Raw genomic sequence first — 118841 nt, forward strand, 5'->3', positions numbered from 1 at the left:
ATGCACTGGTGGATCTTTAAGAATGCGTGAGCATCTGCTGCATGTCAGCACAAAGTTTGTTCCTCCTCCTCCTCCTCTCCCTCACGAATTTCACTCTCAGCCCGAGGCAAGCACGCCTTACTCCGGCTTTTCAAGTCCCCAACACGGCGTTTCTCGCGTGCCCCTTGCACACCGCAACTGTGCTCTGCGTTTTAACTGCTTCAGTGTTCATGCTTGCTCGCTTTACCAGCGGTATTGGCTGCCTGTCGCTCATTTGGTTCCCACCAGTATCGGCACTTTGCCGTCGTCATTCCCATTCTACCCTCTTTTGGCGCCCACTCGGCCCAGAACTCACAGCACACCTTTTTTCAATTGCCATAGTATGCCCGTTGGCATAAATACTGTGCTACAAGCATAGGTTAACTCCCGTTTCACGAAGAAACGCAAGGAGGGAGGAGTGGTGGTGGGGTCCCCATATCCACCGATGAAGGTCAGGTAGTCTGCCAGGGTGGATGCCTAGCTGGACCTCGAAGGTGTCGCGTTCTGGCCGCTTCCAATGAAGGGCACGTCCACAGCAAATGCTCTGTGTCCGCATCTTCGGCAGGAGCCGTGCAAAAGGGGCAGTTCTGTGCGAACGGTGTATAGTAGCGTGGTGGCCACCCCCGGGTAACAGCGGGAGAGAGGGCTACACCAACACGAAGTCTTCGCAGCAAGACCTCTTCCCAGCGAGCGAGTCTGCTAGGGAGGTCCGTTCCACGCGGTGGAATTGGAGCTCGTGTGGCGCGACGATCTTCTTTCCTTTGGAAAAACTGTCCTGGGGTATCTAGTGTCAGTAAAGGAAATGGTCGTGGAATAAATGCAGTGTGGCAGGCACCATCCGCATTTTACCATTAGGAAAAGCTGTGACGAGGTGCGTAGAGACGCCGGAGGAAGGGGATGTACCGCACTTCAACTTTGCGTCGCTCTAGAAACTAGGTCGGCAGCGGTGCGAACGCAGCACCACCACAACCAAAGCCGCCGACGTCTCGGCTGACGTCACCCTCTCCGTACGCGCTCGATCGTTCCCTATTTTTCGGTCGCTCTCTGTCCACGGGTCGAAGGAGAAAATTTGTGCCAAAACGCTGCATGTATTGTGCACGCACTGTTCACACGGACCCACTCCGATTAGTTCAAGCCGCATTACAAAGCCGTCGTGTATCGGACAGCCCCGTGTTTGTCTGCTGCGTTAAAACTAGTCCTTCTAAGTTTTGCTAAGCTTAAACGTTAAGCTTTTTTAAACTTAAACGTTAAACGTTAAACGTTAAGCTTGAACGTTAAGTTTTTGTTAAACGTGTTTGCACGTTTTGTTGCAAATGTCGACGAAAGACGATAGTCGGCTGGCGCTATGCTATGCTATGATGAGGTTTTTTTTGGGGGGTGGGGGGTGGGGGGGGGGAGATGTATGAAAAGAGCCCGAAACTGTCTGACGTGGGGTGTCGACACCTTACCAGGCCCGTTGGGGGTGGGGAAGGGGATATGAAAGGAGTTGGATAGCGGGAAAGATGAGGAGGAGATCTAAATTACATGAAAGATAGAAGTTCGAATCGGGGAGGGCGCAACTGCATTGGGAGTGCACGCAGAAAGAACGACGTGCGAAAGAAGTGCCGAAAAGGCTAAGGGAAAAGCAAGGGCGGCTAAAGTGAATAGTTATTGACTGCTGCCAAGTAAATGCCTCCCTTCCCTTTTCCGCCCACCTCTCACGCTGTTCCTCTCCCGTCTCGTTCCTCCCAAGTACGCTAGAGGTTTGGTCAAGTCAATTTAAATCTACTGAGTTCCACTGCTCCAAAGTCAGGTGCCTCGATGCCAGCGCTGTCGTGCAGCTGAGAGGCGCGTGAATCGAGGCACCCTACTACAACGTTTATAGAACCACTTTGCCCCACTATACGTGCGTTCCAAGCGGAATGTAGAACATATCTATAGTGGAACCTTTCGTTAGGGTTGAAGTTTAATTTCTTAAACGCCGCCAGGAGCTATAGTACCATGGGCGACAACAGGCGGTGGTTTTCTGCAGCTGATGTGGTATTTCATTTGCTATCGCAGAAACTAAGCATTCATGAATTTCTTAAGGTACACTGCAAATATCACTGATGTAATTATTTTCTGCCTTATATTTGCGTAATGTCTTGCTCTTGTTCAACAATGTTGACAAGTATGAACATTGACACCGGAGTTACACGTTTAGATTTGGCTGTGGGTATATAAGACTATTGCGCAGATTCTGTTCCACTTTGGCCGGGGGCTGAGTCGAGTCACAGACAGACAGACAGACAGACCAAAATTTCTGCGCTTAAGTAGCCCCAAAAGACTATCGCCTTTTATAATCGAGGCAATGCCAAATTGCAAAGTAGAATAAGTGCACGGTTTCGTTTTTTGCCCTTGTTGGGACTACGCCTTGGTCAATGCGCTTGTAAACAAGCATCGTCCAATGCAAATCCAAGCGCGCATTTGCTGTTTATTTTGCAATTGCGTTTTCTTTGGTATTTTAACAGCTTCGGTGTCCAATCATGGCGGCATGGCTGAGTGCAAATCATTATTTTTCTCTTTCTCTTCAGTAATTCTGTTGTGACGTCTGCGTCGAATCTATCGCTTGTAGCAACGAGGACGCACATCCGGGGCGAGGCGCAGCCGCAGAGGTTGGGCAATGAACACATGCGAGGTATTATTCTTGTCCCTCGTAGGAGAGCGCACTGTGGTTCGAAACAGGCCGCAGAAGGTCAGAGACTGTTGCACGTGGTTCGCTATCTGTCGTACGCCGCAAAATGTCGGCGGGCTTCACAGGCAGACCACGTGCGGGGGAACAAAAAAGAAAAACAAAGCGCTTGGGTACAAATGCGCGAAGCTGCATCTGGATTCAGACTGCGGCGACAACGCAGGGAAACAGGTATACAGAATTCAAGTTATATTCGCTCAAATCCTAGAAGAGTGTTTGTCCAGGTCGTTCCAAAAAGTGCCACCGAAAAAAGGCTGTTTTGCTCGAATGCGAATTCGAAAACATTCTTTAAATACCGCAAGTCCCCCCTCGCGCTTTCAGTTAAACCTCAAGCGAAGCTTCAAGTACAGCTCCCCCGAAATATAAGAAAGCGAGTTTTGAGGCCTGCTCAATCAAGATGATAATTTCTTTTCTACTTCTTGGAATCTTCGCTGGAATCTGCTGGTAAGATATACGTGTATTTAAGATATTTATTCACTGGGTACCTTATGAATGTTATAGTACAGGAAATGAAAAAAGAAGCACCGTTGAATACTGTTGTATGGTGAAATACGTTGCTTTTTGCGCTTGTGCTGCGAGTTTTTGAACAAGCAGCAGACCAAACAGCTGAGCCACAGTAAATAGCAACACTTGCAAATTCTTGCTAAACGGGGTTTGGAGTTGAGGAAAATTCGTCTAGCTAGATCATTTTTCGGCAATGACATTAGTTTTATAGTGCGATATCTCTCCGCCAGTTTTTATCAGCACCCAATTTTAGTTTCCTGGCTTCGTTTTGTATCTCCGTTTAGTGGATTATATGCGAATCTCAGTTTTTCTTGATTTTTTTGCGGTTATTTCAATTATCAAAGCGGCCAGCAAGAAGAACTGAAACACTTGGATGCATTAGATGTTGCGATCCTGTTTTTTTTTTATTGCGGAAGATTGCTATTCAGGGTAAGGAAAAACTAAATGTACATATACACTCCGGATTCCCGAAGGAATCGGAGGAGAGGGCCATGATGTGGACCTTGTAAGGGCGCGCGCGGTGCGCCGTAGACGTTGCACAAGGAGCGGGATATTGCACACGCACGGGGTGTGCACCGGCATCTGCCGCCTGCATTGCGGGTGGCTGTTGCGTTGGCGCCATGACACGCGAACACGGCAGAGGTAAGTGTTGTGGGGGGGCCAAGCCCCTCAAATCGGGGCGAGGAGGCGCTAGCGACGTTCTCCTCCTTGGTGGGGCGAGGCAAGGCGAGGGCGATCCTCGCGCGCTTCCATCCTCTCCCTACGAGGCGACGGGGGATGCGGGCAGGAGACTCCCGGGAGAGACCGCCCTTGGGACGCGCAGCGATCGCACGGTACGTAAATGCCCTTCGGCCACTTTTGGCCGTTCCTTGCATTGGCCGTTGTTTCCCACTTCCGTGGGTCACGGCACCCACCGTGTCGATTAGCGCATGCCTCGATTTGCGTCAGTGCGTTTATCTAGGATGCCCGGCGAGTCTCCGCGGGCACATTCCACTCATTGGTGGGTTGCCCCCGCATCCGCGATGTGACGGCTTGCGCCGTCTAAGGTCAGCGGACGAGCGCTGATGCCGCCCGGTCGAGTCCAGTGGCTTGAAATGTGTAGCGGCCACAGAGAGCCCCCTTCCCCTAACGTCAGCGAGCGTTGCGGCCGGCCAACGCCGGCGGACGCTAACTGCTGCCCGACTACGGGCTGGGCACACGCTGACGGCTGTATGCCCCAGGGGCTAGGTGCGTAGTGCAGTGTAGCGTTTGTATCGTGGTTTCCCACGTAATAAACCCCTGTACTAGGAAATGTATCGCTTCCATGTGAAGTGACTGACGACGTACACTCGCGGCGAGAGTCGTGGCTCGCTCTCGAACCCGTTGTGGGCAGAGTCTCTCGGCAGGGCAGTTCGGTGCTGCGCGAGAGCAGTGAGAATAACGACGGCGCGTTATTCTATTATTCTACTCTGTTCCTTAATGCTAATGTCAAGGATTAAGAATAGAGGATGATGTCCACAGTGTCCAGTACGTCCTGAATTTCTAGTAGGAGTTCGTTAGACGTAAGAGTTTTACGAAGCTCTCGAACAGCTGCCGATGAATCAGTGGAGATTGTACACTGCGGTGATTGGGGGTGGATTAGCGCGAATGTGTGTAGCAGAGAATCGCGCATTGCGAGTAGTTCTGCCTGCGTTGACGGCCACTCCTCCGTCGTAATGTAAGTGCACGACACTGGATCGGAAGCAATAGCAGGACAAAGTAGAGCGGTATGAAAGAGTCTGTCTGAAGCACTGGCGTCGACAAACATCATCGTAGAGGAAGGGCTAGCAATGTTCATAGAAGAAGTAATGACCATAGAATCGGAGCCCCAACCGTTCGGGGATGAATACGGGCAACAGGTCGTGCATCCGTTAATTGGTGGAACTTCCATGGGGCCGGTCCTGTACGCTGCAAGAGCAGCGATATCTGGGTCGAGGGCTTGCCTTTGGAGGCGGGCTTGTCGACGCTGATGCACTAGCTCATCAAATGTGTTCAGCTGTGCTTCCTGTCGGAGAATTGGGATGGGGGTGAGGGCTGGAAGATTGCTTGCACAGCCCAATTGTTTATTGGTTCGAGTAATGCCCAGTCTGACTTCGGGAGAAAGGGGAATTGAGCTTAATAAACTACGAGAGGCTGAAGATTGGCTCGTAGAAGCATGCGGGTCATCTTGGATGCCGCATCGCCGGCTTTTTGAGTAATGCGACGGAACAGATGCAGCGATTGTGAAGTTTGATGCTTTGCAGAGCGAATCTAAGGTGTTGCAGAACCTTGGATTCGCTTGGATTTCGCAGAACCTTGGATTTGCAAAACCTTGGATCCAGAAAATAACAAATTTTAATTACAAGCTTGCGATGAACTCCAGATAACAACCAATTATTTGACTGGCAACATTCTTTTTACTACTGTTGGTTTTCACAAGTGGTCTGAAATATTTCTTCAACAGGGTGTACAGATGGCGCGTCAGGACATTTTCTCTCATGAAGAACCTTGGAATACCTGGACCGGAGCCAAACCTTTTTTGGGGCAACATGTACATAATTTGGAAAAAGGTATTCACCGAGCGCTTGTGCAGGCTTGAAGGCCTGTTCTTAACAGACTACGTCTGGAAGACAATATTAAACGAATAATTTGAGGATATACTGCGTCGCTAAGATCAGCCTAAGTACTCCAAAGCGCTAGAAGTCATTGAAGTTCAATTCGAAGTTACCTCAATTGTCATCACTTTGTAAAGGCGCCGTGAAGACGCCGTGAAGGCAAGTTTTGATCATTAAGAAATGGATGCTTTGTCCCGATAAAAATGATAATAGTTTTATAGCATTTTAATATAATGGACATAATAAGAAAACATAAGAAGCTGTGGTTACCAGTTACTTTCCGACTGTTTTTCTACGACGTCACAAGAACTGCGTGTGCGAGTGGCGCCGCCGACCAAAGCCACCGCCAAGAAACGTGGCTTTGGGGACTCTATAGTTCCGTATGCTTGTATCACTTGGCTGCCAACGTGCAGTTCACATACTGATAACGTGATTTGAGTACTTCTATTGCATCACTGCTGCCGCTATTGCGTCAGGGCTGGCACCGTGTGCGTAAAATTTGAGTTTTTAATACTGCTTGCGTTATTTTTAGTTACAAAAAACGTTCGTAGGGCTGGTAAAGAGCCGAGTGAGCTAACGACATCTAGTTCTTCCCAATTGAGCATGGTTATATTTTGCCTTCGTGGCGCTTTAAGCAGAATCGACAGTTGGGCTAGTTGGTTCTTGTACAGAGTGAGAAAGCGCAAAAGACAAGGATGGAAGATGGCACGACGGTGCTGTGTCTTCTCTTCTTCCGTCCTTATATTTTGCGCTTTCTCGCTATGGCCCTTTTAAATATCCTCATGTCCCGATGAGAATATATCTAAACAGGCATAGAAGGTAACGATATCTAGGATTCTGTGACGGTATGACAGGCGAGAGGAGCCGAAGTTGCCTGGAGTGCGAAACTCGGCGCGAGGAGAGCGACAGCCGAACAGCTTCCGCCCCCGCTTTCTCCGCTTTTGCACGTGGCTTTGTGCATGCCCAGACGTTGCCCAGCAGCGCGCGGTCATTTGCTTTGCCTTTTGTTTGTGAGGTACGCGTTTTCGGAAGCCTCGCCATTGCCAGCCAATGGCAACGGAGCCAATGGGCGTCTAGCGGCCGTGTTTCTGAGACGATGGCTTTTTTTCCCTCAGTTAAAATGCTCATCCGGATACTTCCCGCATAGTTAAGAACTTTTGCTTTGGCGTTGCCGTGTGATTCCAATGGCGGCGTGAAGTTCGACTCGAGCTTGGCCTCTTTTCAAGCACATGCTGCACTGAGAACTTCTTGCTGGGCTAGTTGGTGAATAGTTGCCAGGATTTGAAGAGCGACAAAAAACACGGACGAAGAAGCAGAATTGACGAGACAGGATAGACGAGACAGGATAGACGGTACAGGATTGACGAGACAAAATAGACGGGACAGAAATGTATCGTCTATTCTGTTTCTTCGTCCGTGTTTTTGTTGCGCTTCAAATCATGCTGCACTGGTGGCTAAACTTTAATCCGAAACGTCATTTAATTAATGACGAGCATGATGTGGTATTCTATAGGTGCCACCTCTTTCCCTCCTTCAGAAACACCTTGCGAACTTCTTTTGAGGAAAAAGATAGCAGACATTTCTGTCGTAATTGCTTCTATTTCTTCAACACGCATTGCTGGCCAGTGGTGTAGCTGCACGTTCGCACGATTCTTGCAAGCTCAATTTATTCGAGGAAACCGTGATGATACGCTAAAGTGTCAAGTATTTTTGTGTATAGGCTGCGGCAAAATTCTGAGTTGTGACCTTTCCAGAAGCGCCCATTTAATGGCGAAACACAGAAACATCAAAGAATGCGTCCGCGCACGCGTCTCCGGCTCCGGAAACCGATTTGACTTCTGGACAACGCCAGCATTGGCCGCTCCCGCGCGCGTCTAACATGCTGTATATTTTGCGGCGCCGTGTCGGAAACCGATCAGCGCGGTCGCACAAGTGTCTGCAGACTTAGCGGCCGTTGTGACGTTGTTCGGGTGGGAGGCCTTTCACTCGTGCGCAAAGCAACGACCCGAATTGTTTGGTTTGCGTCACATACCGGTCGTCCGCCTTCAGCCAATCAGGGCCAGCTCGGAGCGTACGCTTTTGAATGGGACACGACTGGGAATTCCGCCTTTGTACTTCAAGAAGGGCGAAGTCTTGACGCGAGGTTTGTTTCCGGTACATTTGGAAAACACAGACTTTTTTTTTTTTTTCAGGGACTGGCTCAAGCCTGTCACGGCTGGATGGAAAAGCATGGAAACATAGTCGGGTAATGTACCGGGTAATTTTCCACAAAGCGTCAGCTTTAACTTCTGGTACTCTGGAAGGTAAGCAAAAAATGACGGTGGGCAGCAAAGGTCGGTGGGGCGCGTAGTTTTCTGTGACAATCGTGGACATGCCCACAGCACTGAAGAGGTATATATGCGTATTGGGGATGGGGCGGGAATTTAGATTTTTCGCCACGCTACGGAACAAAGGCATTATTTTCTTCGAGGAGCATGAATGAGCAAGTAAACGAACATTTGGCGATCGTAACTTGGGATAATGAAAAAAATACATACATTTCTGAACACGCTCGACCTCTGCAGAATTGGTAAGAAAGCAGGAAGCTAATTTACATGCAAGTTTCTAATCGCTCAGTATCTCGTGAAGCTCAGTGGGGGTTTTATAGCCACCAACGCGAGGACCGATTGAGAAAGAGAGAAAAAGAAAGAGATCTAGAAAGAGTGAGAAAGGGAGGAAGAAAACTTTATTGAGCAAAAGAATTGTAGGGTGGCTTCCTAGTCCGGGGTAATCCTGGCGCTGGCTGCTCGGTCAACCAAGATCGTCTTGTCGTCGAAGCGTGGGCTGTAAACACGCCCTGCCACTGCTCAGGGAATGGAAATGGGGGAATGTTGGGGTTTCTGTTGCACTTCCACGCGATGTGACAGAGTGCGCCTAAATTGCCGCAGAACGCATACACTTTGGGGGGTATTGTGCAGGGAAGAGGTGATTTGGTCGTACGGGGTTTAGAAACGTGTCAGTTTGTAATGTAATTTCTTGCATTTTAGGCAAGTTGGGTGGAGTTGTATGAGTGAGAAATTAAGCATCGGTGTGTCGCTGTTTGCCGTCTCTGTGAGCTACACTTGTGCACCCTAATTATATCGCCATTGATAAGCCACTCGTACAAACGTACTCGTTCTCCTGCAAGTGTTCTCGTTCACTTGGCGGCAGCATGAGGAAAACGCCTGTTGGCGTACACATTTGACCTACATTCAGAGCCGGAAAGGTTGTTGTTCCCAACCCGGATTGGGCTAAAAACAGGACCACAGTGTACTTTGGCCTCTGTCAGTGACGGCAGAGGTGCGTCGGGACTTATACGTACGCCTACGCGCGTGTGCCGGAAACGAACAGCGTGGTTGTTTTTTATACCTTGTGTTTGTGACGTGCTAAAATCAAGGAGGCGCTTTATAGGCCACGTTGCTGTTTCATTTTTTTCTTCCACCATAACCAAGATATGTTATCTCTATCTCGTATTAAGTTTTTATATCAGCTGTACCACGGTCACTACAAAATACCCCTTGAAAGTTACTTAACTGAGCCCCCCATGCGGTCTGTTCGTACAAACCACAGCAATACAGTTAGGCAACCATTTAGTAACATTAAGGTACATCAATATTCTCTTTTTCCGCATGCAATTTCACTATGGAATAAATTACCTGAAGAAGTAGTTAACGGTAATACAACAGAATCGTTCATTCAGCTAGCAAACAACCTTGCCTTGAACCAATAATTTTTTTTTATTTTGCCGCAATGAAGGCAGCTGCTTCCTGCATTCGTTTTTCATTTTATGTGTAGTACGTAATTTCTTTACGTATTCCATCGCTGTATGTACATGTTTTTGTTACTGTCATATTACTCTTGTGTATGGTGTTGCATTGATGTGTGTGCATATTTTATTACTGCTATATTACTGTCGTGTTCCGAATTGCGAAGCACATTTTTTTCTTGATGCTAATCAAATATATGTTAGCGGTAGTTGTAATTAATGTTGCTATACTATGTATGTGCCCACTCCTGCTTGGGCCCGAATAGGGCCTGCAGTATTTGCAAATAAATAAATGAAATAAATAAATAAATATTAGGAAACATTGTTGAGAATAAACTTCGACCCTTGATACAATGGAAGTTTTTTAGCATATTAAAAAATGCAATGTACGGTTTTTTTCTTTGGCCTGGACTGTTCAAGTTACTCCAGAATAGAGAGAAAAATGTCTAAATGGAAAAAACAAATAATTCGAAAGAGGCGCTATTAACGCACTATGATTCTAATTTATGAATTCATATTGTGAAGTCTATTGTAAAAGAAGTATACTAAGATTTGCTAGTTTTGGCGCTCGAAATATTAAACGGCGCACAATAAACAGCACGCGTGCTGACTTCATCAAGATATAATGTCATGTTGCAGTTTTTTCAATGGAATGATGCCTGGTATCGTCCTGCGGGATGCCGATCTCATCAAAAAGATTTTCATTACCGACTTCAAGTCCTTTTCGGGCAGGCAGGTAAGGCTGTTTTGCGACCATTCTTAATACAAAAATATCCATAGTGTTACTACCCAGTATTAACAACCTCTGGATGAATGGCGCTCAGGTATCCAAGTTTTTTGGTGCCGGCAAATTTTTATCTATAACCCCTCCCTGAGATCTCCTCGTTAGCGTTCGAGCACAGCATTCTAACTATGCCACATGACAACAAAACTAAGACAAAAATACCCTGAATTCAACGCGCGGCAATATTTGCTTGTCCTGTTGCGCACAACAATGCTCAATATCGACGGATACGCGAGGGAAATTTTGCTGAACGCTGCGCTGGTGAAGCAGCGACCTGGGTTAGAGCGGTTGGGCCAAAACGAGTGCGATCATGGGGAGAAACTTGTTTTTGACTTAGTTACAGCAGAATAATACAGGCGATGGACCAAACTGTTGTGGAAAAGAATTTTTTCTTGACATCATGCCCCAAATTGTAAATTCAACGGTATATCTAAAGGAAAAGTATTTGATTTTATACACAGATCACGGGAACGTACAGAAACGGGGACGTTTTAAGCGCTTTTTGCAATCATACAAGCGATTGGCCTCCATCCCTGCAAAAAAACTTACGTGTATACTATAGGGGACGCTTAGAACAGTACGCCTCAAAGCCGGAGGCATTCTGTACCATGCAGCAACATCTAAAGGGAACCTAAAATGCTGTCGAATAACGCGATCAGTCTTTTCTTTATGCTCTGAAGCAGCCCCGTGAGAGCTGTGATTATCGCCAGCACATGGCAGCTTTGTGTAATTCGCCAGTCACACAGCTGATATCTCTTGCAGTCTCCGCTTTGCCTTTGTTGCAGTTTTCTTCAAAGTGCTTATCGGACGTGCACATCACTGAAAGGAAGGCAGCCAATAGCCGCGAGGGGGTTTGGGTGACGTCACCCAAGACCAGAAACAATGCCCAGACCAGGAAAGAAAGACATATTTTAGATGCGACACATCTCATTCACTCGCCTTGTCCCTGCATCCATCCGGCGTTGTTGTCGGCGTTGTCGGCGTCCACCCCTCCCCCATTCTCCTCGCCGCGCCAGCTGCGCTCTCCGCCGCTCACCCCCTCTCCTCTCCGATAGCGAACACTCTCTCGCGAGGGGCATTGGATTGGATTCGATTGGATTGGCTTGGCTTGGATTGGATTGGATTGGAATTCTGCGATGCTTCGCATCACCTCAGGGTTCCCCTCGGGAAGATGGTGTAATTTTTTTTTGAGAGAGTTTCCAAGTTATGTGTGTGCGTTGATCTGCAGAATTTGGCTTGGGTACTTCGTAGCCACCTAATTACAGTGCTGGACGTGCTTGTTGACTATGTGCTAAAAGAATCCGAAATTTTGAAAAACGAATTTTGACAAGGTGTTGCTGCGAACCTGCTGCACAACCTAGCATAGCCTAGGCGCATTCTAGGTCTAGAAAAAGAGTGAAGACAGAGGAAAGAGAAGTGAAGTCAGAGTTGGAACACTCGCTCGAACCGTGCTTTCTGTGCCTCTCCTGCGCCTATTTCTAGTCACCGCGAGCTTTTGTTTTGCCTGCATCACACCAGCACAGACAAAACGCTCAGATTAGCATTTCTTCAAGCGAGAACAAACTAAATAGCCTTCCATTAAGAAAAGGGGAGTAAAAGCAAGTATGGCAAATAGGCACCACTGGTGTGGAGCCGTCGATGGCGGAGTTCCGCTTCGGTGTGGTCGTGTTGGCCGTGCTTTTGATAAGGAAACAGACTATTGTGAAAATACATCGCGCGGCCCCTTTTCAATGCTTCTTTAGATTATGCACGCTAAGAAAGCTTCAAAACTTTTGGGCCTTTAGAATCTGTGGACAGTTTCATTCATTCAGTAAATAAATAGTACTCAATTCATTTATTAATGGAAGCAACTGTAACGGAATAAATGAACGAATGAATAAATAAGGGTCCGTACACAGACGTTCCAATCGCTCTAGAAGCCTGGGACACATGTACTAAAACATGTCATGGGACACATGACACTAAAAGTGAACACAATAAATGACTGTGGAATGCATGCACTGCATTTCCTAAGATTATGGCTGTGGCTTCGAAGAACCTGCCCTTTAACAAACTACGGCTGACGAGACTCTGCGGAGAAGAGTGGCGATGCCTACGGAACATCGTGTCACCGGCCTTCAAGAAAAACAACATCAAGCAGGTAAGCGACCTTCCCCACCCTTTCTCCAAATAATCCCCCCTCACCCCACCTACACAACATGTTTCATTGAGCGAGATTAAGTTTTGACTTTACGCATGTTACAAAGTAGAGTACACTGGTGCTACAATGTGGCGGTTGCTGTTTGAAATTTAATCGGTGACCCATATTGCAAGGACTTTGGATTTTTGTTACATGTTATCTATGTCTATGAACCTGTTGTTGCAATAACCATGCTCAGTATTCATGAAGTGTCACAGTGACCACGCGCGTATACAGTGCAGGATGTTAGGATTTCTACAAATCCCCGAACTTGCCTCACAATGCCCTCATCATTGCCGATTCTGCGCAGGCCGTGCCCATGATGAGGAGATGCACGGCTCGGTTCCTTGAAATCCTGGACGAAGAGCTGACCCGACAGGGCCCCAACGTTTCGCTCTTCAAGCCATACGGAGATTTGGCCGCGGACATATCGTTGCGATTTTGTGCCGGAATCAACTTGGACGTCCAGAACGGCGATCAGACCGCCTTGGCACTGGTGCACTTTGCACGCAAAAACATCGGACAGTTCAACGGATTTGGCTTGTTCCTGTTCAGTGAGTGGGATTTCAGGCAGCGTGGATTCCTAGTTTTGTGCGAAGTTTTAGTGCGGGTCTAGCACAAAATATGCCGCACGGACACCTTTGGCAGGTCATCCAATGGATGCACCAGAGGCATTGTGGACGAAGTGGTGATGGCTTTACGAGAAAGCGATGTATTAACACATCAGTACGTTGCTAGGGCATGGCGCCTCGGTTGTAGCGATTAACCCTGCAGTCACGGTTATACACACGCGCTCACCACCGCGATGCACACATTTAGTGAATGCTTCCCATTCGGCCGAATAATGGCAACGCAAAGCATATCGCCACACGCACAACCATCACTGGCTTCCCAACGTACGTCAGTGAAATGCAACAGAGAAGGCTCACTGGGTAACCATTGTTTTGAAAACCTGAGCGGCGCACCTTACTGTTATGGTTAATGCCGTATAGTTTCTTGCGGCAGAGGAGCTCAAGGTGATGCTCGAATTCGCAGCGAGACAAGCCTGCATGAGAAACCAATGGTGCAGCCAATCGTTATTTTGCGCAGTTTAACCGTGGTACGACTTCGGTCACCAGCGGCAGTTGTTGCGAGATGAAAGGCTCGCACAGTAAATGACACAATCCCATACGTGATTCCCCCATATTGCAGAGAACATTATACTTTATTTGGTTAATCATTTTTATACTTCTGGGTTTCTGAGTGCCTATTAGTGCTGCGAGATGGCCGTAGCTGTGTGTGGTAACCGTAGGGGCCAGCCACCTTTATCGGAGGTGCGGGAGACGCGCACACAAAGTAAAACAACTGGTGGCGAACGCGATGAATGTAAAGATGAGGGGCCATGGGGACAAATTACTAACCCGGTTAGTTAAAAAGACTGCTTTGCCATACTGACAATAATATAACTTTTAACGCAAGCCCCAAACATAATCTAGACGAAGTAGTGGTGACTCAGCAGCCATTTTCTCGCCTAGCCTTTACTAGGCCGCAGAGTACTGTTCGTGCAATCGGTGGGCGCAGACTTAAGCCACGGCCAAGAACCGTTTCCGTGCAGTTCCAGTGGTGCCTCCATTTCTGTTTCAGCGTAGTACGGGTGAAAGTATTACATTTCACAAGTACACTCAATATAAGTTTAGTTTTGACGACAGTTACATTGCAACAACGTTAGTGCATGGTCGCCCGCTCGGTCGTCTTTGTGCGAATTTACTCGTGCGCTTTACACGGTGTGCGCTTTACGCTTTTCTTTCGAAACAGATGTCTTGCCCAACATTCCCTGGCTACACAACTTGGCACTCTTTCTCCGAAAGCTTTTCTTCCGTCTTCCGTCAGACGAGTTCGTCGAAAGAATGCGTCCCTTCATTGAACATCGTCGCACTCAAGAAAGCGTGAGTGGCCAAACTTCGTTTTGGCCGAGTTGGTTCATGATGCATTTCATAATTAAAGAAAAGACAGGCACAGGACACACGAAAGACAGACAAGACTAGCATTGTTGTCTCGTTAGTACTGTCTGTTTTTCGTGTGTCCTGTGTCTAAAAACATTTGCGCTCAAGTTTGAAGCCCTACTAACTAACCATCATAGCTGCATTCCCTGAGCTTCATGCCAGCCTATATTGAACCTACTTAGGACTTACCGTTTAATACTGGTGACGTTGTTGCTCAATAAAGAGAGCTACTTCAGCATAATGATGTTGTAGTAAGACGTTGAATGAGATATACGCAAGAAATTTACTGCTGGTGGGTAACATCGTTTTGTAAACACTGCAGATAGACGAACATTCTAGCAATTTTATGCATACTTGAATAAAATTGGGGCCTAGTTTTAGGGTTTCAACGAAAGTTTCCTAAACAGAGACTTCTGATGAGGGTGCAGCCGCAGTGTTTGGTGCGTGAGGTTAAAATAAGCCTTGAAATTTTTTATTCCAAAAATGGCACTTGTAGGCTGGCCACTGCGACGTTCTTCAACTTCTTCTGGACTCAGAGAAGGAACAAGCGCGTAGCCGTAGATTGGACGGCGATAAATCAACTATACGAAAGTGTACAGGTAAGATTTCTGTGCCGTATCAGTTAGGAATTCGTTCTAAGGCGGTTATAAAAATAAATATACTTCAGCAGATTTTTTGGGCCTGATAAAATTGCGCTGTTCCAGTTCATTGAACACTTCTCATAAATTGGCCCACCGAACGCAAGATTAAAAGTAATTTACAACGACTGTACAATTCTAAGTTATATTTCGTTTAAATTTCCGATTGAATTGATGTTTTATTGACGCTAATTGTAGAAACAGCGTAGTCAGTCTATGATAACTACGAATATTTTTATCATGTAATGAATGAAGAAACAATAATTTTGATATTCTTGCAACTTTATTAAAGTTGCATAATCAAACGAACGCGCGTTTTTCGAATCTAGCGATCACAAAACCTGCTGACAATAAAATATACTTTCATTGTTTTACCTTTCAGATAAAAGCGATGGTCATTTGTTCATGAGAACAGAAACGAATATCTGCCTTTTCCTGACGGCCAGGTGAGAACCTTGATCAAGAACGAAAAGGATTAGTTATTTGTGTTGATGTGTGGATCCAGCTCCGTAAAAATGTATATACTGGTAAATGCCGCAGCCCGCAAGTTTCTATAAGCTATATTTTAGCATTGGATATCAATAGCAAAAAACCACTGTAATGGCATTACTTGTTGCCATAAAGAAACCAAACATTTAGTTGCAAGCATGCAAGCAAGCAAGCAAGCAAGAAAGAAAGCAAGAACAATTATTGTATCTTTGATGAAGGCAAAACTCAGAGCTTTTTATGAAGACTTATACCAGTGAAATAAGGAATCAGTGGTGTTACTTACCAATACAAAAAAACGGGTGGTTAAAACGCCATGTTTTGTTCTCTTATGAAGGCAGCAATATATTTCAACCTTAGGGGTCATACAGAAGTCCTAATTTTTATGAAAGCGTTATAAAAACAAATCATCAGTACCATAACGTCCACCACTAAGAGCTTAGGCTACTCCCCAACCAAAAAATAAAGGGCTTGTGTGGCAGAAGGTAAACAAGCGTTTCACAAAGCTCCAACGAAATTCCGCGAATGCTGCGTCTAGTACAGTTAGTGGGCACCGAAGCCGCAACAGCAATTTTATTTAATTGCGGCATTTGGCAACTCAAACTGAACGTAGGAAAAGCTGACATCCCTTCTAACCATACATTTCTTTAATGAAGAAATTAGCATCCGATACTGAAGTTAATGCTTTACGCACAGAGATGATTTTTCGGTTAATAATGTAAGATGTATAGTAGAGAATCTGGATTGATTTCAACCACATCGGCTTCTTTAACCCGCTTCATACGCAATTCGCGAGGCGGTTTTTATTGCCAGCATCCACCAAAGCTTTGCACGCTGCAGTTGTACGCTACAACAGCGTGTTCGTGTCCTCGCTGTGTTTTTTCTTTTTTTTTTCTTCACCCGCCGCGATGGTTCAATGGCTGATGCGTTGTGCTGCGAAGCGCAAGGGAGTTCGATACCGGTCACGGCGGCTGTTTCTATAATGCAGGCGAGATACGCTCCTGTGACGATGTTGCGGAGCACGTTAAGGATACCCGGGTGGTGGAAGTTAATCCGGAGCGCTCCACTACGGCACGCCTCACTGCCCACGTGTAGCTTCAGAGCGTAACCTGCCCACCCTTCCCCGCCATTTGTTTTCTCTTTGCGTCATATAACTTTTGCGGTTATATGATGCAAAGAGCCTCCATTAAAATGAACCTACTGAGGATGACAGTCTAAAATAGAGTTGTTGGCACTGTATCAACCTTTTTTGAAATGCTTTGGTTGCTGCTGTTTCTCGTGCTCAGCATCGACGTGGCTGCAGTCAGCTTGACGATGACATCATACCTGCTTGCGAAGCACCAAACTGTCCAGGACCGGGTTAGACAAGAAGTGGCGTCAATTTTGAAAACCAGGGTAAGAAGAAGGCTTCAGCCATCCCATTGCTCGAAATGTACTTTAACTGGCCAAGACAGACTTAACTGACATTCTGTGTTCCTGATTTGCCGCAGGAAGATATGTCATTCGAAGACGTCTCATCTTTCACATACCTGAACCAAGTGATACTCGAATCCCACAGACTCTACCCTCCGCTACCTGGGTAAGAGGCATCCAGCGTGACTTTCCTTGTGTGAGGAAGCCTTTTTTTTACTACATGGTAGACAGCTTAAAGTTGGTAATAGTTGCTATTTGTGCTACCTCCAATAGCAATTTTATTGACCTAATTCCGTAGCGGCCAGCGATACCAGTGTCAAGAAATCGCGCTGCAGTCACAGAAAATTCACAACTCCCTGCTGCTATTTTAATTCCTGATATCATGATTTTGTGCTCTCGTTTTATCTTGTGATATGACTTCGCTCTTGCGTGTAAATTTCATGGTATCAAGAAGAACGACTGAGATGTCTGGGAATTTCAGTCACATCCGCACAGAATGGTAAAGGGAGCAGATACGTGAGTGCTACACAGGGAACGATTTGGTTGAGCTGGGCCATAGATATCTTTGAACTTTTCTTTGCCTCCCTGTTGTCTCTAGCTTTAGCAACTGCAATTCTTTCTCAGTGTGTTCTCACACGGTGACGCAATAAATAAAAGTTAAGGAAATTGTTCACCTTCACTGTAGGATGCCCTTACACACACAAGAGGCGCTAGCGTACCACTTACAGATCATTGATGTTATTTCAGGTCAGTTCGACGGGTAGCGGTTGAAGACTACTGCCACGGCGATTTCAGCGTGCCCAAAGGGACGGACGTGTTCGTGCCGGCGCTGCATATCCACTACGACGCGAGTTTGTGGCCCGAGCCAAAGAAGTTTGACCCTGATCGGTGAGGAGGGCGCGGTTTCAGCGGCGACTCAGAGCGGCGTTTATGCGTCTGCGGTTGCCATTGCATGGAAGAGGAGATACTAGCAATGTCTGCATGTTCTGCAAGTGTCAGCAAGTGTCTGCATGTTCAGTTGAGGGGTTTCCACTCTAGCAGGGAATAGCATGCTATAATGTGCTTATGTCACCATGCCTAAGATTGGGCCGCAAAATTTGGCTCCAATTTCATATGAAGCGAATCCACATTTAGTTATTTTGTCTCTTGTGGGGTAGATGTATGTGCTAGTTTTAACGTAGTATATTGTGGAGGATTCAGACTAAAATCACCGTGCACGAAGGAACAAATGGAACGGCAACTGCAAAAAATGTGAGCATCAACAGCGAAACTTCAAAAATTCTTTCGACTGAAAGAATTACATCACCAATTTGTAGAGAATTATGTACGTTTGTGCTAGTTAGAAATGTACCAAGTTACCAGTGTATTTAATTTTCATCAAGGTTACCGCGGAAATTCATGCCGCACGCATTTGGGTGTCTATTTCATTTGATGGACTACATGTCGCGCAAAGCGACACTCACCTACTTGACAAACGCTCTTCATATAACGCTTCACGTGAAGCCCATTGGTTTCACCCTGTCATGTGCAATGAGGGTGTCACCGTGTCATCCAGTGACGGAATCTACAGCGTATTAATTAAAACGCATACTGTACTGCAGGCGACGAAAATCTGTAAAAAATCCTGTTGTGCAATCCAGTTTTTCACCAGTTTATATTATTAGGCAGAGAATTCTTGCCTTTTAAAATTAACCTCCAAGGCGGCTATCTTGTCCCGCTGTCTGATGTGGCAGTATTCATTTCTGTTGCAACAGCAGCGTAATTACGACTTTGTTGCCTAGAATATTATCCTTGTGCGAGACGTTCTGAGGCATGCCCGTTTCGTGTGCCCGTCCAAACAGCTTCAGCCCAGAGAACATGCCTTCCATCGAGGCCACGTCGTACCTGCCTTTCGGGCTGGGACCGCGCATGTGCGTGGCAACGGTGCTCGCTCAGACAGAGATCGCGCTCATCATCGCCATGCTGCTGCGGACGTACCGGCTGGAGCTGCCGCCTGAAGAACTCGCCAGTGTGAGTCCCGAATTGGTGCACAGCTTACTAACTTACAGTATCACACACAAAATAAAAAAAGAGCTTGTTTTGCTTAGGAGGCCAAACATGTTAGGGTTCGGGGAGTCCCTTTTGCCTCAAGTACCTAACTGCAGGCCAGCTACACACCGCATTAGTGGCAGCTACTAACTCAGCTTAAGGCAACGCATCCATGACTACTTTTACCTATCGTGACGCCCGCTATCCCTGTTTTTGCATGCCAGTTCTCTATTCTTTATCAGCAGTTCTCTACCACTTGCGTGAGCGTAAAGCTGCCTAAAACATTAGCGAGTTTTAGGTGACCGTTTTTCACGGTCCGCTCCGCTCCGATAGCAAGCGGGAGTGGCATCGCGCATGCGTGGCGCGCCTGGCCGCGAACGGCATTGGCTCCCGTTTCGCTGAGCGGGCCGCCAGTACCGGAGCGGACCGTCGAAAACAGTCAGCTAAAACTCTCTATTATCATACAATTCGGATTACCTGACTTGTAAAACTCTGGTTTAATTTGTGCTTTAAACGTAACTTCAGCCTTTGGAAAAGTTTTATTCCCTTGTATTTTTTACGTTTTTTAGCAATTTATCTGATATCGATGAGTAATGGCGTCTTCTCTTTCTATTCAATGTCACCCTTTTTTGTCGTCCTTTCAGCTTATTCCCCATGGGCGCTTATCATGTTGGGCTTCACTTAATAGGAAAACATCCACGGAGTCCGAGCGCTTGGTATTATATAGATTTCGCAAGTTCGCTGTACTATCAGAAATAACAAATTATATTAGAAGAAATAGCGACTCCCCTGCGTCGGCATCAGCCAGCCGTAGGGGACGGCAAAAAAGGAGAAGCTGTACAATAAGGCAGGGGAGAGGAGGGGTAAACGTTTTCTAACGAAATCCTCCCATAATAACGCACAACGCGTACCCGAACCATCTTCATTTTCAAGGTAAGGTACCTTGCAAAAGGAGGGTGGGAATTTTTTTATTGATTTCAAACCTTGTCAATAACTATACCGCACATACTTGGACTGTGTGTTATGTGTGACGACCCAGTAGTGCAAAGACAGCTTTGAAGAATTGTTGGCCTAGCAACCGTAATAGGGTGCGTTCACGCTAACTTCAGATTGTTTCCTTTCCCCTCTTCCCATGCACGCCCCTCTCTTCGCAGGACGAGGGTGTGTATACAGCAACGGCGCTCCTAGGACTGCCCAGAGATGGCCTGAGAATAAAGCTGACCAGACTCTGATTTTCTCAGTGCGAAAATTGCCTTCTGGCTGTGTTTAAAGGTTTTTCTTGTTGCATAATTCTACCCGCTGCCACAAAAGCAAAACTACACACGCACGCGCTCACACAAAGGGAACCCAAAAGGCAGTTGAACTAGGAATGCAAAAACGGAACTGCTAACCAAGTAACCACTGCAGTGTATAGTATTGAAAGATGGGCGATTACACCGTGCGCAGAAAAAAAATGGCCTAGGCTCAGGTCAACACGCAAAGCCAAGAGGACATTGCCACGAAAACGCTCCTTTTTGTGAATGCACGTCTACATAGTACTCACGGCTAATAAGCGTCGTTGGTGAGCGGTAATGTGCTAAATATGATTGACCACTAGTTTTGGCGACTAGTTTTTATGTATACTCAAAAATACATACACTGTAAACGGGAGCTGCTTGTTAGGAAATCATTTAATGAATCTGTGGTTATTCAGGAAACAACAAAAGTGTGCTAGGAACACATACAGAACACCGTGTTACAACTATGATACAATAAAAATTGTGCAATACCTTCCTACCTTCACGTGAAACGAATGAAAAAGAAAAAGTGCTCCCAGCCCCGACAAATGTTAGGGCTAACAACAAAAATTCCGCACTGCCTCGGGTGAAGTTACGAGGCTGTTTTGCGGACCCTGTATGAACTCTGAGCGGTTTGAATCAGAGTTTTTCCAGTCGCACCGTGACTCCCTCACTCGGAAAACCTAGGAGCGACGAAGCGGCATACTTTGGAGGTTCCTGGAAAAGGAAACAAGCAAGCATTTCAGTGACGGTGACAGACGGACGGACGGATGGACGGACAGGACGGACGGGCCGACAAGCAGGCAGGCAGGCAGGCAGGCAGGCATGCAGGCAGGCAGACAGATGGGCGGACGGACGGACGGACGGACAGACGGACGGACGGACAGACAGACAGACACAGACAGACAGACACGATTGCAGGCTAATCACATAGTGTAGCTGCAGTGTTTGATCTCAATCGAAGTTGGGAAACGCGTTAAATAACTGTTTACATTTTTTAGAGTACATTGTAATTTGCTAGAAATATTGAAAAAAAATCGACTTGAAACGGTAACGCACCAAACTAAAACAAGCGAACACGTTTGCACTGAACAATTATGCGGGAAATATGAAAGCTTTATTACGCGTGTGGTAGCGGTTAGCTGCAGTGAACGAGTAATGAAACCGTAACGAACAGCATGTCTCCTTTCGTACTGCGGCTTGTATGGAGCAGTATGAGCACCCTTTCGAAAATTATTTGTGAACACTGGATATTTCCTACATCCGCTTACTGATTAAACCGACGTAAATGATTCTGTTGCCCGGTGGTCAAAAGGGGTGTCACAGTGGATGAGGGGTTGAAGGTGTCTACAGGCTCTTGTCTTTTGCCTCATATCAAATCTCAGATTCGAATGGAGCTTTCACGCTGTGGAGCTACATTTGTGTCATGGGGCACCCTGTGCGGAATGGTTGCGGACTAATATAGACGATCTAAGCATGTTTAAAGGGACACTGAAGTGAATTTGTCAAGCTTCCGTTTTTGCTTGCACTGCGTAGACTGGCTCAAATTAGCACACTTTTCATCGTTTATCCGGTTGACAAATCGGTAATTATTTTACAAAGCGCGAAAGAAGAAAAACTACCATGCGCGGTTTGCGGCGGCCGCACCAACTAAAGCTGTGACGTTAGGAGGAGCCGCACCGTGATTGGACGATGCCCAAGGTGAGCAACCAAACAAGTTTCAGTTTCGGTTTCGGTTCTGTAAAACACAACCGGTGGTGTTGTTGGATGGGCATTCTCAATAACTCATTAATCATCGTACCGCGCTTCTGCCATGTTGTCACCTGTAAAAATGCATAAAGATAAGCCTCCCAGGACGGCTTGGAATCGTAGCATTCACTAGCCGAGGCCTACGCAGTGCATGGACGCCCTCCGCGTACCCGCAGATGCCCAAATGTCATGCGCTTTTCCCCCATATTTGGAGCTTGCCTCACTCATGCCTGTACCGTAAAAAGCGTGTTCGCACCAGGCCAAGGGTCTGTTCATTCTGGCCTGTGCCCACTGCCCGCAAGCAGTCGGTGCTTATGGCAACAGCACGCCAACGAGAACTCGCTAGCGCGCCAGTGCCAGCCTGCGCGCGTTCTGTGAACTAGTTCGTGGAGCCATGAACGTTGCGGCCCAAAAAAAGGTGAACTCATTGTAGAAAACATCGGCGGAAAACGAAAAAGTTAACTTACAAAAAAAAAGCACGTACCCGCGGGGACTCGAACTCGTGACTTGCAAAACACTTGCGGCAACATACCTAGCGCCTCGGAGCACTCGGCCACGGAACGGGCTCTTGTGACCTTGGTAATATAAGGTATATATTGTACAACAAGTTTACACTTTTATTTAGTTTTGGCATTTCAAGCAGCTTAGTTGACTATTTGTTGTATTGCGCTCGTGCAGTAAGCGTCGCCCGAGTTTCCAGAATAGCTCAGGTCTAGCAATTGCATTTCGTAGACGGAATAGCGTTCGCAGATGCGTAGTCGTGCTGCTGACCGCTGTGCTTGTTCGCCCAGCGCAAAAAAGTGCTTCCCGCACCCTATTTTTACGCTGTACGGTAAAAATATCAGTTGATTTTATTTCCTTAGTACCTATATTGACTTCGCTGACTCTTCTCCCGCCTTCAAGAGGCCTTATATTTTCCTACTGGCGTACCAGTCAGCGAAGCGTCGCATGTGCGCTTGTGCAGCGCTTGTGTGAAGCGACCTTGACTTGGAGCTAGATACAGTGTACAAACTAACCAAGTAAAGAAAGGCCCATTTTTCCATTCACAAACGTGTCCTGGCTTCGTTTCAACTGAGCGAACGAATTGCGACGACCCGTCGGCGGCCGGCGGACGAAACGCTGGGCCGACTGACTCTGTCTGAAGGCCGGGGAGCCGTGCGGTTGCGCAGCCAATTGCGAGCTCGGCTCCTCTCGACGTCACACGAAAACGCCGCAGAAAATGGGCGAGCGTAAAGAGAGGAGGACAGCATTTTCGAATTAATTTTTCTACTAAATAAAATCGCGTAAACGCGCCCAGAATGGTCGTAACATGGCCTGGGGACTCCGGACTACAATTTGCGCAAGTAATCCCGCAATGTTTACCTATCACTTCAGTGTCCCTTTAATGTGCGGAAAACCGTCGTACTCGCAGCCGTTTTTTTCCTTCAACAAGAGAGAAAAAGAAACAGAATTTGCGAATCCCGCAAACCCACCTAGAAGTGCTGCATCCAATATTCTGGAGGAAATTATGCAAAGGAGAAAGGGAAACTTACACAGTGGCGTCACATCCTTGTATATACGTTATCCTAACTTTGAACGCGAACATCGATCGCACAGGTCACGAGGCTGTAGATGTGTCCACTTACGTGCCGGTACTTGGGGCTAGGCAGCAGCTTGTACCTGGTCACCAGCATGGCCAGAGCTAGCGTCAGCTCCATCTGCGCCAGCGCGGAAGCAATGCACTTGCGCGGTCCTAATCCGTACGGGAAGTAGGACATGGGCCGGATGCTGTCCTGGTTGGCCTTGCTGAAGCTGCGTCACGGCGGTGAAAGAGAGAGAGCGCGAAAAAAAAAAAAAGCAGAGGGACCCGTTTGACACGCTTCTAATGTGACTGAAACGCGATTAGCATTGTGGACAATTCAGCCTTATTTTCGACGCATGCATCATACTCGCTGACTTCAAAGATATTTAAAGTTTAAAGGATACGGTTCTCGAATGAAGCATTTATTTTTTCCCCCGCCAGTGCCGCTTGCGCCCTGCATCCGTAGCTCTCATTTTACCGTCTCTGTCCAGCTCCACGTCTTCCGAAAGAACCTGTGCACGAGACGTACACCTTCTCATTGCGCCCTTTCAGCAGTTAGCCGCCTGTCTAGCTTTCACCATTTTACTCTGACGTCCAGCCACACCCACTATCTATTTTACCGTTACGCAAACTGTTTTATTAAATCGAGAACTTCGTAAAATCGGGACTGTTGTTTTACAAGCAGTTGATTGCATAAATTCGATGTCTAAGTGAAGGCGCATTCCAACGCCTGCCGTGGCTTCGTAATGGCGGCGGCCACGACTCTCGCCTGCCGATAATTGAGCAATGCGCTAAACGTTCCCAGTGAAAACAATATCAATGACACTCTGGAGGTTCTGACGGAATTAATTTATTTCCTGGCAAAACAGCCTGTGATTTTCGCCTCTGTGCGTTTCGGACGTTCTCTCGGACAGCGAGCCACCGCACCGGTTCCGTCATTCTCGGCGAGTTTAACCCAGTTAATTTTCTTCTACACCAGTACAAGGTTGTTTCGTGCTCCAGGAACATATCCGGAATGCCCTGAACAATTTTAGTGAGCTTTCGACCATCTTTTTTTTGCGATACTATTCCCGTTGGCATAAATACTATGGTACAAGTATACGTTAACTCCCGTTTCGCGAAGAAACCATCTGATGGACTTTTATGCCCGCACTCAACTGAGGCGCGTCCGCTAAGCCTTCTACAGCTCGCCTCCAGCGGCGCGCCCTTCGACCGACTACCGGCCAGCCACTTGCTTCCTCCGACATGGCTCCCAAATACGTTTAAGACAAAGACGGCTGGAACCACCCTGTCCTCCGACACTCTGCGACCCCCGCTCCTCAGTCTCAAGCCACTCTTGTCTTACACCCTGGTGACTATCTCAACCTCTCCAAGTACGACCCATGCACCCTCCATGCAGTGCTCCGCAACAAGGCGGCCCTTACTCCCGCTGAAGCTGCCAAGTGCATGGTTCGTGTCAACAATGTCAAAAACCTTGCGTTTCTGCTATGCTTAGACTCTGACATCAGCAAACAACTTCAGCAAATATCCAGCATTGACCTCGAAGACCGTCCTTGTCACGTCACCATTTACCCCACCACTCCTTCGAACACCTGTAAAAGCGTTGTGCACGACATTCCAGCGGGCACAAGCCCCGACCATCTCATGCGCCACATGTCGACGCTTCTTCAAGGAACCAAGATCTTGGCTGCACGAATGATGGGCCGCACGGCCACGGCCATAATCACCTTCGAAGGTACACACATCCCCCGTGAGATCTGCTATGCCGGTGGCATCTTTCGCTGCCGCCCTCATCGTCCCAAAGCCCAATACTGCCACCGTTGCCAGCAAATTAGCCATCGTGCTGACGTCTGCACTTACCAACCCCGCTGTCCGACCTGCGGCCAAGTACTGCCCGAAGACGCTAGCCACACCTGCTCAGCAGATCCGGTCTGCCTCCGCTGCGGTGGTCCCCATCGCGCTGACGACGCCACATTTCTGACACGAAAACCGCGGATGCAGCCGTTCGCCAGACAGCGTACAACAAACGTGTTGCTCAGCGCGCAGCTGCAGTGGCAGCTGATTCTGCAGCCACTACCTATACCGCGCAAGTGACGCAGCCGCAGTCGCACCCGGTTCACCATGCCCTCTCGCCGCTCGGCTAGCTCGTCTGCACGTCTTCCTGCAAACCCTTCGAACGACGGTCCTGTGGCCCACCATAGCCGTAATCAAGCTGTCCAGGTAAGCCAGCTACTCTCCCACACACCTGAACACGCTCGAAAATCTCCTGCACTGACCTACAGAGATATCCTCCACAAACAATTTCCTGCCCCACAAGCCACCGAGCCTCGTCCCCTCCCCCACTCAACGTAGACATGACCAGAGTCCTTCAATGCTTTCTGACATGACCAATGCTCCCCTCTCCCCACAGTCTCCTCCTCTCCCTCCCGCCTAACGCTTCCCTCCCCCCGGCTTCGACTCCGGCAACCAAACGCAGCCGCTCTTCGGAGGGCTCACCGTCCACCCCAGTGACCCTTCCACCAGACGACCTCTACGCCTCTCTCTCCCATCGTATTGAAGAATACGCCCAGAAGTTTGATACGGCAATATGACTCACGGCAGTTGACTCACCAACTTTCCCTCAAACACGAGCAGCAAGCCTTTTTCCAGCAGAAACATCAAGAATACACTGACCACGTCGCCCACTTTTCCACTCAGCTCAATGTGCGCTTTGAAGAGCAGAGTAAACACTTTCAATCTCTCTTCTCCGGCTTTATCACTCAACTCCAGTCCACTTATCCCCTCCCTCCAGCACCGTCACCTCTCGCGGAATAAGCATGGCAGATCACGTACTCATAATTCAATAGAACTGTCATTGTTTCAAGAACAAGCGTAGTGCCTTCCTCATTTGGCTTCAGTCATAACCTCAGCTTCCAGACATCCTCCTCGTCCAAGAGACAGGACTAAATCCTACGCTACCTGGATATGTCACGTTTCAGCAAAGTCCCTGCCTTGCCACGCTGGTCCACTCCACCCTCACGGCTACTCTTGAACATGACCCCGCCAATAACCTCACTGTTTCAATTCCTCTTAAGCGCAGCCCTCTGCTCTTTACCAACGTTTACTGTCCCCCGCGCAATACTCTACCCGCGCTTGAAGAACTGTTCCATCCTTGTCGAACCAAAAGCCGTCTTCAGCATATCCTGGCTGGCGACTTCAACACCCGACATCCTGCCTGGGGCTATATCAGGGAATGCAGGAAGTCCGCCGGGTGCATTGTGCTGTACAAGAAGCTGGGTACACACTACATAACGACGTACAAGAATACACACGTATGGGCAACTCCGTGGAACGCAATACCAACCCCGACCTCATGGAAACAGACTGAAGAATATATGAGCAGTGACCATGCCATCTTATGCCTCACGGTCTCCGCATCTCCAAAACGAATCAAGTGGTAATCTGTCGCATCACCGACTGGCCTAAATATCGACAACAGCGCTGCAACCCCCCTTTCACAGACGTACCTACCTGGACACAGCAACTTATGCATGATCTTGATAAGCATACCAAGGTTCTTGCCACGAACGAGGCCACTCCTCACATAGATGCACACCTGTAACACCTGCCCGCGCTTCTCTCATGAAGCGGTGGAATCACTGCAAAACAAACCGTAGACTCCGCGCCCGAATCAATCGACTTAACGAGCACATTCAGGAATACTCTAACGACCTCCGCAGGGAACACTGGAATATCATGTGTGATGAACTTCGGAACACCCTGAGCACTACCAAGACGTGGCGTATACTCAAAGCTTTAATAAATCCCGACTCCACAAAGATTATGACCACCCAGAAGATCAATCGCCTCTCCACTCAACACAAAGACCCAGCCACTCTAATGGACACCATCAAGAAACTTTATATCACTTCTTTGTGTCAACCTCGGTATTCTGAATATAATGGCTCTCCAAACCCCGAACTTGATGAGGAATTCACCTTGGCTGAGCTTCGCAGCGCCCTCTGTATGTGTAGAGGCAGCAAATCTCCTGGTCCCGACTGTGTAACTATCACCCTACTTCAGAATATGTCATATGTTGACCAACACCATCTCTTACATGCCATCAACCGCGTTTGGACAGGACAAATACCACTCTGCAACTTATGGAAGAAGGGCCACATGATCTCAATCCCGAAGCCCGGCAAACCTCTAGATCTCCCTAATCTCCGTCTAATAACACTGACCTCTCACGTTGGCAAAGTTATGGAGCATATGACCCTAAATCGCCTTCAGCAGCATCTAGAGGATACCCAAGCACTCCCTCACTCTATGATAGGATATCGCTCACAGCTATCTACTCAAGACACACTGCTTCGCATATACGAGGACATCCTTCAGTCTCCCAGCTCAGCCCAGCTAAAAACCATCCTTGCTATAGACCTAATGTAGGCATTTGACTATGTGGATCACGACGCTATGCTCTCAGAACTAGCAGATGCAAATTGCGGCTCGAACATGCACAGTTACGTCCGGGACTTTCTTCAATCTCGTACCCTGGCCACACAAATTGGCGACCACAAGCTTGGCGGGGTACCTCACCCTCAGAGAGGCATTCATTCAGGGCGCGGTCCTCTCTCCTACATTATTTAACCTCGCCAAGCGCCGTATCCACCATTCTCTACAATCTTTCCCCGAAATTCAGGACTCTCTGTATGCCGACTACATTACTATCTGGATCAATCGCGGTAGTCTGGGATTCATTCAAGACACCCTTCAAGACGCCCTAAGGGCTGTTGGTCAAGCAGCTCACACTATCGGTCTAGCTTGCTCGGCTGAGAAAACTTCATTGCTGCTTGTGCACTCCCGTAATTGGAAATTACCTCAAGTTGTTCTTCATCATCATGACAACACCATCTACCCACAAAAAACTTTGAAAGTTCTTGGCCTTCACATGCAATCTGATGGAGCAGGAGGTTTGGCCGTGCAACACATTCTCCGTCAGGCCGAACCCATCCTTAACATGATGCGCCGTGTCAATACACGCTTCAGGGGACTCAAAGAACAGCACCTTCTTCAACTCCGCGATGCTCTTATCCTCTCCCGCATTCGCTATCAAGCGCCGTACGTCGTCCTAACGCGCACATTGGAAGGGAAGCTTGACGCTCTAATTCGCAAAGCGACGAAAATATCTCCGGAGTTCAACAAAGGCAGAAGAAGAGCGAGAGCCAAAGCGCTAACAGACATACATGCCAGCGACACCAAGGCCAGATACGTGGACGCGGCAGAGTATGCCGGCCGCAACGGTTTCGCTGTCGCCGTGGTCGACGCCGACGGAAACACCCGCACGGCAGCCAGCACGTTGTGCACTCAAACCGAAGAGGCCGAGGAGATGGCAATCGCTCTGGCCATCGCATACCGGGATTGCCAGACCGTGCTGAGTGACTCCAGGCAGGCTGTAAGGAACTTTTCCAAGGGCAGAATCGCACCGACGGCGGTCCGCATACTACAAGAAGTGAATAGAAACAAGCAGGTACGCATCAAGTGGTTCCCGGCGCACGTGGGCGAGGCGTCGGAAAGAAACGCAAACCTCAACGAAACGGCACACGCTAAGGCGCGAGCTCTAACCGACCGCGCCCACGGCGACCGTCCGCAAAGGTTTAGTACACGAGACAGGATGACAAACTCCAACGAGATAACCAAGGCCTTCCGTCTGACCCGCAGACTTCTCCCGCCACCCTGCAAGGGGGTAAGCAGGTCGCAGGCCGTTGTACTCAGGCAACTACAGATAGGCACGCTGCCAAGCCCGGCTCTGCTCCACAGAATGTATCCTGAGTCACACCCGGTCGACAAGCACAAGACATTCCGCAGGGAGACGGCCACCTCTGCACACATGTTGTGGGATTGTATCAAGAATCCAGACGGGGATAAATAAGGACGCATACCGCCGCGACTAGAGGCCGCGACGATGAGCAACAACCAAGAAGAACTAATGGCCGCCCAGCAGTCCGTCGAGGCGCTGGCCAGGCAGGAACCCGGGGAGCCGGCAACGGCTAGCGGGGATCCGAGCCGCACGCCCGCCACGAGGACGACGTAGGCCCAGTCTACGCGCGAAAGCGCGCATTGCAGGCATCAATAAAGTTTTTCCAATCCAATCCAATCTGGGTCTTCATATCACTAGCACCACCCGACTTGCGGAACTTGATGTTCTCCCTACGGTTACTGATATAATTGACATCCATCGCAGCCACCAACGTCAACGCCTCTCCGAAACTGCAACATGTCTTCATATCTTACGCACATTAGGATACCCGTCCCGTCCTCCCAGCCCTCAAACAACTCCTCTGGACAGCAAAATACTCAACCATATTACCGTAGCACCTATTCCCCGCCACATGGACAAGGAACGAAATCCCAAACGCCGTCTTATTCGTGCCGCAAACTACGCCAAGAAAGTAAACCGTGATACTGACAGCCGCCACGTGTTCACAGATGCGGCATTTGAAGATAACTTCGGTGCGGTCACCTTCATCACTTCAGGGGGTACTCACTACTCCATCACTCGACGGTGCACCTCCCCAGAAGAACCCGAACTTCTCGCTATCGCTTTTGCCGCTGCTGACAACACATCCCCCGTCCACACGACCAATATCTACACCGATTCAAATTCAGCATGCTACCACCTGGCTGAGGGTCTTGCCTTCCCCTCCTCACTGTCCCTCTTAAACAATGTTAAAGGGCCTTTTCACGTGCACTGGGTCCCTGGTCACGCAGGCGTTGCAGGGAACGAACGCGCTCATCAGCTTGCCCACGAAGCTCTCCTCCGAGCCCCTGTCGACGCTCGCGACACAAATCCATGTCCTCCCCCTCCGCTTCCCACCTTAGCAGACATTCTAAGCACACGCCGCATGTTCCCTACCCTGCATCCCGGGCTTAGCTGTCGCGAGCAAGTAGTCATTCGGCAGGCGCAAACATACACACTCCCCACACCCACTCAGCTCCATCTGTTCCAACGCACGCTAGACACCCCTGTCCCACTCTGTCCCCACTGCCTTATTCCCCCTACCCAGGACCACATTCTGTGGGAGTGCCCCTACAACCCTACCCAACCACACAATTACACCGGAGAGGGGCTGGCTGTTGCGGCGAGTCTCCAGCAGCAACGGGAACTGGCGGCCCACATCATCAGGGCCCTCAGCCGCTGCCTGGACCGAGGCGGCTGATTCGCCCCACCATCCCATGAATAATAAAGTTTCCATCCATCCGTCCGTCCGTGCGTCCGTCCGTCCGTCCGTCCGTCCGTCCGTCCGTCCGTCCGTCCGTCCGTCTATCTATCTATCTATCTATCTATCTATCTATCTATCTATCTATCTATCTATCTATCTATCTATCTATCTATCTATCTATCTATCTATCTATCTATCTATCTATCTATCTATCTATCTATCTATCTATCTATCTATCTATCTATCTATCTATCTATCTATCTGTCTGTCTGTCTGTCTGTCTGTCTGTCTGTCTGTCTGTCTGTGCGCTTCGTTAGCATTGGGCGGACCCTTGTAGTACGCAAGCACGTTCAACACGTCCTCTGTTCCTTAGCAAGCCCCAGCAGAGCGCCTGGGGAAGTCAGTAGCGTCCATCACCTAGCCTGCTGCGAGCACAGGAGCTTCAGCAGTTTCTGCGTCATCAGCGCCCTCTGACACCTCCTGTATGCCGGAAACTAACCGTGCGATATCTGGGCCTGCTCAGTTTCCCTCGTAGAGCTACGAAACAACTAAACAAGATGCCTCGTTTTTTTTCTCTCACGTGGCGCAATAATCTTCATGAAAATCTGACGAAACGCATTGCAGTTGCTTCTTTTAAATGTGTCTTGTTTCTACAAATACTTAATTAAATGGGGAATGGCACCGAATCTATTTCGTTAGTTCGAGTTGATAAAAGCATCGAGCCATATAGGCACCTGCGGGGGAATCCGAATTTGTTCGATATAGTTTGGGTAATTCGCAAGATCGGGTTTTGTTAGATCGAGTTTTGACCGTAGCCCTGTCAGCGGGTATATAAACATTGCTGGCAATTTTAGTTTATCCTCAAAGCACGCTACACAACCGACCCCTTTAAAGGTCTGCCTAATTTCTATACACAGGTGATTTCGTAGGCAGACATTTTTGGAGGTGGGGGCAACATAAGCTGTCCCAACGAAAAGATCGAGGCCCTAGCGCACTTTTTTAACAGCATTTTCGTATGCGGCGAAGGTGCGACACATCCAATGTTACAGAAGAACAGACATATTTGCTTGCTGATTTCACACTGGAAAGTCCCGCATTTAAAAGAAACGCGTCTGCCAACCGTTCAGGGTCAAACTTTTTCGGTTCCGGCCACAGCTCCGGGTCGTAGTGGAAGTCGAGGGTCGGTACGGACACGTTCACGCCCTTGAGGATGCGCACTCCGTTGTGTTCGTAGTCTTCGTCGCATATCCTGCGAACCGAGCTGCAAGAACATCACAGTAGCACTTGTAGCTTATTTACGCTAAAAAAATGACGAAAGTTTACAAATTGGAGCTATTTCATCGAAGCGGACATGATCCGTCGTGTTGGTGGTTAGCACAATGAATGCAGGATGTTTCTGCCTACTTCTACAGTACTTCTCTGCAAAATATCGACAAGGAAAAGAGCTATGAACCCCTCCATCCAACGACGACGATGGTTGAACGCGAAGTTTTTTCGTGAAGGATTCCTTGGCTGTCGTCTGAGTATGGACTCTGACTCGTTGACCTTCGAGTTTGACAACCACGATGTCTGGACTTTTGATCGCAGCGGCTTTGATTTTGACTCTTCGCCATTTGATTTCGCACCAAGAAAGCTTCGCGTTCAACCGTCGTCGTCGTTAGACGGAGGGGTGCATGATTTTTCTTTCGAATTTTGCGCGTCCATGCACCCCTCTTCAAATCCAAACTGCTTCGACCTTTCCGGAGCGATGCAGCTGGATAGACGTCGGCTTCACACTGCGAGGGAACCAGGCTCGATTCCGACCACGGGAAGCGTTTTTTTCTTCACTTCGCCCAGGATTGATCATCGTCATCATCATCGTCAGAGAAAGTTGGCTTTCCTTCAGTGCGTTTTGTGTGGACTGCAGACGACAACAGTGAAAGGCTAAAAGCATCGTTTTAAGAGATCACCCTTCTGCCCGTCTAAAGTAGAAGCGGTCCTTATCGACTTCTTAAACCATTTTAGAGAAGTGAATTCCGGTGACAGGTTTGCAAAAAGCAGGGGTAAGTGAGGAAAACAGAAAGGCGAATCACCCTGGCAGTGAAGGGTAGAGTCTCACGACTTCGGACAAGACTTGTCGCAGGTACGTCAGCGTTCCGATGTTGTCGTACGTCAGTGCCCCCTAGAAAAAAAATATAGCATGGTATTTCTGCACGTGTGCCTGTGTTCATTTAAAGGTTGCTGTTCCACTTCCAAGAAATGCGAATTCCAATGCTTGGTGTTGAGTACGCCCAGCGTGAAATAAGAACGCTTAGTTACTTCATCGAAATTTTCTTTCATTAACATAATTTGATGCACTGGGGTTTTCTTGCAGTAAATTGTTTGATAGATAGCTAAGTAATGCATTCAAGATACAAAAAAATCCACATAACAACTGCAGTGAGCGCTAAGTGGCAAATAACAACAGGGAAAAAGAAACGCGTATCTAATTCATGCTCGGAACTTTGAAAAATAAAAGTCTGTGACCGGGTCCTAAGGATACCACGGTGTTGTCAAAAGTGCGTATGTATATAAGCTGTGTTCTTTCCAAAATAGTTGAGAGTGCAGCCCTGTCCTGTTCGTTTCTCGTTCTTGTGTTCCGTGTTTTCTTGCGCTAATATTTGATGGTGGAGGATATTGTAGACTTCTAAGAGCACATCATGGCGCAATAAACTCGAAACCACGTCCATGCCACGTCGCTCACCTCCTTTTCCACAAGGCCCAGCACCTCTGCTCGAACCCGGTCCTGCACTTCGGGGTGCTCTGAGAGGAGGTAGCAGCCGAATGCCAGTGGGGACGCGATGGCATCAACACTGAAATGAGGAAACGCGGGTAGCTTCACCTTGAATTTAAACGTAGAATACTTTTTCTCTCAATGCACGCACTTCCCATGTCGCGGTTTGGGCATGAGTCGCTCAATAAAGTATCTCAATTGCTCTCTCACAAACTAAAGCAGGAAAAAAACTGTATGCCGGCGTGAATAGGCGCTGTTTCACGAAACGTTATTGTTAGCGGCAAACGTTGCTGCACAACACTACTGGTTTTGCTATGCAGGTGATTGATTGCAACACAGAGTATAACACAAACGGGAAAAATAAGAAAGGGAAGGGGAGAGAGAGGGGGGGCAGAAGGAGGAAAGGAGGAAGGGAGGGGGGAGAGATAAAGAGATAACAAATGCAGGGTAACTCTGGGGCAGCGCGGGTGTATACACTCGGTGACCAAAAAAGCGCAGTGTGAAAGTAGTACTGTTCATGTCCTGTGGCAAAATGGCGCATAAAAGAGGGCTTATGTCAGAATGACAGACTTCCCTGTGCGAATGCTTAACAGTGTTGATAACCTGTTCGTCAATACGTGGTGTCCATAGCCACTGGGCTCATGCACGTGCTTCGCGTTACCTACAATCAAGATTTTGGTAAAGAACTTCGTTTTCAGTCAAAGCAGTAGCAGCAAAGCAGCAGTCAAGGCCCCAGTAAGTTATCAGCATTGCGGTGATTCTTTACACATAATTTATAGGAGCGGTTAAAACTATGACTACACATAACCTTCGCACCTACATGCGAATAAGGTATGTGCAAAATGTTTCCCAGTTTATAGGTAAAACGCCTAGTTCTTCTGGCCTTGTCTAATAAAAATACCGGTTTCGCGCTTTTAATTTAGCATTTTACGTGCTGCCGTCATCACAAATAGCGTATCCGTGGTGCGTCTCTAATCAGAGCTGTTAAATTGTTTAATCAAAGCTTGTTTAAATTGCTTTTCAAAATCAAATTGCTTTTATATCAAAGGTTTTTAAATGGTGCTTCGAAAAAAAATAATGGTTATTTTGCTGACTCACCTCGCATTGATGAAAAGGCAAGTGTTCGATTCTGTTCGCAGAGTGGTTGGGCGAGCCATAAACACGTCGGAGAGCTTCTTCCCTAATGTAGAAAGGATTCAGGGAGGCTACTCAATAAACATCCAGCCAAGGTATGTCTGTGCATAAAAAAAGGGTCATCCAACATTCCTTTATATATCGCAATTGCGAGTTATGAACAGCTGCACCATTCCTCGGTCTCAGTCGAAAAAAGCTTTTAGTCCGCTGTGAAACTCAAAACTTTTGTCGTGCAGCTGAATGCCTCCGTCACTCTATCACACAGGCTATGAAGTTTAACAGCGGAGCTGTTTAAGCTTGAGCTTGGTTCGGGGGTGCCAGAAAAAAAATACGCAGAAAAAAGATACACGCGGTGACTTCTGGCGCAGAGTGAGAGCGCGAAAGCAGCTTGCGGCAGCAAAGACCGGATAGCCTCCCGGCCTAGCCTCCCAGTAGGGGTCAACTATAGTCGGGCCCAGCTTCCAGCAGCGTCAAGAGCTCGCCTCGCAGCCGGGCTCAACTCTACTTGGGGAACGTGCGGCATAAAAGAAGGTCCGCTGGCGCAAGAAGGGAGATAGCGGGGCTCAATCGGCGGCCTGCCGTGCGCTCAAAATAAATAAATAAATAAATAAATAAATAAATAAATTGTTCCAGCTTGCACTAGTGGTGCAAGGCTGGAGAAACAGCGGGGCTGGGGGCCGAGCCGGCTTCTTCACCCCTGGGATCCGCTGTCAGTGTTGGGGACCAACCGGAACGGCCTTGTGAAATCCGGCTAAACTTGGCCTTACCCCTCCACACTTAGCTTGGCTTAGCAACCCAAAACTTAACAAAAGTTAGCAAAGCGTAGCAAAATTTAGCAAAACCCAGCAAAACAAGGAAGAGGCTAGGTCGAAACTCTCCGCTGTTTCTCCAGCCTTGCACCCCTACTGCAAGCTGCGCCATTTTGTAGCGTAAGCTACACTGACCGAGGTTGAGGAGTTTCGCGTGTGCAGTGAAGGGCCGTTCTGCGCAAGCGCGAGGGACATTGGATTGAATTGGCTTGGCTTGGATTTGGATTTGGATTGGATTAAAGTGGATTGTTTTGAATTGTGCTGCGTCATAGCCGCGGCAGACGCACTGGCGCCGGCGCGTGCCCAGGTGTACGCCTTAATTGCGCAGTAGCCAAGTCTGACGCTGCACCGGAGCCGCTTGATAGCCGTTTCGCGTGGCTCGTGAAGAGCCGTGCTGAGCATGCCCGAGGAGCCGTGACTGGACTGGACTGGACTGGACTGGACTGGACTGGACTGGACTGGATTATACTGATCGAATTGGACTGGACTGGACTGGACTGGACTGGATAAGACTGGATTGGACTGGATTGCTGAACCTTAGCTCACACTACGTATATCCTGGCATAGCAGAGCTAAGCCACTACTAATTTAAAAAAAATTTTTTTTGCCCACCGCGCACGTCAATTTTGAAATCTTTATACCTCACGAGACTTAAAATTTAGCCGGAGTTCCATTTTATTTCCCAGATACATGCAACAGCAAGCGATGCTAAGAAAACCCTCGCGGGTTTCTCTATAAAATTTAATTAGAGTTGTACAAACGAAAGGCAGCACGTATACAGCGTGCCGACTTTTGGGTTGCCTACAGAGGCTGGAGGTTATGAGTTTCATGTGGAACTCCAATAGCATTCTTTACTTGTATAATCCACGGATAGATAAAGCTGATAGAAAGACTTCGCTACCTTCAAGTACTTCTAACCCGTTTAACACTACTATAAGGTGTGAAAATAGGGTTGCCAACAATTTACTGGCTGCCTGTGTTATCCGTGATTTTTTCTTATATAATGTCTGATACAACTTGGGCTTTTATGCTATCGTTTGGAAAAAAAAACATACCTTGCGGTTTTTGAGAAAGACACCACTTCAAAAGAACTTTGTTTTGTTGTTCAGTCATCGAGTCTATTTCATGGTAAACGTAGCTTTGAGAGGCGGCAGTGTTTTAAAGCTGCCCAGTCTCTGCTTTACTTGAATTTGTTTTTTGGTGCGGCCTTTCGAAACCACAGAATTGAAAGATGCGTGAGCTACCACCGGCTACATCAGTGCTTCGAATATTTGTTGGTGCCATCTGACCATTTAAAAACGGGGAACAATACAAGCTCATAAAAAAAGCAGACAGTAATAGATGCCCAGGGAAGAAAAGCAGGCGTCGATTTTAAAATCAGAATTCTTGTTCTAAAACACATGAAAAAGTAAAAAGGGTAAAAGAGGCAGTCGTGGGCTTTGAAACTAGGAAATTTATATTGATGAGCATAGGCCGGATATTTAGGCATTATTTTAGGCCGGTCGTAGGCGCCAAAAATAGGCTATCAAAACGACGTTTCAGGTCTCCAACGTGGCAAATATAGGCACAACAAATTTTTGCATACATGCAAATTATTCCGAACGAAGACGTGAGCGACCTGGATCTACGACAGGAAAAAGATATGTTATGGCTTATGATGGCACAAAGGCGCCGAAAGTTGAACATAGCCGTTCAATTGGCCCATAAAACTGGAGATTCAGCAAGGGCACTGCTCATGTTCAATAGCGACTGTGCCTTTCTCAGCCACAGTAAAAAAAAATAATACTTGACAGCTGTAATACTGATTAAAAAGGCTACTTTATGTCTATCTTATGCAATTTAAATACGACACAACAAAAACAAAAGAAATAATAAACGCAATAGAGACGACAATGCTCTTACGAGGACTGTTAGGTACAGCTCTAGCAGTTTTCACGTGTACAATTATATTATCCATTTGTTCAGGGAAGACATCTCAACACTGCTAAATACACTACCACACATTTGAAGAGCGTTTTTCAAAGGTGTTCACCAGCCGAACAGATTTTTGACGGAAAAGCGTGCTTTAGAGCCCATCGGCTTGTTGATTTTAAGGCGCAAGGAAATGCAGGTGAGCAGTGATATTTCACAGTTGGCTCTTCAACCTATATAGCATTGATCTGCTAACATAGGCATGTTCGATGCCTAAGCCTTGCGTCGAAAATAGAGTTGCATTTGAGTATACTTCTGGAAACGAGGATGCGACTGCATGTATTTGAAGAAATCTGTTTGGACAGCACAGGGAACGTAGTCTAAGGATGTATTTGTGGAAACAAAAGCGAACTACCACCATCTTCATATACTTGGATTCGAAATTGTTGCTTTTGTCACTGAGAATGAGCGTCCCATTCTCCTGGTGCTAGCGGTTGTTTTGCGAGAGGTTGTTGACCCAGAGGACTAGGTTTAACCCCGTTAAATTCCGAGCCGTCAGTGTTGCCATCTTACATGTATAATTTTTCAAACTGCATATGAAAGAGGAACTTAAGGCTAAATAGTGTCACATAGGCACCGATTCTTAAAGTAGGCATTTAAGCCTTAACGCACTGCCTATTCTGTGGACGATACCACAGAATAATGTTCAGCTTTATTCCGTGGACCAGACTACAGGGTTATGTTCAGTTTTGAGACACTGCTGAAAGGGCCCCGCTCGTCTCTTTCTGTGGCGCAGTGGTACAGCCCTCGGTTTTCACGCTAACAGCCTGGGTTCGAGTGCCAGGATTTGTGAGGCTCTTTTTTTAAGTAAATCTTGTAGCTGTAACGTTATCTTGAGTTAATTCTACGCGTTATTATGCAAATAAGTGTGGATTGGTATCTTTTAGGTCGCTTTAGATGAATAAGGCTCAACTATACCCTGTAAATGTCCACAGAATTAATTATCCTGTGGTCTGGTCCACAGTATAAACACTGCTTAAGCACAGACGACAAAATGGGCATTTATAAACATTATAATAACAGCATCCTTCTAACCTGAAATTTATGCTCATATATCAAAGTGGGGCGATAGGAGCGCAATGAAGAAAATAGGCATTCGCCTAAAATCAGAAAAAAAAAACGCCGCTAGGAGGCCGCACGATGCAAACGCATTCCTCATCGGCTCCGCTTTTAGGCCTTTGTCTCACTGTTTAACTCGCATTCACGTTGTCATTTCGTGCTCCGCGAGGACCGGCAAGTCACGCAGATTACGAGGACACCAACATCGTGGCCGTGGATCATCGCAACGGTCAGTTACAACCATTTGTGAATTTGCCACGCTACCAGCTCCGCTAGGCCTGACAGGCCTAGTGAAGCCGCTGTCGTCGCCGGCGCAACATCTGCAAGCGGCCGCGCCAGCTCCGGCGCATCGCCGCTCAGCGTAATACCCGTCATGGAAAACATCGTGGAAGGAGACGACATCGACCCCGAAGAACTCGAGCAGCCCGGGTGGGCTACGATCCGCCACCGGCAACACGCCTTACGAGACCAAGCACGTGCGTCTACTGCAGCCATGAACATATGTGAACACCTCGAGCGCCGCGCGTGCCCCCAAGCAAGACAAAAAGCGTCCCCAGCGTGGCCCGCCGCCGGCTTCGCCTCTCCCGGAGTCTGATGTGAAAATCGTCCTTAGCCCTCGAGGAGGACTTGCACTGTCGTCTGTAGCGCAAGCCACTCTAGCCGATGCAATCCAGACCCAAGCAGGAGTGGCGCTGAACCGTGAAGACCAAATTCGGGTACACTGTGTGGCTAATTACCTCCTTATTAGCACACCGTCAGAAGACCGTGCCACCCGGTACGCCGGAATTAGGTTCCTCGCGCTTCGCGGTCACCAGTATGAAGTAGCCGCCCATGTGTCCGCGCCAGCTAATACCATCACGGGAGTTATCTTCAATGTTCCCGAAGACGACACCCCGGAACAAGTGCAGGACAGTATTTTGAATTATAACCCAGACTTACCGATTCTTGACGTTAAACGCCTGAACACCTCCAACATAGTTCAAATCTTGTTCGACGGCCACCGAGTCCCTTTCTGGGTGCGATATAGGGCAGCGACGTACCGGTGCAAGCCATTTCTCCGCAAGACGGAAGCATGCACAGCGTGCTGGCAAGCTGGGCACCGGCAAGATGTGTGCCCGAACATCAAATCCCCCCCGCGCTGCTCCAGTTGCGGCATCACGAATCCAACGGAGAACCACCCGTGCACTCCCCGGTGCGTAGTGTGCGAGGGCCCTCACCTCACGGGCTCTGCAGACTGTCCACGACGCTTCCAACCCCGCAAGCGACCCCCATCGTACGCTCAGGTGGTCTCGGAACAAGTGAAATCAGCCAAGACTCCGAATGACAGCCCCGCCGATTTTCCTGGCCTCGACCGCGGAACCAGCGCCAACCATCCTGCGCGCCACGCCTGGAGCACTAAAGACCGAGAGAAACCTTCAGAGGGACAAGGCAAGCCTTGGAAGCAGCTGCCAACTGGAGGGTCGACTACCTCATCGATGCAACAGAGTGCAAACTCTTCTGTTCTGACAACTAACCTACGCCACACGGCTACAACATCCACCGGCCAACCACAAACAGAGCAAGACCCGCAACATTTCCAGGTGAGCCGCCCACGTCTGCCTCCCAACAATCCCCCACCTCCAAATGCACCCCACTATTCCCCAGACCTCCTTCGAGAACTACAGGCAATACGCGCCGAGATTTCATAGCTACGCCAAGAAAATATCCGCCTCAAACAGGAAAACCTCGCTCTCCGCAACACTCTCGCCACACCCAATACCAACGCACCTCCCGCGCCCCCCACGCCTTCCGACACCGACATGGAGCTTGAAGCATCCCAAGCCCCTCCCCACAAACGTAAGGCCCCGCCACCAGAACTCCCCCAAACTCATATCGATAACGCAACGAATGACCGCCTCGGCTCCATTGAACAGGCTTTAACTAATCAAAGGCAGGAATATCTTCAGTTACACCAAACTTTAGTAAGCACCCAAAACGCCTTACAAGCTGCTATTACAGACCTTCGCGGAGAAATACAGTCTTGCGTGCGGGCGCTCACAGCAAATGCTAACCTAGCCCCGACCCCACAAGAAGTCCCCCTCCCCCCTTCTGATTTTGACAATGGGCAAATCTAAACTTAAAATTCTAGTCTGGCAGTGGAACTGCAGAGGTTTTGGTAAAAAGCGCCACAACCTGCAAATGCACATATCTACTCATGACCCCAGTCCCACCATCATTGCGCTTCAGGAACCAGGGCTCAAAGTAAAACTCACGAGCTATCAAACCATACAATCCCCTAACAACCCATTCACTGCTACCCTCGTGCACCGCAACGTCTCTGTTGAGTCCACCCCCATTGAGGGTACGGACATACCACATGATTTTATTATTCTATATCCTCCTGCTCGGCAAGCCCTTCGCCTCTACGTATTGAATGTTTACAGTAGCCCCAAAGCCACAGCTCACAACTTTAACTCCCTCTTTACTCATGCCATCCGAGCAGCACAGCATCATCCCCTGCTAATCCTTGGTGATTTTAATGCTCCCCATCTCGCTTGGGGGTACCATCGCACCACACCCAAAGGCCGCCGTCTGTGGGACCTTGTCCAAACCAAACGTCTAACGATTGAATCTGACCCGACCACCCCCACGCGCATGGGAAACAGTGTGCAACGTGATACCATGCCTGATCTTTCTTTCTCCCGCAACATCCATTGCTTACGCTGGCACAGCACACCGCATTCGCTCGGCAGCGATCACTTTATCATTGCATTGGACCTCCAACCCATCCACTCGCTTGCATCGAAACCGCGTCAGCAGTATATTACTGACTGGCACCAGTTCCGTACAGAAAGTGAGCGGATCCCGCCACCAACAAGCATCGATGCCACTTCTCTGACCACTTGGATCGCCGGACTTTTAACAGCTAAACGATCTCAAGACAAACCCCTCGAACATGAAATTCCTAGCGACGTTGTTGACACTCGCCTCCACCATCTCTGGGAAGCTTATAGAAGTATTGAACGAAGGTGGCGAGCTGGTAAACACCGCCGCCGACTCCGGGCCAGATTAGCGGAACTACAAAAAACTATTGAGGCCCACGCCCTTGAACTCGCCCGACTCCAATGGGTACAACTCTGTGACCAGATGCGCGGAAATCTGGGTACCTGGCACCTTCTCCGACACCTACTGGACCCTAGCTCCTCCCGAACCCAAACCCAATCACGACTCACTCAGCTTGTCCATAAATATCCCGGCACCAACACCCAACTCTTAGATTATCTCAAAGCTACGTACATAGCACAAGGCCCCACTTTTATCGCGCCCAACTACTCTGGACCCCCACACCCTGATTTAGACCGAGAAATCACACAAGCTGAGGTACGCGCGGCGCTCCTCAAGATCCGCACCAACACAGCTCCCGGCCCGGACGGCATAACCAATAAACTTCTACGAAACCTTGATGATACCTCTATAGCCACTCTCACCAAATACTATAATCACTTCTGGATTACCGGCACTCTACCTCCCGAATGGAAACATGCTAAAATATCCTTCATACCTAAACCTGGCAAACCCCTCGCACTCGAACATCTCCGACCTATATCTCTTACTTCCTGTGTAGGCAAAGTCCTTCAACATATTATTCACACCCGCCTTACTAAATACCTGGACGATTCCAACGCCTATCCTCCCACAATGCTTGGCTTCCGCTCTCGGCTATCAGTCCAAGACGTCCACCTACAACTCCTTCATGACATCATTGCCCCTCCTTCCAGAATGGACACGGCCGCCATTCTAGCTCTTGATCTTCAAAAAGCTTTCGACCAAGTCTCCCATGCAGCAATCCTGAGCAATCTTGAATCATTGAAAGTTGGCCACCGTACCTATAATTACATCCGTTCCTTTTTAAGCAACCGTACCGCGGAGCTTCACCTAGGAGATGTCACCTCCGCACCAATAAAAATGTCATCCATGAGAACCCCTCAAGGAGCAGTGTTGTCACCGTTGCTCTTTAACGTAGCCGTCCTCCAACTACCACAACAGCTTTCTCAAATACCCTACCTTCGACACAGTATGTACGCGGATGACATTACCCTTTGGACTTCTGGAGGCAGCGATGCCCAAATTGAAGAAACACTTCAAACCGGTGCAAATATGGTCCTCGCTGCCGCGGCTCAAGCAGGGCTCACATGTTCCACAGCAAAATCCGAGCTACTAATTCTCCCTCCTCCTCGCGATAAACCCCCGAACCCTCCTACCATTACTATAACTCTCGGCCAGAGCCAAATTCCTACGGTGCCCCGGATAAAGGTGCTAGGGCTCTCAATACAACAAAATCGCGCGAACTCCCAATACTTCACTCAACTAAACGCCCAGATCACTCAAACCATTGGCCTTCTCCGACGCATCGCTCCTCGGCACCAAGGCCTCAAGGAGGCAGAACGCCTACGCTTCATTCAAGCTTTCATTATCAGTCGCCTCACCTCCTCCCTCCCGTACCTCAATCCTACCCGTGCAGAACTTGACAAAGTAAACCGCCTGTTGCGTAAAGTCTACCGAGTCGCCCTGCAGGTACCTCACAGCACCTCCACTGCCAAACTAGAACAGCTTGGTATCCACAATACCGCTGAGGAACTAATTGAGGCCCATCTAATAAATCAATACTCCCGTCTAGCATCGTCCCCTGCGGGACTAACAATTCTCCGCCGATTACACATCCGCATCCCAATCTTTACTAATTCTGCCCACCCGATTCCACCTACCATTCGAGACAATATCCTAACCCGGCCGCTTCCCCGCAATATGCACCCCACAAACCACGTCGCTCGAAGGGAACAACGCGCTCGTTACCTGTCAGAAAAATACCCTGTTAAATCGACAACCCACTATGTGGATGCCGCTAGCTACCAAAACCACACAGCCTATGCCTTGGCGGTTATCAACAGTCCTAACTCCCCCCCACTCACATCACTCACCATCCGCACCCACTTACCTACTGAGGCGGAAGAGGCGGCAATAGCGCTAGCCCTTTCTCACGGTCCTACCCCCAAAGTCATCTTGTCCGATTCTCAATCTGCTATACGGAACTTTGCCCGAGGGCTCATATCAGCCAAAGCTCTCAAAATTCTTCTGCACAACCCCCCCAAGACGCCCGTGGAGCTCGTGTGGACGCCCGCCCACACCGGCTTAGGGGGTAACGAGGCGGCCCATACAGCAGCTCGAGATCTTACTGTCCGAGCAGGCCCTTCGGTTACCCCTAACCACGGGGCGCAATCCACACGAGATAGCCTTATTACGTACGCGGCTATCACCGCGCACTACCGCCTCCTCCGCCTGAAATACCCCCCTGCCCACTCCTCACTTTCCACAAAGGAAGAACGCTTGTGGCGGCTCCTTCAAACTAATACCCTTCCGTGCCGCGCCAGCCTTTATCGCATATACCCTGATCAATACCCATCACCCCTATGCCCCCACTGCGGAGATGTCGACACCCTCTGCCACGCTATGTGGGCGTGCCCTCGAAACCCCTTACCCCTAATCCCCTCTGCTGATCAATGGGAGGCGGCGTTGGGCGGCTCTGACCCCGGGGTCCAGAAAGCCTTGGTGGAACGTGCTGCCGAAGTCACCGCTGGGCTGCACCCAGTGGTCACCACCCGCCCCTAAATTGCATACTGCAATAAAGTTTATTCCTCCTCCTCCTCCGCCTAAAATCACGTCTTTACCATGTGTACAGGGAAGTACATGATTTAAGCCTCTGTAATGTTTTATCAAAGCCCACGCACTGAGAACAGTTGACGTTTATGCACATTTTCTACCATTGTGGACTGCGCTCATCTTTTCAGCTTTTAACAATGTTTTACAATCTGAATCATGGCCCCCCAAAATTGGAGAAAAGGACCGCCAAGCTTTTCGCAATCAGGATTATCCCAGGCGAAGATGACCGCTTTATTGCATCGGCACCAAAATACATAAAAAAGGAAGGATTTTGTTTCTTGTTTTGCGGCATGCTTTTTGGTTGTGATTAAATGCGGAAGTTTACAGTTCTTGCAGTGGGAAAAGAGGCGCATAACAATTTGACGAAGTTGAAATTACATCAGGGAATAGGGGGAAAAGGAAGCACAATTCTCAGTAAATAATTTTGACCTTACTACTGTCGGCGCTTAGAACACCCGTTTAACTTATCAGTCCGTGAGCCCTTACACCGGAGAAAACTAAGTTGCGCATGCGTGTTGAGTACTTGCCTTCGGCTTTGCTTGCTGCGTTTGCATCTTCTACCTCCGCGTTGATCAGAAGCTGCAGGACGTCCTCTTTGCTTGGCTGTTGGAAACCATTATATGGATATATTTCGATAAAAAAAGAACGGATGAAGAATTTTAACCATAATTAAACAAAACGAAATAAATCAACCAGTACACCTACAGTAAATACACCTAAATACGTATTCTTAGTGTCCGAGTAATACCTGTTTATTCAGAAAGTATAGACAAATTAGCACAGAATCCGGGTAAAGAAATGTTGGAGCGATAACGACACAGCGGTCGTGACAGGTGAGTTCGCCCTGATTTCCAAGGACGCGGTATCGATTACTGCCACAGTGGCCGCTTTTCAAATGGAGGCTAAAAGCGCGAACGCCGGCGTGTCGAGATTTCTGTTAACGTTAAAGATGCCCCCCACCCCAACCCCACCCCCGCCAAGTGGGTCTAGGTTAATAATCCGTAGCCCTCCTCCACAACGGCGGGCCTCATAGCACAACTGTAGCTTCGGCTCGTTAAACCCAACAATCAATCGACTTATTTTCCACACATGGAGTGTCACTTGCTAAGCAAGGTGGCTACTTCTTGCCGCAAAATGGGGACTGAAGTGAGTTATCAAGCTGACTGAAAAACAGACAACTGGGTTTAGGGATCAACCACGAATTTCTAAATGCAAGCACATACGCACAAAAAGGGGCGGCGAGGGGTTGGGGGAATAGAGCATCAGACGCTCACATCAGGATGTGCGCGGCGGTGGTTGATGATGGGCAGCATCCGCTCTATCATCTCGTCCGAAGGGAGAGGAATGAATAGCGATCGCAGGCCAAGCAAGACCCTGTGCAGCAGCGGAATGTTGGGAAGAAGATCTGGAACGGGAACAGCCATTCGTGCAATGCATTACGCAGCCCGCGTTTGCACTCGAAATTACATTTCTAGAAAAAGCTGGCGAAAAGTAGACGTGTTACCGTCACTTCCGAACAACAGTACAGGAATGTTAGCAAATATTCATAGGTCACTCCACGCAACAAAAGATGGTGCTTCATTGGTGGAGCGGTGACAATTTTCGCGTTCGAAAGCACCAGTATTTTTCGGCAAGCGCCCAGAGGAAGCAAGGCGACAAAGTGAATTTAAACTGATGATAATAATGCGCATAAAATCCACTTTTTTTGATGGTATGACAAATGAAACAAATGAGGTAAGCTCAGAGAATTACCAACATGATACAGCTGAATTTCAAGCCCCTTTGACGCACTACAGTCGTGTGAACGCAGGCACGTAACAATATACTCAAGTCTTTGACAGAAAAACGCAACAATACATGCAGATGTACGCAAAAGTTTAGTTGTGCTTGTGAGTAGGCTTTGAGATAAAGCGAAAGAAAAAAAGAAAACATATCTTTGCATCTATTCTTGCGTCGAAATGTCACCCAACGCATATGGGTCACCCAACGCATAGTACATCTGTGTCAAATCTCCGTGAAATTTGCGGCGGACAGAAAAAAAAAATCCTACGCTCATTGCCAATCGTTTAGAACCCACTATGTTCGGAAACATGACGGGCACCTACGCACAGCGACCTGATTATGGCACTCGACATGGCATCAAATGCTGCTATCTAACCAGCCCAAGCCGTTTTCATTCGACGAGAGCACATTCTCAAGTATGTGGTTGAACATAACGAATGTAATATTATATTCTGCGACTGATAAAGAGAAACTTCTCGCAGCACTTTTGTTTCAGCGAGTGCAGCCATGGTTTTCTGTTTCTGACAGGTGGGCTGTGAGAAACAGCCTCATGCACTCGGAGAAACGGCGAGCCCACAGGGGCTGGGCTAAGGCCGAGCATTCATCACGCTCAGAAAACAGAAGTTGTCACGGCAACATGAGTATTAGGACAGCTTCAATGTCACCAGGCGATCTGCCTTCAACCCCCACGGAGGCACCGAACGGCGTCAATTTGACAAAAAGCGAATTGTTTACCATGGATAATCAGACGAATTATCGCAAAGCGACGCCGTGGTATCCCTATTCACTGTCACTTCGTGAACCACACCTAAGTTTTAACAGAGGAAGGAACGTAACCCTATAGCCTGTCCAGACATGCACAGACCGCAGCCTCTCAGTGTCAACGTCTTGGCACAAACAGGCGGTTGAATTTGAAATTTTTCAAACCAGATTTGCTTTTTGGCCGCAGTAATCAGGCTCCCTGCAAAATCGACTGGGAGGGTAAGTGCATAGGAGTAGCTTAAGAACAAAACTAACTTGCTTTTAAGCCGTAGCATATTATTCATAAAATGTGCTTTCGTTCATTGCTCACCTTCTTGCAGTGAAACGATTTTTACGGGAGTAGGTGGAGGAATAAAGTTTTTTTTTCCGAGGGAAAGGGGAGGGGGAAAGGTGAGTGGGTGGTGGCCTTAGTCCAGGCCGCCTTCAGGCCCCGCAGCGGCCCGCGCCCGGAAGATCAGCTACTCCTGATCCTCGAGCTGGAAGCTGGCCAGCCTATGCTCTCACGGCTCCAGTTTAGGGGGTGGCATTGGGTTGGGATGTCTGACATACTCCCACACGAGGCGATAGGAGGTTTTAAATGCGAATGCATTTCTTAGTCGGGGGTTGTCGTGCGTTGGCCGGCGTGCGCCTAGCAACAGCTGTGGCGCGCCTAGCAACCGGAGCACGTGGTAACTCGGGCGGCAGTAGCGGAGGGCAAGGGGAGAGGAGGAGCGCGCTCGGCGTGTGAGGGCGCTCGCATCGCGGAGCTCGGGCGGAGTAGCGGAGAGTGAGTGGAGAGGAGGAGCGCGCTCGGGCGTGTGAGGGCGCTCGCATCGCGGAGCTCGGCGGAGAGAGCTCGCGCGCGGGGCGGGCGTGTTGCGCGGGTCTCTCTCTCTCCTCTCCGCGTACCCTCTCTCCGCTCGCTGCGCTCGGAAAAATATATATAAATGCAGTGGAGCGCGCGCCTCTCTCCGTGATTTCTTGGCGCAGCGCACTCATCGGTGCACCCAATGCATTCGCATTTCCGCACGATCCCCTTCGGGGAGGTGGGGGGAGTTTTTTGGTGTATTGCATGTTGTGCAGTTGTAGGGAAAAAACAGTTGGTGGAATGTATGTAAAATTGTTATGTTGTAGTAAGTCTGTGTTTGGATTCGGCGCCAGATTCGTGAGTCTTGTGTATTGAGTGATGGGTGAGGAGGAGGGTAAATGAGGCGTTGTCTGCGATGATGGCATACGATCTCCGTGTATTTTTTTTGGAACTGAGTGGCTGGCCATGACGATTGGAGGTGTGTCGTCGACCTCTGTTGGGAATTCTCGCGGTTTAATTTTTTTTCTCTTTGCGGCCCGAACGGAGCATGGTGTGTGCGAAGCCCTAGTTGTCTCACAAATGCAGATATATATGTTGTTCTCTCTCTCTCTCTCTCTCTGCGAAGTATTCCTCAAGCCTGTGGGTGGGAAGGCGCGTTCACTCACTGAGCAGGAAAAGTGCTACGCCGCCGAACTGTCCGACGCTCTGGCGTGACGCGTGGACAATGGCCATTGCGGCGCCGTCCTCGCGCTGTATTTGCGTGCGGGCACCGGCGAACATCTGCAAGCCGATGTCTATCGCCATCTTGTAGAAGAGCTCGAACAGCTCCACGCAGCCGTCGCCGAGTTCGCTGGTTGAGGTGGGTAGCTTGGAATCGATCACGCTGAAGCACTCTTCAATGCACTCCTTCATGAGCGGGAAAGCCTGCGTTCCCCCCAAGAAAAGGATAAGAAGGAGAAGCAGGGTTGACTTCCGTATTCGCGCAACACATTACATTTACGTTCTCAAAATAACCAGAGTACTTTTGAAGATGGAAAAAAATGATTACTTAAAGTGAACATCAGTTTAAATCCTCTTGCACCTCTATCGCTTGAAGTCGTTGCAAAGAAAGGTGGTCTTGCCTTCTTAATGTTGCTTGTTTTGAAGGCGGGAAGGACGATGTTCTTGAGATAACGCCAGTCGTCGCCAGCCAACCTGGTCAGCTTTACTTCGTTGATGGGAAGGTTCTTGGACACGATGGTCATAATCTGGTTTCACGGGAGATTACACATTGGGCGGTTTGAAAAAAATGTAGTTGGTGTAAACTGGTGCACCTGATGGAAATTGCACGAGCAGTTATAAGAAGCACCCGCGTTACGTATTTACTGCGTAGAGCCCACAATTTTCTCACCAAAATTTTCCAACAATTTGTGAAGGGCATGCATACCTTCTTGTGGGGCTCACAGCACAAGACAAGACAGACAGTAGCTTTGCGTTTAGTTGCGAGAGAAGAAAAAGCAACAAAAACAGTTTTTTTTTTAGGATGCAGCGATTTCATCTTAGAGTGATTTTAGAGTAGCGCCGATGTGTGCTAGGTTTTTACAGCTTAGAAACACACGAGAGAATATAACGGAAGAAGTACACAGGGCATGAACACAGTGAACAGTCACGTTGAGGTATGACTCAAGCTGTATCGGGCGCACTCTTGGATGAAATGTGGCACCATGGGGCGGCAGGGTCTCCACGTGCCTTGCTTAAAGTCGGGGCGGAAATCTTAAGTGGGGCAGCTCCGCCTCGCCTCATGCTTCCACAGAAAATTCACTAGAACTCTTTTCATACAGAGTAGTGTCTAAACGCGCTTGAGTGAGGTGATAACGAAAGATCGGTGCTGAATATTTTGGCTCTACAAGTGGTATATAACATTCTTGGATAAAACCAGCGCGAACTCAGACGAAGACGAAGGAAGTGCAACACAAGGACAGCCGCTGGTGTCTGAGCGCTGGTTTTATCCAAGAATGTCTTTCCAAATAGCCTAGCTTGCAACCTTGCCGGTATATAACAATTGGAAACGCGTTCAAAAAATGGCGCAGCCTTTTCGACCGGTGAATAAACAGGCGAGGGAGCGCCTTGCCGCGTCGTCAGTAAGTAGCGGTAGCCGCTCAAGGGGCAGAGTGCAAACTCTATAGGCATCACAGCGTCGCCGCTCCGATACAGCCATCATATACGCTAATTGCCGTACGCAAGACTGTGACGCCTCGTTATCAGATCATAGCTGTCTGAGCCAGCGGCGTGCTTGTCGGTGAACTGTACTTGGAAACGGGTGTCAAAATGGAGGAAGGCAAATTTCACCTTATCACCGCCGTTCATGGGATGATGCGCGATGCGGCAGGACGCGGCGTGCCTTCATCACATTATGCCATATGCTCCTCACTCTAAAGAAAAATTCTAGGGAAAAGGTAGTAACGGGCTGTATCTACGAACTCCTTACGAAGTTTACTTCCCCGAGAACGGTACGTAGGTCCTGCCACTAAGTATGGAATCTAAATGCTATCGTTACCACTCCAGACCATGCACTTAGTAACAGCTGCTTGTTTGATACTGACAGTCACTAATAGTAACAAAATTCTTTGAATTATTCAACATTATAACCACAGCGGTTTTCTCACCCCAAATCACGATGACAAAGTTTTTGCAAATCCACATGCTGACTTGTAAATTCTCCCATTAAAATGCCAAATTCTAAAAGTATTCGCTAAAATATCTAATTTTCGCGACAAGCCCACTGGGTCATCAGAGGACTTTCCGCCGCTGGCTATAAAAGCATGAAGAACAGATGTATTTTTAAGGTAAAAAAGGTATACTCGCTTTCCTCTTGCAACCCGTTGGTTTTCTTGCTCACTTTATTTGTTGTCTAAGTCAGATATGTGCGTGTTGAATGTGTGTATGTCGTGCTGCGCACTCAGCCGATCCATATTGTCACACGTAGTTTTTTCGCCAGGTTACGCATGACCACTTAGTAAAGAACTAAGTACCTTGTGTATATTGTGACAAGTAACTGGTTAGTGTTCTCTTAGTAAGTGCCACGCACTTTTCTTAAGAGTGCTCGCTCGAGGGCAAAAAACGTTCCATGCGCACGCACGTTCACAACGAAGTGTGTCCACGCCAACGCTATCTTTATGCTTACAAAATCCATGGGTTCGTGCCACTACGGGAGAACCGCATTAAAGACTGTTGAAGCGTTAAGCTAGATCATTTCTTATGCAGCTCGCTTGCGAAGTTCCCGTCTAGCGTATGGAAGAAACTACGGCACATGCCGGATCCCGCTCCCAATGACAATCAGTGAGGGATGAGTGTAAAGCAGAAGAGAATAGGACCTCCTCTCCTCTTCGCGTTCGTGCGTGCTTGCGTGTGTGCGTGTGTTCCACTACATTGTGTGTTTTAACTAATCCCTCCGAAAGAAGACCAACACTCGCATGTTTACCAAGCGGCTGTGTCTGGGAATTCTTCGTGGTTCTGGGCGTCCACCCTGGCTATTTCATTGCCGTGATATACAAAACATTAATACCTGCTTTTAAATAGAGTGCGTTAGAAGCTGAGAAGGCATTTGAAAGATATCTGGGTGAATTGCGCTCGGTGCTGAGTCAGTTATGGAGTACGGTGCATAGCTGGTGGCGACAAAGCTTGAAGAGCACTTCCATACGCAAGGGAACGAAAGAAAGCTCCACACTGTACTTTACAATAGTGCAAACACGTGTAAGCTGCTCTAACAAACGCTTTTGCGGCAGGCGGTTCACAAGCATGTCGGCACTATCGGCCGGGAATGCAATCTGCAAGTTTCAAGTTTCAAGTTTCAAGTATCAAGAATGATATGATATCCTAGTATAAAATGACAGCCCCGACCATCACGCCCTGCCAAGCGGCCACTCAGCTGCAACCAAGCGCGCGGTGTATGCCTTTCTTTTCACCTAAACAAGGTGGACTCGAATGCAGCGTCGTCCGATGTTGGTAGTTTTTGTTTCATGATAATACTTCCTGTACTCTGAATTTAAACGTCGAGTAACGTCTATTACAACACAGCATAAATAGTACTGATTTAACGCTAAACTGATCTCGTAATTATGACTGTTGACGACACTTTACCTGTCTTCCAGTGAAGTAGTGGAAGTCGTTAATGAAGATGCGTTTGATCAGTTCAGGGTCCCGAAGTACAATGCCTGGCATCATGCCATTGTAGTAACTGAAAAATCAACAATGATAACATGAAATTAATGGCTGCCGTACTAAGAAACGTGGTGCAACAATTGCTGGAAGTACTTTTCGGGAATTATGAGGTAAACCAGATTCAGCGCCCTTCCACTCCGTGAAGAAGCTTGACCAGCGAAGCGGTGGTGCGTAAGGTTAAAGTCGTTTTAGCGGAAAATTCTCTTGTAGTTTGTTTCTGCATACGTCCGGTGATACGGCAGTTTGTTTTAACCCTGCTCCCTCCGTAAATAGCCATGTATCGACAGCAGAAAGTAACGTTTAAGATTTCACTGTGAAATAACAATTAAAGCACGTAAATTAATCTCGGCGCAATGTTAGAGTTTCTTTAGCGGCGAATTGTCCTGCAATTTTTTTCGGGGTACTTCTGATAACACAATAGTTAGAGCCGTTTTCTATAATAATGCTCCCTCCGTAGATGGTTCACAGCGCAACGGGCAAAATGGAAAAGCCAGCTTGACGGCGATGATGACGATTGCTATTGGTTTCCGCTTTGTAGCGGGTGACGACATGTCATCTTACCAAAAAGGACTAATATACCTATGTTTTATACTCTTGGTTTAACACTAACGCTGCTTAGGGCAGGCACAAAAAGCTTATTAGGCACAAAATTTTTTTTTTCTGTTACAGGTGGTAACTGTACTAGGCAATATTCCCCTTTCTGCTTTTCTTTCACCAGCATTCTAATCTTCTTTTCGTCCCCTCGACAGCCTTGAAGTTAACTTCCTCTGTGCTACCCTTAAATCCTAGGTCTTCTGGAAGCCGAATATTTCCCTCATGCAGATTTTGATGGATACCTTCACATTCTAACACTATGTACCGCATAGTTTCTGTTCCTTTGCCGCAGACTACGCATACCCGATCATTTTGTGAATACTTCCCCACAAAGCTCTTAGTTCTCAAGACCCCTGCTCTGACTCAAAAAGCAAAGCAGTGCCCTGGGAATTATCGCAGAAATGTTCCTTTCTGATGTTCAATTTCTTAGCCCTGTACATCTCTAACGACGTTTTAGCTTCCATTTTTTCTCTCCATTTATTCATTTCAATCTGCCTTGCCTCTTTTTTGGCTAACTTGGCTGTTTTGGATTCTCCACTGTTCTTTCCGTATTTCATTGTTAGCCTTCTAGTCTTCCTTAATCATTGCGTGCCCGCGCTTTTCAAGTATAGGTACCTAAAAACCTTAGCTGCCCACCTTCGTTGATCCATTGCTAACCTCATCTCAAAACATATTTTACTCTGTGCTTCTAGAACTTCAAACGACGCCCAGCCCATATCTCCCTGTACTGCTTCGTTAGTTGTTTTTCCATGCGCGCCTAAGGCCAAACCTCCTACCATTCTCTGGTTCACTCCAAGGCCTGATAGAACGTCTGATTTTAAGCAGAGTACAGCATTCGCAAATGTGAGACCCGGAACCAGTATTCCTTTCCACATTCCTCTCACTACTTCATATTTGTTATACCCTCACAGAGCTCTACACTTCATTATAGCTGTGTTTCGCTTTCCCTTACCCTTAAGTTGCTCCTTGTTAGTCCTTAATTAGTTATCCCCTTCGTTTATCCACACTCCCAAATATTTGTATTCCTTCACTCGGGGTAATTCGCCTTGCTGGATAGACACTGAGTCAGTGGTAGCGTCATTGAATGCCATTATTCCTGATTTTTCTGCACTAAAATTTAACCCGGGGTCGGTGGCTTCCTGGCCGCTGATATTTATTATCTGTTGCATATAGGTCTTGTTATCAACTAAAAGAACAACGTTGTCTGGGTATAACATTCCCGGAGTACTCTGTTGTACCACTTCGCCTTGCAGCATATGGGTTAGGCTAAACCCTACTTGACTTTCTTCCAGTTTCTTTTCTAACCATGCCATGTAAAGCATGAACAGTATTGGGCTCAAACGGCATCCCTGTTTCAGTCTCCGATGGATATTGACCTGCTGGGAGCATTTCTGTCCTTCCCATGTAAGGTGCACTCTATTGTCTTTATAGATTGTTATAGGGAACTGTATTAATTCATCATCTAATCCCTGGAGTTTCAACATTCTCCACAGCAGTTCTCTGTTTATGTTGTCATTTACCCCTTTAAGGTCCAAGAACGCAATCCATAATGGTCTATTCTGCGCTTTCGCAATTTCAATGCATTGCGTTATCACGAAAAAAATTATCATCCAATCGCCTGTCTTGTTTAATTCCATTCTGCAGTTCCCCAAGTATTCCATTTTCTTCCATCCATGCTTGAATTTCTGATTTTATCGCCTGAATTACGAATCTATACAACCCGCCTCGGTGGCTCAGTGGCTAAGGCGCTGCGCTGCTGAGCACGAGGTCGCGGGTTCGATTCCCGGCCGCGGCGGCCGCTTTTCTGATGGAGGCGAAAAGCAAAAACGCCCGTGTGTACGAGATTTCGGCGCACGTTAAAGATCCCCAGGTGGTCAAAATTAATCCGGAGCCCTTCACTACGGCGCGCCTCATCGCCTGCGTTGCGTCGGCGCGTTAAACCCTTCAATCAATCAACGAATCTATACACCACTGACGTTACTGTGAGTGGTCTGTATGAATCAATACTGGCTTTGTCGCCTCTGCCTTTGTATTTAAATTCATCCTACTTTCTAGCCAGTCCTCTAATATTTGCTTGGTTTGTATCACCTTATCTATTTCCCTCATAAACGATTCCTTACTTTTAGGTCCAAGCAGGTTTATCAGTTGCATTGGTATTCCGTCCTGGGGGGAAACATTTTGTTCTCCTTTTTTCCAGTCAAGGTTGCTCCAACTTATTTCCCTTTCCGCAGTCTTCTGTGGCGCTGATGTTTTCGGTTCAGGCTTCCCTACCACTATTGCCCTAAACTTCTCACAAATCACTCGATGAACATGCGCCAACGCGTGCTTCCTTATAAATGTTTCTCCTCACCATCAATCAGTAATTTTTTATGGATATCGTTTTTTGAGCTTAATAATTTTACATGGTCCTAAAAATTCTTGGATGCGCTTTTGCTCTTTATCCGTATTTCTGTCATCCATTGTTCGCTTTTCTGCTTGATCTTTGCTTGCACCATTTTCTGCACTTCTAGTTTTTTCCCACGGTAGATATCCCATTTTTCCTTCACTACCTCCGGTTCCATACCAGTTCTTTTTGCTTCTCTGTGTTCTTTCGACGCCTTTCTTCGCTGGTAAATAGCCTCTTTTATTTCCTTATTCCAGCAGCTTCTCGGCTTTTTATTCCCTTTCCATCGGTTTCATTGCTTTGCTTCATTCATCTTACCCTTTATGAACGCAATCATTTCGTAGTAATACCAATTTTGATCTGGGTATTTATTGATTTTATTTTCCTATCTATCAGCGATGATCTGTAACTGCTCATTGTACAAATTAGTTCCTCCTATTTTACCTATTTCTAAATTTGTCCGGGTTGCGCCTCCAAAGTGAAAGCTAAGCCGCTTGTGGTCGCTTCCTAAGCTGTCTGTTCCATTTTCATCTATCCTCATTTCCCGCAACCCTTCGTATGCTGTCTCGGATACTAAACTATAGTCTATGCTGGACTGTCTGTTACCGCTTTCCCACGTCATTTGTCCGCCACACTTGCTTTACGTGTTTACTATTACAAGTTTACAAAGATTAAAGTCAGTTTTGCCTGTTAGCACAAATGCATTGCTAGGAAGACATTTTTGGGGGGCATTATAAGCAATTCTGGGTCAAAATTGAAGACCATACGGCGCTTTTTTAATGATATTTTTATACTGGGAACCGGTTTTTGCGCGGCGGGGAAACCTTCTCGACAGACAGTGTGACACGACACAAGCAGAGGCTGTCGTCAAGCCTGCGCTAGAACAGCTCCGCAGTTAAAATGAATAGGTGATTCAGCTGAGTGGGAAAATCAATTCACGACAACGCTTCGACTTTACAACCGTGCGCAGACCAACGCAAAACAGGGTGGATACACAAACGCACACGCACGCACGCACGCACGCACATACATACATACATACATACATACATACATACACATAGATACATGCATACGCACATACATGCATACATACAAACTTACATACATACATAGATACGTACATACATACATACATACATACCTACATACAAAGTAGCCAGCCTTCTTGAAATGCAGAATTCACGTGAAAATTTAGAGCTTCGCTTCTACATCTTGTGCTTTCTGGCTGGTGTGCTTCGTTCACACGCACACATTTTTTCAGCATGCTCACCCCCCCTCCCCCCACGAACTTATCTTTAGATGCTAGGTTAGGGTCTTAAGGTGGTTTCGAATTAGGTCAACCTTGATTTTATTGAGCGGAGGAAGAAATGGCGGCTCTAATTATCCCACATTAGCAAATGTATCAACGCAAAGAAATTAGTATTTATACAGCAGCGGCGGTAACGTTTATGGTATTGTTATTGCCTAAATTTAGGGTATAAGGCGCGTAAGCAACAGATAAATAGAATCTTAGCATGAATTTAGGCTAGTGGCGGTTATACATGTTAATCGCAAATTCTTATTGTACCTGCGCACAATTGCAAAAGCGCACGCCGACTGCTAGAAACAGAAAAAAATGAAACCGTACTCTATCCAAGCAAACGTTGTTCCGGCGCATGTATAGCATTCACAGGAATATTTCCTGTTAATTATCAACATGCATTCTTTTTTTGCAGAAGTCTTTGCAAACTACGTGCGGCTTACCCGACGACGTCTCCGTACTGCTTCAGCCACTCGCTCGATGCACGAGCCATACCCTGCAATGAGCGATGCGATCAGGGCCGCCGCACAGGCTCGCTGGTAACATTCTTTACATTTGGAAACATACACACGACGCAAGCCCAACGGTAACAGGCATTAAAGGGAGGCTGAAAAAATGAGGATGCGATAGGAGAACCGGAAACCATCGAGTTATCCATATCTTTGGTCATCTGATTAGCCATTAAACAGTGTTGTACGTAACGGCGTTCCAAGGAACGGCGTTCCTGGAACTAGTTCCTTTTTGGAGGAACGAAGGAACGCCACCGTTTCATTAAGGATCGGTGGAACTGTAACGGTAACTCGTTAGATTTTTGAAGGAACGGCAGGAACGGCGTTCCTGGAACTAGTTCCTTTTTGGAGGAACGAAGGAACGCCACCGTTCCATTAAGGATCGGTGGAACTGTAACGGTAACTCGTTAGATTTTTGAAGGAGTGCAGGAACGGCGTTCCTGCCGTTACATCACCAGGATTTGGCTGTTTTTGTTGCCAAAGCTCGAGTACAAAAATCACAAGTCGTTGTGTTTCTCTTCCTATAAGCTGCCCATTTTGCCCGCTCTTCAGCGGATTGTGCTTCCTCGAAGGTTAAAGGCAGAAAAATAACCACGCAGTGGTTCGCAGCTTAGGCTTGCTTTCATGCCGGTTGAGCTTACGTGGCGTTCGACGGGTGAACAGCGCTGCCGCAAGAATGCTTTTCACCTTTCATCGTTTGTCTGGGGTGGCCAAAATGCCCGTCTGGCCGATAGAATTGTTGGCGCCGCAGGTTCCCTGTGAAACCACCCCTTCTGTATATTGTCAGGGGTAATTACAGCATTAGTGCTCGGGAGGCGCGGGTGCGTTGTTGTCGGGGCAGTTGCGCTCGCTGTGAGGTCATTCAAAGGGTCGCCGGCTCTCAAAAGAGCTGGGCGCACCGCAGTGTCTCGGAATGTTGTAGTGCTCGAAGTTACAGAGTACGCGCGCAGTTCGTCACGGCGCGGTCTGTCGCCGATCTGGCGGGAATGGGCCGACGGGAGTGCAAGGTGCTTTTGTATTGCAAGCGTCGTGTTGACAAAGGGCAGTAATTCTGTCACTGTTGGGCATATTTTCGTCGCGCGCTGTATGGACAATACCTGAGAGAGGCCGCCCGAAGGTCAACTTCCAGCTCTCATAGTTGCTGTAGTTGGTCGGTTTCAAGTTAAACCTGTGCTATACTTGTGCCTTGATGAATACCTGGAAGTTTGAGTGAAAGTGTTAGTGTGGATCACGTGATTGTTTGTGCACAAATATTTGGGTTTTGTTGACCTGGCCAATCAGTGGCCCAGTGTGTGTTAGTTACAACTTAGTAGGTCCTCGAGGCTTGGTTTTAGTGTAATAAAACCGAAGTGCTTGGTGTTCTTGGACATTCAGAGCGAGAACTATAAAGTCCATTTACAGAAGCTTGTGTCCGGTCGGTTGACAGAACGCGGAGCCCCTCGTGAGTTAGCTTGGTCTAGCCAGAGAAGACTCTGGTTTAGCTGAGATAATTTAAGCATTTCTATGTTTTTTATGTGAACTTCGTTTATCGGGGGCACAGGAATCGCGCGGCGCCGAGACTGACCATAAGAGAGAGAGAGACAGCTGGTTTTTTTCGTTTTGTTTGCTCAAGTAGCAAGTTGGGTCTTCGTGGGTCTACCGGACATTTGAGAATCATCGAACGTCATCTTGCCTGCTCCGGCACCAACCTGGATTCTTTCGCCTGCTGCAATGTGTTTTCTTACTCGCAAATTTGTGCTGTACGATCCGCAACGCTTCACTTTTGTAACCCCCTTAACCAAATCCTGCAAAGGGTCCTGTAAAGTATTTTAAATAAACTGTAATATTGAATCTAATGCAAGAAATTTAATTACCTTCCTGCACGTGAGTAACTTTGTATTCACATCTGACGCGCAGGAACCTTACTGCGTCTATTATATGTGTTGCACCTATAATAGACGAGCACCGAAAACGCAGTTAGACATGTCTGGGGTTTGTGCGGTGCTTCCTGAAAAAAAAAAATTGTCAGGGAGCGTTCCTTTGGATTCTTTTTATTTCTAGATAATCTGCGGCCGGCGGTGTTCATATTCGTATAATATACGTAGTTCGATTATAGTTTTAAAATTCGAACTCTATTTTACCTATCAGACCCTATATTTTAATTTAAAAAATCGAATGTAACGTTAAAGTAACGAAACGTGCCAATTTTTGAACTGGAACTGGAACGCGTTCCTTTCGAAATAAAGGAACTTCTAACGGTAACTCGTTTCAAAATTGGGAAGGAACGAGGAACGAGGTTTCGTTCCTATTTTAGAGGAACGTGTACAACACTGCCATTAAACAACATGTTAGGTTTCATTCCTTTCTGGGAAGGCGGATAACCAGCGGAGCTGTTTGTGCGTTATGGGGTGACCGAAAAGTCCCGCTCAACCCGCGCGGATATTGACTAGGCTTCACCACGACCTGCTGTATAGACGGTCCTGGGCTTCACTGAGGAACACACAATGTGGGAATATGCCAGCTCACAAAGACCAAGCATACCCGGATTTCTGTAAAGACGGCTTCAGTTCAAAACACAAATGCATTGCTGAAAAATAACATCTTTCAGGGGCGGTAAATGCCATCTTATATCGAAATATGTAGCGCCGGAGAAGAACAGGTAGTCGTACAAAGAGGGTGAAAAGATGAGTGAGTGGGCTTCACTGTGTGGCACATCTTGTAGGAAAGCCAACTTACAAAGACCAAGCTTACAACAATCTTACAAGTAGGCTTCACTTTAAACACAGACTCATTGCTGGAAAGAGATTTTTTGGGGCAGTGTACGCGAACGTGTAGCCGAAGCTAGAGGTTGTCCCCAAGTGCAGAAGGAGTGCCTTTTAACAGTGAATCTGTTCAGCAATTCGTCAAATCCGGCGTCTCACAAAACTCATCATAACAGTATAAAGAAATCACCGGCACCGGCAGGATTCGAACTTGTGTCTGGTCAACGGAGATCAACGGAGTTGCAGTCAGCCGTCTTACCCTCTCGGCTACGAACGTGAGTCAGTACCCGAGAGTCAAACGGCTTGCTCAGTCGGCTGTGGTTGTGGGGACAGGGATCACGCCCCCTACTCCACACAGAACACGTGAAGGGTACACGTTGCTCCTGCGGGCACCTAGTTTAAGTGTGCGCGTTCCGTTCGTTCATTCTGCTTCTTCGATTTCCTTCTTTTTCGCCGTTATAGCAACAAAGATGGAGTAAACGTCGTTGCGGCCACCAAGAAAAAGAAAATTCGGCTGCAAACGTGGACTTAAACCATCGTGATGGTCGTCAAGGTTGCGTGCAGCTTCGCTACCTTCGTCTTACGCGTTAGTGTGGGCTTCATTCAATTTTTTTTTCGCCGTACGGACGCAAAAAGAGGGATATTAGCCTACGAACGCTCCGCTGTTAAAAACCAATGCTAGAAACAGAATGTGAGGAAAAATGCGACAGCGTTTCTCAAGCAGGAACTGGTACGTCTTGCGGCCCAGTGAGTACAGTAAGTATTCAGTGCGTGTCTAAATTCTTTGCAAAGCTAGTGTGAGGAAACAAACCCACTCCGCAAAGCGGGTTTTTACTGAAAAAAAAGGATTAGCGTTACCTTTTGCCAGATTTCCAGCAGGTTACCAAATAGAAGGCTCGGTTCGGGACCAGGTATGCCGAGGTCCTTGAAATGGGAAAACGTTCGCTTGCGCCATCTGTAAAGGCTGAACGTCACCGGAAAGTGCTTATTAGTGTTTATGGTCATGTCGGGTGTGACGTTGAACATCAAATATAGAAGAAGAGAACTCAACTGAACATTGCAAAAAGAAAACAGAATGCCCGGAGATATTTTATTGCCGGCACAACCGTACTGCTGGCTACATCCGTTTCAGCCTGTCGTGCTGCAAAGGTGTGTCATTTCCGTTTACCCATCCGCTTTGTTCTTTTAGTTACATTGAAAACGAGAAATCTCATGTGCCGACATATCAAGTTATTATTGTCGAAATTAGGGTTTTAATAAATTGCAATCAATTGCAAATTTCAATTAATCAATTGTCGTATTTAAAGGTATCGAACAGCTGTTACAGCGTTGAGCTGGGTCATCACCGGTCCTTCGTCGGCGAACGTTACGACGGCAATACTTGCAACCTGTTGGTTTTTGCTAATGCGGACTGTACAGCTTACATATGTGCGTTAGTTTGCATGATTTATTGTTATACGCGCAACGTATCTGGGCTAGTTCCGGCAGCGTTATGGGCAGGGATTTTCGTAGCCGGTATTTTGAAACCGAATACACCCCATGGGATCAGTACTTTTAGCGAAAACACCGCAGTGAGTACGGTGCGTAGGAAGCGGGCGTACCACATTTTCTTGTGTAGAAGTGTCGGGGAGGTTGTTCGGAGAGGGCTAACAATTCTTAACCTGTCTGGTGATGTCAGCCGAGTAAAAATGCTAAGCTTGCTGCGACAGATGAGTGTGGGGACGATGATGATGAAAATTATGATGATGTTGACAATGTTGATGCCCACATATACGTCAGTTATGTACAGAGTATCGTCAGACCTGTGTTTCGCAGGCACACAGAGATTTTGTCGTGCAGGAGGTAACGTTCGGGACATGACCATGTACAGTCACAGACAAATGAGATGCGAAATGAAATGAAATGCTGGGTAATCTCTGAATGAAGATAAAGAAAGAAAACACGAAAATATGAACCAGACCACGCAAAATTTGAAAATCCTGTTCGTGGAGGTGTAATAATAGCGCGATATTGGTATATTTGGAAGCCAGATTTCTCAACTTTGTTTTCGTAAGTAAGCCAAGCGTACAGTTAACTTGCATGAAAAGAAATGGCGATGTGTGTGCGTTCTGCTTCATATTTTCGAGTTCGCGTTTCATTTGTCTATTACAGCACCGCAGTTGAATAATCACCAAAAGTGGCCGATTAAAATGTGCTGCGAGGCACACTCCTTGCGCAGTGAATCGGCGACATTCAGCCGCGCAAGATGTAGAAGAAGAAGGCTTTATTTTTCAGCAGACGTTGTTACAATTCCTGCGGAAGGGGCAGGAGCTAAAGGCATTGAGTGCCTGACGAGGGCTCCTGACTCTGTGGAGTTCACAACAGAGGTGTTCACAGCAGAGGACATGTTCAAATCAAATATGCGTGCTTAGCAATAAGATCCTTTTTCTAGCTTGTATAGTCCAGATGGCATCTTCGATTTGCATTATGGCTCCATAGAATGCAGGGGCACGCAATGACGGGATCGTCAGCCCAGGTTGATCGCTGCAGCCTCCATGCGACACTAAATGCAAGAAAATTAAGTATCTTTCCTGGAGGATGGTGTCCCTATCTTTGGTGCACGTTGGTCATGCGGGATTGATGCTGCAATGACCGCCTTCACGCTATCTGCTATTCCGCAACGGGCACGATTCACGGGAGTGCTACATTACGGTGCGCCTGCAGAGCTTGGAGATGCAGAGCATCTATATTGCCGCGAACCATACATTGGGTTTGTTTACTTGTGTTTTGCTTTTACCGCCCGGCTGCGCCGGTCTGTGTTATCTCTGCGCCAAGGGAAGCGCGTGTTCCATTCTTTCTTTCTGTGCCGCATGTGTTATCTGTTGTGATAGGGAGAGCATTCCGATCTAACGTGAACAGCCCAGAATAATCTTCTTGGATCTACTATGTTCTCGATGCGAATCGACGTTTCGAGAACCACGCGCGCCAAAAGATAAAAAGCCTGCAGTGCGGACGCCGGGGCATTCGATTCGACGACACTCGCCTGTGCAAGTCACTTTGTTGACCGCTGCTTCGCCGCCTCTGTATTCTTTTGAGTTGTTAGGGGAGCACAAGTTCGCTCCAATAAACGTGTTTCTCATTCAACACCACTGCATCGTCCTTGTCTTCGTGACAATATCAAGCACAATCTGCTCTTTCGGTAAAAACGCTAAACAGCGGAGTGCAGCCGAAGAGTCCGTGAAGTTCCAAACAAATACCTTTCCATCGACCCTCGTACACTGGAACCCTCCATGATGGCTTTAATTGCACAATTTTCCCTAAAAAGCGGTCTAGCGCGAGCAGTCTAGAGTCGTGAGCCTGCTCTCCTCACCCCACGCGGCCTCTTCAGCAAGGAGCCCACCTGTTTTGGGTCGAACTGTACGCATTAAAATGTCCCAAGTTACAACCCCCCTCCCCTTCTACTTCCCCTTCCCCCACTTCACGTAGAGTCTTACTGCCACAATAAAGGCTACCTCCTCCTCCTCCTCCTCCTCCTCCTCCTCATCCTCCTCCTCCTCCTCCTCCTCCTCCTCCTCTTTTCCTCTGCCAACCAACCTCCACTTGCTTTATCCAACGCAGTACTTCCCGGTGTGCAAGTTTTGCGCTGCCCCGGATACCCTGAACCACATGGTATGAGAGTGTTCGGCAAACCCCAAAATTCAAAGAATCGCGCACTCTTCCCGTGAGCAGTGGGGAAGGAGCTGTCCAGCTCCGATCTCGATTCCCAGCTTACGCTGCTGGAAAGGGCCATGCCGGCAGGGGTCTCCAATGGAGTCCTGGACTGAGGAACCCACACCACATTACGATGCTCTTAACAAAGTTTATTCTCTTTCTCTCTCTCTCTCCCTCCGTGAAGTTAGGCCACTCTCGGTGGGATTCTCGAAGATGTAAGCGAAAGCCACCCGCAGAGTCGCGAGTTCTGTAGCCGTGGATGATGATGCGCGGCTTAGCATGGCCCTAAAGGTTGTGCGTGATGAAGGTATCCACAAAGCAGCAGTCAGTGATGTGGAAGTGTCGGTTCTGCATTTTTGCGCAATATTGTCAAGGTTCGAAGAGCTTTAGGGCGGTGGCTGGAATGTGCTCCTTTGTAGTAACACCGGGCGGCACTGTGGTTATGGTTTGTATGGGCAGATGATGTGCAAATGGCAACTTCGACCTTTGGGAAAATGTCTCGGGAGGAGAGAGCGGTACATGTTGCAGAAGGCTGTCGACAACGGGTACTTTGGTGAGGGCAGTGATTGTGTGAAGAAGGTATCGTGTTAAATGGCGTAAGTAGAAAATCGGGTAACCGCAGGCGAAGCGTCCATGCCCGATCGCGCAGACGAGCATAGAGCATAGTATTGGCCCGCTGGCGTGCCCCGGCATACTTTTTGGAGAGGCGGGCTGACGGAGTGCAGTGGGGCCACAGGTCATTTTGAGACAGGCACTCCATTGGCGGGTTATTACACTAACCAGGCTAAGGAGGCGAATGAATAAAGCTTCATCTAGTTTCCCTAATAAAACCTTCTTAAAGATCACAGCCGAAGGATACATTCTAAAACATGTGCATTGATAGTAAGAATATAGTACACACTGAAAGTTTTTGATACATTATGAACCAACTTGCCCAGCAATTCCCTCTCTTGAACTGAAATCGGGTAGCAATGACAACAGCCAGTTCTTTATTTTACAACTAGTGTTGTCCGCAGAAAACTGGCGCCAACTTGTTTCTTGGCTTTAAACGGTTTACATTTAAAATTCCCTGTACTAATTTTACGACGCTTACCTAGACTTCACTCGTACTTTTCGCAACTCGATGAAGTAGGGCCAAAAAAAAGGCAGAAGAAGAAATACCTGTACAAAGCAGCAGCGCACAGCGCCAAGCAAGCAGCGGCGAACATTTTTTCCAAGCGGGAGCTGAGGCCAACTGTGCGAAGTAAAGCTCAGTTGCTGGCAGTGCAGTTATTATACTCCCCGATGCGAACATGCAGCGCCCAGATGGTCGTGAACTGATGTTGGCGACCCGAAAGCATCCGGTTACGTTACCTCGGGGCCCGAAATACACTAATCGTGTGGAGGGCCCCAATTCGAGGTTCCGCACCTGCTCCGTTTCCTGCCGCAAGCGATGATAACCCACAGCACGCGCAGTAACGACCGGGCAGTGCCTGTTTGCTGCGTACTAGAATTTTTCACCCCTGAAACTCGGAATTCTTAAGCCCGACTTCCCCATTGGCGGGCTTATGAGAATTGGCGCACAAGCAATTTTTTGTGAGTTATGCCTTGCACTTCATATACGTCATCGTATGTGTGTTGAATTAGGTCATTTTGTATTATTCGCATATACAGGACTTCCACATGCCGCACGTGCGCTGTGCGCGAGACCACCCAGAACTTGTGTATCTGCCCGCGATATGGCGCTGCGCGAGCAACAGCGGCTAGCTGCCTGTCTCGTGTACGACGGGAAGCAAGGCTTCAGTTGTGTCACTTTCTTGAACCCTGGGCCAACAACAATGACTCATATTTAGGAACAAAAATTCTGCTGCGTTTTTTACTGGATTCTGGACTAGAGAACATTTTGTAATTCTTGCAATGTGCGCGCGGCTACATCTGTATGCGTTTGCGGCGTCATGTACTTTCTTTCTTTTTGTTACTAGGCGCTTTGTGCTTCCTCGGCGCGATTCGCTGAACGTTTTTACTCACCTTTATTTAGAGCTTTCTGTCCTGAATTTCATTGCGTGTCACTTTTTTATTTGTTTTCTCTGTAAACGTTGGCTTCACAATCTCTCACATTCACCTCACTGCATTGTGATCATCCCCATCTGGCGAAGCACGCACTGCCGCTAGCAGAGATGACCTCTCCAGCCCATATAAAAGAGTTCTCTCTCTCTCTCTCTCTCTCCACGTTGCATTCTGATGTTGTAAGAGAGCGTGCATATTCCCACTGCATGCAGGTGCATGCATTCTGATGATATACTATTGTTGTATGTTAGTGTATATACGTACTGTATATAGCATGTTGTTCGCTGAGCGCACGGATGTCCTTCTGGTGATTCTGTCTAATGTCAATTTTATTACCCTGTGCATACTTAAAGCCACTGTACCTTTCCCTTACTCCAAAGTTCGGAGTAGCCAGCTTTTCTCTTGTTTCGAGCTCACCTCTACAATAAATACATACTTCTCTATTTCTCTCTTTCTTTCCCTGTGATCTGGAGATTCGTGGAGGGCATTTGATTCTACGCAAGGAGGTGAAAAAGGGAAGTGAATCTTTTCACGGCTGACAAAGTAACGTGAGGCATACGCTGGCGCGCTGAAGCAGTATTTACCATAAATGATCGTTCATCAGTCTTGTTCTAAATAAGTGTTAAAACAAGGCATGTTGCTAAGTGCCTTGTGAGCTCTTTACACGCCTTGTTGTGTTTTACGACTTTTACAAGCATGTTGTAAAACACGTTGTGGGCTGTTAGAACGACTTGATGCCGTGTATTCCTGAAAAAATTGTGCGAAAGAAAATCGGCGCGGTCAAGGAAGCAACGTTGAACTATACTAAGGAAACAAAAACAATTGTGAAGCCGAGGAAAGCAGATTGGCATATGAGGGATTCCCTTAGATGACGGCCCGTAAGCTCTCTTAGCCGAAATTTAGGTGGCTGCGCTCAACTCCAATTAGAAGGGATTGTTCGTGCGAGGGTACGCACCTTATAGACAATTATCCGAGATGCATACATGAAGTTATCAGGTATTGGCATTAAACCCATGTTGATGTTACGAAAACGAAGGCACGTAGTAAATGAAACTACCGCACCTTGCTTGGAGTTACAAACATTTCTCTGCAAACACATTGATTGATTGATCGTGGGGTTTAACGCCCCGACGCAACGGAGGCAATGAGGCCCGCCGTAGTGGACTGCTCCGGATTTATTTTGACCACTTGGGGATCTTTAACGTGCTCGGAAATCTCGTACACACGGGTATTTTTGCCTTTCGCCTCTATCAGAAAAGCGGCCGCTGCTGCCGGGAATCGAACCCGCGTCCTCGTGCTCAGAAGCACAACGCCTTAGCCACTGAGACACCGCGGTGGGTCTCTGCAAACACATTGGCGTTCTAGCTAATGCCGCACATTGTATGGAGCGCCTAATGTGTGTAACAGCTGATTCAAACGGTAATAACCAGTTTTCAGCGGTAATTCACATGAAATTTAAGTTTCTTTGACATGTGATGTCCGTCTGGAACAATAGGCTGCGTGCAACAACATCTCGGCCTTTTCCGTGTCTTTCATTTACTTTCACCATGGTTATTATCATCATCATCAACAGCCTATTTAGGTCCACTGCAGGGCGAAGGCCCCCCATTGACCTCCACCTGCTTCTGTCCTGTGCCACCAGGGTCCATTCTTTGCCTCCGAATTTTCTTATTTCATCTCTCCATCGGGGTAATGGTCTTCCCCTTCTCCTAGTCCCGTCTCTCGGTGTCCACTCTGTTACCCTAATTGTCCGCCGGTTGTCATTTTGTCTCACTACATGGCCGGCCCAAGTCCATTTCTTTTTCTTTACTTGAACTATGATATTGTCACGAAGCCAAAGACGACGCAGTTGTCTTCAAGGAAAACAAGGTTATTGGAGCGAATTTGTGCTCCCCTAACAACTCAAAGAATACACAGGCGGCGAAACAGCTGTCAAGAAAGTGATATGTGCAGGCGAGCGTCGGTGAGTCGAATGCCGCGGCATCTACTCCGCGGGCATTTATCTCTGGGCGCGAGTGTTTCTCGAACCGTCGAACAACTGTAGATCAAAGATAATTATTCTAGGCTGTTGACGTTAGTTCTAAACGCTCTCCCTATCAAAAGAGATAACACGTGTGGCATAGAAATAAAGAATGGAACACGCGCTTTTCTTGGCACACAGTTAAAGGGACCCTGCAACACTCTTTGAGCAGTGCAAGTAAACCTCCGCGACGTTTATATTACACTGCCAGAAATACCCGAGCCAGATATGAAACGTGCACGTGAAGCGGTGAGCGCGCAAATCGCTGTGAAATACGCGGAAAAACCAACCGCTCTCTCTTCAGTTGTCCTCATTATGCAACCCCTGGCATGGCCTAAGGGACGCCACATAGGCCATGGCTGCCCGATCGGCTGTCACTGGTTACCTTCGCGGCTAGATTCTCCCATTTCCGTCGTCGTCATCGCTGTGTACGAACCTCTTCTATGTCTGAACCTGTAGGCACAGTTTTGCCGTTTCTTTTGTGTTTTGAGTGCGCGCGGAGTTTGAGTTATGAGCTCAATACTTCCCTTTCAACGGGACCACTCGACTACAAACGTTTATTGCTTCAAAAACGCCCCACCAGCCCGAGCGCGTACTTGCGAGCAGGCACCCATGCCTGCTTTTTTATGACACCAGACCGGAAATAGGCCCCTCCGTGTTGCGGAGGAAAGGAGAAAACTACCCGGCATGTGATATATCGAAGGCCGCCGAAGAGAACGCCGCGAGCCGCCCCCCTCTCCGGGAGAGAGCGCGCAGCTTTCGTCGCGTTGTGCGCGGTCGAGTTGAGAGGGAACGATTATGCGCGATTTCTCATCGCGCGTAGTTTCGTTAATTGTGAACGGATTTTCATAATTCTTGCGGGAGGAGATTTCTGGGGCAATAGACTTTATCCCAAAATACATTACTAGTAGTCGATGGCAAGTGCTGCAGGGTCCCTTTAAGACAGATAACAGAGGCCGGCGCAGCCGGTCGGAAAAAAGAAAACATAAAAAAAACCAAACCCAGTTTATGATTCGCGGCAATATCCTCTATCCAAGTTTGCTCCCTTTAACAAGCTGCTCGTTTTCGGTCCTTAAGCGTTACTCCTAACATTATTCGCTCTAAGGCACGTTGGGCGGACCTGAGTTTTCTTTCTAAGTGTTTAGTAAGGCTCCAAGTTTCCGCTCCGTATGTCATCACCGACAGGACGCATTGGTCGAATACCTTTCTTTTCAGAGATAGAGGTATCCTACTTTTCATTAGTCTCGAGTGCTTGCGGAATGCACCCCAACCAAATCCTATTCTGCGTCGGATTTCTTTCTCGTGGTTGGGGTCAGCACTGACCATCTGACCAAGGTAGTTATATTCTTCTACTTGTTCCAGTGCTTCGTCGCGTATATTAAAAAGGACGCGTTCAGCATGTTTATTTAGCGTTACTTTCGTTTTATTCATATTTATCTTTAGTCCCACAGTGAAGCCCTCTGATTGCAGTTCTTCAATCATTTTTGGAGCTGTTGTCGCGGGAGCTACCGCGAGTCAAGACCCAGAGCCCTAGACGGAGTGATCCGTGCTTCTTAATTCGATGTGATCGAATTGTTGTTGTTGTTGTTCCACGTCTTATACCCACGCGGGGGATTGGCCAGGAATCGAACCATTAATGCCCACGCCCTCGCACCGCGTGATTCCGGCCAACGACTCCTCTTCTTCCTTCCTACAGCTTCCCGCGCCCCCAAAATCAGGTGGCTGATTTCAGCAGGTACAGTTTTTGCATTGGACGATTTTTCACGTGACCTGTTGCTAGTCGCTCCGCGGAAGCTCTAGCGATGCCGTCAGCGCCGTGGTGCAACGCCGTAACTCGTCTCAGTTTCCACTTCATTGGCGGAGCTTTGCCGGCATGCACGATCACGAAGTCGTCCACCTTCAGTTGCGGTACAGCAGCAGGGGGACGACCGTGAGCTGAACGTAGGAGCAGCAAGTACGCCTTTCTCCCCCTTCTTCACAACTCTGCCGTCAGCCTTTGATGGTAGCGTGCTCGTCCGGCTGCAGTTGTAGACGTCTTGGTAACCGTCAACTCTTGCGGCATGGAAAGCGCGCGCTTGCCTATCAAGAAGTGGGAGGGCGTAAGCGGTACTCCTTCTTCGGGGTTGTTTTCGATGTAGCTGTTAATAACGGCTTCCAATTCGCCAAGGGTAGTCCGGTGCAGTGTCGCAAATCTCGTAAGGGCTGACGCCCGCGCAATGAGGGCAGAAGTTGGCGTCGTCTCCTCACCAGCAGTATCGGCTCCGCATGGAATCATCATGTACTGTATCGGGCAGATGTCTCCATGAGCTCAGATTGTTCCATCTTCTTCTTAACCTGATCCAATGTTGCTTGATTCGGCTTCTTTTTGCGGCTTCATTCTTGTTCCCAAGAGGTCAGAGGGCGGCCGAAGACAAGCAAAATCTCCTCAGTGTGGCTCACCTCTCGGGGTGTTTTGTCCCGTGCTTCGGCACCGAAAATATGTTGAGAAAGGGCCGAACCGCCGGGACCCCTCTCGATGATCTCTTTATCCTGTGAACTCGTGATGATGACTGCGGGGCAAGAGGGAGATAGAGATACTTCTTTTACACCAGCTGTAAGCGCTGCGTGAACTAACGACGCGTGGCAGTGACACGCAAGCCTGTTCCGTTCTGCTTCGACTCCTCGCTGTGTCTTCTGAGGCTGTTACGTCTGCACATCGGTACCGTGAGTGGGTGTTTTGGCCAGGGCTAAAGTTCTTAAAGTTGGGCCAAATTGTTGCAAACCTGTAGCGGTGGGGGATATTAGGGCTATGGCCCTAGGGTCCCCGGGGACCAGCATGGCGTCGTGGTCCGCCAGCTTGGCTGCAAGCAGCGTACCCTTAGAGGCATTCAAGCGGCACGGCGTAGAGAGCATTCCGGTAGCACTTGTCCCCGCCGGGGACGGGGTGATTCGAGCAAAAAATTCAAAACTCCTTCAAGAGCAGTTGAAACTAGTGAGCCAACATTACATGGCCATCTCGGAAGTAAGGCAATTCGGCAGGGCAGGCCTTTTGTGCCGATCTAAAGACCTAGATTGTGTCGCGGACCTGCTGCGGTGCACATCGTTTGCCTCGGTTCCCGTGAACGCCTTCATTCCGGCGCACCTCGCTTGTGTGAAAGGCATTGTTCGGGACGTTGATCCCACCCAGTCTCCCGAAGAAGTACTAGATGAGTTCAAAATGGCAGGTGTGACGGCAGTCTACCGTTGTAGCAGAGTGGAGAATGGACGGCGGATCCCAACCGCGTCTGTTATCGTGACTTTTGCAGGACTAAAATGTCCCTCTGAGGTGATGGCATGGCCGCTGGTGCATAGGGTAGACCCTTTGGAGCCTAGGCCACTGCAGTGCCGGAAGTGTTGGAGATTTGGCCACACATTTCGGGGATGCAAGTCCAATCTTAGGTGCAAAAAGTGTGGAGACAGTCATGATGCGCAATCCTGTCGATCAGACATCGAACTCTGCTGTCTCTGCAAGGGAGCCTACGAAGCGACGTATTCCAACTGCCCGGCCAGGTCTCATGAATGTTCCCTCTTAGAGATAATGGGAAAAAACCGCTGCTCTAGATTTGAGGCTTCGGCTCTGTTGAAAAGTCGTACCCAGGGTTATGCGGCAGCAATTCACAAAACAAGTTCCGCTGCTGATGCCGCGTTTCTAGCGACCATTACTCCAGTAATTGAAAAGTCCATCACGCAGGTAATGCAGCAAGTGATCGCTCCGCTTACTGAGACTCTTGTCACGCTGACACATGTCACAAACCTTTTGGCGGCAAAGTTAGGTTGCTCAATACCGGATGTTCCCACTAACCACCAGGCCACATGTTCTACTTCTGAACCTCAGCTTGTAACACACTCTGAAACAGATGATGCCCAGGCTATTGCAGGCTGCTCCTCACGGCATACAGCAGAATCAGTTCCAGACTGGGGTAGCGATAAGACAGTCGGTCCAAAGGGAGTTCAGGATGTTAGTAATGACGAGGTAGGAAAAGCCGCCCCGGCTGTAGACATCGACGACTCCTACGTCATGGAAGTGAATGACGTTTCCACAAATAAAATTCTCCCCACAAAACAGAAGAGGCGTATCTCCCCTATAGATGAAGCTAAGGCTGCACGTGGAAAACCAGCAAGCAAAAAGGCGTCCCCTACGTCTTCAACTAATGGCACTGATATACTGGGGGCCATTGTTGCGTCCACAGTACACGAGGCAGTATAGCATCTCTGAAGATTGTACAGTGGAACTGCCGCTCCGTGAATTCTTCTTTTGTTGATCTCAAGTGTCTAGTTGCAAATTACTGTCCTGATGTTGTCCTCCTTCAAGAGTCATGGCTTTCTAAGGACAATTTTTTTGCTTTGGGAAATTATCGGGCCTTTAGATTAGACCGCAATAGTAGAGGGGGCGGGTTACTAACCTTAGTTTCTTCAAAACTTTGTCATAGAGCATTTTCGTCGTTGGAACTGATGTCACCCAGTGGCGAAGTTCTCGCGGTAGATTTGCTTCTTCCTGGGAGTAATCCGATCTCCATCGTCAATGTTTATTTTCCGGTAGGCTTCCGTAGAGTAGAGAAACTGGACAGGTTTATAGCCAGTAAATCGACAATTATTGTTGCCGGTGACTTCAATGCTCACCACGTTTCTTGGGGATACAGAACGGACTCTCGTGGTCTAGAGCTCTGGCACTGGCTTCAGGAGAATGACCTTTCCTGTCATAATTCCCGGGCTGTTACATTTTTGTGTGGTGGATCTCGATCGGCCTTGGACTTGACCTTCTCCTCAGGCAATGTACAAGTCGCGTCCTGGGGTACATTACCCTGCGGCTCAAGCAGTGATCATTTCCCTATTGAGTTTACGGTAGGTGTCCCTCTAATTAGAATTGAGGTCAGAAAGCAAAAATTTATTAACGCGCGAGTTTACCAAGGGGCACTGCGGGATTGCTTTACATCAATGCAGACCACTGAGTCCATTGTAGATGCTCAGCGAACGATGGAGTCTTTGCAGGCAGCAGCAAAAAACGCTGAGTTCACAGTCAATTGTACCGCACAGCAAAAGGTCTTTAACTGGTGGAACTCTGATTGCAGCCGAGATTATCGCCGTAGAAAAGCAGCTCTGAGGACTCTTCTGCACAATCACTGTCCTGTAAATTGGATAAACTATAAGTACATGGCAGCAGTGTTCAAACGTACAGTTGCGAAAGCTAAAATGGATTACATTATAAATCTCAATGACTCTCTTTCGAATCCGAAAAATAAAGCAGCGCTCTAAAAGTTCATGGCAAGCAATCGGGCGGTTTCTATCAAGAAGTTACAGTCATCAGAGGTCTTGACTTCTGCTGAAGAGGCCCGGATTCTTGAGCGCTCTGCTAGAGGTCTTGCGGTTCGCTTTTCTTCTCGTTGTAATAACTTCCGTCTTATCGGTCCTCCAGAAACGGATGATTTTATGCCAGTCTCATCTTGTGATCTGACGGAGGCCTTGTCCATCACACGTTCTGCGGCGCCGGGGCTTGATGGCGTGACTGTTGGTGCTATTAAATTTTTGGCTGAGGAATTCCAACCGGTTCTATTGAATGTGATAAATTCATCCCTCAGGTTTTGTTGGATTCCACTCAACTGGAAGGTGTCCAAGATAATTTTGATCCAAAAAAAGCCAGGTCAGGGTTTCGATTTAGACAACTTAAGGCCGATTGCTCTGACCTCCAACATGATAAAATTAATAGAGCGAATACTTTTTAAACGGATGACTTCTTTCATGCAGGACAGGCAAGTACTCAGTCCTGCTCAGATTGGCTTTAGGCGGGGATGTTCTATTTGGAACGCTCATGTGGACTTAGAGGCGAGGATCCGCTTAGCACAAAAAGGGAAACTGGTGTCGGCACTAGTGACCTTAGATGCAGCTAAAGCTTATGACAGTGTCGAGCATGGTATCTTACTTGACAAACTAGCGCGTATAAACTTGCCTACATATCTTTTTGCTTGGATTAGGGAGTTTTTGGCTGATCGGGAATTCTTTTGTACAAACGGAAGGCTATCTTCAGGAAGTTTTCCTCAAACTAGAGGAGTGCCTCAAGGATCGGTTTTATCGCCTTTACTTTTTAACATCCTTATGAGTGACATTCCTATATTCCCAGATGTAACAACCTACGTTTATGCGGATGATATAGCGTTTTTTGCGGCCGCAGTCGACATTCATTCGCTATATGACCGTTTGCAGGCCTATTTATCTGTCTTGGAGACATGGCTTGACAGCATTTATTTAACGTTAAATGTGTCGAAGAGTGCTTTACTTGTCTTCCCGGTTGCAGGAACAATCTCAATTTCTCTCGCTTACAAAAATCAACTCATTCCGCAGGTGGATTCGCTGAAATATCTTGGTGTTACATACACGTCTGCTCTTGATTGGAAGGCACATATTAACACATCGGTCTCAAAAGCGGAGAGAGCATTTGGTCGCATGAAAAGACTATGTGGGAAACGAGCAGGAATGCGCCGGGACACACTTTTGCTGTTGTGCCGAGCCTACGTCCGGCCAGTCATGGAGTTTGGGTGCGTCTTATTTTGCAGTTGTACGTCCGGCCAGTCATGGAGTTTGGGTGCGTCTTATTTTGCAGTTGTCCTATCTACAAACTGCGTCCGTTATACCTGTTGGAGAGGCGCATTCTTCGATTTTGTCTTGGCCTTCCCCGGTTCGTTTCGAACCGAGTTATGTACTTAGAGGCACGCGTTCCTGAACTTAGGGTCCGTTTTCTCTTGCTGACGGTGCAAACTTACCTCCGCATGTACGAAGCCCCCTCTGGGGCTGCCAAGCCTGTATTTATTTGTGAGCCGAGTATATTTTTTACATCTTCGTGGCCTAAACGTATCTCCGCCCGAGTGCTATTCGTTCAATCATGCCTGGATTGTATTTCTGTTAAGCTATATGAGGTCATTCCGGTATCCACAATCGAGCGAGAAACTGAGTTTTACTTTCAAAACCCCTTCCCTTCCGCTGCAAAACTTCTACCACGCTCGCTATTAGCCGCTATTTTAAATGAATATTTATCCAATTATCCTGCTTCTTCTGTGATTTATACTGATGCATCTCAAAATGGCGAGAAAGCTGGAATTGGTATTTTTTCACAATCTTTAGACTTGAGTTATTCGCTGCGAATCCCGGATTACACACCCATTTTTATGGCCGAATTTTTAGCAATAGCTCTAGCTCTATGCAAAGTACCGCAGCATGTTTCAAAAATCATCATATTATCTGATTCGATGGCAGTTGTATCGGCGTTAACTTCCTCTTCGGACTCTCCATTGTACCGCACACTATTATTTTTTGTTCCCAGGCACGTGAAGGAGGTACGCTTGTCTTGGGTCCCTGGCCATACGGACATCAGGGGCAACGAGCAAGCGGACCATTTAGCTAATCTCGCCGTCACAGCTCCCATTCAATTCGGAATTCCTAATCTGGCTCTATTTGCATCTGCGAGACTAAGACGATATTGGCATTTAGACGCCACCCGTTCCGATTCACTCTTATCATTTGAAGAGTTCCAACATTTAAAGTACGGGTGGAATGTTCATTTTTGTGGCTCTCGGCAATGCGAGGTGACCTTCACCGAGCTGCGCTACAGGGTACCGAGGCTTAATTTCTGTCTGTTCAGATCAGAACTTTCACCTACAGAACTATGTGTGCGGTGCCAGGTCCCCGAAACAATCGACCATTTTTTCCTCGACTGTCGCCGTTTCTCAACAGCTAGACAACTGTTTTTGAAGGAGCCGATTGAGAGGTTGGGGTTGACTTTATCGATACCACTTATATTATCTATTGGCGCATCAAAGCTGGGGTTTGCAAGAAGGGATATATATAATTGCATTCAAAATTTTCTTTCTGCCTCAGATCGTTTGAATTGCTAGGCGGTGCTGATTAATGGGTAATTCGGGTTTCATTAACAACTAAGTTTCCTTTTACAGCCTCTTTCCGGAAATAATTATATTGAAGTCCCCACGTTTTTAACCGATTTAGCCCTGGCCAATCCCCCCTTGTGGGTACTGCCAAAATATTTGAGGACATCATCATCATCATCATCATCATCAGCTGTTCTGCAGATCAACTGCGCAAGACTGTCTTCTGAAAACCTCAAATGGCTCAAGTATTCCCAGTTTATCCGCAAGCCTCAGTTTTCCCAGTCCAGTTTCCTGAATACGCCGTCCAGAAATGCTGTGAACAATTTTGGTGAGATGGTATCTCCTCGCCGCACTCCCTTTCGGAATGGGAATTTATCACTTTGCTTGTGAAGTGTAATTATGCCCGTGCATTCCTCGTATATGTCGTCTAAGAGTCTTAGGTAGGCCTCTCGTGTTCCTTGGTATATTAAGGCGTCCATAACTGCGGCTGTGTTAAGGGAATCAAACGATTTTTCATAGTCTATAAATGTCACGTAAGCGGCTTATTATATTCCGCGCATTTTTCTATTACTTGGCTGATACATGAATGTGATTCATTGTAGAGTATCCTTTTCTGAACCCAGCCTGTTCCCTTTACTTTATGTGGTAGTTTAAAGCATATCATGATACAAGGTGTTCGTTGTTTGAAACATATCTTGAAGAGAAACGGCTTGCATTGACGTGTTTAATTTGAAGTTACCTTATCATACATTCCGGCCCGCATAAATCCTCTCCTTTCAATTCGCTTCCCCCCTTTCCATCTCCCATGCTCCTGTCACCACTCCTTTCTCATTGCCTCACTCTTTTCTAACCTCCCCCTACCCACTCGCTCCACACACCTTTTCCTCTCGCATACCCTTCCCTCTGTCCCTTTCCTTTCCCCAAACATCTCTCACTCCTACCTTCTGCCTTTGCGCTGATGAGGCCCTCTGCGCCTCTTCCCTCACCCTTATGTCCTCACTCGCATCTCCCACGTCCCTCCTCTCTCCCCATCATATCTCTCACACTACTCTCACTACCGCCCATGCTGCTTTTCATTTTCTCTTCCACGCACCGCCATCTCATATTTCCTTCTCCACCCATTCATACTCTCCACCCCCACTTCATCGTTACCCTCCTAATTCTTCCCTCCACCACCCCACCCGCTCTCAATGTGCGCTTTCATTCACTCCTCCCTCCTACCGTGCTTTCCATTTAGTGCAACTCTTGACGTTGGGCTGGTCGGTATTGGTGCATGCTCGAAGGAAGACCGCTTTTAAATTACAGGGGACAAACACAGAACGAAATCAATGTACAGAACGAGTGAAGCGCGTCACTCGTACTATACGTTGATTCCGTTCTGTGTTTGTCACCTGTACGTTAAAAGCACTCTCTGTTCGAGTGTGTACTTCTATGTACACCGCTTTCTACTTATCCTCTCCTCACTTCTTCCTCAAAATTCTCCCCTCGTCTCAGTAAAATCGACAGTTGGGCAAGTTTGTTCTTGCACATCGTACAGTGCTTGAAGACGAGGAGAACAGATAAGGAGGGAGACGATGGCGTGAACTTGCAACCGATTTTTATTAGGCATAAACAAATGTGTATACTACCAGAACAAACACGTGCCCAGGGCGTCAGCTTGATATTGCGGTGCGATAAACACAAGATTAAGATACTCCTACACACGCATTTCTCTCTCCACTCAGTAGCGTCTCCATTGACCATTCTCCTTCTCATCACTTTTCTCCTCCTTCCCCTCACAGTCCCCACTCAATGTTCACTCCTCCCCCTCGACCTCATCTTTCACTGGCGACTGTTCTCCTCGGCATCCTCTTCCGCCTGCACTATGGTCGTTCTCCTGTTTCCTTCATGTAGTCCCTCGCTCTCTCCAGCCAACCCTCCCCCGTTCCTTCCCCCACGTTACTCCTTTCCCTTCCCTAATGGTCCAACCACCAATCAATTCCCAGTTGGTTATCTTCGTTCTCCCACGGCTACGCTGGCTTCGGCGTGTTCTTTAATTTCACTCTACGGTGTCATGGCCTCGCACGACGAGGCGCGGAATGTAAGAACCGCTGTGGGCCAAGTGAACTGTTCAGTTCCCGCAGCACCTGTACCTCTTTTCATTCCGGTGGTGAAAACTATCGCTCGGCCGTGACACATCTGCGCGCGCTTCAATGTCTGCTTTAATTTTACTTTCCGGCTTCCATGGCTGCACGCGGGTGAAGGAACGCGGCGTGGATTCTAAGGACAGCTGTGAGCCCAGTTCTTTCAGTTCTTTTTCCATGTTCCCCCGACGGTAGTGGAATGACACATACGCCATTTATTCCCCGCAGCGCGATATCACCGCTCGCTTCGGCGTGTATTTTTATTTCCGACCATGCAGCTGAATAAAAATTCATCCATGTCCAGGCTTCAAACTTCGTAAAAACGCGGGCAGTCGCTCTACCAACGAAGATAACCAGAAAGCTAGCCGTTCGTAGCGGAGGGCGAACTAGCAAGTTAATTGAAAATTAGAAGTGAGAGGAAACTGTTAGGCGACCAATTTTCGGGTAACCCCCGAGGTGGAGTAAGCATCTGCGAAGGGAAAATGTTTTGAAGCCATAAAAACCGGGCCATCTTAACAAATGTGAAACCTGGGGAGGGGTGAAGCATGCAGTGTATATATGTATTTAATGGTTGTAAGTCTCTGTCTTGCCACAGGGCGTGCGGTGATTGGGCGCCCGAAATCGCCGCTGGGAAGAGCAATCGCGCGCTTGCTAAGGCGGTGGCGCCCTCTCTTGCGTTGAACTAGATTTAACCAATTAAAGGCGAGACAGACGGACTGTCAGTTGTCTTCGTGTTTGGGGCGCGAGGCGTTTGGGAAAAGAGTTTCCGTGTGTGTTATTTTAGTGTGCGTTACGTTCTAGCGCAAGGCGTCGGAAAACGTGTGTAGGTGTTTTAGTACCGCGACTAAAGGAGACGACGGCAGGAGCCGGCGACAGCCCGAGCCGCTAAGGTGCTCCGCCTTTAAAAGATAAACACCCGTGGACATGTTAGCTGCCTTGTCAGGGCACCATTTCCTCCGTACGTTTCTATATCACATATTCTTTATCACACTATTTATTACATTATTTCCGTGACAGTGGAGCTAAAACTTTATCACGCAAATACTTGAATACACGGACACTATTTATTAATCTAAGGTATATATGCCTCGGTTTCCACATATTGTCACGAAGCTAGAGACAACGCAGTTGTCTTAAAGGAAAACACGTTTATTGCGACTTCCTGTGCAGTCCCCCTCGGAAGAGCGGCGGTCTCTGCGTAGCGCGTCATGCAGTCTGTTGCTACGACAATCCACGTGTTCTCGGATCGTGACGAAGGGAACAGGCCCAGTAGGTCCGTTCCAATCTGTTGGTAGGGCCTCGATGGGACGGCGATCGGCTGCAGAAGTCCGGCGGGTCTCGTCGTTGGCGTTTTTCGTCGCTGGCAGTCATGGCAGCTCCGGACGTAGTGGGTGACGTCGGATGTAAGGCGGGGCCAGTAGTACTTCGCCTTGATTTTTCTAATTGTGCGGGCTGTGCCGAGATGTCCGGAAGATGGGTCGTCGTGGCACGCTTCCAATATTTCGCCACGAAGGTCTGCGGGGATGACAAGAAGGTAATTCGTTCTTGTTACGGGGTTAAAATTGTTCTTCACGAGGACGGAGTTTCTCAGGCTGAATGCTGGTAAGCTGCGTTTGAAGGTACTAAGAACGGCGACGTTGCATCCCTCGAGGTAGTCGATAATGACGCGTAAATCGGGGTCGGCTGGGCGGCTAGGTCGCTCTCCGTCACGACTCCGAGGAACGCGCTGTCCTCGGAGTCTTGTGGTGGTGGGTCGACGGGGGCGCGCGACAGGCAGTCGGCGTCGGAGTGTTTCCTGCCGGATTTATAGACGACTGTAACGTCGAACTCCTGCAGGCGCAAGCTCCACCGCCCAAGACGGCCAGAGGGGTCCTTCAAATTGGCGAGCCAACACAGCGCGTGGTGGTCTGTCACAACCTTGAATGGTCTTCCATACACATATGGGCGAAATTTTGAAATCGCCCATATAATTTCCAGGCACTCTTTCTCAGAGGCAGAGTAGTTTTTCTCCTCCTTCGACAGACCACGGCTGGCATAGGCGATTTCTTTTTCCCAACCGCTTTGTTTTTGGACGAGGATGGCACCCAAGCCTATATCACTGGCCTCCGTGTGCATTTCCATTTCGGCGTTTTCGTCGAAATGAGCGAGCACGGGCGGGCTTTGCAGGCATTTTTGCAGCTCGCAGAAGGCTTTTTCTTGGTCATTTCCCAGCTAAAAGGGGTGCTATTTTTCGTCAAGCGTGTGAGTGGCTCTGCAATGCGTGCGAAGTTTGCGACGAAGCGCCGGTAGTATGCGCACAGTCGGAGAAATCTTCGCACGCCCTTCTTGTCTTTCGGGCTTGGGAAGTTGGCAATGGCTGAAGTTTTTGCCGGGTCAGGTAGGACTCCCGCGGCGTTGACGACGTGGCCCAGAAACTTGAGCGCCTCGTACGCGAAACGGCACTTTTCAGGCTTCAGCGTTAACCCTGACGTGCGAATGGCCTCGAGTACAGACTCCAACCTTGCAAGGTGTTCGTCGAAAGTCCGGGCGAATACCACAACGTCGTAGAGGTATACGAGGCAGGTGTGCCACTTCAGGCAAGCTAGCACAGTGTCCATGACTCCTTGAAACGTTGCTGGCGCCGTGCACAGCCCAAACGGCATCACCTTGAACTCGTATAGGCAGTCCGGGGTTATAAATGCGGTCTTCTCTCGGTCTCTCTCGTCCACCTCAATTTGCCAGTAGCCGGTCTTCAGATCCATCGATGAGAAGTACTTCGCATGGCAGAGCTGGTCGAGGGCGTCGTCGGTTCGTGGCAGGGGGTACACGTCCTTTCTGGTGATTTCGTTCAGTCGCCGGTAGTCAACGCAAAACGTTAATGTGCCGTCTCTTTTCTTCACCAGTACGACCGGCGCAGCCCAGGGGCTTTTCGATGGCTGTATAATGTCGCCGCTGAGCATGTCGTCGACTTGGGTCCGGATGCCTTCCCGCTCGTGTGAAGAGACGCGGTACGGTGACTGTCGGGTAGGTCGGGCTCCATCTTCGGTTATTATTCGGTGCTTCGCTAGAGGTGTCTGACGTAGTTTTGAGTTCGACGAAAAACACTCGCTGTAGCGACGCAGCAAATCCAATAATTTCTTCCGTTCTTCTTGCGGTAACGCCGGATTCACGTCGAAGTGATTCGGAAGCTTGAAGGTACCTTCGGGTGCGCGTTCAAAGTCGGCAACCGCGATCACGTCACTTCCTTCTTGCGTTTCTTCGAGGTACGCAATTGCAGCACCCCTGTTTAAATGCTGGCATCCCCGCTGAAATTAGTGACCAAAACTTGGAATTTGCGTTGCTCAAAACGCGCAATGCCTCTTGCGACAGAGACACCACGGTCGAAGAGCAACCTTTGGTCACTCTCTACGATAGCGTCAACGTCAGGAACCGCATCTTCACAGTAGACGCTGATCATCAAGCTTGTGCGGGGTGGCAGGGTGACGTGATCGTCGGCGATCCTGATAGCAGCACGGTTTTCGGGGTTGGGTTCCGGCGTCATGCAGTGATCGGAGGAAAATGTTATAGACTTGGCCTGTAGATCAATTATTGCACCGTTGTCCGTCAAAAAGTCCATTCCGAGAATTACGTCACGGGAGCAGTTAGGCAAAATGACGAACGCCGCAGGGTACGTTGTGCCGTCTATGGTGGCGCGCGATGTGCACGTTCCACTTGGCGCCCCGAGGTGGCCTCCTGCTGTGCGGATGTGCGGACCGTCCCATCTGGTAATAATTTTCTTCAGCTTAGACGCAAATGGTCCGCTCATGACTGAGTAGTCGGCTCCCGTGTCTATGAGGGCGACTACTTCAAATCGTTCGATGGACAGTTGAACGTCGGACGCTGCTTTCTTCAAGTTCCGGGTGCGCCGTGGCGTTGTATATCGTCTTGTGCGTGTTGACGGACGGGCACTGTGCGTCGTGGTCGTCGTCTTCTTGGTCGTCGTCTTCCCAGTACCTCTCAAACATATTTCTACCCACAAGATCTCCTCCCCAGAACTGCTTCATAGACAGCAGTGCTTTGCCCTGCGAGTCTCGCGTATATGCTCCGTACAGCCGCCGAGGTTCTAAAAAAACATGAAATATAGCCTTTAATGCTTGCAGTTTATTAGTTTCAAATAAAATCAAGCATATTTTCTGAAGCAGCAATGCTAGAAGTTCATAGAATAATTCTGTTGAAGTATATATTTTTTCCATCTTATATAGAAAACAATAAAGCCTCATTTCAGGGATTTCCGTTTTGGATGCGACGCATCTCTTTAACTCGCCTTGTCCCGCGTCGTTGTCGCGGTGTAGTCCGCATCCTCGGCGCGGCAACTGTGCGCTCCGCCGCTCTCACCGCAGCGCCATGTGTGCGTCAGCGCGGTCTGCTCGCTCCCGTCGCCGTGCCAGCTGTGCGTTAGCGCGCAGCTTGCGCTCGGTTAACACATGCGCATGCGCTGCTATGCGCTGCTCTCTCTCCTTCCGCTGCATAGAAACGCGGTAAGTGCGCCGCTCCGCTCAGTCGTTCCGCCGCCGGCGCTCCGATGACGTCTTCCGATGATTTGAGTAACGCAACGGCAACACCCGATGCGTCGCATCTACCCCACGGTTCCCCTCGCGGGAAGATGGTGTAAATTTTTTCCCTGAAATTTCGCGTATGAAATATGGGTATAACTTTGACATACTTCTGAGATTAACCCATGCAGTTTGTTCAGTGGGAGGAGCTGCATTGCATTTTCGTATTTTATATTTTTTGTAATTTTCCAAGGGATCTGGCGGATGTATATTACAAAGGTGATATTTTATATGCAGCATGCTGGTAGCTTGTGCAGTTAGGCGAAATTACACGCGTTATACGCCACACACGTTAAGGCACATTCCCACTGGCGATGCGCCTCGTCGCGCGACGAAAAGCGACGTCGCAAAGCGACGAGCCGGCCGTCGCTTTTCGGAGTTTTGCGACGGCGAAGCCGATCGCTCTCGGTCCGAATTCCCTCGTCGCGCGACGGCCCCGCAAAACCGGTAAGCCAATCATGGCCGCGGAGGAGGCTGACGTAGCCGGAAACGAAACGTTTCTTTACATCCGGTATGCAAACGCTGCGGGCGGGCGAGGACGAGTCGCCGCCGCCACCGCCGCTGGCTCGCTCGGCCAGGCGCTTGGCCCGCTATCGCTGTACTTGCCGGGTCGGGCCGGCAAGCAACTTCCCCTGTGCATCGGTTCTTTGGTCAGTGGCTTCAGCGTACGCGTGCACTAATCAACGAATAGCGTGGAACTCATCAGTGTGGAGAAGCGTGTATGGATTGCATAGGTCGGCGTACTCACTCGTGAATACACTCATTTGTACTCATTTGTACTCAAACTCACGAGTGAGTATGATGATGAGTGATCACACACCCAGAAAAAAACAGTGAGTACGATGACGAGTGAGTACAGGGGTAAGTCCAGTACTCGTGAGTACAGTACTCATGAGTACACTACTCATGAGTATGAGTACTCATGAGTACAGTATTCATGAGTATGAGTACTCATGAGTTCGAGCATTCATGAGTATGAGTACTCATGAGTACACAACACTCATGAGTACACAGTACTCATGAGTACGCAGCACTCGATCATGAGAACAATACTCATGAATACTGTTTTTGCGAGTGCTTGCACTCTTGAGTATATGCACTCCTGAGTACAGTAGTGCAAACAGTAGTGCAAACAAGAAAATGGACGACAAAAGCTGCCACCCGAAGACAGGCAGAAAAACGCAGTTTACGGCCACGGCTGCACCGTTAAGCCCCGAGCTCCCCTGAGTCCGACCCGGCCTGAGAACAAGAGGAGACGCCAGACGCAACGCGAGTGCTTACGTTCCGTTTTGCTTTCTCACATGTACTTGCCTTCGCGCAGTAAGTCGCCCAACGACAGTGCACCGCGTCAAACGTTTTCTTCCTCTGTCTTGATTTATATGTAACCTGTGTTTTTCTAATCAATTAAACAATTTATTTTTTCTACTTAGTTTTTCATTCGAGCTACGACCTAGCTAACAGTGCAGATAAGTTGATTATTCGTGAGTAATACAAATTGAGTACTCATGAGTACAGATTGAGTACTCATGAGTGCAGAATGAGTAGTACTCATGAGTGCAGAATGAGTAGTACTCGTGAGTACAGATTGAGTACTCATGAGTACAGAGTGACTACTCATGAGTACAGATTCAGTACTCATGAGTACAGATTGAGTACGAATACTCGTGAGGACAAATGAGTTTGAGTACAAGTGAGTACGATTACAAATGAGTATTTGATGAGTGAGTACGAGTGATTTTGTGAACAGACGAACTTTTTGAGTATGAGTTTGATTGAGTACAGCGTGAATGAAAAAAAAAGTGATTGAGTTTGAGTGAGTTCTTTCTGTTTTGCCGACCTATGATGGATTGTAAAAGAAAGTAATCATCGTATAGAGCTAGGTGGACAGCGAGACGGTAGGTTGACTTGCAGCCTCTTCGTTCTATCGGTGACTGGTAAACACGCGTAGAGTTCGGTGGCGTCAGAACTTTGCGCCTGTGAAAAGAAGCGACATTTGTGGGCCGTGATGCGGGTGTTGTGGCGTGAAAGCAAGCGTGTGCATTTCTTCGTGCAATAATATGTTGAAAAGAGTCTTCTTGAGTTTGTTATTTTCTGCTCCTCCCGCAACCCGCAAATGTTTTCGGCATTGCTCCAGGTTAGTAGCATGTGTTTTAGTTTGATTTCTACCTGCTTTTGTCGTGTAACATCATTTTCTTTGACTGCGAATGGTTGACGCACCAACGAGGTCTTATGTACAAGTCGGGAAGCAGCTGCGCTGAACGCAGTCGCATCATCGCTCATCGCAAGTGCGAACACCACCTCAAGGCCTCATCGCGCGACGCGCGCCGTCGCGCGACGAGGCAAATCGCCAGTGGGAATGTGCCTTTACGCGCTACTCATTACGGCCAGCTGCAACAGCTCCGCTGTTAAAAATGCCAGGTATGCAATTTATTTTGTTAAGTGATTTTTTTTGCAGGTTTCCTCTGCGTCCCAGAGGATCCTTAGCGTATAGCTATATCGGAAGTGCCCCCCTCCCCCATTTCAACCTGACGACAGCCCGCAAGTTTTGAAGCGTTTCAGGAATGACCTCCTGAGAAACCCGCAGGATGCGAAACACCACGGATGTACTTCAATGTTTGCGTTCTCAAAGCCCCCCCCCCCCCCCCCCTTCACAAAAAAAAAGAAAAAAAAAAGGAGAAGAAACGCGACAGCCAGCCCCCAACAGCTTCCCTGCCGGTGCCTCCCTGACTGCTTTTTCGATGCATAATGCGTATTTACGAAGTCTCCCGCAAATGTGGGCAACAGATAAAGGTCCTCAGATAACTCGTCGCTCATTTTGCTGCGCTTAAATCTGAATATAAAAGAATCGCTAAGCCGAGAAAGCCTCTCTCACGCTCCGTACCAAGCAATCCCGCGATCGCCATCCCCCAAGATGGCGTCGCGTGCTCGTTTCGTTTTTCTTCCGGTAGATGGCGGCACTTTTGCATAAGGTCTATTGCGACAGCTGCCCGATAGCGTTCCTCTCGGGTAGTTTTCTCCAACACCGAACTTACGGCCAGTAACACCAGCTCCTCTGTTGAAACCTGCAGACCCATCTTGGCGAAGTTTCAAACCCACCATTGCTGTAGTGGCAGCCGTACACAATTTTGCCTTATGACAGCGCCCCCTTCCTCCCGCCAAGCCCGATAACCTGTCAGAACCGCTACTTCTATTACGAGAGGATCAGTTGCGTAACACGTTACACGAGCAATTGCAAAAAAAAAAAAAAACTGCAATGCCAAAAGACCCTCACACCCTGCCAGTTAACATAACTGCGCAACGTCTTGAAAAGCCCACTTCATGGTACATGTTTGGAAGTCCGTATTCAAACGCACTGTCGACTAAGCTTTAACAGAGCTACTTCTACTTTATTTTTACGGAACTCAAGCTAGACTTTTCAACTGTTCAGTCCGGCGCTACTAGGTCCACACGATATGCTTGTGCCAATAACTGCTGCTTGGGAGGTGCCTTCGCAGGGCCCACTATTACTGCACTTAGCGAGACACTGCATGTTCATCTTGGACCACGTGTTCTCATTTTGCCCTATATTTTCGTCCCACAACGAAAAGCTCCAAGAATAAAAATTAATGGTAATATCCCGAAAGTAATCTTTTTGTCATAAATAAAATTTCGGTGTGCTTAGATTTGAACCGATGACTTCTTGGTTAGAATTCAGGCATCTTACCGACTACACCATCGATTTTTTTTCTTTATTATAACACCATCGCTTCATTCTCGTGAGAAGCACAAGACGAGACTGCGTGAATCTCATTGGCTGCCAAATGTGGTCACACAGTTCTAGCACATAACCCAAAGAGAGAACTGTGGAGTGAACTGTGTGTATAGTGAGTGGTGTAGTAAGTGAAGTGATACATGCAGTGTGTATGGTTTAGGCGACCCGTGTAGTATTTAGCACAGCGGGTCTTTGTATCGGCGATTAATAAATTTTCTTGAAGACATCCTGTTGTCGGAGTTGCGCTGATCCGGACGGGCGTGGCGGTACGTCGTTGCGGTTACGCCGTGGGGCTCTACTTGTGTGAGGCTTGTGTGCATGTGTGAGGCTCTGCGCTGACCGTGATCATCGTTCTGCTGGGTCGACTTGAGAAGACAGCACCCACGTCGTGGGGCCTCAGTGAACGGTTCCCTTGGTTTCGCCGTGATTGCAGAGCGGCGGCCCTGCGTTTTACGTTGGGGTAGCCCCTTCCTCCTGGATGCCTCAACCTACTGACCATTAAATCACCGTCTTGGAACTAAGGACATGTCATCATGGCGTCTTGGGAGGCTGTTCAGCCACCGCCCAAGGCCCATGTCTTCTACTTCGCGGCCCCGAAGGACGTCACCGTGGATGACCTGGTGGATGCCCTGGAGGGAATCGTAGGCCGTTATGGCCTGGACACCCTGATGCATCAGGGTGGTTTCAAGTTCTGCGCGGTGGCGGCTACGGCTGCTGCTGCTCGCAAGCTCACCGAGAAAGGAGCCGTCATCGTGAACGGAGTTTCGTGTCCTGTGGCCTGCATGGGCCCGCAGGTCGTCTACATGACAGTGTACCGCCTGAACCCCGTTGTGAGTAACGCGGAGCTTGCGGCAGCACTGAGACCGTATGGAAAGGTCCTCAGCGTCAGCCAGCCGGCGTGGAGGAGCCTTAAGCATATCAAGACCGGCATGCGACTCGTGAAGATGGAGATGGCGAAGGCCGTCCCTAACTTCATGAAGATTCCAGGGTTCAAGGCCCAGTTTGAATACAAAGGTGTGCGGAGGGTATGCGCCCCCTGCGGCCAGACCGATGCGGCCAGGAGACGTATGCGGTCAGGCTCGCCCATGCCGTGTTGGCGGTTGAATGGTGCGTCGGCGCCTGGGCCTGACGGGATTCCTGCTGGGTTTTACAAGAGGTTTTTCCCGGCCATTCAGGGTGCGCTCCTCGACATGGTGAACGGCTTTTTTCTCCGTGGAGTAAGGCCAGAATTGTTCCGTGAGGGTCGCGTAATCTTGATAATGAAGCCAGGCGGGGATCCCACGCAGCCCCAGGCGTATCGACCAATCACACTCCTCAACACGGACTACAAGATCGTACCATCCATTTTGGCTAGACGCACCAGTGCCGTTTTACCCTATATTATCAGCCAAGCGCAAACGTGCAGCGTGCCAGGTGGCACGATTTTCTCGTCCCTGGCATTGACGCGTGATTTATTCAGCTATGCGACGAAGATAGGCACCTCTGGCTGCTTCATCTCCCTAGATCAAGCGAAAGCCTTCGACAGAGTGGAACATCGATACCTGGCAGACGTTTTGCGTCAATACGGCTTTCCGGCCGACTTTGTAACAATGCTTGAACTGCTGTACTCGAACGTAAGCGTTAGACTCCTTGTCAACGGACTATTAAATAGTCCGTTCTCCGTCACCCGTGGGATAAGGCAGGGATTTCCCTTGTCGCCTTTGCTCTTTGTCATTTGTCTAGACCCGCTGCTCCGCCGTATCGATGCAAATACCGCCATCCGCGGCTTCCCGTTGCCAGGCATAGGCCAAGTCAAGCTGTCTGCGTATGCGGACGATGTGTCCCTGTTCATTCGGGCGAGGACAGCTACCAAGCGTTTATGCGGCTATTTTATGAGTACGGTGAGCTGTCTGGAGCTCGACTGAACAGGGGAAAAAGTATGGCGGTGCGCTTCGGCACATTTGCATCTAGCCTGGCGGGCGATGTAGAATGGGTTACGGGTTTTCGAGTTCTTGGTGTGGCTTTCCATTCCTCGGGTGAAGTTGCGCGTAGTACGTGGAAGCGCCTCCTGGAGACAGCGGAGCAGCGTCTTGCGGTTGCGTCAAAGTTCAGACTTTCCCTCGCAGAGCGCAGCTACATAATTAAGTCGTCCGTCTCAGCGGCGCTTTTTTATCTAGCACACGTAGCGAAACCGCCGCGCCATTTCACCCGTCAGCTTGCCACGAAGTTTGGGTCGTTCTTTTGGGCGGGCAAGACAGAAACAGTGTCGCGTGCGCTGTTGAGACTGCCCAAGTCAATGGGTGGTTTTAGTCTGCCTTGCTTGCGAACCATGTGTAGCGTGCTGGCCGTACGCGCAGTGTTCGACCTTGTGGACTCAACTGAGTACCCAGGGAGGGCGCTGCTGCAGTACTTTCTGGGAACTCACCGCTCAATGTTTTATGACGAACGCATTGCCGGTCCCTCTGCTGAGCAGTCACCGCCATTTTATGCCTATGTTGTCAAAACACTGAGAAACGTCCAGTATACCTTGCCAAGCCTAAATTGTAGGGAAAAGTACAGCAATCGAATTGTGCGAAAGATTGGCAATAAACGAATTAGATACTCAGCAGACAGCAAGATCACGCGGTGTCCGTTGGCATCAGTTGACTTCGACGGAGCTTCCTTCTGATGTTAGGGATTTCGGATGGTTGCGTGGCTGGCAAGTTCTTCCCACGTGTGACCGTCTGGCGAGATTCGGCATTGTGCGTTCCTCACGGTGCCCGCACTGCGGGCACACTGAAACATTGGAGCATGCCTTGTTTCAGTGTCGTATAGCGGTAACGTTTTGGACTGTGCTAAGCAGGTTGTCTGGTCTTACACTTAGAATGAGCACACGTTCAAATGATACGCTGGTGAACTTCCTGATGTGTGCTGGTGCATTTGTATTATGGCGAAATCGTGGTGCCGCGTGTCGTCGTGCCCGACCGCAACGGGCGATGTTTCCACTGCTGTGGCGTGTGCGGTCAATGCTTATGACTCACTTAGACAATGAGTTGGCAGTTCTAGGTGAAGAAGCCTTCCTGTTACGCTCGTCCACGCGTTTCATAGCGGTCAGGAATAACATCCTGAGCATCACTATTGTGTCGTACTGACTTTCAACAAGTTTCTGAACTCTTTCTTTGAACACATGTGAACTTTTTGTGCATTGATTTCAGAGAAGCCCAATTGTTTCTCCACCATAGACAATTGTTGTGCAAAGCGTGGGCTGCCCGGAGTACTTGGAAACTGACTAGATTTTTGTTTCTGTTTTTTCGGGCAGCGCTGTTACCACTAGTCGCTGCGAGCTGATATGTGGTTTTATAATAAATTCTCTTCTCATCCTGCTCGCTGCGCCCTGATATGTGGGTTATAATAAGTTCTCTTTACCCCCATCCTGCTGAAGAGTCCAGCGGAGGTGCTGCTCTGCGCGTTACGGCGACCGACAGCCAAGAGATGGAACTGGAGAGCTGCCTGTCGCCTTCGGAGGAAGAGCTTGAACCTGCGGAAGAAGCCACGTCATCGTCAACGACCGATATCTCCCTCTTCAAGAGCCTCAGCTCTTCCGAGAGCAGTGACCCCGCGGAACATGCTCAGCGCGAGCCAGGGCGTGCACTGGAGAAAACCATCGCTCTCCCTGGTTCCTCGAGCGGCTCGAGCAGCCGCCGGAAGGAACGCAGCAAGCCCGGCACGAGCGGTACGTCCTAATCACGCCTCTAATGCGCCTGTACCTGGCCACAGTGCGTCCAGTTCCAGTGCTGATCCTACGCCGGAAGTGAAGGACTCCCGTCTCGCCAATCCTGTCAGCCAGGTCGCCGATCTGCTGGGTAACCCATCTCTCCTAGAGCGACTCGAAGTGTGCACCAAGCAAAGTCAGCCTTATTCGGCGGACTCAGGTGATGCGGGAGGCACTAACGAGCCTCGCACTGCTGGCCCCTCCCTCGTTGTGACCGACCCTCGTTTCACCAACCCGATAAACCAGGTGCACGACTTGCTTCCTCCCCGACCCTCTCCACCGGATCGCCCAGATGCGTCCAAGCGGGCGTTGCCGTTGTGGGCAGCAGACACCGATGATGCCGACGACAACAAGAAACTGTGCGTCGAAGTCGACGTGCCGTCCGACGATAGTGAGTTTTGAGGATGGGAGGGTTAACGTGGTTTGTGCACTTATCACCTTATGCTGGTGCGTTTTCTTACTTTGAATATCCAGGGCTTTCGGGACTTCGACAAGCAGAGGGAGGTGATTCACTATGCTCGGGCGCAACACGATGACCTTCTCTTTTTGCAGGAGTGCAATTTTCGTACTCCACGCGACGTTCTTTCTTTTCGCGAGCGCTTTGGTGTGCAAGCTTTTTTCACCTTGCTGGACAGGATGGCTTCGGGCGTAGGCGTTGTATTTCTGCGCGAGAGCTTGCGCCGCAAGGCTCATTGTACCTATGGGATCGGAGGGCGCGTGCTTGCAGTTGATGTTTTCTTGCTTGCTCGTCGCGTCCGAGCTGTTGTTGTGTACGCACCCGCGCAACATTCTGACTCTTCCTCTTTTTTTGCATCCCTCCACGCATTCCTGCTCAAACCTTACCCAACATTTTCGGTGGGTGATTTTAATTGTGTAACCGACCCTCAGCGTGATGTACGGGGACGTGGGCAAGGTCGACCCTATAGCGGTGCCCGGCAGTTAAAGGAGCTGATCGGTCAATTCCATCTCTCCGATGCGTGGGTGCAGCTCCACGGTGACATGTTTGTCGCTACTTGGGAAAGGGGACAATCTGGCAGTCGGCTAGATAAGTTCTATTTCCCACCCGAGCTTAGCTGCTTCGTGGAATGCTGGGCCGTCCTCTCCTTTCCAACGGGGGCTCGTCGCGTGTCTGATCCCCGGCCTGTGTTAGCGATGCTTAAACCTTGGCAACTGTGCGCCCCGCCACCAGATGTGGCGAATGGACGAGCGCGTGCAAACCGACAGAGACAGTTCAGCAGCCCTTAATGCTTCGTTGACTGCTCTGTGCGAGTTCAGTTCTCTGCCTTGGGATGAGTTGAAGGACCACTGGCGCGTGCTTTTAGTAAAGGAGGGTCGTGCGCGCAAGCCGCGCATCACGGCCGCGCTTAACGACACGTTGTGGAGGCTTCGCATCGTCCAGAGAGGGGCACCTTAACCTTCGCGATGCGGGACTATGTTAACCTCCTTAAGGTACGCTACGAGTCCCTCTTACGGCAATCATCGCAAGCGGCGAGCCGTGCGCAGACCTTGGGCAGGCCCGTCTCGGACCCCTCTGAACTAAGGCATATTAGAGCGGGCTCGCTTGACGAGGGTGGGCTAGCTACTGTTCCAGAGGTTACACTCGCTGACGGGTCGGTTAGCACGAGGGCTGAAGATATAGCCGATGTCTTCGTGGGACACTTCGCAAACCTATTATCGACCGAGATCGCGTCATGGGATGCAGAGGATTTTGATGATAAGCTTAGTGCGTTTTGCTGGGTGCTTCCGTGTGTGCCAGATCACCTTGTTGATTCGCTGCGTGCTCCCGTGGATGCTGACGAGCGCGGCGAGTGTGTTAAAAAATTGAATGGTGCGTCGGCGCCTGGGCCTGACGGGATTCGTGCTGGGTTTTACAAGAGGTTTTTCCCGGTCATTCAGGGTGCGCTCCTTGACATGGTGAACGGCTTTTTTCTCCATGGAGTAAGGCCAGAATCCTTCCGTGAAGGTCGCGTATTCTTGATCGAGAAGCCAGGCGGGGATCCTACGCAGCCCCAGGCGTATCGACCGAACACACTCCTCAACACGGACTACAAGATCGTAGCATCCATTTTGGCTAGACGCATAAGTACCGTTTTGCCCGATATTATAAGCCAAGTGCAAACGTGCCGCGTACCAGGTCGCTCAATTTTCTCGTCCCTGGCATTGACGCGCGATTTGTTCAGTTACGCGGCAAAGATTAGCGCTTCTGGGTGCTTCATTTCTCTCGATCAAGCCAAAGCTTTCGACAGAGTGGAACACCGATACTTGCTTGGCGTTTTGCGCCATTATGGCTTTCCGCCAGAGTTTGTAGCTATGCTCGAGCTGTTGTACTCGGACGTGAGCGTTCGAATCTTTGTCAACGGGCTTTTAAGCAGTCCGTTCTCTGTCACCCGTGGGATAAGGCAGGGCTGCCCCTTGTCGCCTTTGCTTTTTGTCATTTGTCTTGACCAACTGCTCCACCGTGTTGATGCAAGCACTGCCATCCGCGGCTTTCCATTGCCAGGCATAGGCCAAGTTAAAGTGTCCGCGTATGCGGACGACGTGTCCCTGTTCATTCGGGACGAGGGCAGCTACCAGGCGTTTATGCGGCTATTTCAGGAGTACAGTGAGCTGTCCGGAGCTCGACTGAACAGTGGAAAAGTATGGCGGTGCGTTTCGGCCACAGCGCATCCCTCATGAAAATGGACGTTGAGGTTTAATAGACCCCCTATTGTGTTTCTACAGAGTCAATAAAAAGTCAATTAAAACCCATCGTTTATAGATTGTGCTCGTTAAAGAGTCAACAAACTTCGTATTCCAAACCCTCAACCAACCTTTTATTGCCTTGAAGACATCGAGTTTTAATGCACTTCATATTGCGTTTTTATAGAGTGAACCAAATATCCCATCTTAAAAACTGCGGCCAATAGAAAATCAATAGACTTTTTATTGCAAAAATGCAACATGAAATTTATTGCCTTCACTATATTGAGTTTTAAAAACTTTGTATTACCTTTCTATAAAGTCGTTTGAACTACGAATGTGTGGACTGTGGTCATTAGACAGGCAATGAACTTTTTATAACGAACACACAGCAAGAATCTTATTAACTTCATTATGTTGAGTTTCAATACACTCTGTATTGCGTTTCTATAGCCCACCCACGGAGGTCTGGTAGCTTATCGGTGCATATATGTGGGGTGCTATAGCGCCGCCTGCCCCGCCTCATCAACTGAGGTCACGCGATGGACGTCCCATCACTTCGTCTTGGGAGCACTTGGGAGCGGTGGCGCCTGGGATGGCGGACATCACCGCCGGAGAGTTCGAGCCCCTACAAAGCTCCTCTGTTAAAACTTCCCAGAAAACCTGACTCACAGGCAACATGATATTACGACTATACTCAATAAGAATTTTATAGAAAGGTAATAGAGATAAATTTAATAAAAACTCATTACACATTCTGTTCATTCCTAGCTCACATGCAACAGGTTGTGATGACTGGGCACAATAAGGATTTTATAGAAATCCAATTGAGATAAATTTAATAGAAACCCGTCAGAAACTGTATTCAAGGCTGACTCAAACGCAACAGGTTGATACGACCATACTCAATAAAAATTTTGAGAAAGCTAATCCAGGCAAATTTATTAAAAACTCATCAAAAATTCTATTTAAACTTTATTTACATGCAACACGATGTTACGACTATACTCAATAGGAATTTTATAAAAAATTAATTGCCATAAATTTAATAAAAATCTGTCAGAAACTGTATTCAAACCTGATTTCCACGCAACAGGCTGTTGCGACTGTACTCAGTAAGAATTGCATAGAAAACCTATTGAATATATTTTACAAAAACCCCATAAGAAACTCATAAGAAACTACATTTAGAACCGATAAGGCCTACTGACTTGGCTCTATAGACTTTAATGGAAACGGGGTGGCCAATTTGTAATGGAAACTCAATAGAAATATTCTATAGAATGTTGAAAAAATGTTTATAGGATTCTTTTGAGCAATATCTATAACAAGTTCATTAAATCTTGGTAAAGATTTTTATGAGGGATTTGCGTCTGGCTTGGCGGGCGACGTAGAATGGGTGACGGGTGTTCGAGTACTTGGCTTGGTTTTCCATTCCTCGGGTGAGGTGGCGCGTAGTACGTGGAAGCGCCTCCTTGAGACTGCGGAGCAGCGTCTTGCAAGTCGTCCGTCGCGGTGGCGCTTTTTTATGTAGCACGCGTAGCAAAACCGCCACGCCATTTCACCCGACAGTTCGCCACAAAGTTTGGATCGTTCTTCTGGGCGGGCAAAACAGAAACAGTGTCAGGAGCGCTGCTGAGGCTGCCCAAGTCAATGGGTGGTTTTAGACTGCTCTGTTTGGAAACCATGTGCAGCGTGCTGGCGGTACGTGCAGTGATCGACCTAGTAGACTCAGACGAGTATCCAGGGAAGGCGCTGCTACAGTACTTTCTGGGAACTTTCCGGGCATTATTTTATGACGTGCACATCGCTGGTCCTTCTGCTGAGCAGCCGCCACCATTTTACGCGTATGTTATAAAAAAATTGCGAAATCTCCAGTCTTCCTTGCCAAGCCTAAGTTTTAGGGAAAGTACGGCAAGTGAAGTGTGCGAAAAAATGGCAATAACCCAATTAGACAACCAACAGATAGGAAGGTCACCCGGTGTCCGTTGGAATCAGCTGACTTCGGCGGCACTTCCGACTGATGTTCGGGATTTCGGGAGGTTACGTGGATGGGAAGTTCTCCCGACGTGTGACCATCTGGCGAGATTCGGCGTTGTGCGTTCCGCACTGTGTCCACAGTGCGGCCACACTGAAACGTTAGAACATGCCTTGTTTCACTGTCGTGTAGCGGCAACGTTTTGGACTGTATTAAGCAGGATGTTCGGACTCACACTTCGAATGAAGACTCGTTCAAATGATGTGTTGGAGAATTTTCTGATGTGCGCTGGTGCTTTCGTTTTGTGGAGAAATCGTGGTTCTGCATGTCTTCGAGCCCGGCCGCAACGGGCAATGTACCCTCTGCTGTGGCATGTCCGGTTGACAGAATCGACAGCTGGGCTAGTTGGTATTAGTCCATCCTAAACAGCGCGTAACAAAACAACGACGAGAAGGGACACAAGGCAGCGCCGTCTTGTGTCCCTTCTTCTCGTCGTTGTTTTGTTAAGCGCTGTTTAGGGTATCCGGTCAATTCTCTTGAGTAATTTGGAGCATGAGTTGGCAGTTGGGAAGAAGCTTTCCTTTTGCTCCTGACAACTATATAGTGGTCAGGAGCAACATCCTGAGCGTTTCCCTAGTGCCGTACTGAGTTCAGCATAGTTTATGAACTCTTTCTTTGAACGCTGATGGACTTTGTGTGACATCATTTGCAGTAGCTTGTTGCCCACGCCAAACATTTTTGCGCAGTGTGTAGAATGACCACGTTACATGAAAACTGATTGGATAATTTTCTGTACTTAGGGCAGCGCTGTCATCACTAGTCGCTGCGTCTTGACATTTGGGTTATAATAAATTCTCTTTATCCCCTTGTAGAGCCATGGTTTCTTACATTCCCGGGGTACTGACTTGTCGAACAATGTGCTTTGCGAGAAGCCACTAGTCCGGAGTCCGTCGTCCTCATCAAACAGCGTTTGTTTATTAGCCCGTAGTTGAAGGACAGAGAAAGAAATCGCGCATGCAGTTTGCCAACCTTTTTTTCCACTGACGTGAGCAAACGCTTATGCATCATTTTCATAACACTCCGAAGAGTTTCTTCGCGTTTTTGTATGTGCTTGGTACCGCTCGCCGTAGCGCAAAGTGGCATCTATTTCTTTTTCTTCTGTTTTGTTCAGCTTTTACTTCGCATTTCGTCTAATCTGTTTTTTTAACTCCAACAAGATGTTTTGCTTCGTATTTGGTTTTTGTGTACTGGCGTGGGGCAGAGTCTTTTTTCTTGTCTTTTGCTATTAGGTCACATTCGTGGGTGGTGCGGGTGGTGTTGCGAACAGGAGAAAACTACTCGACCAAGAAAAGCGCGGATGCCAAAGCCTCGAAAAACTGTGTAACTAGCCGAAGAGTGGTACGCAATAAAAACCTGACGTCGTGGTACCGTAGATCCACAGGTAAATTTATCCTTGTATAGCCTACAAGGCGAATTACTTTCAGTAGGAAGTGTTGTGTTTCACATAAGTGACCTGTAGTAAGTTGAGGGAGAGCGCTAGGAATATCGGAACTATTTAACCTGTGCCAAGGCGATACACTATAAGACTCGCAACACTTTTTCGTTAGCAAATTACACAGTTCCCAAGGCATCCATGAAATGCTGCGATAAGTGACAAGCAATTGGCGACGCAAAAATCTAAACGGCCCGAAGTCGACTGAGAAAATGGCAGAAGTTTCGATGTAAGGTATGTGCCACTGAGAGGGCAAGAAAGAAGAAGCGCCTTTCCGCGTCTTCTAAGAAATGGGTAAGTGGTTGTTAACTGTTGTAACATTTCTAAAACTGTTTGAATCTCCATTATACGAAGCTCAACCCATTGTCCTCTTGAGGCCTGACCTTTTTCGAGGATTTACGTGGCCCCGATTTCAGCGTCCTCAATTGGATTGCGTTCAGGCATGGCTGCAGCCTCTTCGTGCAGATCTTTTTCTACTCCAGCCCTATTCTGATAATTTGTCGCCTGTCGACATAAGCTTGGACAACATTTTTCCTTCGCATGCGAAATTATTGCCGGCCCGATTACTCAATCATTTACTTGAAGATCACTTGGCCACTCTTCATACTGATGTCGTCATTGCCACAGATGCCTCGCAAAGTGATGAGAAGGCTGGGGTAGGAATATATTCTCAGTCTCTAGATTGGTCCTTCTCAATCAGGCTGCCAGACTATACCCCGATCTTTCAGGCAGAATTATTGGCGATAATCTTAGCCCTTAATAAACTACAGCACAGATTTGCGGGGGTGGTTATCCTTTCGGATTCTCTCTCCGTGTGCACTGCTCTAACAAATGATAAAGATTCTTCCATTCTCAGGTCGTTCCGTTCATTCATTCCTTACCAGCTTCGCGAGATCCGGTTAGTGTGGGTCCCTGGTCACGCAGGGATAATCTTCAATGAACTGGCAGACCAATTAGCCAATTTGGCTCTTGGGGGTCCTGCCGTCGTGAATTGCCCAATTGACAGTTTTCTTTTGGGGGCGAGGTTCAGGCGCCTTCAAGTTTTACAAAGTAATCGGCAAGATGCCCTTCGTTCATGCTCCGACTATATTCACCTCTCTCACTTATGGAAGCCTAAATTTTGCGAATCTCGTAAATGTGAGGTCGCAATCACAAAATTTCGTTGCAGAATCCCCCCTTTAAATTTTTATCTACACAAAGCTGGTCAGGCGTTATCTCCTCAATGCCCTTTCTGCAAGGCCCCTGAAACAATAGAACACTTTCTTTTAAATTGCCGCAGCTTTTCCTCGATGCGACGCACGCACCTTGAATACACGTTTAATCGGCTGAATCTCCCTTTATCTTTAACCGTTATTCTTTCCCTGGGTGCTTCCGTCATAGGATATTGCCACAGAGATGTCGTGATCGCCTTTCATTCCTTTGTTGCGGCGACAGGCCGGATGCCCTGCTAGATAGCTATGCCTTCATTCGCAAGATTTTTTTTTTCCTGACAATCCTGTTCAATCCAAAGGTTTTTTTTTTCTACTCTCAATGTTTTTTCTCGTACTTCTTTTTTTTTCTCTAAAATAAACCGGGTCACAGCCTAATTATTACTGGCAGCTTCTTGGCCAATCCCCCGCGTGGGTACGCGCCATAACATAAGGAACCAACCAACCAACCAACCAAGTGGATGCCGTCCCGCCCTTGCTTCTCGTGGATTTTAGACTCTAAATAAACGGCATCGGTATTCACTATTCCCGCAACTCTAGCATTCATTTTCCCGCTTCTCGAGCGGAGCGGGTAGTAGAAGGATCCAAATGCTGCTAGGCAAAATACCGCGCCATGGCTTATCGTGCCTCCTTCTTCGTTCAATGTTCTCCCTCTGGCTAATGCCTCTTGCGCTCCTTGTCCTTAACACAACACCGCGCCCTAATCGTATATTGTGACTTGCCCTCTCGGTTCCCGTGTTTTCTGAGTGTGTACTACAAACATTTCAGGTTGAAGTGTCGACGCCTTGCTCACAGCTGCTCTAGCTTGAGGGAGAAAAACTGCGCGCATGTCACCTTTCATCGTTTAAAAAGTTACCACACAAGGGTCTACCCCTGACTCAGGGAAGTCGAGGTGAAATGTAAGGACACGAAGCTTTTTGATAGAGTATATTGGAAGTTTGCAACCGTCACAAATCATGAAACATATTAGATCAATATCTATGTGCATTGTGCACGCAGAACGCTTTAGGGCAGTTGCGTATGGATAGTTTCGACGAAAGCCTGCGTATTTGCTTCATTCTGCGAATGTTCACGTTCTCCACATGCAGAAATAATTTTTACCTTAAACTTGGCAGCTAAAATTCAGTGCACCAAAAAATAACATTTGAAGTGTGTATAAAGACGGATTAATGATACAGTCCACTTTGGTAGTCTGTATTATTGAAGAAGGTTGGGTGGTGGCATCCTTTACAGGAATGGCCTTATTTGTTCAATTATGTTATCCCTGACCACTTCCTCTGCCATGAAGTACAATGCAGTAAGAATCTACGTTTACACCAACAGCGGTCACAGTAATGGTGAGACTTGTACCGGCTGCAGGAGCTGACCTCCTGAACCACTGCGTTTAGCACACATTTAAACCGGGTACTGCTATTTTACCATGAAATTTGTGTTGCCAAAAATATGTATCGATTTGACTAAAATTTTGCTCCTGCTTTTCTTTTCATACAAGCTGAACTCAGCCCCGCATCCTTTAGTAAGTATGTTGCTGAACACCACAGCATTTTTTGAAGAAAGCTGCTTGAGCTTCGCTCGGTATATAATACACGTAGACGGGAATAAATCAATTTTAAAGCTTCCAACCTGAGCAACGCTCGGAAGCAACAAACGATGATTGATATTTAAAGGTTTTAAAACAAAAAAAAAATTTTCTCCTAATAAATATGCACAAGTTTTGGTTTGTTTAACCCAGATACTAACACCCGTCACGAAATTCTATACGTGAATTCTTACTACTTTCTACTTCAACGAACATTCTAGTTGCTTGCTACCGTGCGCCTGACTGCGACAACTTCTTCAAAGACGATCTCTACTCCGTCCTCCTACAATGCTGGCCATCCTTCATCCCCTGCTCAAGTGTTGTCTGGCGTCCCTCAAGGCTCAGTTCTTGGTCCGCTACTATTTTCAATCTATATCAACGACATTTCATCTGGCATTTCTTGAAATATCCGCCTCATCGCCGATGATTGCGTTTTTTATCGCCGAATAAGTAACAACCAAGACCAAATTCTACTATAAACAGATTTAAAATGATAGAAAACTGGTGCATTCTTCGGCTAATGACACTCAACTTACCCAAGTGTGAATTCATGAACATAACACATAAACGTTCCGAAGTTAATTACGCATGCATGGTAATGTCAACTTGCCTTTCACTAGTAGAATCATACCGATACCTGGGAATTCTGTTAACCGCAAACCTAACCTGGTCCGAACACATACTAAAACTCGTTGCGGAAGCATCTAAAGCGCTTAGTACATTAGAAGAAACCTTTCATTATCACCCCCAACCATACGCAAAATGGCAGACGAGACCTTCATCCGAACAAAGCTAGAATACGCATCCGCTATTTGGAACCCTCGATGGAGGCGAAAAGCAAAAACGCCCGTGTGTGCACAAGATTTCGGCGCAAGTTAAAGATCCCCAGGTGGTCAGAACTAAACCGGAGCCCTCCACTACGGCGCGCCTCATCGCCTGCGTTGCGTCGGCGCGTTAAACACTACCATCAATCAATTTGGAACCCTCATCAGTCGTACCTAATCAATGCCATTGAATCAGTCCAGAAACGCGCGGCTCGCTTCATCACTTCTAAATATGATTGGCATCTCAACGACATAAAAGCATCCCTCTCCATCCCCTCCCTGACAACGAGACGTGAAATTGGACAGATATGCCTCTTACACAAACTGTATTATCGCTTTCACCATTTCCGCACTTCCCTCCTGCTCACACTATCCCGTTACTCACGCCATCTGTTCAATTCCATGAGCATCCAACGATTGCATGGTTCATCTAACCCATTCAATAGGTCATTCCTACCACGTGACATCGAAGAATGGAACAAGCTGCCAGACTCTGTTGTCCGTGAACGCAATCCGGCCAAATTCAAAGAATTATTGTTATCTCACCTTAGCCTTTAATTTCATACAATCCCCACGTCTTGCCCCTGCTGCCTTTTCTATTTTATTATTAATTTTGTTGTATAAATTTTCGAGTTAATTAATTTTGCTGCAGAAATTTTATAATGAACCAGGTATCGAAGCGTATTTTTCTTGTGCCACATATGCACTACGACGACTAGCCCCCCTCTTATGTAATAACCCTCTGGGGTCTTTAAGGGTTTATTAAATGATGATGATTATGATGATTATGATGATACTGTTAACCGGTCTATTTCTTCATATCTACGGGACCCAGACTTACACAAGTTCTATCATCGTCTTATTGATACATTTATGTACAGGCGCAAAACTCACCAAGGAATTGAATGTCCGACTTCTTCGAAACACGTACCGTTATTCACTATCTCTTCCTTTTGAATTACCCAACTGCTATCGAATTAAGTTTAGGTTAAAACTGCTGGTTACTTAAAGGAGCCATGAAGAGAAAATACAAATTCGTTTAATTTGAAAGAACTAAGATTCAGTATCTCACTCAGCTTCATTAGAGCCACAAAAGATGTTTTTTAACGAAAAAAAAGCAAAAAGTATTTAAAAACTTTCAAATTTTGCACCACAGTGACGTGTTATGAGCATAAATGACGTCATACGGGCCAACAATAAAACATAATTTTCAAGTGCGTTAACTGCACGTTAGCATTCAAGTGATGCGGTAAAATGGAACTAGAGGCCCCATTACAGACGTCCAGTCATGTGTCGTCGCGACAGGCGAGTTAGGCGGCCGCCAATCGCACAAACAAGGTTCCGTGACGTCATAGAAAAGTTGCGGGAAATTGGCTAAGGGGTCGCGACTGCTTCGCACGTTTTCTTGAATATCTCCGTTATTTTTTCGAAGATTGCTACGACATTGGTATCATTGTTATCGGGACTAAGCAGTCTTTCTAATAAACCCAACTTGTATTTTGTCTTCATGGCTCCTTTAAGGAGAGCGGTCGCTGGCTATAGGGACCGTGCGATAGGGACCGTGCGACCTTCCGATACTATACGGTGGGATCCCGAGCAGACAGCCCTGAGGTAGCTACGCAGGCGCGGCGACTTCGTGATGTCGCATACGAACTGTTGCGTCGTGAACTGTGCTAATTCTTAGGCTAATTGCTCGCCGGGAACGAAGTTTTTTCGGTTTTCGACACGGCCATGCCTTGAGGACCAGCGAACGCAATGGATACGGTGTGTGCGCCGTGTGAAGTAAGTGGTTGTTGACATTTTCGTCCTAATATGTCCGTGTGCTGAATACGACGGTATATTGTTTTTTTTTTTACATAGTACCGATGGATCCGAATGGCAGCCGTCAAAGTGGGCAAGAATATGCAGTGCCCACTTCGTTGGCGGTAAACCATCGACAGATACAAGATCGCCGGCATATGTTCCCACGATCTTCCCGCAGACCTACCGCAAAAGAACTACGATAGCTGGAGACAGTGGCTCCCGTTATGAAACGTCAGTCTGTTTCCTTTATTACTTCTTATCGGCTGATAATTTTCGTGTCTGGGAATCTCGTGAGCTATTCCCAATTTATAGAAAAGCGTGCATTTGGTTGACGACTGCAAGCGTCGATGTCGGCTCCTTTTGCGTCTCGGTAAATCAGTACTCGGGGAGGCTTTCCCCCCCTCGAATCGTCGCGGTTTTTATCACTCGCTGCAACCCACCGTATTCACTGATTAGGTACGTGTACAGACCGACGTTTACTAGCGACAGCGCACTCCAAATCAAGTCACCGCTGTCAATGATTTATGTAAAAGAAAAATGAGCGTCCGAGTATTCGTCAGCTGTTGTGCGTTTTGTGATCCCTGTTTGTTTCGTTCTTGTGCAGTGCGCTGCACGAAGAACAAGCACAGCCCTACTGCACACACCTGAACAATGACACGAACGGCAGAAACAAATGTTGCGTTCGCTTTCTAGTTTTTTTTTTCGCCCGCGGTGAGCTGTTACATCTCGGTTATGAGGCTTCCGTAGTGGAGGGCTCCGGGCTAATTTTGACCACGGGCTTTTAATGTGCGCCGAAATTTCGACACACATTCGTTCCCGTTTTTCGCCTTCATTTCAAAAGAGCTACGCAGCACAACGCCTTAGCCACTAAGCCACCACGGCGGATCGTTTCTTAGTTCACTGCGCACGCGACAGACATACCAATGAATGGAAATTTCGCTATCCGCAACCCATATTACCGTCTTCAACACCCGGGGTTGTGCACATGCTGTTTTTTTTTTGCAGCTCCCTCATTAATGCTACTTTTTAACACTCAAACCAAGCACAACAACAGAAGACTGTGGCTTTGGTCTAATATGTTTCTCTTATTTTGTTTTGTGCCAATGTTTCCATTTCACACACCATGACCCAACCATGATGAGAAACAAAACGCTACATATATGCCGTGGTGAGTTGCTGAGGAATTCTGAGTGATGTGAAGAAAACGTAGATACAACCTGCCATTTCTGAGCAGTTTCATTTGCTGAGGCCCATAAAATCCATTGTTTCGACCTGGCATTGCGATGCACTGGCGAAAAGATGGTGTGGTAACGAAGTTTTTCTTTTTTAACCAAGGTGGAGAAAATGCCCGCATGGTGCAGCTTTTTTCGAAGAGAGTAGGAGCAGTCAAGTTGACGAAGAGGAGTCACAACCCCAGCCGGAATCGTCACCTCCTGAAGACGAGTCCAACTCACAGGAGGAATTATCTGAGGATGACACGCATGCTGTAGAAGTTCAGGAGGTAAGAATTTCCTCATTGATACGCATATATTTGTTTCAACTATCCCTACTTAAAGCACAATTAATGTCATATTCAGACCAGTTTGACTCGGATATTGACCACAACGTATGTAGCACGCATGGTAGCTGTGTTCACCAATTTTAAGTTTTGTGACACATTAAATCACAATGAAATGCAACTGAGAGAAACTATGCAGGTGTGGATTATTTTAGTTTTTTTGTCGCATGAAAGTACTGAAATACTTTGTCAGGTGACACTTTAGCTTGCATAAGTGCAACCACAAAAAATATCCAGGTTGACAGCATGTTGGCTTTTTTACCCAGAGATTGCAACATGATTTGGTTAAATATTTGCGTCTTCATAGGGAAGTGCCCCAACTGGCACACGTGGACGCACAATATAATTACCATAAAGGAGAAAAAGGTAATCAACAGAAGTGTGTATGGGAAACAGTATATTACATCATGATAGTTTTCACAATACAAACATGGTGACCACCTATTTTTTGGAAAGCATTAAACTTCAGTTTTAGTTTGATGCATCGTTTAATTTAAATGCTGACAAGGTTTTTTTTCTGTGACACTTCTTGGTGCATTACAGGTAACACACATTAATCACTGCATTAGACCTCTTAGATTTCGTTAAATGTACCCCCAAAACTAAATTACCAAGATTAAAACTGCAGCTTTTAGACCCTGATGAGAGCTTTAGGTTTGGTCGAGTAAACAATGAATTTCATTCTGCTGAGGCGGAATTGAATTGACAGTATTAGAAATGTCATAAAAACTGCTCCACACACAAAATTACACACGATAACAGTGGTTTCGTTCTTTTTAATTTTTTTCCCAGGCTTCAACTCAGACTGATGCAGGTGTCTGCAGTGCAGATGCATCCTGTATTGCTCTCAACTGCACACTCCAGGCAAATGTTCCGTGTTTGAGGCTGCTGTTATGTGCAGCCATGTCCCTGTGCCACGCAAAAAAACTTGTGACAAAGCCACTGGGACCATCAACACGGAGCAGTTCCAGCCCAGGGGTTTTCAAGGATACGAGTCTTTTTGTACTGAACTTATATAGCCCTCTAAGCCGCAAAAAAGAGGACTTCGATTACCTATTCGCTACAAACCTGACACCCGCCAAGAGAAACGGAGTGGTCATCCTGGGAGATTTTAATGCGCCACAACCGGTCTGGGGATACGGCAAAGCAACCGCAAAAGGAAACAAGCTATGGGAACTCATCCACCAACAAGGCGTGACACTTCACACGGATCCTAACCACCCAACAAGAATTGGTAACGGCATAACACGAGACACCTGTCCCGACCTGACGATGACGAAAAACCTCTCAAGAGCAGAATGGCACAACTCTGAAGAGACACTTGGGAGCGATCATTGTATTCTTGTCACCACACCACAGTCCCTCTCACGTGCAAGGACCATCCCGTAAAGAAAACACGCCTCGTCAACTGGGATGCATTTCGAAAGCAGAGAGAAACAACGCCTCTTCAGAGATTACCAACATAGAAGAGTGGATTCGGGATCTGCACGAAAACGTATCCAGCAAATCCAAGGAGCCGACTTTATCGGAAGAAAAAGCAGCCTTCGACCCTCATTTACTTCACCCCTGTCAAGCCCGAAGAAGTATGCTCAGGAGACGGCGCCGACACAAAATGAATGGGAGACTGAAAATTCGAATAGCAAAAATTACGGAAGGAGCCGCCAAGTACGCAGCGGAACTCATGCGACCAAACTGGAACGAACTCTGCAACAAACTCCAAGGCGCGTTAGGTAGTGCAAAAACCTGGGCTCTATTGCGAAATTTCCTGGACCATACAAAAAGCCAATCAGCTACGCAACACACCATCAAGAAAATCATGCACCAACACCCAAGAACCAACCAAGACATCCTTGATGCTACGGGACAAATATATAGGGCAACAGCAACCGCCGGACAAGCCAGTGGAATACAGAGGCGACCCCAACGAAGACCTGGACAGACCAATCACCCTCTCTGAAGTCAAGCAGGTGGTTCAGGCCCTCACGAGTAACACCACACCGGGAGCAGATAAGGTCACGAACCGCATGCTCCGAAACTTAGACGATCTCCATACAGGCCCTTACAACTTATTTCAACCACCACTGGGAAGAAGGCACACTGCCAAGAGAATGGACTCACGCTGATATCGTCCTGATTCCCAAGCGAGGCAAGCCACCCAAGCTGGAAAACCCGCGGCCTATTTCCCTAACCTCTTGCATAGGCAAACAGTTCGAGCACGTTGTCCTAAACAGACTTCAGCCTTACATAGAAAAAAATAACTTTTTGACACCAACAATGTTTGGTTTTCGTCCTCACCTTAGCTCCCATTCTCCTCCAACTCCACGAAGAAATTACGCAGCAGATGTCTCCCTACAGCACCAAAGCCATCCTGGCATTAGACCTCAAGGCTGCATTTGATAACGTCAGCCACAAAACCATACTCAGAAATCTCAGCGATATAAACTGCGGGCAACGTACTTTCGCGTACATCAGCGCCTTCCTCCGCAACCGTACCGCCACGGTCGGCATAGGGGACCTCAGAACCCCCCTCTTCCTATTCCAAACAAAGGAACCCCGCAAGGAGCTGTATTGTCCCCAACACTCTTTAACATAGCGATGATGAAACTTCCCGCTCAACTCGCGGTGATAGACGGCGTGCACCATGCTTTCTACGCCGACGACGTCACCATATGGGCAAACACCGGCTCGGACGGCGAGATACAGGGAGCCCTGCAGTGTGCGGCCGACATTATCCGACAGTGCGCGCGCAAAAGTGGTCTTGAATGCGCGCCGGAAAAGTCGGAGCTACTCTTGATGAAGAAAAAATGCGGAAAAAGTCCATACGACCCACCTCAAATCTCCCTCACATTGGACAATCAAGATATTCCACAAGTACACACTATTAGAATCCTCGGACTCTATATTCAACAAGATGGCGGTGGATTGCACGCACTTCAACGACTCAAGCACACCACAAATCAAGTCATCCGCATCATCAGCCGAATCGCAAACAGGCGCCATGGCCTTAAAGAAGAAGATACCACCCATCTAGTAGAAGCACTCGTCATCAGCCGGGTAACTTACACCGTACCCTACATCACAATCAACAGGCGTCCACAGGAGCAATTAGAATACCTCGTCCGGCAAGCCTACAAGAGAGCCCTAAATCTTCCACCCACCACCTCGACGAAGAAGCTATTGGCTCTCGGCGTTCACAACACGGCAGAAGAACACGTTGCTGCACACCTCGTCAGCCAACGAGAAAGACTCCAGCTGACCGCGAAGGGAAGGCAGGTTCTCGAACGCTTAGGGTATCCAGCACAAAATACAGGCCATAACCACACGATGACACTCCCATACATGTATCGCGACAAAATTCATGCAGGTCCTATACCTAAAAAAAATTTCCCCGCATTTCCCCGAGGGGAAGAATGTGAAAGTGCGAATGCAGGAGTTGAATTTGCGCGGTTCGGTAATGTTCGCGAAAGAGAGATCACACACACGCACACAACTACAAAGAAAGAAAGATGCATTTATTCACAGACACCTATTTGTGTTGTCGTTGTACTTGATTGCTAGAGCGGATCTCAGCTTTGAAATTTCGTGTCAGTACTCCTTTAGGCGGGTGCATTAGCCCTTCTCACGCCCGATTCCTGGCCAATCCCCCACGTGGGTATGTTCCATGCACAGACACCTATTTGTGTTGTCGTTGTACTTGATTGCTAGAGCGGATCTCAGCTTTGAAATTTCGTGTCAGTACTCCTTTAAGCGGGTGCATTAGCCCTTCTCACGCCCGATTCCTGGCCAATCCCCCAAGTGGGTATGTGCCATGTCAGCGGCCAGGCAGCGCGCGCCCATCTCCCCCCGTTGCCAAGGAAGATGAGGAGATTCCTGGCCAATCCCCCACGTGGGTATGTGCCATGTCAGCGGCCAGGCAGCGCGCGCCCATCTCCCCCCGTTGCCAAGGAAGACGAGGAGCGCGCGCACCCGCAGCTGTTGCTATGTGGACGGACGGTGGTCAACGGAATTCAGGGTCGCTTATAAAGTGCATTCGCACTTAAAAAAGGGCCCATCTCCCCGCGAGGGGGACTCGAGTAAATGCGTCGCATAGGGGGTCGGTGTATTGCGTTAACGTTTAGTGTTTGGGGAGTTGGTGGTAGTGAATGCGTTGTATCAGCAGCTTCTTGACGTAGTTTGAATGAGTCAAGGATATAAGGCGCGTTCGTAGCCTTTCATTCTGTGTCGGTTTTGTGGCGCAGTGGGAAGAGCACCATGTACCTCGCGTTACGCCCACAGGTAGTGAATGCGTTGTATCAGCAGCTTCTTGACGTAGTTTGAATGAGTCAAGGATATAAGGCGCGTTCGTAGCCTTCCATTCAGTGTCGGCTTTGTGGCGCAGTGGGTAGAGCACCATGTACCTTGCGTTCCGCCCGGAGGGTCGTGGGATCGAAACCAGGCGCCGGTAAGTATTATTTTTTTATATAGTGTAGGGGGAGGGGTGCGGACCTGTTGTTGAGAGTGAGGAGGGTAGCGTGATGCGGGAGAGTAGGAGAGGGGGGAGAGGGCGCACCTGGAACAGCTGTTGCGGACGCCGAGGCACGCCAACGCCGACAACGCCGGGTGACATCGTGAGTTAAAGAAATGCTCTGCATTTAAAACACGCATCCTGAATACAACCAGGGGAGATGCGAAGCCCGCGCCCGTGCTCTCCAAATCAAATTTCAAAAATCCAAAGACGTTCGGTACACCGACGCAGCCAGCTACCCAGGGAGGCCCGCTATGGTCATCAGGGTTATTGATGAGGACATTCGAGAACGAAGGACCGCCACAGTGAGTACACCACGCCCTTTAGAAGCAGAGGAAACGGCAATAAAAGTACCCATCACGTCAGCCCTGCGAACCAAACACTTAACAGTAGTATCCGACTCACAAGCAGCCTGTCGCAGCTTTAGCAAAGGCCAAATATCTAAAATCGCCCACCAAATACTGACCAAACATTTTCCCAGTCAACTCCCCACCACTTCAGTAATCTGGACACCAGGACACAGCGCCCTGGACGGAAATGAACTAGCGCATGCATCGGCCCGAGTTATGATTATCCGGTCCCTGCCACCTCAGGGCGACCAGTCCACAGTTCCAGCGCCAATCCCTTTGACATATCATGATATTCTGCAACATCAGCGTTTAAGTCGCCGCTCTCTTCCTCCGCCGCACAAACAGCTAACCAAAGAGGAGACAGTAGAATGGCGCCTGCTGCAGACGAATACGTACCCACATCTCAGCCTCCTCCACTCGATGCACCCTGCAGTCCATCCGTCAAATCAATGCCCACTATGCGAGCGTGAAAAAGCTACTCTTTACCAAGACACATGGGCCTGTCCCGGAAGTGACATAGTGCCCGTGAATGACAATCCAACGACTGAACAGTGGGAAGCGGAGCTGTCCAGCTCGACCCTGGAAGATCAGCGCAGACTGGTCGAGAGGGCCCGGGCGACAGCCAAAGCTACAGGGGCTATGGAATGAGAGCTCCTCTCACTTGGGAAGACGAAGATATATTTTTTGCCACCAATAAAGTTTTTCCTCCTCCTCCTCCATCCGACGACGCGGACTGACTGAGAAGCTTCTGCGACGGTATTTCGGAGCCTACCGGATTCTACGACGTGTTGGCCAACTTCCAGGTGATCCCCGATGGTGATTCCGGAACATCACGACGACGCACGCGGCCCGAAGTAGTCCACATGGTTCGCTTGAAACCTTACTATGCAAGATGACGGACATTGTTGTTGTTTGCTCAGATTGTCCTTTGTTTTAGCATCGGGTAGATGCACTCTTAGAGAGGGGGGGTAATGCCGCGAACCATGTATGGGTTTGTTTATTTATTGTTTGTTTTTACTGCCCGGAAACGCCCGGCTCTGTTATCTGTGTCCCAAGCGAAGCGTGTCTTCCTTTCTTTATTATTAGCCGCATGGGCTATCAGATAAGCAGACTGTTCTGCCCTAACGTAACTAGCCCAGAATACTACAATGTTGTGGATGTGAATCGACGGTTCCAGAAACACTAGCGCATAAGGATAAAAGCCTGCAGAGCAGACGCTGCGGCATTCGAATCGTTGACGCTCGCCTTCACACATCACTTTGTTGATTGCTGCTTCGCCGCCTGTGTATTATTTGAGTTGTTAGGGGAGCACAAGTTCGCTCCAATAAACTTGTTTTTCTTGAACACAACTGCGTCGTCTCTGGCTTCGTGACAATATCAAGGAAGTTAAAGTTGCTGCATGTGATATATTTAGCATGCGGAAAACGAGTCTGAAGGTCTAGGAGGACGGAGTAGAGGTCGTCGAGGAAGTAACTGTCGCAGTAAGGCTGTAGGCAGTAGTAAGAATTCATGCATAGAATTTTGTGACGGGTGTTAGTATGTCGGTGAAACTGTATGTGGGTGAAACTAACTAAAACTTGTCTATATTTACTAGGAGAAAATTTATCTTCTTGTTTTAAAACTTTAAAATATCAATCATTGTTTGTTGCTTACGAGCGTTACTCAGGTTGGAAGCTTCAAAATTGATTTATTCCCGTCTACGTGTATTATATACCGAGCCAAGGTCAAGCAGCTTTCTTTAAAAAAATTCTGTGGTGTTCCGCAACATACTTACTAAAGGATGCGGTGTTCAGCTTGTATGAAAAGAAAAGCAGGAGGAAAATTTTAGTCAAATCTATACATGTTTTTGGCAAGCAAAATTGTGTGGTAAAATAGCAGTACCGGGTTCAAATGTGTGCAAAACGCAGTTGTTCAGAAGGTCAGCTCTGAGCCGGTGCACGTCTCAACAATTACTGTGACCACTGTTGGTGCGGCCAAGCGGAGAGAGAGAAAAAACTTTATGTGAGCACTAGTTGGACTAACGACGAGTGGTGACCAGCGCTTGGAGGGCGCCGGTGACCTGAGCTGCTCGTTCAGCAAGTCCTTGCTGGACTTCAGGGTCCGAGCTGCGTCCTGTGCTCCTCAGAAGAGATGAGAGGGAATGAGTTGTGGGGGCATTGTCAAGTAGTAGTAGTATGAAACTTTAATGAGCCTTATAAAGTAGGAGTGGTTCCCTAGTCCGGGAATCCAAGTGACGAGCGGGCGACCGACGCCCTAGATGCCAGTAGTTGCTGGACGTCCAGGTGGTCGCTGGTGATCATGGAGGGGGCATTGTCAAATGATATGAGAGATTGTTTCGGGGGCTCCGCAGTAGGGGCATTGGGGAGAAGGAAATATTGAGGGATAAATTGCATGTAGTCTGGCGCGACAAGGGAGGGCATTGGTTTGGATAAGGCGCCAGTATCGTTCCTCTGCGACAGAAAGTGGCCAGTGGGGTAGGGGGAAGCGCCGGCGAGAGAGGTGGTAGTGGCAGGTAATTTCTTGGAAAGTTAACAGGCTGTCACGGGCTGATTGGGCTCCATGGGAAGGGGTGCGACTTGACCCAGCTCGGACGGTTAGCTCTTGAGCTGCAAGGTTAGCCGCTTCATTTCCTTCCAGCCCCGCATGGGCTGGAGTCCAAATCAGCTCCGCGTGGGAGGTGGGAGGATTTCGAAGAATCATTTTGAGAGCCTGCGGGGGAATGTTAGCCCGGGCAAAGTTTCGCCGTTTTCGAATCGGAGATAACAATTGTTGGGGTAGGCCGGTGAGTGAGCGCAACAGCAATGGCCGCCTCTTCAGCAGTGGCAGGGGAGCGCGCTACGATAGTTAGTCGTTGGTAAGGGGGTGCTTTAGGGTCGAAGAGTGCGGTGACTGCATAAGCATTGTGGTGGCGGTAACTAGCGGCGTCCACATATGCGGTGGTCGAGCCCATGGGGTATTTACGGGCGAGCACGCATGCACGATGTTCACGGCGTTTAGCATTGTGCTCCGGGTCATATTACGGGGAATTGGCCGAACAAGTAGGAGATTGTGTAAGTCGGGAGGAATGCGTAAAGGTCGGTGCATGAAGCCCGAGCGAATCTAAGATGGATCTGCCTGCAGGGGTGGTAGAAAGGCGGGAAAGTTGAATCACAGAGTGGGCTTCCGTGAGCTCTTCAGCTGTGTTATACATTTCTAGGCCTTCCAGTTTGGCAGAGCAAGTGCTTTGATGGATTAGAAACACCGTTTTGTAGATTTTTCGGATGAGGCAATTTACTTTATACAGTTCTGTTTTAGTTGGATTTATGTATGGGAGAGAGTATGTGATGCGACTTATTACGAAGGCATGAATTAGTCAGAGACGCTCAAATTCGATCATTCCCTTGTATCGTGCTGTTATGCGATGGATGAGGCCCATAGTTTGATTTACATGAGAGGTGAGCTAGGAGATGTATCGGGTGTTGGCTCTGTTGCGTTGTATGATCAAGCCCAGTACTTTAAGTATAGAGACACTTGGCACGGAATTATTCTGTATTTTATCGCTATGTCCGGAGTGTAGCGTGACCAGCGAAAAGCAAGGAGGGATGACTCATGAACTCCGACTTAGTAGAGGAGCACTCAAGACCGGCGAGTGCCGTTTCCGCGACTACGACGTCTGTGCCTGCCTGAAACGCCTCCTCAATTTGTGCATCACTACCTCCGGCGCACCAGAGAGTGATGTCATCGGCGTACAAACTATGTTTAAGGTGTGGGATTTGAGCTAAGCGTTTAGGGAGATTAAGAAGAGCCAGATTAAAAAGGAGGGGAGAGAGGACTGCTCCTTGAGGGGTACCAACTGAGGGCATGTGAATAGTGTCGGATGCTAGGTCACCGACGTGTATTACAGCAGTACGATCAGTGAGAATCTCTCTATCGAAGGCTTTAGTGAGGTCTAAGGCTAGAATAGCAGCCGTATTTACCTTAGATGGAGGGATGATGATCTCATGGTGGAGTTGGAGGAGGAGATCCTGGGTCGAGAGACCCTGCCTGAAGCTTAGCATTGTGTGGGGAAGTGCATCGGCCTGGGTGAGATGTTGAACTAGGCGGGTATGAATTACGTGTTCAAGAGCTTTCCCTACGCTGGAAGTTGGAGATATGGGCCTGAGATATTCCAGTTTCAATGGTTTCCAGGTTTCGGTATCAAGGTTATTTTAGCGTGCTTCCATAAAGGTGGCAGAGTGCGTGTAGTCCAAAAGTGATTGTAAAACTGTGTAAGGATGGAGATGGAGTTGTCGTCCAAGTTTCGGAGGAGTTTATTGGTGATACCATCTTGCCCAGGCGCCGAGCCAGGCCGGATCTTCATGAGTGCTGCTCTAACTTCCGTTTCTGAGATTTCCCTGTCCAAATCCGGATTACTATTGCCTGCGTATGCCGGGAGCTCTATGGTGTTTCCTTGGGCTATGTAAAGTGTACTTAGCCGTTCGAGGAGTTGTGTATCATCACCGGGGAATTGTTGAATGATTTTCATCAGCCGTTTTACTAGCAGCTGTGCGCGAGTGACTGGGATCCAGCATGTGTTTAAGGAGGGCCCAAGTACGCCTCATACTGAGGTTTCCTTTCGTATCTTCACAGGCTTTGCCCCACTGTGCTCGGTCGAGCTCAGAAGTATAAGATTCTGTCATTGTATGGCTAACCTTACTTTAAGGCGTTTATTGTGTTTCTGCTTGCGCCATCTACGCTGTATGCTGCGATATGCCTCCCAAAGATGATGCAGGTGGGAGGCGACTGTTTCCGCAGGTATTTCAGGCTCCACGGGACGGCCGTGAGCGCGTTTGTAATCGATAATTTGATTGACCCATGACTTATACGTGTCAGAAGTAACCTAGTTTGGCTCCGATATCTGTAACGCACAGGTTTTCCTAAAGGCGTCGCAATCTGTAAGGAATCGTTGGCGGGGACGGCGGGCAATTTCAGATTGGAGCCGTAGATCGAGCTGCACTAAGAAATGGACGCTTCCGAGGGTATGTGGTGTGCAGAGCCACTTAGCGTTATTGATTCCGCGCGAGAAGGAAAGATTCGGGGAGGTATCTTTTTGCACGCTGTTGCCTATTCTTGTAGGGATAGAGGGATTAGACTCTGAGCTCTCATAGGGGACGACCCTTGCGATGGTGTGTGTCTGTAACCCCAGGCCGTGCGTGGGGTATTGAAATCGCCAATTTGAGTAAAGGATGAGGTTGTGAAGCCTGAATAGCAAGATGGAACAGTTGCTTGAATATGTGCGAGTACGCATGGAAGCTACTATATACGTTGAGTATATACAATCGGGAGGCTTTCCTTTTGGTGGGGTAAACGACAACCATATCATGTGAGATATCAATACTGTCAAATTGCAAACGTTCCCCGGGAATGTTACGTTGGACCAATACCGCAGTGTATGGGTTATCCTTGGATTGCAAGACCTGACAGCCCGTCAACTTGACGTTCGGTCCGGGTTCTTGTAATGCTATCGCAAGAGGAGCTTTTGGTTCTGTGGAAAGAAGTAACTGCAGGTTAGAGCGCTTGCGGGTAAAGGCTCTGCAATTCCACTGCCAAACAGAAAACGTGGCTTCCGGCTTATTCATTGTTAAATTCACTAGGTGGGAGGGGGGTATTTTGCCGCACATTTCGGCCGCTGGCAGGGGCGACAATTCCCCGAATGCAATTATGTATATCGGCCCGAAGCGATTCAATGGTTGCCTGCATGGCTGCCTAGCTGGCCAAGAGGATTTGGTGGAGTGGTAAATATTCCTCCTTCTGCTGCGCGAGAGCTGCTTGGCAGCAGCCTCGATCCCAGCGAGACGATCATCTGATGTGGAGGATGTGTCGGAGAAAATGGGGTTAGTCGTGGCTTATCGCTTCACAGGGGGTGGTGTGGAAATATCCTTCGAGGCCAGAGTTGGCTGCTCCGATTGAATGGGGAAATATCAGGACGAGCGTGTAGTTGTTGTCTTAAGAGACTATTTTTGCGCTTTAAGGCTGCATTTTCTTGTTCAAAGTGAGGATTTCTGCCCTGATAGCTTGCAATTCTTTAAGAATTTCGGTTTGCATATCAGGGGAAGATGAGACACGCGAGAGCAATGATGATGATGGAGCACTGGGAGGCGAGCGCTGGCAGCTCACCCTTGTTTTCACGGTGCCCGACGGTGGGACCTGTGAGGCATCGGGGTGACATAGGGGATCTGGTCGTCCATTGGGAACAGTTTCCGAGCCTTGCCAGGTTGCAGCGGAGGAAAGTCCGTGGCACGAAGAGTCCTCGCAGAAGCTGCAGCCTTTGCGTACGAAACTGCAGGTCGGCGTGGTTGGTAGCGCTTGGGACACGCTGCCGTCCCAGTAGCATGAGGGCCTTCACAAACGATGCATTTCGGAGTACACGAATGATTTTCTGTGGCGTTTATCAGTCCGCAGGTTGGCACGGAGAGGGAGCTTGTCCGGTTGGGCAGACATCGCGTCGGTGTCCTGGCCGCCAGCATAAAGTGCACGCTTCAGATTTCTTGCGAAAAGGCTTGCAGCGGTACGTTGCGGCGCGATACCGAACCCAGTAAGGGACGGTAGTCCCATCGAACAGAATTTGGACAGTGTTAGAATCATTCAGCTGCTTGGCCTCGAGTGCAGGGTTGAAGTGGGAGATGCTGTGGAGGATTTGGTCTGGTGTTTCGTCAGCTGGGATATTACAAATGACGCCCGTCGCTGTATTAGATGGAGCGGGTCCGTGCGCGGATAACGGGAATTGCTTGCCATTCAAGGCTAGCGCCTCCAGCTTTGCATAATTGTGAGCTCCCCTTTCGTCGGGGGTGCTGGCAATGAAAAATTCGCCCTTGCGTGAATGCGAATTTGATCGTCGTCATAGTCCCGCTTGCTCTTGCACGGTGTCAGCGAGGGCAGCCAGGGAAACCTGTGTGAGGGCCAGGCCGCCACCAGGTCGAAGAATGATTTTGATGTCGTCCTCCGGTAAAGGGAGGACCGGGGGAATCGGTCGCGCCACCCGACAGCGGCGTCGGCTTGAAGAGGAATTAGGTGCGATGCGGAATTTCCCTGGAGCGATTGTCCGCGAAGGGCTTGTTGGCGGCGACGAGTGGTCACCCACGAGGGGTGGTTGAGGTCATCTGGGACGATGTCATCTCCTTCGACAGTAGCTTCAATCATGGTGTTGCCGAGGCGCTGATCCGCGGGTCGGCCGGCGCGCTCGAGCAGCGGAGTCAAAGGTGACGGCACGTGCTGTGGAATGCGTAGCCGTGGCCGCCGGCTACGGCGCGAGGCGAGGCCGATGCTGTTCCTCGCTGTGGCGTTAGGGTTAGCTTCCGAAGAGGGCAGTTTGACTCGCCTGTTGGGTCGATCTTGACGACAGTGGTGCCAGGAGAGTCCTTAAATCATGCCGGATCGATTCGTGTGGAAAGCAGGGGTCAGGCACTGCTGGTCCGCGGGCGGCGGAGCAAGATGCGGGAGTGAAGGCAAGCCTGTGGGGCTATGTCGGCCCCCTAGCGGAGCACCGTTCCATAGGTAGGTGCACTTGCCCATTTTAAAGCTTTGAATCTTTTGTAGCCTCCCTGCTGTTTACAGTTTTAGCAACTACAATTCTTTCTGAGTGGTTGTTCACGCGGTGATGCAATAAAAGTTAAGGAAATTGTTCGCCTTCTTTGTATGTATACGATTCCCTTACACACACAAGAGGCGCTAGCGTACCACTTACAGATCAGTGATGTTATTTCAGGTCAGTTCGACGGGTAGCGGTTGAAGACTATTTCCACGGCGATTTCAGCGTGCCCAAAGGGACGGACGTGTTCGTGCCGGCGCTGCATATCCACTACGGCGCGAGTCTGTGGCCCGAGCCAGATAAGTTTGACCCTAATCGGTGAGGAGGGCGCGGTTTTAGCGGCGGCACAGCGCGGCCTTTATGTCTCCGTTTGCCCTTGCATGGAAGAGGAAATACTAGCAATGAAAGTGTCTGCATGTTCAGTTGGTGGTGCTTCCACTCTAGCAAAGAATAGCAATAATGCTATAATGTGCTTATGTCAACATGCCTGGGAGCGGGCCGCAATCTTTAATTTCAATAACCAGAAATTTTACTCCAATTGCATATGAAGCGAACCCACATTGTCATTTTGTCACTTGTCGGGCCAAGATATATGTGCTAGTTTTAGCGTATATCGTGAACAATTCATACTGAAACCAACCTGCGCGAAGGAACGAACTGAATGGGAACTGAATAAATGTGAGCGCCAACAGTGAAACTTAAAAAAAAATTGTCGGCTGAAGGAATTACATCACCATTTTCTGGAGAATTATGAACGTCTGTGCTTGCCAGAAATGTACCAAGTTATGAGTGTATTTTATTTTCATCAAGGTTACCGCGGAAATTCGTGCCGCACGCATTTGGGTGTCTATTTCATTTGATGGACTACATGTCGCGTAAAGCGACACTCACCTACTTGAGAGAGAGAGAGAAAACATTTTATTGAGCTCAAATGTGAGAGTGGAACCCTAGTCCGGGAATCCATGCGTTGCCCTCGCCGTCTTGGCCCGTGTCACCAGGAGAGTCTGGTCCTCCGGTTGACAGCTGGTCAACAGTGTCTCCCACAGCTCGGGAAAGGAACAGGTGGAGAGGGGTGGTAGGGCTGGGTTGTGAGCGCATTCCACAATTATATGCTGGAGGGTACCTAGCTGTGGACAAAACTTGCATAGCGCGGTGTACTGTGTGGGAAACAATAAATTCATTCGAACCGGGTGAACGTACGTGCCTGCTTGTAATTGTCGGAGTGTTATTTCCTGAGTTTTGCTGAGGGATGGGTGAGGGCACGGGAATTTTTGTCTGGTGGTCCGGTAAAATTGAGTAATTTCCTGATAGGTGAGAAGTGGCGTCGGAGTTGCGGTGACCTCTGGGGCTCGGTGGGCCAGTTCGCGAGCCTGTTGGTGGGCGAAGTTGTTGCCCGTTACAGAGGCATGGGCAGGTGTCCAAACGATCGCCACTCGGTGAGATGGACGGTATCGCTGAAGTAACCGCAGGGTCGTTGGTGCAACCCTCCCTGAAAGGAAACTGCGGCAGGCTGCTTGAGAGTCAGTGATGATGACTCTGCTGGAGCATTGGATGAGGGCTAAGGCAATGGCGAGTTCTTCGGCGTCTCGTGGGGATGTCGTACGGATGGATGCGCATGAAGTTAAATGGCTTCTGGTTGTTGTCACTGCAACCATGGTTTGGTTGTCAGCGTAGCTCGCCGCATCGGTGTAGGACACGTCAGAGCGATTGCCATATAAGCGTTCGTGGGCTTGGCTGCGGGCGGTCCTGCGCTCGGGATGGAGGTCGGGGTTCATATTCTTTGGTAGGGGTCGTACAGAGATATGTTTACGCCACTCGTCTGACAAAGGGGCCAGGTGGGTTTGTTCTGTACAGGGCCAGTTGATGGATTAAAGAACAAAGCGGCCTGCTGGAGTGTGTGTCAGACGGAGGCGCTGGCTTGCGAGATGACCTTCAATGAGTTCCTCAATAGTGTTGTGAAGGCCCATTTCAAGAAGCTTGGTTGTCGATGTACTCATAGGGAGCCCGAGTGCTTGTTTAAATGCCTTCCGAATGATCCTGTTTAGTGCTTCAATGTCGGATTTGGTTAGGGCCATGTATGGAGCGACATAGGTGAGGCGAGAAATGACGAAAGCTTGAATTAGTCTCATTGTGTCCTTTTCTTTCATTCCTCGATGCCGGTTAGTGACCCGCCTAATCATATGCACGACTTGAGCTGACATATTACGCAGTTTTGACAAGGCAAAGTCGTTTCGGGTATTGGCTTGGATGGTAAGGCCTAATATCTTGAGTGAGGGGCTAGGTTTGATCGAATGGCCGTCAAGCGATATTTCGATGGGCTCGACGTGGTGTCGTGGGGGGTGTTTCCGGATGATGACAAGTTCTGATTTTTGCGGTGAACAATGTAAGCCACAAGCTTGGGCGTAATTATTGACTTCTTCGGCTGCACGCTGCAATGTGTCCTGCAGCCCACCGAGAGAGTCTGTGTCAGTCCAGAGGGTGATGTCGTCTGCATACAATGCGTGGTGAAGATTCGGAATCTGCTCTAGCTGTTTTGGTAGACCCAGAAAAGCGATATTGAAGAGGAGTGGAGACAATACCGAGCCTTGCGGTGTACCCCGACTGCCAAGAGAGATTGGTTTGGATTTTACATCTCCAATTTTGAGCACAGCCTGCCGGCCTGTGAGGAAGTCCGAAATGTAGGAATAAATTCGGTTGCCACAGCCAGTATTATTAAGACGTGAGAGAATCGCTGCGTGCGCAACGTTATCGAAGGCCCCTTTTAGGTCGAGGGCCAAAATGGCTCGAGGTGAGTGGCGAGTGGCAGGTGCAATGACCTCTTCTTTAAGTCGCAACATAATATCCTGGGTGCTTAAATGTTGTCGAAAGCCGAACATTGTTTTGGGCATTTGGTTGGTGTCTTCAAGGTATGGCTGCAGCCTTTTGAGTATAATGCGTTCCAATAGCTTCCCCACGCAAGAGGTAAGTGAAATAGGCCGGAGATTGTCTATGTGTGGGGATTTGCCCGCTTTAGGAATGAAGCGGACTTCAGCGGTTTTCCATTGAATAGGTAGGCGGCCAGATGTCCAAAATTCATTCAGGTGTTTAAGCAGGATGGCAAGTTCATTATCACCTAAATTGGCCAGGAGCTTATAGGTTACTTGGTCAGGACCCGGGGCACTCCTTTTCTTGCATTCCGCCAGGGCTGCTTCCAGTTCAAAAAGTTGGATATCTCGGTCCAAATCTGCGTTGGGAGCACCAGAGTACGGTGGCGGCGGGGATAGTATCTCTGTTTGGAGGTATTTAGCCGTTAAGTCTTGAATGAGGTGTTCTGGAGTGCCGGGGTAAGCGTGAAGAGTGCGGGCCATGTTTCGATTTGATTCCCCCTTGCTGTTTAGGGGGTCAATAAGGTACCTAAGTAGGTTCCAGGTTTTGCGGGAGGTCAGAGTGCCTTGGAGGCTGTCGCAAAGCTGCAGCCAATTTTCTTTGCTCAACGACTGTGCATACTCCGCCGCCTGTTGACTGAGAAGAGATATCCTCCTACGGAGCTTCCGATTGTGGCGCTGGCGTTTCCATCTACGGGCAAGGCTATGGCGTGCTTCCCAAAGGTGAAGCAACCTCGCATCCACACAAGGGGTCTGGTAAGTCGTGGTTACAGCTCGCGTATGAGAGTGAACTGTCTGAAGAATGTCGTCTATCCATGCAGTGTAGGACTGATCGGGATTTGGCGAATGGCTGCAACGCTCTTCATATAACGCTTCACGTGAAGCCCATTGGTGTTACCCTGCCAAGTGCAATTAGGGTGTCACCCTGTCATACCGTGATGAAATCTACCGCGTATTAATTAAAACGCATAATGTACGGCAGGCGACGAAAGTCTGTAAACATACCTATGGTGCAGTCCAGTTTTTCACCAGTTTATGTTATTAGGTAGAGAATTCTTGCCCTTTAAAATTAACCTCCAAGGCTGCTATCTTGTCCCGCTGTCTGATGTGGCAGTATTCATTTCTGTTGCAGCAGCAGCGTAAGTACGACTTTGTTGCCTAGATTATTATCCTTGTGCGACACGTTCTGAGGCATGCCCGTTTCGTGTGCCCGTCCAAGCAGC

At 48.3% G+C, this 118841-nt stretch overlaps 2 protein-coding genes across 2 annotated transcripts; one reads left to right on the forward strand and one right to left on the reverse strand.

Annotated features, from left to right (window-relative positions):
• Window positions 1-2867: 2867 nt before the first annotated feature.
• On the forward strand, window positions 2868-20386 carry LOC144137821 (cytochrome P450 3A28-like). The gene is made up of 14 exons (XM_077669827.1): window positions 2868-3172; window positions 5694-5799; window positions 8037-8089; window positions 10268-10364; window positions 12427-12552; window positions 12902-13145; window positions 14386-14516; window positions 15070-15172; window positions 15594-15657; window positions 16984-17092; window positions 17188-17276; window positions 17858-17998; window positions 18952-19120; window positions 20293-20386. Exons 1-14 carry the CDS (start codon window positions 3126-3128, stop codon window positions 20368-20370), a joined length of 1557 nt encoding a protein of 518 aa, XP_077525953.1. The 5' UTR covers window positions 2868-3125; the 3' UTR covers window positions 20371-20386.
• Window positions 20387-20797: 411 nt separating this feature from the next.
• On the reverse strand, window positions 20798-64474 carry LOC144137820 (cytochrome P450 3A13-like). The gene is made up of 14 exons (XM_077669825.1): window positions 64262-64474; window positions 60269-60374; window positions 56604-56656; window positions 51800-51896; window positions 48802-48927; window positions 48346-48604; window positions 45624-45754; window positions 44877-44952; window positions 34778-34859; window positions 33650-33758; window positions 33000-33088; window positions 32048-32188; window positions 23790-23955; window positions 20798-21132 (listed from the first exon to the last, which is right to left on the reverse strand). The coding sequence occupies exons 1-14, from the start codon at window positions 64306-64308 to the stop codon at window positions 21055-21057; spliced, it is 1560 nt and encodes a 519-aa protein (XP_077525951.1). The 5' UTR covers window positions 64309-64474; the 3' UTR covers window positions 20798-21054.
• Between the last annotated feature and the right edge of the window lie 54367 nt (window positions 64475-118841).

Source organism: Haemaphysalis longicornis, unplaced genomic scaffold (genome assembly GCF_048455015.1).
Source record: "Haemaphysalis longicornis isolate Haplotype H1 unplaced genomic scaffold, Haemaphysalis longicornis Haplotype H1 scaffold_5, whole genome shotgun sequence".
Classification (NCBI taxonomy): domain Eukaryota; kingdom Metazoa; phylum Arthropoda; class Arachnida; order Ixodida; family Ixodidae; genus Haemaphysalis; species Haemaphysalis longicornis.

Coding starts and splice junctions, on each gene's coding strand:
- LOC144137820 (XM_077669825.1), bottom strand. CDS start 64,308: ATGTTCGCCGCTGCTTGCTTGGCGCTGTGCGCTGCTGCTTTGTACAG. Junction 32,189..32,999: donor CTCTACCCTTCACTGCCAGG/GTGATTCGCCTT, acceptor ATGTTCTTGCAG/CTCGGTTCGCAGGATATGCG. Junction 23,956..32,047: donor AAAAAGTTTGACCCTGAACG/GTTGGCAGACGC, acceptor GCCGTGACGCAG/CTTCAGCAAGGCCAACCAGG.
- LOC144137821 (XM_077669827.1), top strand. CDS start 3,126: ATGATAATTTCTTTTCTACTTCTTGGAATCTTCGCTGGAATCTGCTG. Junction 8,090..10,267: donor AAGCATGGAAACATAGTCGG/GTAATGTACCGG, acceptor GTCATGTTGCAG/TTTTTTCAATGGAATGATGC. Junction 14,517..15,069: donor ATCGTCGCACTCAAGAAAGC/GTGAGTGGCCAA, acceptor TGGCACTTGTAG/GCTGGCCACTGCGACGTTCT.